The sequence below is a fragment of the Strongylocentrotus purpuratus genome, unplaced genomic scaffold, assembly GCF_000002235.5.
Source record: "Strongylocentrotus purpuratus isolate Spur 01 unplaced genomic scaffold, Spur_5.0 spur5_scaffold_6, whole genome shotgun sequence".
Taxonomy (NCBI): domain Eukaryota; kingdom Metazoa; phylum Echinodermata; class Echinoidea; order Camarodonta; family Strongylocentrotidae; genus Strongylocentrotus; species Strongylocentrotus purpuratus.
In genome coordinates this window covers 29,455,867-29,600,045 of record NW_022145612.1, presented here as the reverse complement: position 1 = coordinate 29,600,045, position 144,179 = coordinate 29,455,867, and the positions used below count along the sequence as shown (strand labels likewise).

At 38.1% G+C, this 144,179-nt stretch overlaps 5 protein-coding genes across 5 annotated transcripts; all 5 read left to right on the top strand.

Annotated features, from left to right (window-relative positions):
- The first annotated feature begins 1,028 nt into the window (after positions 1 to 1,028).
- LOC100888711 (fibropellin-3) lies at positions 1,029 to 10,757 on the top strand. The gene is made up of 5 exons (XM_030999957.1): positions 1,029 to 1,190; positions 2,922 to 3,018; positions 3,194 to 3,615; positions 7,908 to 8,002; positions 8,456 to 10,757. The coding sequence occupies exons 1-5, from the start codon at positions 1,029 to 1,031 to the stop codon at positions 8,556 to 8,558; spliced, it is 879 nt and encodes a 292-aa protein (XP_030855817.1). The 3' UTR covers positions 8,559 to 10,757.
- Positions 10,758 to 43,242: 32,485 nt separating this feature from the next.
- Positions 43,243 to 78,488, top strand: LOC585484 (fibropellin-1). The gene is made up of 10 exons (XM_030999956.1): positions 43,243 to 43,248; positions 43,782 to 43,930; positions 44,515 to 44,653; positions 45,302 to 45,459; positions 46,203 to 46,371; positions 47,140 to 47,236; positions 47,416 to 48,412; positions 48,542 to 48,714; positions 49,500 to 49,528; positions 78,345 to 78,488. The coding sequence occupies exons 1-10, from the start codon at positions 43,243 to 43,245 to the stop codon at positions 78,486 to 78,488; spliced, it is 2,061 nt and encodes a 686-aa protein (XP_030855816.1).
- Positions 78,489 to 79,052: 564 nt separating this feature from the next.
- Positions 79,053 to 99,800, top strand: LOC585137 (delta-like protein B). Its single transcript, XM_030973624.1, has 10 exons — positions 79,053 to 79,186; positions 79,960 to 80,117; positions 80,838 to 81,006; positions 81,834 to 81,930; positions 82,125 to 82,487; positions 85,601 to 85,623; positions 93,404 to 93,555; positions 94,101 to 94,239; positions 95,042 to 95,199; positions 97,903 to 99,800. The coding sequence occupies exons 1-10, from the start codon at positions 79,058 to 79,060 to the stop codon at positions 98,093 to 98,095; spliced, it is 1,581 nt and encodes a 526-aa protein (XP_030829484.1). The 5' UTR covers positions 79,053 to 79,057; the 3' UTR covers positions 98,096 to 99,800.
- Positions 99,801 to 105,478: 5,678 nt separating this feature from the next.
- On the top strand, positions 105,479 to 126,625 carry LOC100893124 (fibropellin-1). The gene is made up of 8 exons (XM_030999955.1): positions 105,479 to 105,835; positions 121,837 to 121,985; positions 123,123 to 123,261; positions 124,014 to 124,171; positions 124,846 to 125,014; positions 125,761 to 125,857; positions 126,035 to 126,456; positions 126,563 to 126,625. The coding sequence occupies exons 1-8, from the start codon at positions 105,755 to 105,757 to the stop codon at positions 126,623 to 126,625; spliced, it is 1,278 nt and encodes a 425-aa protein (XP_030855815.1). The 5' UTR covers positions 105,479 to 105,754.
- A 10-nt stretch (positions 126,626 to 126,635) lies between these two features.
- On the top strand, positions 126,636 to 130,952 carry LOC115918318 (delta-like protein 3). Its single transcript, XM_030973253.1, has 5 exons — positions 126,636 to 127,031; positions 127,578 to 127,750; positions 128,306 to 128,334; positions 128,807 to 128,895; positions 129,616 to 130,952. Exons 1-5 carry the CDS (start codon positions 126,649 to 126,651, stop codon positions 130,355 to 130,357), a joined length of 1,416 nt encoding a protein of 471 aa, XP_030829113.1. The 5' UTR covers positions 126,636 to 126,648; the 3' UTR covers positions 130,358 to 130,952.
- The last annotated feature ends 13,227 nt before the right edge of the window (positions 130,953 to 144,179 follow it).

The window sequence follows — 144,179 nt, the reverse complement described above, 5'->3', positions numbered from 1 at the left end:
TTATCATAATTTCATCATAATTTCATTATGGAGGACTTGTACAATATATAGGGATAGAGACTAGACTCACACAATTTTTGAGCATGATTCATCATTTTAACCAAGTCTTTAGCCATCGATCTCATAAACTGACATTTTTTTTAATTTTTGAAACTGGATTCGTACGATTTAGGCAAAATTTAGATAAACTCCAAATACAAAAATACCATTAACAATTCTTTTCAAGCAGTATTTTGAATAGGACTGGTATTTTGTTTTTATTGTAATTTTATTATCATGATCAATAGTATCATAGTCAGGGGCGGATCTAGCTTTTTGCGAAGGGGGGGGGGGGGGGGAGTTAAAAATTCAAAATCGCGTCGACCAATGTTTCGCTCAGTGTGGGGGGGGGGGGGGTAGTGAGCAAAACAAGAAAAAAATAATTTTGCTCCCCCGAAATTAAAAAAAAAGATTTACTTTTGTGGCCAGCCCAAGGAAGGGGGGCCGCGTGTGATAGTTGTAGTACATTGTAGTAGTGCATGTATAAGTAGTACTTGTTTTTATTCCATTATGGAAATAGTTTCCATGAAAGTTCATTTTATTTCCATTAACTTTAAAAAGAAAAAGGAGGAAAAAGAGATTGTGCTAGAATTGGTCAATTTTGAATACTCGTTTCTCATAATATGATCGATTTTTTTGTAGTTGCTAGAGTTATAACCAAAAAAAGGATATAAATGTCAGATGATAACAGAATCTGAAAATGCAAAGTGTTACTTTTTTATTTACAAATGAATAGAAGTTGGCTACGCCTTCGCCAGTCACGCCTTCGCCGGTCCAGGGAGGAAGAGGTCGTGGACGCGGACGTGGACGCGGACGTGGCCGCGGACGTGGCCGCGGCCGTGGGCGAGGGCGCAGAGTAGGCCAAGTAGGAAATAGACAAGAGCGAGAAGCTGATCAGGCGCGGGCCCTGCAGGACATGCAGGACAACAGAAGGATGCAGTTAAGGGTAAGAAAGCAGAAATGGCTTTGAATACGGGGTCCGGTCTTATATGTGGAGACGACGCGGACGTGGACGCGGACGTGGCCGCGGACGTGGCCGCGGCCGTGGGCGAGGGCGCAGAGTAGGCCAAGTAGGAAATAGACAAGAGCGAGAAGCTGATCAGGCGCGGGCCCTGCAGGACATGCAGGACAACAGAAGGATGCAGTTAAGGGTAAGAAAGCAGAAATGGCTTTGAATACGGGGTCCGGTCTTATATGTGGAGACGACAGAGAAGTACATTGCAGACGACAGAGACGTACAGTAGAGCTAGTGCGTAAGAGGATTTTAGCGATGGAGGAAGTGTAGCCCCTGTTTTCAAATTATGGGCGAATTATATCAAAATTCATATTTTTTGAAATTGGGTAATTCAATCTTTAACCTCGAAATAAAAACCACAAGCTTGGAACCTTGCTTTTCCCCATAATGGTAGTTAATAGACATCATAGACATCCTGGCAGCTGTCAACATGGCTGCACCAGTCGTGCAACCTGCCGGCGATGTCGACTGGTGTGTCTGCGCACACTGTGTGCAGATGGCAACCGACAGAGAGAGAATCTATGTTGTAGGAACGGGGAAAACAACTGTTTGTCCCGTCAACCAGTAAGTATATTTGTTTTTGGTATGACAGCGCTCTCACTCGCGATAAGATTTATGGCGAAATTATTCTGAAGACATAATTATGACGAGTCAATCACACACACCCAGGGGCGCGTCGCTAGACCTTTTTCATTGGCGGGGGGAGGAGCTTAGACGTTTCAATACATTATAAGAGGAAGAAGACGATCCGTTTTACCGTTCTCGGCTCGTCTGAATTCACGGTCCCCCCCCCCCCCTCTCGCGCGAAACGCGTTGACGTTTTCTTAAATTATATACAGTTCTCGAATCCTAATCCTTGTTTGAATTCAATTTCCCCGAAAATTTGAAACCTCTGATTTCTTTCGCTGATAATTTTAGGAAGGTGAAACTTCGAGAATATACAAGACTAGTTGTAGTCTCTCTCGAAGTCGTCACAGCGAATAAAAAGTCACCGTTCGTAGGGAAAACAAAATTCCCGACCGACCCACATTATACATATCACCGACTTCAAACTTCTGCATTTATATAGTAGACGAGGATCCAGCAAGAATACCGACACAGCTGACCCGTCATTGCGTTTCTTTTATGCTCCCTCGACGCGACGACTCCACCCAACAACCCCCTCCCTCTTTAACTCCCACCCCTCCTCTCTCAGGCTTTTACCCCTCCTTCTCCTTTTCCTTTCTTTTCTCTCCTTCCTCTTTTTCTTTCTTCTCTTCTCTTTAGTTTCTTTTCTTTTCTTTCCTTTCTTTCCCCTTCCCTCTCATTCTTTCCCTTCCCCTTTTCCCATGTTCCCCGATGGCAGCGCAATTTTACCGACAATATCCTGACAGGTGGGGGTGTCGCACCCCCCTTTTAGGGTACCCCCACCATTCCTGGGTATATAAACATGTCCGTGGAGAAATGCCATATCCCTTGATTTTGCCCCTTCCTTACTTACTGCCAGACTATACCCATATGCATTGTCCTGAAAATGAATAAATGGAATAACAGAATAGACCCCAATGGCAACGTGTGTTCCATTTCTTCCCCCTAACATACCTACCTTGAAAAAAAATATTTCGAATACGAATGACAGGTGTTAAAAAAATGACATAAAAATGACGCCTCGACAAGTGACGATTAATTTGATTGCTAGTTGAGCAGTTTCTAAATTGAATGACAGATCTATGAAATCCTTTGACCAAAATCCTAAATTAAATACAAAATCGGGAGGGGGGAGGGGGTAAGGGGGCATGCTACATATAGTCTAATAGTCCCCTCTGTTGTCAGCTGTGAGTATTTACTGAATCAATTAATTCAATCTTTTTCTTTATTTCATTAACAGGAGGTCAATGAATGTGATTCAGATCCTTGTCAGTTCAACGCAGTCTGTACAGATCTCTTGGCTGATTATAGCTGTAACTGCCCAGCTGGTACACGAGGTAACAGCATATACATCTACAGTTGATCATTTATACACTTTTAGTTAGCACCTATACGTTTTTTTTAAATTTAGAATACATGTCTTGAGATTTAAAGAAAAAAGGATATGAACAACAAACAAAACTAGCAAATAATTCTAACATCCTCCAAATGCTTTTAAAATTAATTTTGCAGGTAAGAACTGCGACGACATAGACGAGTGTTCTTCAGACCCCTGTGAACACGGAGGCACGTGCGGGAATAAACTCAATCACTATCAATGTGATTGTCCAAGAGAGTACAGCGGTGCCAACTGTGAATTCAAGATCAACTTCTGTGACTCTGACCCCTGTCAAAATGGTGCAACATGCCTGGGTGAAAATGACAATGGCGTCCTGGAGTGTGTCTGTGCTCCAGGTTACACCGGTGTTTTCTGTGATGCAGATATCGATGACTGTATCGGAGTGGACTGTCTGAATAATGGCATCTGTCAAGATGGCGTTAATGCATTTACGTGTAATTGCACAGAGGGGTATGGAGGAACCTACTGTGAGTTAGATATTCGAGATGAGTGTGCATCTGGACCATGGCAGAACAACGCGTCATGCGTAGATAAGGTTGGTGGATATGTTTGTGTATGCCAGGCTGGCTTTAAAAGTGATAACTGTGAGAAGGATGTCAATGAGTGTGATTCTGATCCTTGTTCGTATTGTAACTGCACAGATCAAGTCGGATGATACACGTGCGACTGTTGGCCTGGCTACTTTGGAGAGAATTATACAGTGAACATAGACGAATGTGTGGATAACATGTGCCAAAACAATTCGAATTTTGCTCTCTCTCTCTCTCTCTCATTTTTTTTTATTGTTATAACAAAATTGGTTACAAGAGGTATACAAATGGCATGCAGTTAATGCCTTTCGTTAATACTTGACGATGGCAGGTAGATGAGATTGAATATATTTGATCACGTTGATGTGCACCAGTATATTATGTGAGGCCTTTCTTTGTTGTTGTCATAGTGCAAAATATTCGCATTTTTTAAAGGGATAGTTGAGTTTTTTAATAATTTTTATTTATTTATTTCTTTTTTTGGGGGGGGGGTGAAATAATGAAAACCTGAGTGTCAAATTTGAAAGAACATACAATTTAAATGACACAATCATCTTTGTTTGATCAAAATCGGTTCAAAGACGGCTGAAATATCCAGAAATATAACGATTTATAATATTGTGTACCATCACAAATATTCGATAATTTGGAAAAGCCGTTGAAAATACGAAATAGCGCCTTTTACGTCGTATTTCGGCCAATGCCGATGTTGGCTTTTTTTTGTTGGCTTTTTTGTTGGCTTTTTTGTTGGCTTTTTCGTGTTGTTTATATTACGCACAACCAGCCGGTCAATGTATTATTTTTTTAATTAAATAATTAACGGTCATCGTATTTCTTTTAAAGTGGAGCTGAATTAGTATGGTTGTGTAGGGCACTAGAAATGTCTGTAGCGGAAGCATCTTTGACATGGGTGTCGATCCTTACGTAATACCTATTCATCAGGGGGGATGAATGAATAGATCATCTCCCCTGATGAATAGGTATCAGTTACAGATCGACACCCATGATCTTTGACTTTGTAATTGGTCGTTTCTTTATTGTTCCAATACTCTTGTTGCTCCAAATGCTCCGTAAAAACTGCAGGAATGAAAATAGATCGAACGGATCATAAATTAACTGTTCATGAATATACATATGCTTAGAGAAAACCTGGTGACTCTTGTCAATAATATGCACCTTACAGCTAATTAACCCCTTGTTTTAACCTTTGTTTTAGCTCTTTTCCTGATCTCACACATTAACTTGTACTGCATATAAACTAAATACAATTCTAACTGTTCGTTACTATAATTTATATGCTTAATTGAACTAAGTCAGACTTCTGACATACATCCTTCGTATCACTTCTGTTCATAATTACAGCATGTATCTTTATAAACTAAACTATCTATTAATTATCAATATAAACTTGTATAAATCATATGAAAACTTTCTCATATTATGCACCCCAAGTACTCATCTTTGTACATTAACTCAAACTAGGCAAATCTTTGTTTACATTCTTGCATACGTGTACCTTTCAATCGCATGCCGTAGTGTACATTACATAACAATAACATTTGGTATGTGAGCCGACCGTCTCGGCTACTGTTCAATGTAAGTTACATCCATGTAATGTACACAGCGAGTTAGGTGCGAATGAAAGGTATTATAAGATGGGTAGAAGAATCCCTGCAATCTCATTGGTCAATTACCATGTAATTATTTTTACTGGATGCACGCGATATCGGCGATCGATACCACCGATATCCTTTTTTTCCCCAAATAATTCTCTTTAAAAAAAAAAAAAAATATTTTAATAATTTTTTTTTTTTAATTTTTTTTTTTATTATTTTTTTTTGGTGATAATTATTTTTTGAGTGTTTTTTGATAATTATAATCTGTTTAAAAAAAAAATAATTAAAAATTCTATAATTTTTTTTTTAAGTTTACAGTTTAATGTGCACTGACAATTTTTTTTTTTTAGTTAAAAATCATGCGTCCGGTAAAAAATCATGCGTCCGGTAAAAAAAAAATCATGCGTCCGGTAAAAAAAATTACCGGACGCATGATTTTGCCATGCATCCGGTAAATCTGTAAAATAACAAAATTTTGTATTTTGACAATATTTGGGGCCCCATCTTATAAAACAGATGATGCACAGGTTTAATTCGAGGGTCGGTGGAATTGTGTGCACGCGGTACCTTTGAATTTGGTCTAAAACCATTCAAAGGTACCTTGTGCACACTATCCCTACCGACGCACTCAAACCTGTGCATCATTTGTATACTTAATCATAGAATATCGCATCATTACAGCATTTATATACAACATTCATCACATTGCATCATTACATACCTTCATTCTGCCTTCTTAAGTGCATCTAACATCCATATTACACAAGGATGCATCCAATATCAACAGATTTCATCCACTGGAAACCAAAAAGGGTGCCATTTCTTCACACGAATTTAGTAGCCTCTAGATGGCGCTAAACATAATTATAATCAATCTACTTGATCGACTTAATAAAATGAATTCAAATCGATCACTGAAACAATGTCTTAGATAAGAATAAGAGCAGTAACCATGCACTTTGAAGGCATTTGCGGTCTGAAGACTGAACTCAACTATCCCTTTAAGAAGAAAAAGATACGTTTTTGCGGCCAATTTCACACTTTTTTTCATTCAAATTCACACAGAGGTCGCTCGCAGGTGAATTCGGGCGTTGAAATTCAAAATACGAGCAATCAATTTCATTTATCGGCACTCTTATTCATCTTCGGTGAAATCAAATTCACGAATGTGCGTACAATTCCCTACTTCGTGCATTCAAATTAATATTTAGAGGAAAACTTTGATTTTTTTTTAATAGATTACTTGGGATTATTGTTAATCGCTGTTACACAATGAAATCGCTACAGTTGAGTTGATGTTCTTTATTTATCTGACAATAATTGTTGCCTTTTGATAATGTATTTGATTATCATATCGTCAATTATATATAAACATGAATATCCCGTACTACACCTTTCTTTCAATATATATGTATACAAGTTCTAAAAAATTGGAAACATTGATAGAGTTTTATAACATAAAAACTAGTGATTTGGAGGTGATGTCTGCAATAGTACTGCGGAAATGCATTTTCTCTCAATTAAAAAAAAAATCAATTACTTTGAAATGCACAAATTTGAATGAAAAGACCTTTTCAATGAAATTGTTATTTTGTATGATTATATACCAGTTATGTGTTTGTGTTCCTCTCTCTCTCTCTGTCTCTCTCTCCATATCACGCCCTTACTCTCTCCTTCTCTCTCTCTCCCATGTCACCCTCTTCCCATTCTCTCTCTCTCTCTCTCACGATCTCCTCAATCTCCCCCATCTCTCTCCATCCCCCATATCTCTCTCCCTCTCTCTCCCATGTCATTCTCTCCCCATTCTCTCTCTCTCTGTCGCTCTCTCTCTCTCTCTCTCTAATCTCTCTCCTTCAAATTTTCTCCCCTTTTCTCTTTTACCAGCCCCCCATTATATATATATATATATATATTAACCTAAATTTGTTGTAGGCCTAATCAGCTATGATTAGCTGAATATCAGTCACCTATAAGGATCCAAAGACACTTCCTAGAAATAAACACTTTGCTGATGAAATCACACATCATTAAACACGGATACCGCCCAAACACAAACAAGTATACTCAGCTACTTTTGTTAGCTGAGAGAGTTTACAAATGAAAAGAACAAAGATAATGCAAATGTCATGACAATGAAGCCTACATTATTCGAGAACTGAGCAAAAAAAGCTTCTAAAAAAATTAATTCCAAATTGAATTGATTGCACTTATTTCAAACATGCTTGCTCATTCACAAATTTGAATGACCAACGAGGTACTTTAGCCGGCATTAAATGAATTTTAATGCTCTTTGCATTAAATAAACGCTCTTAGTTAACAATTGAATGACCCGATTTGACAATTGATTGTACGGATAGTGAATTTGAATGACGGATTTTGAATTTGAAAGCTGATTCAACGCTGCGAGTGCGAATTGCACGAATTCAAATGCTCGGAATATGAAGTTGAATGAAAAAAGTGTGAAATCGGCCGCAAAAACCTAAATTAAAACAGAAGAAAATCAGAAAAGGGACATGTAATGATTAAACTCATATTCACACGATTTTATGATTACTTTTACCAATTAATTTTAGCGTTATTTTTTAAAATTTATGCTCAATAATTGATTGTATTAATCGTATTGGTAAATGAAAGTCAATTGATGGAAGTCAACCAAAACAAATTATTTAATTTTATTTCAGGTAGGAGGCTCGCCTTACTGGAAACCCCTACTGATCGTAGCAATTGTTATCATAATCCTCTTGGTAGCAACAGTGTGTTTCAACAAATTTCGTGGGTATGTCTAATTCATAGATAATCCATGAAGTATATTTGCGGAGTTTGTGATTATTTCATACCTGTGTTGAAATGCCTGAACTAATTATACAGACTAAAGTGAGGTAAAAAAGAATCACTTTTTGAAAGTTGTATGCCTTACAGTACATTACTTTTCTGGGGTAAGTCATTTCACAATTCAGGCCGTGTCATGTCAAACTTGTATTGATAATTGTATGTGCATAAAGAGATCACCGTATCCGACAAGGTGTATAGTGCTTAAAACATGGGCTGTGAATTGAGGACACACACAAAGAAGAGATGAAGATAAGTTTTCTGGGACACGTTTCATTCTGAGGAGTGAGACACTGCCTTCAACCGCTGATTAGTGGAAATCTGATTTACTTTATTTTAGATGGACATTATGTGAATATACCAGTTTTCAATGTTTTTGTATGATTGTTTTTTATTAAAGGTATAAGAAACCAGTGACGGCCGATACACCCACGAATACTACCAGCATACCGACGACACTCGGTGCTACAGCAGGCCCACCCCTTCCACCAAAGGGTAAGTAAGACGATCCCAACATGTTCATGACCTTCACAAACAACATTTACTCCGACATCGATGGTACTGAGATTCGTGGTGCCTGTGCGTTATCCACCAACCCGAAAGACACGAAAGATGACTTCGAGAAGGAGAACCCTTACGCTACAGGAGGCTATCTTCGTAATTAATGGTCGATTAGCACAACTCGAGAACCCCTATGAATTCGCGAGAGATCCCGATGTAACTGATGCCCGTCCTGTGAAGAAAAATGACTATTTTTCGGATCCAACGAGTAATACAAGTGCACAGAATACAGTAGGTCATGACCAAGGTAAATTCATACGTTTTCCTTTCGCCTGTCACCGATGCATTTTGTAAATATGACTTTTGGTAGATATCTTAATCAGTTACTAAACATGCGATGGAAATAGTTCTTGAAGCAGTCGAGCGCTTACAATCACGTGATACTAATATTTTAACGACTTTTATGATTGCTTGTATTATAGATTTATGTTTACAAATTGGATTTTGGTTCAGAATTTTGATTTAGGGATTCTAGGGGAGGCCAAAGTATATTGGTATAGATATCGATATTGTAATGATAAACTACGTACAGTACTGTATATATATATTTTTAAAATCATAAACGATAATTGTCTTTGCAATTTTCTAAGTGGAGTCCAGTTCGATATGCCTTTTTCCACAAGGGGTCAAAATAAAAACGTACTCACATTAAAAATTTGAACTCTGTAGATTTGATAACGAATTACGAGCGTCGTGCAATCATCCTCATCATCCTATTTCATGTATAAGGTGATCGTAACGCTTTGTTATTATTCCAACATGCAACTGTAATTATATGTAATCTAAGAATAAAACGATTTTATAACTGGAAAACGTTCAATGCAGTATAATTCCACTATATAAAGGGATCAAAGAACCTACTTCAATACAGCTTGCTTACATAACATGGCCATGTTTAATACTCGATTATGATGTCTTCACTCCCTTGATTTGCTTAACACAATTATCTTTTGTCTTTATCGTATTGCTTGCATGGTTTGCAGAATCTTTCTCACGATATACAAATGTTACTTTCATTTCTCTTTGTCTCATATCTTACGAATCTACATTTAAAGGTAATCTTGAGTTCTGGTGATTATGGATATAAAATGTTAAAGAATTAAAGCAAACATAAAGTGAATTTTTAGTGATTAAAAAGAAGTTGTATCTTGTATTATGTGCTGTATAAATTCGGTTAAGAGTATATAATATCTGAGTATGAGGAAATAAAGGAAAGAAAAGAAATCGAAAGGGTCTTTTATATTGCGTGTCAGGCAATAGAACAGATAGTTTCAGTAATAATATGATTTTAAGAAATTTGTCGTCCGTTTGTTTACATTTTGCTGTTCTAATGGGAAAAACCCCACAAACAAGCTACGACATACAATTCTGCTTTCTGCATGATGAGTTTTGTAAATCTGTTTTAAGACAGTTTTTCTCGAAATGTAGTCTTATCACCAGAACTGAGAAGAGGCTTGGATATTGTTTTATATTCACTAATCGTTCCTTTAACTTTCATATTGAAAAAAGGTTATGTCATTTCTTAGCTTTCATTTATATAAAGAGAAATGCATTAATTATCTTGGGTTCTATTTTTGTAATGTTAAGAATGTTGATATAAATTCTCTTAATAGCCGATGTTATAGAATATGAAATCAGTATGCGTAAGAAGATGAAAACTTTTATGTGGTATATCTCGCAATTTGAATACTATTACCTTAGTTGCACCCTTTTGGCCCTTAGGGCCGATGTGAAAAAGAAAGAAAAAAAATCGAATGAGCTTTTGGAAATCTCGAAGGATGAAGTCGTCAATCTTCAACTAATTAAACAAAACAAAAAGAGGAAGCAAACGATAAACTAAATTTTTTTTCGAGGGATGTCTTTGATATATAAAAGAACACAAAAGATATTTATTTGCAAACACAGTTGGAAAATCCAAATATCTTTGTTCACGAACTAAACGATATAAGTTCATAATTATAAGTCTTAGATTATATAAGAAAACCAACATCAGCAATGAAGATCGCTTGTTTAATTGTTGACTTATTATTATAAAACAACAAAAGTGTGTATTTTGGGGAATATTGCAAAGGTTTTGACATTGCAAAGGTTTTCAAAGAATTCATATCTAATAAATATTGTATAGAAATTATTTTCCAGCATTACAACTTTTAACGATTCAAACTTGTGCTGTATCATTTTTAAGACGGTCAGCTGTATTTTTGGTAAGCATATTTATAGAGAGACAGAGTTAGAGAGAGAGAGAGAGGGGGGGGATGCTGGCTGAGCGAGTATATTAAAGGGAAAAGACTCTTCTACAGAGGGAGAAAGGTAGATAGATGGATAGAAAGAAAGAGAAAGAGAGAGAAATATATATATATATATATATATATATATATATATATATATATATATATATATATATTGGATAAGGCAGACTATAATGGAGCATGGTTGCAACTCGGAGTTGCAACCATGCTCCATTAGTCTGCCTTATCCAATATATATTTTGCTCTGCCCATAAGCATTAAGCACTGTACGGAGGAATAGACCAAATCTAAGTATATATATATATATATATATATATATATACATAAGAGAGAGAGAGAGAGAGAGAGAGAGACGCAAGGGGAAAGGGGGGGGGCTCATAAATAAATATTAGGGAAAAAATGGAGTAGGAAATATTGCCAATTTATATGGAACTTCGATATCTATTCAAGCTTATTCAACTCAACAGAGTTTGGACTCGTTTAAAGGACATAGTACACATTCATGTTTCTTTTCTTTTTAATTCGAAAACAGAGGCGGCGTTCCATGGGGGGGGGGGGGGGTAGGCATCCCTACCAGTGTCCCCACCCTCTAGTTTCCAAGCCCTCACGAAAGCCCCATTTTTTAAACACTTTTGAGTGTTCATTTTCCCTTCAAATCAAATCACCTGACCTATTGAAGAGCTAGCCATAATTCATCACAGATCGACTTGCAATTGTCACTAATATTAGATTTCGTTTACAATTCGAATTTAGGAAACAAAACAATTCAACAAATGTAGACTGTTTCCTGATATTTTGTTGATTGCACCATTGCATGATCGTTAGGTATGAAAGGGCACATCAATTATTCGATGATTTGTTCTTCTGTTCTTCTTAAACCAGTTAATTTGCTTTTCTGTTTTCATCTATTTTGTATTTTTCTTAAATAACGAGTTTTCCTGTCTCATATTTTGGACACTCTAGTCTTGCCTTTACCACCATCGAGTTATTCGTTACTCCGGAATCCGACCGGTTCTTTATATTCCCTACACTGGATTCAAGCCGCCGAAGATGGGGTTATCAACGAGCTTTAACATAACCTAGCCATCCTACATGTAGGTGCGCGTGTTATACTAATTAGAGGGATAATGATAATACGGTTTATTTAGTCAGACTCCGGACGGCGCCCGGACGGGCCCCTCACGATTTTGGGGTTCAATTATCATGAAAAAATCTTTACGGGTGCCTTGCGGTGCTCAAGGGTTCTGTACGTGTCCCTACGGCGCCTTTACGGGCCCCTCAAGATCCCCGGGTGATATGCACAACAACAGGCGTCTGCCGTCCGGGGGTCATTTAAAAATGAATATTGCCCGTGCGGGTCCCTCACGGCGGCATCTCGAAATGTACACCGCAGTTTTAAATACAGGAGGTGCGGATACCAGAGGACACATACAGGGTATGAATATTTAATCATGAGTTTCATGAAATGTCTTGATAGAGTTTTCCTCCCAGTACATTTAGGTTCATTTGAATCTCTGCATGCATAACTGAACATCAGACAATCTTTACAAGACTGCCAGATCTCACTTGCGCCAAGTTGCTTGGTGAGAAATAAAATAACGTTTTGAACAAAGACAGCCATTTTTTCGATTATCCAATTAGCCAGATAGACAAAAACACACAAACACACGCACACAAACACACACGCACACGCACCCACATGCACAGACACACGCACATAAATGAGCATTCCATTCCCGACAAGGCCAACCCAAACCTTTTTGTCGGGAATTCATCTAATCGTACGAAAAGTTGAGAGGCCGCTGTCCTCTTGGTGCGTATTGGCAGATGTTGTGCTTCATGATGATGCTACGATACTACGATACTACGATACTACGATCAACAGCTCTATATGGTTTGCTCTTAAATTCCTTGCTATTTTTACCGTTTTACCGGCTGATTCTGGATAATTTCATTATACATCATTTGTGATATACCATATACTACTACTGGAACGAATTATCTTACATTTGGAACTTCTCATGTGAGAATCCTGTCGGAAACATTCATGGAAATATGTCGGCTTCTAAAAACTGTGATGACAGCGGAGCCCCAGTAAAGCGTTGGTCACATCCCACCGTGCGTGTTTTTAGTCCGTACGGTTTTTGGTGAGGCCACGGCCGCCACGTTTTTCTGAAAACGTAGAGAGGGATTGGCAAAGGCAGGGAGGGAGTACCGGCAACGCGCGTTACACGCACTGTGGCGAATCGGTAGCCCGAACGCAGCCCGAACGCAGCGAAAGTTCCTCGTGCACTAAAAGTGCTACGGTGTGTCTGCGTGCTCGCAAATCCGTACGGAGGCGGTACTCATCACGTACGGATACCCACATTTTGCCCACGTTTTTGCACGTAGACAGCACGCACTTGCAAGTACGGCGGGATGTGACCACCGCATTACTCGGTCCCGAAGTTACAGGGGGCAAAGTCAAGCACAGAACGCCAAGGGGCAAGAAGCTTATCATCAACGAGCTGAAGACATGGAAACAGCAACAATTGATGGAGACAATAGCCTTGATCTAGCTATTGAATCCAAGATTAAAACCGCATTATGTTCCCCCGAAGTCCTAAATGCCCTCGTCGCTGCAGTGAAAGAAGCTATCATCGGGAAAGTTACGCAACAAGTGTACGCTGCACTGAAAATGGACATGGAGTCCAAAGAAGAAGAGACAAAGTTGGAGAAAAGGAAAGTTGAGAAACTCGAGGGGAAAATCAACAGACTTCAAGAAAAACTGGATGAGCAAGAGCAATATAGTCGACGAAATTGTCTGAGAATATACGGAGTTAAGGAAAGACCAGATGAAAACACGGATGACATCGTTGCTGAAATCGCTAGAAAACATCTGAAAATTGATCTTCAAAAGAATGATATCGACCGTAGCCATAGAATTGCACCGAAACCAACATCGAATACAACTAGAGACACCGGCAAGGAGAAGAGCATCATAGTGAAATTCGCTACCTACAAAGTGAGACAACAAGTGTACAGCGCCAGGTCGAAACTCAAAGGGAGTAAAATCTTCATCAACGAAGATCTAACAACCCATCGCCAATCATTGATGTACTTTGCTCGTAAGTGTGACGCGACCTCGAGGACATGGTCTCGTGACGGACGAATCTTTGTACAGACTGGAAATGGTGAAGAAAGGCGAATAACCCTGATCCGAGGCATGAGCGACATCGAACGTCTTGGATAAGAAGAATAGAAAGTACGATCACGTAAGAGACATTATGCTATATAATAACGATGCCGATAAAGTTTCCATGTATTATTTGTGAGAAAAAAGTGAAAAGTAATCATAATGCATTACTATGTTTCCAATGTTCGCATTGGTGTCATCTTAGTTGTACCCATACTTCTGATTCCATATTTAATTCAAATTTAGACTGGACATGCGATTTATGTACATTAAAAGAAATGCCATTTGCAAATGATTACAGTACAATGAATGACAGCATTAACTTTATTAATGAAGAAGAAGAAATCAGCTTTGCTTCTGATGAAGAAAGAATGACAAGAGAAACAGATGACAGATTAGACGAACAATTAGAAAAGGTAACTAGGTTAAAAGGTCTTAAATTTGCTCATCTGAATTGCTTATCCTTACTTAGGAATTTCGATGAACTTTGTACCATTCAAGAAAGACTGAGCATAGATTTTCTGACATTAAGTGAAACTCATATTGATGATTTGATAGATGATTCAGAATTGAAAATTGATGGGTATGATATCGTGAGAAAGGATAGGAATAGGAGAGGAGGTGGTGTAGCGGCCTATATCAGATCGAATTTGAAATATAATATTCGAACAGATATAATGAGTGATGAACTTGAATTAATAGCTATTGAGCTCAAAGTATCACACAGGAAACCAATTGTGGTACTTGTATGGTATCGGCCACCTAATGCAAATGTAGACGTATTTCAACAGTTTGAACGGGTCATACAATCAGTTGATGATCATGAATCTGATTTATTGATACTTGGTGACTTGAACTGTGATGTAGCATCATATACAAGGTCATGGCAGACAAAACACCTGTTTGACATTATTGAGAGTTATAATATGGAACAAATCATAAATTCACCCACTAGGGTGACACCACGTACCTCATCAACAATAGATGTTATTATAACAAACAGACCCGAAAAAATAACAAATTCTGGAGTTATTCCAATATCACTTAGTGATCATTATATGGTTTATTGTACTTTAGGATCAAAGCATAATGCATGTAACGAGAACTGCCATAGATATAATATTTCACGCAACATTGGAAAAGTGGATGTGGATGATTACGTGCATGATGTAGATCAGATATCATGGGAAGATGTTGAGACGTTTGAGAATGTAGAATCCGCATATAATTACTTTGAAAATAAGTTGTTAAAGGTTATAGAAAAACACGCTCCACTGAGAAAAAAAAGAATTCGGAAACTCGAATCTCCTTGGATGACAGAGGAAATCATTGTATTAATTCGTTCCAGAAACTGTCAAAAGGCAAGGGCTATTGTCTCCAAGAATGAAGATGATTGGAATGTATTTAGACGGCTTAGGAACCAGATTACAATGAAGATAAGAAAGGCAAAAGCAGCATTCATTACTAAAAGTGTTGTTGAAAGTACTGGAAATTCAGGAAAGGTTTGGAAATCCCTAAAGCGTCTAATGCCTGTCAAGTCTACAGATGAAATTAAGTGTATTGAAAAGGATTCAAAGGAATTGCGTAACAAAAAAGACATAGCAAATGCTTTTAACTCATTCTTTGTTGACATTGGCCCTTCCTTGCAAGAAAAATCATCTTTTGTCGATAAGCAATTTGAAGAGTATATCAGAAGATACGATTGTACATGTACCTTCGAAGATATCACAGAAGAGCAGATAGTTGAAGTGCTTAAAAATTTACCCCCTAAGAAAACGTCAGGAAGTGACAATATTCCTTCTCTTCTATTGAAACCAGTAGCTAATATCATCTCAAAACCCTTAGCATATATTTTCAATTTAACAATACAAACGGGAAAAATACCAACCCAGCTAAAATGCTCTAGAGTTATACCTGTCCACAAAAATGGGCAGAGGTCAGAAATGGGAAACTATAGGCCAATCTCAATACTATCAGTAATAGCAAAAATACTCGAGAAGCTTATTTTTAATCAATTATATAGTTATTTATCGTCTAATAGTATTATTGACGTGAAGCAATCCGGATTTAGGCCTCAGCACTCAACGGCGACTGCCCTTCTGAATGTCACAGAAGACTGGTTGGATAGTTTGGATAAAGGGGACATTGTTGGAATGGTCACAATCGACCTTAAAAAGGCTTTCGACACGGTTGACCATGCTATCCTCCTTGATAAGCTGAAATTGATTGGACTTGACAAAAGGGCTTGTGAATGGTTCCTTAACTACCTGACTGATAGAAGACAGTACACGGTTGTAAATGGTGTAAAATCAGACGAACTGAATGTAATTTGTGGAATTCCACAGGGGGCCAATTTAGGCCCCCTACTTTTTACCATATATGTTAATGATTTATCAAATTGTATTAAAAGATGTAGTATATCGTTGTACGCTGATGACACATGCATATATTACCCTGGTAAAACAACAGAAACTATTGAAAATGTCATTAATGCTGATCTTATACGTCTTTCAAAATGGTTGAATTCAAACAAATTATTTCTCAATACTACAAAATGTGAGGTCATGTTAATTGGATCTAGAACCAAAGTTAAAAATCGAACGATTAATATTTATATTAATGATGTAAAACTCAATCAAATAGATCATTGCAAATACTTAGGTATATATATAGATCACAATCTCGATTGGGATGAATATGTTAATTTCCTGAGAAAAGATATTATTAAAAAGCTGTACCTATTTAAAAGAATAAGGAACTATATATCTCAGAATATTGCACTTATGTTTTATAAAACAATATTACAAAGTAAACTTGACTATTGTGATGTGGTCTGGCGAAATATTATGAAAAAATCTGTTAAGAAGCTTCAAGTCCTCCAGAATAGAGCCCTCCGAATTATATTAAAAGTTGATGCCAGATATTCTACAATTTCCCTGTTTCAGCAGTTAAAGCTTGATTTTTTAGAAAAAAGAAGAGATAAACATGCCCTTTACATGATGTATAAAATTGCTAATCATAATTGTCCTAATTACTTGCTAGATTTATTTGAACTAAAAAAATGTAATTATAATATGAGAAATTCAATCAATAATTTTGTACTACCTAAATTAAAAACATGTTTTAAAAAAAAGAGTTTCAGCTATTTCGGTGCGAAATGCTGGAACTCAATCTCACCAGAACTTAAACGTGAATTATCTGTTATAAATTTCAAGCGTAATCTAAATAAGTATATGGAACCAAGAGCCCTTAAGGAGTAGTCCCCATCCCCTATTAATATTTCATATGTATTTTTAGTTTATGTTATTTTTGTTTTGTATATATTTATGTTATCATTATTATGTTGAATTATGTTGTATATATGTTATTTTGATATTGTATGTTTTTATGTATATACACGGCCCTACAGAAGAACAGTCTGCGGGCTGAAGTAGGCCTCCGTGTTTAAATAAATAAATGAAATGAAATGAAATGAAATGATAATGATGATGATGGAGATTAAGATGATGACAATGATGATGATTATGACATGAGTGTGGTCAGGCGCGCCGGAAGCAGTTTGGGACTGGGGGGGGCAAACATTCCAGGGGGCTCACTTTCCAGGGGCAGTGACGTAATGAGACAAAAAGTTCGGAAGGGGGGGGGGCACACGAAATTTCTGCATCACCACCAGTCTTACACGTTACATGCAGGTCCCGCGGAACGTTTTTCAAAGTGGAGTATTATCGATCAGGTAGAGCGTAAATTGGCGTGGGGTCCAGGGAATGAGCCTCGGCAGGGGGTCAAGGGGCTGAGCCCCCGGAAGCTCAGGGGTTTTAGGTATTTATTTACGGTTAGATGAGCATCCAGGGGCCCTCTGTAAGGCAATTGACGTGTTCCAAGGGGGGGGGGAGAGCCCCCAGAAGCTCAGAGGTTTTGATATTTAACTACGGTCAGATGAGCATCCAGGGGCCGTCTTAGGGCCCTTGGTGTGGTTCAGGGGGCAGAGCCCCCGGAATCTCAGGGGTTTTAGGTATTTAATTACAGTCAGATGAGCATCCAGGGGCCCGCCTTAGGGCCCTTGGTGGGGTCCAGGGGGTTTTAGGTATTTAATTACGGTCAGATGAGCATCCAGGGGCCCGCCTTAGGTCCCTTGGTGGCGTCCGGGGGCGGAGCCCCCGTAAGCTCTGGGGTTTTAAGCATTTAATTACGGTCAGATGAGCATTTTTTATACCTTATTTGTGACATTGGCAGGTCACTTATTTTTTTCTCCGTCTTTCTTTCTTTTTTTCTTTAACATACTTTTTCAAAAAGGAGGGGGGGGGGCTCGAGCCCAGCCACTTTGCAGACCATGACATAAAGGCTTCTAAATTAGCGTATTTCGCCTGACTGTAATTTGGGAATTTCTTATTTTCCAACAAACGCATAAAAAGGTATGACTTAAAAAAGAAATGGAGAAAAAATGCCGGAAAATCATGTCACAACATCATCATTTGTAAATCAATTGTTTCGAATAAGAAATACATCACCCCCCCCCCCCATCAGTACGCCAGCGTTCAAGGGCTCATGTCTTCTCACCCCTATAACAAAAAAACGGACACGCTTTCCCATTCTCGCACAATATGTCCACGATATGCGCGTATCGCTATTATAGAGACCTCCATTGATTAATACCGTATAGGTGGCATGCGCAATGTTTATGAAATTTAATTCCTGTGAACTTTCCGTTTCTTTGAATGGAATTGTATATGTGATTTAATTCAGGTTTTTATTATTGTTACGTTCTTTTGGATTAAAAATACAAGCCATGTTTACTCTTTTACTGTTTTTTTTTTTTTTTTTTGGAGGGGGGGGGGGGGGCGTTTTGGGGGGGCAAAAATGCGTTTTGCCCCCCCCCCCACTTTTTTGACTGGGGGGGCAACTGCCCCCCCCTGCCCCCCCACTTCCGGCGCCTATGAGTGTGGTAGTAAATGAGTACAAAACGGAAATATTTTTAGGGTTATGCCACTTAAACATTCAGCGATCTTGATGAAAATCAATGCTCAATCAGAAAAGGGGTAATTATGAAACAATTGTCACCGTGTGTGTTGTGTGTTGCGTGTGCGTGTGTGCGTGTGTGTGTGTGCGTGTGCGCGTGTCTGACTGTTTTTGTTCAATGCACTGTTTTATTCCTCACCCAGTAACTTGGCGCAAGAGAGATATAGCAGTCTTGTAAAGATTGTCTGATATTCAGTGATGCATGCAGAGATTCAAATGAAAATGGAACCTTAAATGTACTGGGAGGATAACTGTATCAAGATATATCATGAAACCCATTATTAAATATTCATACTTCAAACAATACAACTTTTAAAACCCCGGCCGGGCCCCGGCAGGGCACCTTCCGGGAGCAATCGGTACACCTGTTCATCGGACGGAGCTTGTAAGGTTACCGGCCGGCACCCTGCCGGCACCCTTACGGGCGCCTTGCATTTCACTCGACCAATTTTCTCCGGGCACCTACCGGGCGCCGCAGAATTTGTGACCACACATGCCGTAGAAATGAAAATCGGACCGTTCCCGTACGGTCTCTTAATCCACGGCAAGCCGCAGGGTAGGGAAAATCGTACGGGGCCCGGTTTATATTTGACCTAGGCATAATGGGGCTTTCACATATACAATCCGGGGCCCGTACGGTGAGTAAAAACATATATTTTTGGAATTTTCGGCCGGTGTCCGGCCGGTTGCCGTAAATTTCCTACGGGCGCCGTGGTGCTGAGTTGGCTGCTCCCAATTCTCCCGGCGCTTTTATCTGACCATTAGGCCGTAGAATGCCCGTAAATGGCTCGTAGGGCACGTTACGGGTCCCGTGCGGGCCCCGGACGGTGCCCGGAGGGCCCCTTATGATTTTGGGTGTCGATTCTCATGAAAAATCTTTACGGGCGCATTGCGGTGCTCTAGGGTTCCGTACGGGTACCCTATGGCGCCCTCACGGGCCCCTCAAGAGCCCCGGGTGATATGCAGAACAATAGGCTTCTGCCGTCCGGGGGCCATTTAAAATTAATATTGCCCGTGCGGGTCCCTCACGGCGGCATCTCGAAATTTACAACGGTACAGGAGATTCGGATACCAGAGGACACCTACAGAGTGAGTCAGAAAAAATATCCCACTTTTTAAAAGTTGTATTGTTTGAAGTATGAATATTTAATCATGAGTTTCATGATATGTCATGATAGAGTTATCCTCCCAGTACACTTAGGTACCATTTACATTTGAATCTCTGCATGCATGACTGAACATCAGACAATCTTTACAAGACTGCCAGATCTCACTTGCGCCAAGTTGCTAGGTGAGGAATAAAATAATGTTTTGAACAAAGACAGCCAGTTTTTTCTTCAATTATCCAATTAGCCAGACAGACAAAAACACACCAGCACACACACACACAAACACACACACACACACACACACACACACACGTACATGCACAGGCACACGCACACAAATGAGCATTCCATTCCCGACAAGGCCCACCCAAACTGTTACTTTTTGTCGGGAATTCTTGTTATCGTACGAAAAGTTGAGTGGCCGCTCTCCTCGAGGTGCGTATTGGCGGATGTTGTGCTTCATGATGATGATGATGATTATGATGATGATGATAAAAATTAAGATGATGACAATGATGATGATGATGATGACATGATGGTGGTAGTGAATGTGTACAAAGGGAAAGATTTTTAGGGTTATGCCACTTAAACATTCAGCGATCTTGATAAAAATCAATGCTCAATCAGAAAAGGGGAAATTATGAAACAATTGTCACCGTGTGTGTTGTGTGTGTTGTGTGTGCGTGTGTGTGTGGGTGTGTGTGCTGTGCGCGTGTCTGACTGCCTTTGTTCAATGCACTGTTTTATTCCTCACCCAGTAACTTGTAACCAGCAGTCTTGTAAAGATTGTCTGATATTCAATTTCAATTCAATTTCAATTTAGTATTTATTGTCCATTTCTGGATATTTGATTCAGTGATGCATACAGAGATTCGAATGAAAATGGTACTTGAATGTACTGGGAGGATAACTCTTTCAATATATATCATGAAACCCATGATCAAATATTCATACTTCAAACAATACAACTTTTAAAAAGTGGGACATTTTTTCTGACTCGCTCTGTAGTTCAGTGCACCGCACGGCACCCGGCCGGGCGCCTTGAGAACCCCGGCCGGGCCCCGACAGGGCACCTTCCGGGAGCCATCGGTACACCTGCTCATCGGACGGAGGTTACCGGTCGGCACTCGGCCGGCACCCTGCCGGCACCCTTACGGGCGCCTTGCATTTCACTCGACCAATTTTCTCCGGGCACCTCCCGGGCGCCGCTGAATATGTGACCACACATGCCGTAGAAATGAAAATCGGACGGTTCCCGTACGGTCTCTAAATCCACGGCAAGCCGCCGGGTAGGGAAAATCGTACGGGGCCCGGTTTATATGTGATCTAGGCATAAGCAGGGCTCCCACTAATGCCTGGATTAAATTTGCCCCGGGCGCCGTACGATAAATAAGTCTACGATTTTTCGTAGAGATCGTAGGAGGCTACGGGCTACGATGTTTGTGTTTACATTATCTACGAGCATCGTGCCATTTATTGTATTGGCCCTCGGGGGCAGGCCAGGGCAAATCCGTAGAGGCTGCTCGGAGATTGTACGGAAATCGTGCAATTTCAGTGCAACACCCGTGCAGCCTCTGCAACCTCCGCACGGAAATCGTACGGAGCTCGTGCAGCTTTCGTGCAGAGGTTGCGCGGAGAAGGCGCGGTGACCGTGTAGTATTACCTTGGTATTACTATTCCGCTTCAGTTTGTTATCAATTACAATTCCTAAGTATTTGCATTCAGCCACATGTTGTATGGCTTTCCCATCAATGTACAGGGGCACGTTATTTGTGCCACCATTTTTCCTGTAGTCAAAGATCATTTCATGAGTTTTTGTGGCATTTAGAACGAGTGAATTATCTTCGCTCCACGAAACAAACGTATCAACTGTATCCCTATTGATCCCTATGTAGTGACTTGACCTTAGGAAAACTTTGCGTTTGTAGATATTATTGTCTTGTCTCTATTGTGTGGCTTGAAGTCTAGCCTTTTATTCTATTGTCACTCATTTCTTTAGTGACACCTGTTACATTACTAGAGTGCCACACATACTTATTCTGGCAAGCACATTCCACACCCTATGTGTTGGGATGTGCAACGACCTAATGTACTGGCCACTGGTATAGCTGATACAGGCACATTACACTTGCTTGCCACACCTTTTTTCCTTACTTCTCCTGAGCTGTTCATAATTATAGAGCACACGTATTCTCGAAAGTCTTGAGTCGATCTACAGCAAAGCTAATTCAGCTTCATCTTAATTCTTGTCCTATTTCTTCGCTTGTTTCTCTACTCGGTTTTGAGGGCTTATCACTTTATAAAGATTATAAGTTTTTTCTTCCTTAATTCGCAAAGAAGCGTCATTACTTTGCACATGGTCTTATATATTCTTTCTACGGGTGCTGTGCAATATTTGAATTACTACTTGTGAGATAATATATGTCCCAAGTGCCAGCATTACAACAGGTGTATCTACGAGACAAGGTAGGAAAGAAACCATTTTCTATTTCTTTAATTTAGGTGATTAATTCCCAAAACCTATATGCAACTTCATCGTTGTTGGTGATCAAGCCAATGATACAAGTATCATCTGCATACTTTACTACGTGACAAGATGAAGCAGTCGATCAAGATAAATCAATAGTAAGCAAGGTATAAAGGATGGGCGAGAGCACACATTCTTATGGAGTGCCTGTGCTAAGTCGTCTAACTTGGGACATAGCATTTCCAAAACGTACTTGTTGCACCCTGTTTGTCATGAAATCCCTTAACCATTGACATAATTTGGGATTCACAACACTGCTTATTTTTTTCACCAAGGTTCAAGAAAATATCGTATTAAATGCAGAAGTCTACAAAGAGCACCCTAGCATATGTACCAGTTCGGTACAACTCATAATGGCTCGGTGTATCTTTTTACAACAATCCACGGCTCTCCTCGAAGTCGCGAGCAGTTCCAGAATTTTGAACATGTTCACAATTTTTACTGAGTCGTTGTAACCCGAGGTTAACTCGCTTTCACTCGTAATATACTCGCATTACTCGTAACAAGCTTGCATTACACTCTTCATAACTCGTAGCAACTCGCCACCTTAAAGTATACGCGAGTGCTATTCGAGTTTCCAAGAGTGGAGTACGAGCACGACGATCGTGCTGCGAGTCATGCCGAGTCGCCTACGATATTAACGCGAGTTTAGATCGAGTACGGGGACTTCAGGCGAGTTTCGTATGAGCATGAGCAGAGTGCAGGGCGAGCATAACGAGCATGACGAGCGCACCATGATACGTCAGCTGGCCTACAGTCCCGGCCCTCCCCCACTCTGTGTTATTTAGGGTACGCATATGCGTGTTCCAAGCGACCCCGCCCCCCCTTTTCAGCAAAAGTCCGGTGTGTAAAGTCAATACGGGTCGACATTTTTCTTTTGTTACGAAAAGGACATTTTGGTAACACGCATGGGGTCCATCCGTTTTCGGAGTGAGGGGGGGGGGGGGGGGGGGCGGGCCTACAGTTGTGCCAATTGTGCTGAGGATCAAGGCCTCTTCTTCCTCCAACATATCGGGCAAAAAATAATTCTGGCATCCATCTTTATTTTGGAGAGCGCCAAAATCAGAGGCAGCCCTCTCCGGGGGGCAGGGGAGCAGGGAGGGGGGGCAGGGGCACAGTGCCCCCACTTTTTCAAGTACTCGAAACGTGCCCCTTTTTACATTGGAAAAGTGCTCCTTTATCTTTGACAAGTGCCCCTATTAATTTGTAGAAGTGCCCCTACTACCCCGTTTCCCCTCTTATAAGTGCCCCTTTTATTTTGAAAAATGCCCCTTCTCCTTCTACAAGTTCTAATTTTCCTTTGCAATAAGTGCCCCTTTTCTCTTGATAAGTGCCCCCTTCACCTCTGATAATTTGCCTTATTCAAATCTGAGATGTGTCTCTTTTATTTTGACAAGTGCCCCCTTTTCCTTTGTAAGAAATGCCCCTACCCTGTTAATAAATACCCCCCTTTTAACTCTGATACGCCCACCTTATATTTTCACGTTCCCTTTTTCCTTTCTAATAAGGGTCCTATCCCCTTTTTATAAATGCCCCTTTTCACCGTTTTTAAATGCCCCTATCAAAATCAGATGGGGCCCCTTTTCCGTCGACAAATGCCCATTTCTTATTTTCATAAGTGCCTTTTTTCATCCCTGGTAAATGTGCCTCTTTTAGAAGGGGTAAGAAGTGCCCCATTTTTACCTCGGATAATACTCTTTCTTCTTTGAAACGAGCTCCTTTTCTTTTCTGATAAGTGTCCCCTTTTCCTCTCATCATTAAACGCGCCCCTAATTTCAAGCGACTGACAGCACCTCCTCCTAAAGCTCGCTCGCTCCGCTTAAAAAGGACTTTCAGTCTTCCGTTATATTTTTTTATTTTGCATATAACCCCATCAGGATTTTTTTTTTTTTTTGCTCTTTATAAGATGTAATTTTTCGCACTGCGACCTCACAAATCTTTCAAAAAATTCCTCGCTCCATTCGCTCGGTCGCAAATAAATTTGAGGACCATCACACCCAACTGCAAAGTATGATGCTTAAACAATATCTTGTATTGTGTACAAAGTGAAACAAGCCCGTTCATTCATTGATAGGATGGCTAGGTTAGGTTAAAAAATAGTCGCCACCAGCCCTATGACCCAGGCAAGGTCGGGCGTCCTAATTTAAGGCTCACGCCATCTTCGGCTGGCAGCAAGTAAGTAGGGGAGGTTGCATTGCGTTGGGGAGGTGGACATCAAAATCAAATCGGCTAGATTCATGACTAGTTCTTCGTTCGCGCAGATGATGCTGTGTTGACTGAATCTCGATAAACTTCTCCAGTTGTTTCCCGCTCAATCCAAGAGATTAATGCTAAAGCCCTACAGACTATTTATAGAAACTCCACAGGCAAGTGGAAATAAGGTTGGTTCATACAGAACTTCATTCAGAGAAATGTATACAAATTGTATTCAAATGTATAACATAATGTACTATAATGCATGCTTTTGACATTCGATATGATGGGTTTGAAATTTAATGACCTTTGATGACGATTATCTTGGCTTTAGATTTTCTATGAACCTTTGTCACATTATCCGGAATGTTGAATTTTACATCTGATAAAATCTATTAAAGAATTCTTTAAATTTGTTTAAACATTTTACAATCTGATACTTCAATTTATGAATACAGATCAATTATAAGTACTGCACAAACTATTAGTTGTATTTCTCGAATATTACATAATAGAAAATGGTCACATGATATTTTAATTTACTATCGCATCTTTATTCAAGATTCTCCTTTTTAGTGTATGCATCTATTTATAATTTCAAAACTAGCTGGCTTTGTTCTTTTTCTTTTCTACAGCAATGGATGCCAAAGGACTGGTTTATCTCCTGAATCATCGGACTTTAATATCCGCATACAGGGAATTCTCCCTTGCAATTCCTGACACAGTAAAGCTCTGCCCTGTTCTGTGAGCCTCAAATTTTGCTCGTCGTAACAGAGTTGAAAGATTTGAATAGAGAGATGAGGAGGAGATAACATGTAGATTACAAAGCATAATCATCTTATATTGACTGGGGTTGAGGGGTATATCATAAATACTGACCATGCTAAGATCATATTGCCCCGAGTCGATGACGAGCACAATATGGTCTTAGCGTATAGGTAATAATGTACTTTAAGGACCTTTTGTAATAATAATGTGTTTAACAGTGACTATGATATTAAATAATGTATGTTTATGAACTTCTCTAGTTGCTTTTTTGAGTTGAGATTACAATGCGTGAAATGTGAGACATTGATAGCATATTGTACAATATTGTAATGGAGGGGGGGGGGGATCCTTTCATCACCTCCCAGATAATATTTTGTTTTGTCAAATTGAATTTCTCTTGATGTATGAGAAAACAATCGGAAGCTTATGAGCATGCAGAGTTAGAACGCGAAGTCACACGGTTCATCAACCCAGTGTTCGGTTCACCTCCAACGAACGGTCAGCTGAGATTAGAGGGCGCTGTACCGGTATTCGTGACGTTAAGCCCAGGGGCAGTAATGATGCCCTTAGGCTTCAAGAATGGCTTTACATAATTAGCAAGGGGGAGGGGTTGGGGAGAGGAGTATTGAGACAAGTCCAACCAGTATACAGTATTATATCAACCGTTATTCGATAAGGTAATTGTTGTCTTTGCCTAATTGTCAACTGAAGTAGGAAACAGAGATAATAAAGACACAGTTAGAAAGACTAATTGATTTCTTTTAAATCTTTCACTGTTTTCGAACTTAATTAAGAAGTTGGATTTAAGAAGGTGGATAGTGTTACATGTACATTGGCCACTATTATTTTCAATCCGCAAAGTTGATACGGTGCAGTACATTAAAGCATCATCAGGATTTAGGCATTGACAGTAAGAAAGGATTGTTATTATCAGAAAACGAAAATTATGTAGATGGTTTTTATATTCATGCATATGAGACACAATTTTTATGACTAAAAATGCGGCAATTTCTTGTCGTACTTGTATTCTTTCTTTTCAGTGTTTATGAGTAGGTGAAATATAATGTTTGCGTGCGTACTATACGATCTAGTGTAGAAGTTGTAAACGTGGTGACAAACTAGAGTATGAAGTTGTCATGTTTGAATTGCTTTATAACATTCGATTTGCTTTATTTGTCTAAAAACTCCCTACAATACACTCTGTTTCAAAGTTCACAAACTTATGATTGTATTGCACATCAATAGACGGTGGGGATTTTTTTCACTGCGAGCATATTTCTGATTCAAAAAGGCTATTTATGGCTCATAAGCGCACCAAGTGTCAAAATAACCCGGTGCTATTTAGAATTTGTGGGAGCCCAGCGTTTTTACAAGGTTAAAATGCAACAGGCTCTAAATTGCCTCTATAAAAATCATTTTCATCATACCCCTGTCTCAATCATAGTTCATTCTCCCCTCTCTCCCCTCAAACTCCCCTTCTCCCTCTTCCATTATCTCTCTCTCTCTTTCCCCCTCTTTCTCTCCCCTTCTCTCTCTCTCTCTCTCTCTCTATCTCATGTTCCTTTATTTTTTTCTATCTATATTTCGTCTTCTCTCCATCCATCATTCTCAATTTATGTTGCTTTCTCTATACTTATAGCGTGGTTGTATACATTGCATTAGAAATTGACAATTTCAATCAGTAAATCGATAAAGCATTGTTTATCAAGAACTTGTTGATGGTAATGATATACTGTAGTTCATATTGAAAAAGAGTATTCCGAATTAATCTTTTTATCGCTATGGAAATTTTTAATTCAATTCATAGCTTTAGTTGTAATGAACAAAAAAAGGAAGGAAGACATAAAACTTGGATGACAAACTTGTCGCAATAAGTGTTTTTTTTTTCTAGAAAATTCTTGTAATTTAATGTCATCATAAAATAGATCTATTGCACTGATTGACTATTACGAGTGAATGACGTGCCTTGAATCTAATCATCGATTGTAATACATGTAAATAACATTTTAAACTGTGTCTCTGTTTAATAGTTGAATGTCGTTATTGTGCGTTTAAAGGTATAGACCAGTTATGGTCATGCGATTGCATTGTAAAAGAAACGTTGTGGAATCGATAAGAAGAGGTTGATCATCTAGCATATAAGTATTTGTGTGTACTGCAAGGTTTTAGAATCATCAAATTGATAAGAAATTTGGCCCAGTCTTAGTAAAGTTACGAGCACTGTACACTGGATATAATCTAGGCCGGATAGATATAATAATTTACCAAATATATAAATTAGTAGGCGGTTTCCCGGCAAATATGTAGCATCACGTATTAGTCAAAACATATTCTTTCACATGATTGGTAATAAGAGCTTCCATTTCATTTTTTGAGAGGGGGCGGGGGCCGTTTCCAAAACTGGTCTATACCTTTAATGTGATGCTGACTTTACTGAAAGCATTGCATCACGGTTTTCTCACCTCTCTCTCTCGATAGTTGCTCCCTCTCTCTTTCTTTCTCAAGTCTCAACATTACACCAATCGTTGCTCATGAGTAAATACAAAAAGAAAGTGTTGGAGGGAGATTGATTCAGTGATTAATAAAGAAAGAGAGGGAGGGGAGAGAGAGTGAGAGTGGAGGGGGGGGGGGGACACAGAGAGAGAGAAAGATAGAGAGAGAGAGAGAGGGGAAAGAGATAGATAGATAGCGATAGAGAGAGAGAGAGAGATAGATTTATGGAGGGGGGTATTGAGCACTAACAAAAAATGGAGCAAAAAAAAAACCGCTTTCTACGCTTTTACTTTTTTTTTGGCCAGGGGGGGGGGAGACATTTGCATTTTTTGTTTAAAAAAAGGTAAAAATTAACGTTACCATCTTTTTTAAAAACTTTTTTTTGCCAGGGGGCCAGGCTCGTCGCCCCCCCCCCCTTCCATGGATCCACGCCTGCATCAAGCTAAGTCATCCAAAGTTCATTGAGAACACTGATCTTGTCCCAGTGGCGTATATCGAGGGTGCTTAAAAATACTAGGCTAACAGGAATGAATGTTCTTTCAGAGACACCCAATCGTGTACAAATTCATGTTAAGGGAATTTTTTTGGTGACATTGCGACATCAGTATTCGTCAACAGCTAAAGTTGTTTATTGGACCTCGGCAATATAACAATACAACTTCCGTAATAATCACTGCTATATACGCCTCTTTTATCTAGCTGCAATATGATGTAAATTACATGTATCTTAAACCATCGGGTTAGACATTATAATGACAATTTCTCCATGATGCTCATGACAACAAAACACTTTGTAGATTAAGGAAAATACAAAATCAGATAGTGATTACATTATTATTAATTTATTTTTTACAAATGTCAGACTAGAAAAAAATAAAGAATAACTTTTAAATATGTATAATATTATGTATAATATTATGAGAATGAATTACTTTTGTGACCAAGTAACATAATATCAAAATGGTGTAGAAACCTTTTTGTTATCATGATAATACTGCATATCTATACGATAATCACAGTTAACTGGAAAGTTTCTAAGATCGCGAAAGAAAAAAGAGTTTTGAAAAAGATAGAGAGAAAAAAGTGTGATGGTGAGTGTGTGTATGTCTTTTTCAAAATAGAAAGTTTTTAAATATTACAGGGGAAACAGTGAGGATGCGTTTGCGTGTATTTTTTTTTATCATAGTGTAAAATACTATTGTGTGACAAGTAAAAGTATTTTTGAAAACTGTTTTTTGCCAGGGGCCAGGCTCGTCGCCCCCCCCCCCTCCCCTGGATCCACGCCTGCATCAGGCTAAGTCATACAATGTTCATTGAGAACATTGATCTTGTCCCAGTGGTGTATATCGAGGATTGTCTTAGTGGCTTAAAATACACAGGCTAGCAAGAATATGTGTTCTTTCAGAAACACCCAACCGTGTACAGATTCATGTGAAGGGAATTTTTTTGGTGACATTGCGACATCAGTATTCGTCAACAGCTAAAGTTGTTTATTGGACCTCGGCAATATAACAATGCAACTTCCGTAATAATCACTGCTATATACGCCTCTTATATCACAAAATGAAGGACAGGGTTGTTGTTGGACATGTAAATGCAATAAAAATGAATGGACTTAAAATAGAACTTTGAGGCACGCCAGATGCAATGGTCTCTTCATAGAAGGATGTGCATCGTCCATGAGTACCTATTGCTTTCTATTGTGGAGTTAGTTCTTGAACCACTCCAAGGCTATTCGTCTGATCCCGTAGTTAGACAGTCTATAAAGAAATATTTCGTAATTTATCATGTCAAAGGCCTTCGAGAAATCCAATAAAACCCCCAACCGTATGTTCAAAATTGTCAATAGAAAAAGCCACCTTATTTACTAGAGTCACAAGGGTATGGGTTGTACTGTGCTTTTCACAGAAGCCAAACTGTGACTGAAGGAAATTTTACCAGTACATACGAATTCACAGTACGAACAAATACATTGTAAAAGAAACGTTGTGGAATCGATCAGAAAAGGTTGACCATCTAGCATATAAGTATTTGTACTGCAAGGTTTTAGAATCATCAAATTGATAAGAAATTTGGCCCAGTCTTAGTAAAGTTACGAGCACTGTACACTGGATATATATCTAGGCCGGATAGATATAATAATTTACCAAATATATAAATTAGTAGGCGGTTTCCTGGCAAATATGTAGCATCACGTATTAGTCAAAACATATTCTTTCACATGATTGGTAATAAGAGCTTCCATTTCATTTTTTGAGAGGGGGCGGGGGGCCGTTTCCAAAACTGGTCTATACCTTTAATGTGATGCGGACTTTACTGAAAGCATTGCATCACGGTTTTCTCACCTCTGTCTCTCGATAGTTGCTCCCTCTCTCTTTCTTTCTCAAGTCTCAACATTACACCAATCGTTGCTCATGAGTAAATACAAAAAGAAAGTGTTGGAGGGAGATTGATTCAGTGATTAATAAAGAAAGAGAGGGAGGGGAGAGAGAGTGAGAGTGGAGGGGGGACACAGAGAGAGAGAAAGATAGAGAGAGAGAGAGAGGGGAAAGAGATAGATCGATAGCGATAGAGAGAGAGAGATAGATTTATGGATGGGGGTATTGAGCACTAACAAAAAATGGAGCAAAAAAAAAACCGCTTTCTACTCTTTTACTTTTTTTTTGGCCAGGGGGGGGAGGCATTTGCATTTTTTGTTTAAAAAAAGGTAGAAATTAACGTTACCATCTTTTTTAAAAACTTTTTTTTGCCAGGGGGCCAGGCTCGTCGCCCCCCCCCCCCCTTCCATGGATCCACGCCTGCATCAAGCTAAGTCATCCAAAGTTCATTGAGAACACTGATCTTGTTCCAGTGGCGTATATCGAGGGTGCTTAAAAATACTAGGCTAACAGGAATGTATGTTCTTTCAGAAACACCCAACCGTGTACAAATTCATGTTAAGGGAATTTTTTTGGTGACATTGCGACATCAGTATTCGTCAACAGCTAAAGTTGTTTATTGGACCTCGGCAATATAACAATACAACTTCCGTAATAATCACTGCTATATACGCCTCTTTTATCTAGCTGCAATATGATGTAAATTACATGTATCTTAAACCATCGGGTTAGACATTATAATGACAATTTTTCCATGATGCTCATGACAACAAAACACTTTGTAGATTAAGGAAAATACAAAATCAGATAGTGATTACATTATTATTAATTTATTTTTTACAAATGTCAGACTAGAAAAAAATAAAGAATAACTTTTAAATATGTATAATATTATGTATAATATTATGAGAATGAATTACTTTTGTGACCAAGTAACATAATATCAAAACGGTGTAGAAACCTTTTTGTTACCATGATAATACTGCATATCTATACGATAATCACAGTTAACTGGAAAGTTTCTAAGATCGCGAAAGAAAAAAGAGTTTTGAAAAAGATAGAGAGAAAAAAGTGTGATGGTGAGTGTGTGTATGTCTTTTTAAAATAGAAAGTTTTTAAATATTAAAGGGGAAACAGTGAGGATGCGTTTGCGTGTATTTTTTTTTTTATCATGGTGTAAAATACTATTGTGTGACAAGTAAAAGTATTTTTGAAAACTGTTTTTTGCCAGGGGCCAGGCTCGTCGCCCCCCCCCCCTCCCTGGATCCACGCCTGCATCAGGCTAAGTCATACAATGTTCATTGAGAGCATTGATCTTGTCCCAGTGGTGTATATCGAGGATTGTCTTAGTGGCCTAAAATACACAGGCTAGCAAGAAAGTTTGTTCTTTCAGAAACACCCAACCGTGTACAGATTCATGTTAAGGGAATTTTTTGTGTGACATTGCGACATCAGTATTCGTCAACAGCTAAAGTTGTTTATTGGACCTCGGCAATATAACAATACAACTTCCGTAATAATCACTGCTATATACGCCTCTTATATCACAAAATGAAGGACAGGGTTGTTGTTGGACATGTAAATGCAATAAAAATGAATGGACTTAAAATAGAACTTTGAGGCACGCCAGATGCAATGGTCTCTTCATAGAAGGATGTGCATCGTCCATGAGTACCTATTGCTTTCTATTGTGGAGATAGTTCTTGAACCACTCCAAGGCTATTCGTCTAACCCCTAGTTGGACAGTTTATAAAGAAGTATTTCGTAATTTATCATGTAAAAGGCCTTCGAGAAATCTAATAAAACCCCCAACCGTATGTTCATAATTGTCAATAGAAAGAGCCACCTTACTTACTAGAGTCACAAGGGTATGGGTTGTACTGTGCTTTTCACGGAAGCCAAACTGTGACTAAAGGAAGTTTTACAAGTACATACGAATTTCACAATACGAACACATACCATTTTTTCAAGAACTACAGATAAAGATGTCAGCAATTAAACTTGTCTGTAGTTTGCCAACTCTAACGGATCTCCTTTCTTGAGGACTGGAACAATTTTACCAATGTCATCAATGCCCCAGATGTAAGTGATAGTTTGAAAATATGGACTGAACGTTGGACGATATTTAGTGTACTTTTTCAGGAGATCACGCTTATGTCATCATGTCCAGAACTACGCTTTATTTAACCCCTTAATTATGTCTACAATTTCACTTTCAATAATTGGTGTAAAATATATAGAGGATTTGGGAGGCCAAGAAAGTCAGTAAAATGTTTATCTGGGACTGGTATCTTTTGGGGAAAGGTAAGACCAATATTTGAAAAATAATCATTAAAACATTCCGGAATTAGCGGGGTATTATCAACAACTTAATCATTGAATTTAATCTTTGTAATCGTGGAAGTATTGCTTTTCCCGTGTATAACAGTTTTGATAACCTTCCACGTAAAACTAGGCCAATAGAGCTAACCGCGTCTGGAATAAATTTCACTAAACATAAATGATATAAATACATTAATACAATTTGGTTTCGTACCCTTTTCCGCAGTCTACTCCGAAATAAAAAAACTATAAAATCCCATCATTCATTTTTTTCAATTTTTTTTTAAAATGGGCATTGTAAGGTGTGCACTGGCCCAGGTCGATTTCTCTTTATTTTTGTTTGCGTACAAGTATTATCTCATGTACCGTTCAGTCAGCTCGTAGAACAAACCCAGCACCTCTTATAGTATTACTCCATTGCAAAGGAAAACGCGAGTCGATTAGGTACGTTTGCATTCTTTCTGGAGAACATAACCGTCAAATCCTGCCCCACCCGTCTAATTTTCGCTACCATGATGTGGATTTATACACTAATCAGAAGCCTTATACTTGCTGGATTTGTGCTAGAGGTAAGAATATGATTATTTGTGATACTCTCATTTATATATATTTTGACAAGTTGGAATGTGGCAATTTGTACAATTCAGGGGTGGTGCGATTTCTTTTCATGACTGGGGGGAGGGGGAAGGGCGAAATGCGATGGACGAGGGAGCAGTGGTGAAATGAGCAAAAACGGTTTTTGTTTGGGGGAGGGGGGCAAACAAATCCGCATCACTCCCACTCTTACATAGTACAAGCAGGCCCCGCGGAACGTTTTTCAAAGTGGGGGAGGGCTAAAGTATTGACGATCAGGAATAGCGAAGCAAGTGGAGGGTAAATTGGCGTGGGGTCCAGGGGCGAAACCCCATGAAGCTCAGGGGTTTTAGGCATTTGATTACGGTCGGATGAGCATATTTTTTATACCTTATTTGCGAAACTGCCATTCACTAATTGGAGCGGGGTAATGGGGGCGTAGCCCCAGAATCTAAGGGGTTTTAAGCATAACATTACGATCAGATAAGCACCGAAGGCCGCCTTAGGGTCCTAGTCGGGGTCCAGTGGGCATAGCCCTCGGAAGCTTAGGTTTTTTAAAGGCATTTATTTATGGTCAGATGAGCATCCAAGGGTCCGTGTACTGCAAGGTTTTAGATTCATCAAATTGATAAGAAATTTGACCCAGTCTTGGTAAAGTTACGAGCACTATACACATAGAGATGTAAATGGGACTACGGGATATCTATCTAGGCCGGATAGATATAATATTTTACCAAATATATCAATTAGTAGGCGGTTTCCTGGCAAATATGTATCATCACGTATTAGTGAAAACCTAACATGATTGGATATATGAGCTTCCATTTCATCTTTTGAGAGGGGGCGGGGGCCGTTTCCAAAACTGGTCTATACCTTTAATGTGATGCGGACTTTTCTGAAAGCATTACATCACGGTTTTCTCACCTCTGTCTCTCGATAGTTACTCCCTCTCTCTTTCTTTCTCAAGTCTCAACATTACACCAACCGTTGCTCATGAGTACATACAAAAAGAAAGTGTGGGAGGAAGATTGATTAAGTGATTAATAAAGAAAGAGTGAGAAGGGAGAGAGAGTGTGTGGGGGGGGGGGGTGGGAGAGAGAGAAATAGAAAGAGAAAGAGAGAGAGAGAGAGAGAGGGGAAAAAGAGATACTTAGATAGACAGATAGCGAGAGAGAGAGAGAGAGAGCTAGATTAATGGAGGGAGGGGGGGGGGGGTAATGAGAACTAACAAAAAATGGAGCAAAACAAAAACCGCTTTCTACTTTTTTTTTAACCAAGGGGGGGGGGGGGTGGGCATTTTCATTTTTTGTTAAAAAAAAGGTAAAATTAACGTTACCATCTTTTTTCACCACGTTTTTCAAAGTGGGGGAGGGGGGGGGGGCTAAAGTATTGACGATCAGGAATAGCGAAGCAAGTGGAGGGTAAATTGGCGTGGGGTCCAGGGGCGAAACCCCATGAAGCTCAGGGGTTTTAGGCATTTGATTACGGTCGGATGAGCATATTTTTTTTTACCTTATTTGCGACACTGCCATTCATTAATTGGAGCGGGGCGCCTTAGGGTCCTAGGCGGGGTCCAGTGGGCAGAGCCCTCGGAAGCTTAGGTTTTTCAAAGGCATTTATTTATGGTCAGATGAGCATCCAAGGGTCCGCCGTGGGGCCCTGGTGTGGTCCAGGGGCGGAGCCCCCGGAATCTCAGGGTTTATAGGCATTCTGTTACGGTCAGATGAGCAACCAGGGGCCTGCCTTAGGGCCCTTGGTAGGGTTCAGGGGGCAGAGCCCCCGGAAGCTCAGGGAAAAGCCAAGCTATTTTAGTAAATCACTGGTATTAAATTATAAAAATAACCATGTTTGAATTTTATTGGGGGGGGGGGGGCATCTGCTAGTTGCAAGGGAGTATAGTAAATGGAAGAGGTGAAGGTAACGGAAGTGACCACCCCCTCACAGGTTTTTAAAGTTCTTTTGTATTAACAAATACATTCCTTAGCAAAAATATAGCATTGAACAAACAATTTATTTTTTCACACTTCACTTTTTTAAAATATTTGCTTGTACACTTTGAAGGATATCATGCGAGGGAGCATAGCTTTCGAGCGAGAATTTTTTTTGCATTTTTATTTGTATAAACGCTGCACTCTTGGGCCCTCCAAGGCCTATTAAGTGTGTTGCAGACTTTAGTCATTGTAAAAAGAAAACTTGGAAAAATTGATGTTAACAAAGCTGTTGGTCTGGATGACTTACATCCAAGAGGCTGTTCACACCGCAATGAGATAGCGCGGTCTATCGTAGCACCCCCTTTTTTCTAGCGTGCGCTAGACCGCGCTATCTCTCGTGGACCACCCCCAAGAGGTGCTCCAGTGGCACGCCGTTTTGGCTCGCCGTGGCTCGCTGTTGGGCGGACCGAAACGACGTTGTACCTTCCAAACCGCAGAGATAGCGCGGTCTAGCGCGCGCTATCTCTGCCGATGTGAACAGCCTCCAAGATTATTGAAAATCGCTGCCCCTTTTATAGCTGAACCACTTTCAATAGTCTTTAACAAATCTCTAAACTCAGGATGCTTCCCAAGTGATTTCAAAAGCCAAGATTATTCTAGTACCAAAAAGTAGTGAAACAAGTGACATTGGCAATTATAGGCCAATTTCTTTATTGTCCTGTCTGTCAAAGATACTTGAAAAGGCAGTCCATGCCCAGCTTTATGAGTATCTTCAAGAATACAAACTGCTATCTCAGCGCCAATCGGGTTTTCGCCCAAAGCATTCAACTGCGACTTGTCTATTAATTGAAATAACCGATTACTTGTTAAACAATATGGACTGTGGTTTGATAACAGGGGCGATATTCCTTGATCTCAAAAAGGCGTTTGATTTTATATCTCATGAAATATTATTATTAAAAATGCCATATTATGGTATTAATTCTGTTGAATTAGACTGGTTCTCTTCATACCTAACGAATAGACAACAATGCGTCTTATTTCAAGGTGTCCAAAGCAACTTTCTACAAATTTACTCTGGTGTGCCCCAAAGGTCTATTTTGGGCCCACTCATTTTTTGCTTATTTCTTAATGAAATGTGTAACTTGAAATTTAGTAAACAAACCAAAATTGCTCTGTACGCTGATAACACGGCACTGTTTTGTAAAGGTAGTAATTTAAAAAGTAGTCAGAAGAAACTAGAAAAACACTATGTTTTACTGCGTAAATGGTTTGAAATAAGTAATATGGAAATAAATGCAAAGAAAACTAAAGTGATTATCTTTGGAACGAAACATAAAACTAAGAACCAAATTTTGAAATCTGTCATGGATGACTTGAGAATGTTACCGAGATCAAATATTTAGGCGTAATCCTTGACCAAAGTCTAAGTTGGACACCACACATATTGAACGTGACTAATAAGATTAATCGAGCTATTGCATGCACTAGAAGGATTATGTGTTACTTGAACCAACGCCTACTGAAACATCTTTATTACTCCCTCATTCTTCCACATATAGATCACTGTTTAGTTGTTTGGGGCAAGTGCAAAAAGAAAGATTTACTCAAATTACAGAGGACGCAGAACAGATATGCAAGATTAGTCCTTAATGCAGACTATCTAACCCCAAAAGACACCCTTTTAAGTAGTCTTCAATGGCAAAGTGTTGAAAATAGAATCAATAACCACTACTGCATTTTCGTCTACAAAATAATCAATAATCTAGCCCATTATAATTTAGAACCTTTTGCTTGTAAACGTCCAGTTACTCCTCATTCTACCTTAAATCCCTTATTTATCCCGAAACCCAAGACTGAATTAAAAAAACTAAATTTCTCACATCGCTCCAGGCATCTATAACAATCTACTGATTCATATTCGCACGTCAACTTCACTCCAAATGTTCAAAAACCAAATTAAATCACTTCCTCCATCACTTTAATGCATGCACTGGTACCTAATGTTATATCATGACTTTTACCATACAGTTAGTTTTGTTTTTTCGTTTGTTTGTAGTTGTGTAGTCTGTAGTAGTTTTATTTCTTACCTTTTACCCGTTTAATTTTATGTCTGTTCTTTATGGCATGTGAATTTGTATTTGTATTTTGTACTGTATCAATAATATCTTAAATGTTTAATATATTTTCAGGCCTTATGTTAATTTGATTTAGTTTTTAATTTGTTTTTTTCTTCGATCTCTTATGGCATGTCGTTTATATAATGTCTTTGTTTTCTACAATGTATTCTTATTATTTTTAAATCTTTGTATGTACAGGGCTTTTTTGTAAAGCAGGCCTTTGGCATTGAAAAGACCACCCTGGTTTTAAATAAAACTGAATAAATAAATAAATAAATCAATAGTCAGTAGCCGCCCCTGGTAAAATTAAACTAAGGATGTAGTCATGTTACAGTGTTCTCAATCATAAAGATCAACATGTAAGTATCAGCCGACATAACGTTTCTTCAGTTACGCAAAAGTTGGCTAATTTCGATTATTTGAATTGCTTCGTTTTCAAACTCTTTTAACAATGGTATCGTCCCAAAAATGTGTTGTGAAATGTCTGTATTATACTTAGGTTATATCGCCGGTACATGCTTCTGCTAGGAGCTCATGGCATTACGTTTTGCTCAATTATAGTATTTTCTTATTTCCAATCATCAACTAGGATCAAAGCCAATCTTTCAATTTCTCGTTTGCTTTCTAAAACTGTTAATGTGCGTTAAGCATAATTTAAAGATATGAATATTAAAGATAAACTCCAGTACTGGTAAAAAAAAATAAAAAAATTCTCACAGAATCAAACGAAACTTACACTGAATGTTCAAGATTACAAATAAATGACATGTGCCAAACAATTTTGGAAGAAAATGTATACTGGCTGAGTAATGAGCATAGAAAGACAAGGAAATCAAGGTAGTACTAGCCCCGACACCATGTGTGTTGTCCCATATATAGCTTTCTATGTGAGTGCTTGTTACTTTACCAAGACTCGGTCAAATTTATTATGATTTTGATGACTCCAGAACCTTGCAGTGCACACCAATACTTACATGCTACATGATCAACCGTTTCTGATCCTTTCCACACCTTTTCTTTCACAATGCAATCGCATTACCAGTACTAAAGTTTATCTTTAATCATTAGGCCTAGATAAGTATTTATCATTTTGTCTTCATTATAACTTTCCTTACCACAGCCTTGATATTCATGCTCACCGTTTCAAGTAATCACCGCATAGAAAACAATAATTCGCTAATTTGTTTAATTTCAATATTTTGTTTACATGATGTTTACATAATCCATGTCACAGAAAATGAGGAGAGAAATGTATGCAGCCCGGTACTTTGTAATAGGTAAAAGTTGCCTTGGACAGTAGGTTAAAAGTCTAGGTATATAATTTCACCAGGAAGTTGCTGGTGAGGGCAATACCATCGAATTCCATGATGCTTGAGACAACCTTACTTTCTTCTCATGGATAGTATTCATCTTAAGAATCGTTGGGGCAGTCTTGAAGTTGTCCTTTTTTTAAAATGTAACTCCATTCTATATGATTTATACAATCTTTCAAGATATTTGACTTACCTGGATTCAGTTGATTCGCGTGGTTGGCTGCAAGTTCAGGCTAGCGAATGTGTCTGTCAATCTTTCCTTTCTCCATTTCTTGATCGAAACCTGCTTTAGTTATTACGCAAACATTTGTAGAAAAAATAAAGACACATTAAGAAGTTCACTTATAGGGTTACCTACTACCAACCTCCGTCTCATCCTCACATCTTACTAGTTCTAAGCAAACACAATTAGCTTTGCTTGTCATCATAGACCAAGTTGTCATATTTTACGAGCCGTACTATTGTTGTTATATAATTTTGACTACAATTTATTTATAATTGTTATGAGGTTCAATTTTTAGAAACCCACTGCATTTGCTTTCGGCCAAGGATTTCCTCACATTATTGTGTTTTTTTACAATAATGATATTGTATTCTAATATGGCGAAGGGAATAATAATCTCGATTATAATTCATTCCATTGTTCATCAAAGTTGTTCCCCAAATATCCCTTTTTTACACCAAAAAGTTCACTATATCTTTACGTATCCGTAACGTTTTATTTATAGCGATAGCACCCCGGGATAGCACCTACCTGGTAGAGTTCATCCTTGATTATTGGGAACTTATTTGGACAATATATTCCACATACTAAGAATCTTGCTCTACGATTGGTCAAAAGTAAATCACGTGATGAAAGTAGTTCGCCTATCATTGATGGGAGAAGAAAAGTTCGTTACACTGTGTAGATAGTACTACTATCTTCAGTGAAAGTGCGTTGCAGTGCAGTACATAAAACGCACTTCAATAATAGTATACAAATATACACTGCCTTGAGAGGTTCTGGTTAAAACTATGCGTAAGAGGTGACTCCAATAGTACTATTTGCTGAGGGGCGCAGGCCCGAAGCAAATGGTACTTTTGGGGTCACCGAGGCTCATAGTTTAACCAGTACCTCGGCATGGCATGGTATATATGTTTTATATCCTGCATCAAAAATTCATTTAAAAAAAAAAAAAAAAAACATTTTTGGGAAAAACAGATTTCAATTTTTATCTAAAAAGATTTAAAATATTTTGTTTTCATTAAATTAAGATTTGAAGAAAAAAAATTAAAATCATTTTTTTTTCAACTTCCAAATAATAAACCGAAATAGTACTCTCATATAGTACTTTCTTAAAATAGGTCTAATATTTCTGGTCATGTGACGAGCTCTCAACCAATCAAAAGCCAACAAATTTTTGATGCAGGATATAATATACGTTACGTATTGCTCTCCTCTTTAAGCGCGTTTAGTATGTGCGAACCTTTGGTCGATGCGCGAACTATGGCCATACTGCATACACTGTACGTATCGTACACCGTTTGCTAGCTGTTAATTGATGATTTGTTGCTCTAAAATGACGGAATAAGTGAAATGTTTCCGATGTGGAGTATAAAGCAAATAATCACCTTTTGGTTTCAGGCGATGGCATACTATCACTTCCTCGGTGATCTGAATGTATACGCTATCTTTCCTCAGCTTCGCTTCAGAAAGATAGCTACATCTAGATCGTCTCGAAATTAATAGTTTGTCCCATCACCTTCGCAACGGTAATTATTTGCTTATTATGTGCAAATGAGTAACTAGAGAAAGATTCGCCCAAACAGTGGAGATAACGAATGGATTCTAAATCCTTTTAAAGATTCTGTATCAGTTTCAATCGTCTTTATAACTATGATGGTATTATCGCCTGTCATTATGATCTAAACTAATGGGAAGGGTTATGGGATTAGATTATTGACCTGAGCAATTTTTAAGATTGATCTGCTCCCATTGGAAAATCCTGGATCTCCCTCTGTTTCATTGTAGTACCATGTAATTAAAGCTAATCTTGAGCTCTGGTATGGGAATCTTGTGTCGAGAGAACATGGCTATAATTCATTCTGGAGTTGTTATCCTGCAGTAGATCTCTTGTTTGAACCAGTAAGATAAAAACGACCTCACATAAAATTGCTGCAAATCATCTTCAATTAAAGCCACAATTCTCTTTTGCACATAGTGATCTGTGTTTAATCATAAAGCAAATGGTGTCAGGTCTACTTATCGTGATTTCCTTATCTTTCTATGCTCATTACTCAGTCCCTATACATTTTCTACCAAAATCATTTGGCATATGTTTTGTATTCGCAATCTTGAACATTCAGTGTGAATTTTGTTGGATTTTTTTGTGAATTTATTTTCTATCAGTAACAGAACTCAAGCTCATCTTTAAACTTTAAGGTATCAACTGTTGAAGTTTGTGGGAGTGATTTTCCTTGAGCCTGGAAATATAGTTCCAAATATTGACATAACTTTATCAACAATGATGTCAGCCAATAGAGCCTTTTCTATACTTATATTGAAGAGTTACAGTGATTCCCATGTAGAAAAGATGTTGTGGTGCTTGTTTGAATTGTGACTCATCTGCCTTAACGTGATCAGTGAAGCATGGATTCACCTGTCCATTTCAGCAGCAGCATTGTAGTTGTTGTGTTGTTTTTGTTGTTGTTGTTGTTGTGTTCTGTTGTGTTTTTTTTTTTTGGGGGGGGGGCATTTTGTCAGACAGAAATGTTTTTTAGTACATGATCTTAACTTATATTATTTATGATGAGCAAAGATGAGTTATATTCTAATCTTGAGATTATTAGCAAGGAGATGCTTGACAATCGTCTGCGTTGCTTTACTCTATTTTTCAGAAAAGTAGAAAAGGTATGTAATATAATTCAATAACATATGATCACATAAAAATGCTCGTACTTTGTTTGGGCGTTCTGACTTAAGTTACCAATTGATTGTTGGCATTTAAATTCTATCGGCAGGTATTCTATTATCAAATTTTTCGCACGATGCGAGCCTGAGCCTGAATTTATCCAGATTTATGATTATGATTATGCCATGTTATGATTTTGAATAAGCAGGGGGGATGTCAGTGGTGGATCCAGGGTTTTCTGAAGGGAAGGAGGCCAAATATTTAATGGGAACATTATTTCAAGAAACCTGCCGTCCTTCTCCAGGCTTTGATAATGTTCATGGGAATAGGGAAAGTGAGCAACATTAAAAAAAAAACGATAGTAACAACAACGACAACAACAATATTAACAACACTAAGAACATCAATAAAATGATAACCCTTTCCCGGAATCATATTTACACGGGAGAATTCCTCTCAGTGAAGAGAATGTATTGGAGGGCCGTCTGTGGCTTTGTTTAACCCCTAAAATGTTTAAAAGGTTTGTTTTTCGTTTTGGCCTATTTTTCCTTTCCTCCCAGGACGCGGTGACTTTATCTCCAGATCTGCCAATACGTTCAGGCGAGTTTTTAAAAGCTAGAATCACAAATCAAAACGGCGTTAAAAAACGAGGTGACTTCGGGACAGCGTTCACGCGATTTTCATCAACGCTGATTCTCGCTCATTTTAAGCCCAGCCACTTTGACCCACTGCTCATCACACTGCGCAGTTTGGCCCAGGAAGTTAAGGTCAACTTCGTCGAGTGCTTTCTGAATTTATTTACGGTCCATTGTCGGCCAAACAGGAAACAGGCCACGATAATGACGTTATGGAATCGTGATTAAGATCTCCGTTGAGTTCAAACGATTTCTGCAGAATCACAATACAAAACGCATCTTTGCAGCGTTTCATGTTTGTGTTTTGAAACACGTTTATATTTTACGACCGACGACAAATCGCTTGAAATCGCTTTAACGTAACCGTGTTTTAAACCAAACGTCTTTGAAAACAGTGTTTCTAGAGTGAAAAAGTGTCGCTTAAACACACCCTTAAACAAACATAAGCAGATTATTAAACAGGCTCGAAAGAAACGAAAAGAATGAAAGTAACAACGAAGGAATTGACTAATGCGGTACAAGAACCATTGTCACACAGTTGTATGTATTCTTGAGCAAGGTAGGACCTTTCGATCCCTTCTTTCAAAGTCTTTTCAGATTTCCCCGTCCATAACGATTCGCTAGTTTAGAACAGACAATGATAACTAATGTATTGTTGTTCATGGCATGTGACTTCATAATAATAAATAATAATAACAATAACAATATTTGCAAAGCGCGACATATCCATCTCTAGAGATGCTCAAGGCGCACACAAATAATTTAAATTAATAATCAACATACTTAAGATTAAAGAAATATTAAATGTTAACTTACATTAGATCACACATCTTCATTGTGCCATGGTACATACAATGTGGCACAGTGTGATTATTCGTTTCGCATGCATTGTATAAAAAGGATATTGAAATTTAACAATATGCATTGAGCATCATGCAGGTGAGTAATTTTAAGTCCAGTTTTAAAAGAAGAAAGAGTGTTGGTCGTATGAACCGCTTTGTACATGCAATTCCTAATTTTGAAACATTTTACTTAAACAAACAAATCCTTAGACATTCAGAAGCTGTTGGGTCTGCAAAGCAATACAGGCAAATTTTTGTCATCGGTGCTGACGTCTGTTGCCAGAATATTTTCACTTGTTTTTAACAATTCACGTGCGAGGAGCAAAAAAGGAAATCTCTGCCCGAGTGCCCGATGAGTTGACTATTGCTCCAAACGATTTCCCGAATATTAATATTTAAAAGTATTCATTATTCGAAGGGGGCGGCAGCCTCTGCAGCCCTCTCCCTCGCCTCGTACACACCTATACAAATAACTCTAAAAGGAAACAATTTTGTTCCCAAACAGAAGATGAGCAACAAGCGTCTGCATGATGAAGCTCGATGAAAGTTGAACCTGTAATGTTATCCTAGATTTTAATTATTTATCTTCACATGTAAAATTGTGATTTAACCTTTTCTTTCACATCACAGAGCCATGGAAGGGTGAAAGTTTCATTCGAACTTGTCGACTTCGAAAACACCGGTCACATAGAACTTGACGGGGGATGTTGCGACAGCTTTATAGGTTGTGGTAGTAGTTGCGACAACAGATTCAATCTCTGCTTCGATGTCTACGGAGGGTAAGAAGATCCATGATGGCCTTTCTGTCTTACAGCTATAATAGTCACCACATTTGTCCTATTTCATACAAACTCTTTTTTAAAGGGATCGGGTATCTTTGTCTCAGATTCTAAAAAAATCCTGGATTAAGCTCATGCTGCTGTCATAATTATAGACCTCTAGGTTAGTCAGGAATCCAATGACGTTTACAAGCCGATCGCCCGTCTGATTATCAAGATATTTATGATTGGAATTCGAAATTTCAAAACCGTTTTCCTAACGGTTTTTATAACACTTCAGTCTATTGGGGGAAAATGAGTATGGTAACAGATTTTTTTACTATTTTGAGGCACTTTTTGATCATTTTGAAGCGCAATAATTTTATGGCTTCAATATTACACCATATCACAAACGGTGATAACTCGTAGGGCCAATATTTTTGGCATTGATAAACAATGGCATTAATCGAAAGACAATTTTATTTTCATACAGGGTAACAAACAAAAGATCTTACAGTCTAAAATGCCGTTGCTTTTATCACTGGAATTGTAGTGATCAAGTTTTTCCATCTCACTGCATTTTCTTCTAATCTGCCTTTTCTTAGGAATAACGATATGACCGATTGTGCTTATGGCAACTTTCAAACGGACCGCCTCTATGAAAATAACGATGATTTCAGCTTCCCGTCAGCTCTAACCAGCAAGCTAGTAAACCCAATTGTATTGACTGTCAATTCATGGTCGGTGAGTACATCTTTTTAAAAAATAAAAATCATTATAAATATAAATAATAATAATAGATATAATGATAATAATCTGGATATATATATAGCGCCTATTACGAAATACCGCCTCCAAGCGCTTTACAGATATTATTACCCCGGCCATCGGATTCATTCACGCACAATGTGCACCATCTCCACTCCCTGGGAAGAATTCTTCCCACACACCATGAGGCCATATGGCAATTACTAACACAAAGGCTTTCATCATCTTTCCAGGCCCCATTTCTCTTCTGGATATGGAGTGGCACGTGTAGATTAATGCCTTGCCGAAGAACATTAGTGCCATGTCAAGGGATCGAACCCTCGACTTTTGCGTTTCAAGTCAAGTGCTTAAAGAGCAAGTCCACTCCAAAAACTAACTTACTTTCAATAGAAGCAGAAAAATCGGACAAACAAATCAAAACAATTCTGAGCAAATTGGATAACTAATAAGAAAGTTTTTTGAAAAAGTTTGTAAAACTATGGAACAATGGAATTACCCTATATTCGTGGGTTGAAGGTTGCCCAGGTATTGCTATTTTGAAAATGTTCGGGAGGGGGCGAGGTGGCAGTCGTGTCTGCTTATACACGGTACATTTTCAATCTGTTAATTTTGTATCTTTCATAGATTGGATTCAAGTCCAAGATTGAAGTTTGGGATTATGATCCATCTAATGCAGACGACAAGATAGATTATTACGGCTACAATTACCCCTATAGTCCCGATCGAACATCAGCTTCGGCAACAGAACACACCGTGACACAGAATGGAGCAGGAACATCTCTGTAAGTAAATTCAACTTGTAGTGTCCATCTTCGAATACACTAACTGTATTCGTCTTTGAGATTGTTTGTGGTACTAGGCATTGTTGTTGCGCCATTTTCTAGAACTTTCTATTCCGAGGCACACAAGGGGTAAAATATATAAGAGTCCAAATGAGTGCCATATTCTCATGTCGAGCAGTGCTGTAAAAGAAGGTAGGATTTCAACTTGGATTCTGAACTCTCTAATGCTATTATAGTTCTCAACTGCAAAGGTAACTGGGTTCTTGGAATCTGAAGAAGATGCTGATGTGCTGTTGCTTCGTAGAGGCGTACAGGTATATTAATAGATCGTGAATGTAGCTAGTTGCGAATCAGAATCCTAATGGTGTTAATGGTATATTTTGAAGATCACATTAACATATCATGTACAATCAAAGGGGAAGTCTACAGACGAAGTGCCATTCATCTGCCCATGATCAAACTTGTATACTAGAAACATCCAAACAAGTTTAACGAGTAGTAACACATCAGCTTTGCATCTATGTAAATTTTTAATGAAATTTACGTTTTTAGAAAAGTTATGTTTGGTGATAAGGATAATTCAAAATCCAACTCAAAAGAATACATGATTTGATTTATGATTGTGTCTACTATCTCTAGGTATGTAGAACAAAACATAGCTTCTTCAGAACTGATATTCACAAAATTGACAGCATTTTCAAATTCGAAAACTAGAAATATGTGTCCTTTTTTCTGTTTGTTAGAACGAGGGTTGCAGTGAAGGTTTACTGCGATGTGCATTACTACGGAACGTCTTCAGGCTGTAGCACATATTGTTTAGCGAGAGACAACATTGAAGGCCACTATGATTGTAATGATATTACAGGAGCTAGGGTTTGTCACCCAGGATGGCAAGGATCTTACTGCAGTATGGTAAGCCATGATTTTGAACATATTTATTTGGATAAGGGTTTGAATGGTTGATGGTGCGTGTGTAGAGCTAACCTTTTGTCTAGCTATATGTAGTGGGTACTCACCCTTAACGATGAATTCCTCCAACGGATGCCGCATTGGCGACATTATGTTTTTGTCTCCTTTTACCAGGGATAAACAACTATCTCATTTCAATTTAAGTTTCAATTTCGATTTAAAAGGAAAAGATTTAGTGACGAAAATTGACAGTGACTTAAAGAAAAAGGTATTACAAACCAAAAGACACATTTGTTTTCCTGTATGGCTATAAGTAATAATGGTGAATACTTGAGTTCTATATTAGGCCCTATAACCCAAAGTTTGCTTCGAGCTCTTTTCTGAGCGAGCTCATTGTCGAACTTCGCGTTCAAAAGTATGAGAGTGACTTAATGACGTTGATGTGGATCATCTTTGTCAGAATAATTGTGTAATAGTCTGGCCTAATATTAAAACTTTTTCCATTTTCGACTAGAGAATCTCTGCTCAAGATTTATACAAATCGTTGATAATTTCTCGACACAGTGGTCAGTGATGGGCGGAAATTACGTCCTGTAAAATATTATTGAACTTGGCATTTTATCATTCCCTCGTTTCCCTTTACCTGTGAAAATTTGAAAAAGTGCGATAGCCCAACCCTTCTTTCATCGGTATTTACTGAATTTGTATTATGTTTGGCACCAAGTAATGGTAATCAATTAATACAATTTTCTCCTTTTTCTTTACTAACAGGAGATCAATGAATGTGACTCAGGTCCATGTCAGTTCAACGCAGTCTGTACAGATCTCTTGGCTAATTATAGATGTAACTGCCCAGATGGTACACGAGGTAACAGCATATTCATTTAATACAGTTGACCATTTATACACGTTCATGTAGCGCGTACGTAATTTTTTTTAAATTTCAGAATACATATCTTAAGATTTAAGGAAAAATAAAACAAAACTAGAAAATAATATCAAGTACGACATAACATACTCCCAATGCTTTCAACATTAATTTTGCAGGTAAGAACTGCGACGATATAGACGAGTGTTCTTCAGAACCCTGTGAACACGGAGGCACGTGCGAGAATGAACTCAACCACTATCGATGTGATTGCCCAAGAAGGTATAGCGGTGCCAACTGCGAATTCGAGATCGACTTCTGTAACTCTGATCCCTGTCAAAATGGTGCAACATGTCTGGGTGAAAATGACAATCACGTCCTGGACTGTGTCTGTGCTCTAGGTTACACCGGTGTTTTCTGTGATGCAGATTTCAATGAATGTATCGGAGTAGACTGTCTGAATTATGGCACTTGTCAAGATGGCGTTAATGAATTTACCTGCAATTGCACAGAGGGGTATGGAGGAACCTACTGTGAGTTAGATATTCGAGATGAGTGTGCATCCAAACCATGTAAGAACGACGCGGCATGCGTAGATAAGGTTGGCGGATATGTTTGTGTATGCCGAGCTGGCTTTCAAAGTGGTAACTGTGAGGAGGATGTCAATGAGTGCGATCCCGATCCTTGTTCTTATGGTAACTGCACAGATCAAGTCGGACAATACACATGCGACTGTTGGCCTGGCTACTCTGGAGAGAACTGTACAGTGAACATAGACGAATGTGTGGATAACATGTGCCAGAAACATTCAACTTGTCAAGACGGAGTAAATAACTACACATGTATTTGCATGTCAGGGTATACCGGTGTCTACTGTGACACTGAGATTGATGAGTGCTCAAGCTCTCCATGTCAGAATGGCGGAAGGTGTGAGGACAGTCTTAACAGTTTCACGTGCCAATGTGTGTCGACGGGATACCGGGGTCTACTATGTGAAATCGACATTGATGAATGCCAGGATGAACAAGTGTGCCCATCCAACAAGATCTGTGCTAATGTTAATGGGAAATACGATTGCAACGACAAACCTCCGGAACCGACTCCCATTCCAGGACTGTGTCGTACCAGTGTGTGCTATAATGAAGGAACATGCCAGATCATCAATGGTAGCTACCAGTAAGTCGCTTGGGTCGGGATGGTGAATATGGGTAAAGACTACCGTACCTTTGGAAATAAATTTTTGCAATAATAAAATTGTGATAATATTCCTTGAACCATTTCTGGCGTACGTTGTCTTCTCTCCAGATGCGTATGTACAGATGACTTTTCAGGCGAGCTTTGTGAGACTCCCACAGAGCCATGTTCTTCTAGCCCATGCCAGAACGATGGAAGCTGCCATGTCGTAACTGCGGGGGATGGGTCCGTCTATTACATTTGTCAATGCCCGGAAGATTATGTAGGAACAAACTGTGAACTACGTGAGTATAAGTGAATTGATATTTCACATGTTTTTGTGAAGTAAGACACACAGGGGTATAATGAGAAAAAATAATCCAATTAATAAGAAAAAAAAAGAAAGCATTTTTTTCAAAATTGGTAATGATAGAGGCCTGTGGATATGTTATATTTTGATTTATAAAATCCCACAGGGCCATGTTCTTCTAGCCCATGCCAAAACGATGGAAGCTGCCATGTCATAACTGCGGGGGATGGGTCCGTCTATTACATTTGCCAATGCCCAGAAGATTATGCAGGAACCAACTGTGAACTAAGTGAGTATGGTTCATTAAATTGATATACCTAATGTTACTATGGAGTAAGACACAGAGGGGTATACGGAGATAAAATAAGCAAAATTATAAGAAAGGTAGGAATCATTCAATAAACATTGAAAGTTATAGAGGATTGTGAATATGATATTATTTGATTTATTAAATTCAGATCGGCTGTTCATTTACGATCATTTACGATGAATTAAACAGATGACTGAGTATATTATGTTTATACTTAAAGGGCAATCCAACCGTTGCAATAAGTTCATTCGTACGAAAGCAGAACAATAGATAAACAAAGTTATGAATGTTTGAAATATCATGTTATTAAGTCTATGCGGATCTCAAATTGATAGTATGTGTAATTCTTGTTTATACATGAAGTGCATCAATAAGATCAGATAATCGATCTTAATTCGGTAATTTGTTGGATGGTAAACCTCTGAACAAAACTGACCCTAAGCAATTCTTTTAAAAACATTTTATTGCAGTTTCAGCGCCTCAGACGGAAGCAGGTCCGGTAAGAACACGATTTTCTTTTTTTAAGAATGTGTTTTTCCCTTCTTATGTAATATCGATCCTATTTACCCTAATTCTGATTCGTTTGTTTTTTCTCTATTTCTCTTTTTTAAAAACTAATTGATTACAAATTTACAAGAGGTATCTGATTTGCGTAATGTGTACAAATGTCATGCAGTTACTGCGTTTTGTTGATGGCAAGTAGTTGAGATTGAAAATTTTGAATATGTTCGATCACGTTGATGTGCACCGGTATGTGTAAGATCTTTTTTTGTTGTTGTCATAATGCTAATTATCCCAACTCTTTAAGAAGAAAAATGGAAGTGGGACATGCGCTGGCGATAACTCATTATCACATGACATTATGATTATTTTCACCAAATACTTTTAGCGTCATCTTTTACTTATAGTCCATTGATGGAAGTCAACCAAAACAAAAATTATTTAATTTTCTTTTAGGAGGGAGGCTTTGCTTACTGGTACTTCGTGCTGATCGGAATAATTATCATCATAATCATCTTGGCAGCAGCAGGTTTCTACAAAGTTCGTAGGTATGTTCAATTCGTAGATAATCCATGAAGTATATTTGCGCAGTTTGTGATTTTTTTCTTCATACGTCTGTTGAAATGCCTGAATTATTTCATGCGATTGCATCCTGAAAGAAACGGTTCGGAATCGATCAGAAAAAAGTTGATCGTGTTGCATATAAGTATTGGTGTGTACTACAAGGTTCTAGAGTCATCAATATTATGAGAAATTTGGACCAGTCTTGGTAAAGTAACAAGCAATGTTCACAGAAAGATGTATATGTGACTACACAAATATGTGGCATATTGCTGTTACTTGTCATATTTAGAATATGAAAGCATCTGAAGAGTCATGCTTTTTAGGAAAAAAATTCTCTCTGATGTTCTTCAGCACTTTCATAATAAAAATCATGACGCTCACAAATTATCGTTCACCTCTCCCCGAAACTCAACCTTCTCTTTATTGTGAGAAGGAAGAAATACAAATCACTTTTTGAAAGTGTGTATGCCAAAAAAAATAATTTTCTTCTTAATTCCAGTACCATGGTAATTCATTCCAAAATTAAAGCCATGTCATCATGTTAAACTTGTATTGATCATTGTCTGTGTATAAACTTAAAGAGATCACCGTATCAGACTATGTGCAGTGTTTAAATCATTGGCTGTGAATTTAGAATAAATAAAAAGAAGAGATAAAGATATATTTTAGGGAGACGTTGCACTCTGAGAAGAGGTGACTTCAACAGTTGATTTGTTAAAATCAGAGTTACTTTATTTCAAATGGAAATTCTGTGAATATACCAGTTTCTTAAATATTTTTGCGTGATTGTTATTTCGGGATAGGAGAGAGAAATTGGTGAATGCTACATCCACGACTTTTATAAACAACAGTTTCACTGGCGACGATGACCCTGAGGTTTGTAGTGCTTTCTTTGTTATATCGCTATTATTTATCCCTAAATCTGTTGTTATTTTATATCTCATTTGATCACGTTGATGTGAACCAGTATATTTCCATAATGCAAATATCCCTATTCTTTAAGAAGTAACACAAGTTTTAAAAGAAAAAAAAATTGAAAAAGGACATTAGATGACGGTAACTCATATTCACATAATATTACGATTACTTTTACAAATAAATTTTAGCGTTGTCTTTATTCATGCTCATTAATTGATTGAATTAATGTTATTGACGCTGGCCAATTAAAGTAAATTGATAGAAGTCAACAACAACAAAATAAAACACACATTTCTTTCAGGTCAATCCAGTTCTACCAGACGATATCATGTCCATGAACTCCGATACGATTGTCGTCGTGCAACCGAGTGTTAAACCTGCACAGAATCCAGGTAACTCTGGATTTGAAGATAAAAACTCTTTTGAGAAGCGGCCTAGCCTAATACCGACAAGCATCCCACCACCACTTCCACATCGAGATTATTTAGCGAGGGCTGTCCCATCTTAGTACGATGTACCAGTCTCTCAAGATGATAATTCGACGAGGAAGGTCCCGCCCAGGCGCGTACGCAGGGGGGGGGGGGGGGGGGGAGTGGGGGGGTTAAACTCCTCTTCATTTTTTTTTAATGTGTGTATTTTGGAGCAAAACCCCTCTTTTTCTTTTCTTTTGGCTGAGTCGTTGCGATTTTTTTTGGGACAAAATACAATATTTTAGAGTCATAACTGAAGAGCTAGCTGATTTTGAAATTCGTCACTGGCGATGGATAATATTCAAAACATATGATAGATGATATTTGTTGTGCATTTGAAAACATAACTTTAGTTATGATAACAATAATAATGGTGGCTTCTTATATAGCGCGCATGTCCGTCACGTTGTACGTGACGCTCCTGGCGCTGCCCCGATGATTACCCTGGCTTTAGTTATGTGGTAAAGTAGGGGATAGATATTGCAATTATAAAACTTGGGTTGAGTGAATTACTTTAGCTTTGAAGGCGTATGCAGTTATAGCAGTTAATGACCAAGGTAACTTCCTACCTTTTTCTTTCGCCTGTCACTGATGTATTTTGTAAATATGACCTGCGGTAGACATCCTAATCAGTTACTTAACAGAGTATATTTGTGTAGATATCGACATTGTAATGGTAAACTATGTACATCACTACATCACTATATATATATATATATATATATATATATTTAAATCATTAACAATAATAGTTTTTGCAATTTTCTATTTGAGAAGCCTTTTATCAAGAAGGGGTAAGAATAGATATGTACGTACATTACAAATTTGAACTCTATCGATTGATAACGAATTACGAGCGTCATGCAATCATCCTTATCATAGTCTCTGTACAAAGTGATCGTAATGCTTTTTTCATTTCAACATGAAAGTGTAATTAAATGTAATGTAAGTTTAAGAAAAGAAAAAAACGATTTTATAAATGGAAAAAAATCAGTGCATTATAGTGCAACTATTTAAAGGCATCAAAGAACCTACTTTAATACAGCTTGCTTACATAACATGGCTTTGATTAATTATCGATTATGATAATGTTTCGTATCCCTTGTCTTTATCGTATTTCCTTCATGGTTTACAGAATCTTTCTCATTATATCAAAATGTTACTTTCATTTTTGTTTGTCTTAAATCTTATGACTCTTCATTTAGAAGTAATCTTGAGTTCTGGTAATGATGGATATAAAATTTTAAGACTCAAAGCAAGGATTAAAGAAAGACGATATCTTGTATTATCTGCTGTATGAATTCGATTTAAGAATATATAATAATGTTTTCAGTAAATATGATTTCAGCAATTTATCCACCATTTGTTTACAATTTGCTGTTCTAATGGAAACAAACACAAATACATACCGAAAAACCAAACAACCTACTAATTACAATTCTTTCTGCATGAAAAACTATTTGTATTTGTTTCAAGCCAGTTTTTCTCGAAATGCAGTCTAATAACCAGAACTCAGAATAGGCTTGGATATGGTTCTATATTCAGTAATTGTTCCTATTACTTGTATATTGAAAATAGATTATGGCATTACCTGGCTGTCATTTATATAAGGAGAAATGCGTTTCTTGTGTTGGGTTCTATTTTCTTTTATGGTAAAACATGTTTATATAAATGCTCTTAGCCGATGTTATAGAATATGAACTCAGTATGCGTAAGGAGATGAAGACTTATATGTGGTATAACTCGCAATTTGAATACTATTATCTTCGTTGCACCATTTTGACCCTTAGGGGCCGATGTGAAAAAGATAGATATTCGAATGAACTTTAAAGACCGTCAATACTACTGGGCCAGAAGGGATTAGACAACACATCGAGGTCACTGACAGGTGGTTATCTCATTAATAACTCAACTCTCAACTTACATAAGAAAAAGAGGATCATGGGGCCGGGGACCAACAGGCACCGATTTGGGAAGTTTTCTATATAGAGGGAGCAAGTAGCTACAAGTAGGACACTGGGGCTTTAAGCAATCAAGTAGGATGATGTCGTCAATCTTCAATTAATAAAAACGAAAGAAGGAAGATTACTATATCATCTTCTTCTGCAGTTCAGTTTGTATTGTAAGAGCAAACGCTACTCAAACATTTTTTTCAAGGGATGTCATTAATAAATACGAAAACACAAAAGATATTTACTTTGTGAAATATATTTCCTTATTAAATATTGCAGACACAGTTGGAAAATATAGAAATCTTTGTTGACGAACTAAACGATATAAGTTCATAAAATCTAAGTATTTGATTTATATAATGAAACCAACATTATCAATGAATACCGGTTGTCGAATATTTGACTTCTTATTATAAAACCAATAAATGTGTTTTGGGGAGAATTAAAAAGGTTTTTGAGATATCTAATAAATAATTTTTTTCCAGCATTACAACTTCTAACAAGTCAGATTTGTGCTGAATTATTTTTAAGACGTTAAACTGTCTTATATTCAACATATTTAGAGAGAGAAAGAGAGGGGTGCCAGACTGCCAGGGCTGAGCGAGATGAAGAAATGAGGAAATGAGATGAGGAAAAGTCTTAGACAGAGAGAAAAATAAATAGATAAATAGAAAGAGAGAAAGAGAGATAAAGATATATTTATCTATATAACAGAGAGAAAGAGAGAGAGGGCCAAGGGGGGGGGGCACATAATTGCCGTATCCAGACACCTACCCCGGGACAACTTCCCCCGGACATCTACCCCGGACAACTATCCCTCGGACAACTACCCCTAAGGATAGTTGTCCGGGGGTAGTCGTCCTAGAGGGTGGTTGCGCTAGGGGGTTAATTGTCCTAGGGGGTAGTTGTCCCAGGGGGTACTAGACTGGGGGTGATTATCGGGGTCGGGGGATGGTAGCCACGGGGTAGGTGTCCCATAACCCAATAATGGAGTAAATATTGCCACTTTTTTATGGGATTTTGAAATCTATTAGTGCCTATTCAATTCGACAGACTCTGGAATCGTTTGAAAGGACAAAGTACACATTCTTGTATCTTCTCTTTTAATTCAAAAGCAGAGGCGGCGCTACATGGGGGGTAAAAAGGTGTCCCTCACAGTGCCCCCATCCCCGGTTTTAAGCCTTCAAGTAATCCCCAGTTTTGTAATACATCGGAACAGTGCCCATTCCAACGTCAGAAAATGTCTTATTTTTAAAAAAATTGAAGTGCTTATTTTCCCTTCAAATCAAATCACCTGACGTATTAAAGAACTACCCATATATCATTACAGATCGACTTGCGATTTCTACTAATATTAGATTTCACTTCCAATTGAAATTTACAAAACAGAAGAATACAAAACATTTAAATTGATTTTAGATATTTTGTTGATAGTACCATTGTATGATCGTCTGGTATGAAAGGTCACATCAATTCCTTGAAGATTTTTATTTCCGTTTTTTGCTATACCCAGTTAATTTGCTTTTCTGTTTTCATCTATTTTGCGTTCTTAATTAACGAGAATTCCTATCTCATATTTTGTCTCACTCTAGTCTTGCCTATACTATCATAGTCCGGAATCTGACCGGTTAATATATTCCCTACACTTGATTCAAGCCGCCGAAGATGACGTTGTCAACGAACTCGTACGCTCACCAGCCCGCGACTTTTTGTACCAATCAAAGTGATAATGATAATAAGGTTGATTTACATATCTCATGAATATTCATGACAAAGCGTACTTTAGATTGGGGTTAAGGCCTTATAACTATTAGTTAGGGTATGGGTATGGGTTAAGGTTAGGATTAGGGTTAGGGTTAGGATTATAATAATCATACAAACCCATTACATTAACTAGTTGCTGGCTCAATCGGTAAGGTCAGCGCACTACAAAATTAAAATAGAGAGTTCGAATCCCAGTAATTATTCCATACTACGTTTCGCCTTTATAAATATTTAGGCAAAGCAAAAATAATCGAAGTTGAATTATAGTGACCTCTTTCCAAGCCACTTTGAATAGTTAAAGGAAACCGAACCCCAATAAATAATTTCAGTTATTCTGAGAGATTTGTTGTATTCTTGTCCATTAAAGGGATAGTTGAGTTCTGTTTTCAGACCGCAAATGCCTTCAAAGTGCATGGTTATCGCTCTTATTCTTATCTATGACATTTCTAGTGCCCTTTTAGAACCTAAAATTGCTATGAAGGTAATTTTAAACCCCAAAATGTGTGAAAGCTAGCCAATACGATCATACCAATACAGCTCCATTTAAAAAAAAAATACGGTGATCGTTAATTAATTATTTATTTAAAAATAACAATACATGGTTCGGCTGGTTGTATGTAATATAACCAACACAAAAATGCCAACAAAAATGCCAACATAGGCATTGGCTGAAATACGACGTGAAAGCGCTATTTCGTTTTTTCAACGGCTTTTTCAAATTATCTAATCTTATTTTGTGGTGGTACACAAGTATTATAAATCGTTATATTTATGGATATTACAGCCATCTCTGAACAAACAAAGATGACTTTTGTAATTTAAGTTCTTTCAAATTTGACACTCAGTTTTTTATTATCTCACAAAAAATTATTTTGTGTAGCGCCCTCTGCAACAAAACTCAACTATCCCTTTAATCTATAAGTTTCCCCACCAAAGTGTACGAGAGAGGTATAAAGAAATAAAAATAAAAAATTCTCAGCAAGACATGGGCATCGCCATGGTTTTGACTACGTGACGTACTGAGCGAAGTCGTTTATCAAGTAAATTTATTTAAATTTATAGATGATTCCTTCCCAGGTATGTGCAGTGATGAAGCATTTCAATCTCCTGCTATTGTACTACAATTACTAGAGGGCGAATTGCATAAATAAGTTGGTGCTCTTTCGGAGTGATCGTTTTGCAATAATGAAATAGATTTCTAAACTGCTGTTTTCTAGTATTTTTAAATTGATGAGTTACAATTGTCCCCTTCTTATACATTTTTCACCAAATATATATTTATTACTTTCTCAGTTATGATTTTCCCTCATTTAAAAGTAAAAGTTTTGTAACTGAATTAAACATTCTTTCCAACTAAGGCTTGGTCCCGCCCCCCCCCCCCCACTCCGATAACCCCATGCGTGTTGCCAAAATGTCCTTTTCGTAACAAAAGAAAAAGGTCGACCCGTATTGACTTTACACACCGGGCTTTTGCTGAAAAAAGGGGGGGGGGTGCTGAAAAAGGCTCGTATACAAAAGAAAAAGGTCGAGCCGTATTGACTTTACACACCGGACTTTTGCTGAAAAAAGGGGGGGGGGGTCGGTTGGAACACGCATATGCGTAACCTAAATAACACTGAGTGGGGGGGGGGGGGCCGGGGGCTTGGTGCATGATTCATGTACAAGTTCGCCTGATACGTCACATTATCAAGAAAATGGCTGCGCCCATCTCATGCTAAAAGCGGTAGGGCCTACATCATGCCAAGAATATCTTCATTTTAATATATATCTCTTGTACACTTTCTTAAGTAATGTTGTACATCAAAGAGCAGGGATGATTCTCATCATTTAGGATACTTCAACTTATTCTTTGGGGTGAGGTTTCCTTAAAAAGGACGGCAAGGTTAGGTTTTAAAAAATGTCGTCACTAGCCCTATGACCCAGGCTAGGTCGGGCGTCATGATTTAAGGAATGCGCCATCTTCGGCTGGCAGCAAGGGGGAGGTCTTATTGCGTTGGTGTGGTGGAGACCAAAATTAAATAGGCCAGATTCTGGACTGAGTTCTTCGTACGCACAGACGATGTTGAGATGACTGAATCTCGATTAACTTCTCCAATTGTCTCCCGCTCAATCCAACTGATTGATGCCATACTCAGCCCGTACAGACTATTTATAGAAACTCCACAGGCACACATCACATCAAGTGGAAATAGGTTGGTTCATACGGAAATGAATCCAGAGAAATGTATCCAAATTGAAAACTCAAGTGTATACTTGTGGCCTTTGTGTATACTTTGGGCATTCGATATTATTGGTTTGAAATCTAATGCCCATTGATGACGATTGCCTTGGCTTTAGAGTTTCTATGAACCTTTGTCACATCCAGAATGTTGAATTTGACATTTGATAAATCTATTAAGAATTATCTAAATTTGTTTAAACATTTTACCATCTGGGAGGGGGGGGGGGGGAGGAGGGGAGGCACTTTCTGGAAAAAGGGGCACCTACAAAGGGAAACCTCACAGTGAATATACACCATTTTTAGACACTGGTATATACCCCCTACATCGCATGGGTGTGATTACACTACTAGGGATGACATCAATATTGGTTTCTTTCTTTGCGTGGTAAAAGATACTGCTGAAGCAACATACTTGCAGTTGGGTGTGATGGTCTGAATATTAATTTTCGAGCGAGGGAAGCGAGCAACATTTTAAAGATTTTGAGGTCGCAGTGCGCAAAATTACATCTTATGAAGAGGACAAAAACAATCCCTGATGAGTCTTTAGCACAATCTAATGATAAGTAGGCACTTTTCAGAAAGGAAAACGACAATTATTAGAAAAGAAATGGTGCTCGTGTCAAAGAAAAAAGGGCAATTATCAGAGGTGAAAATGGGGCACTACTTGCACCTGAAAAGGGACACCCAACAGAAATTGAAAAAGGCGCTACAGTTCTACGAAATGCAAAGAGACATTACACTATTATAATTTCTCTACATTGGTCACTTTATTTATGACATTTGCACCACTCAACAACCCGTTAATTATTTTCCATTTGTTACGATTATCATTCTTATTAATCAAGAAGAGGTTATTATAATAGTACCCTCTTCTTGATTAATAAGAATGATAATCGTAACAAATGGAAAATAATTAACGGGTTGTTGAGTGGTGCAAATGTCATAAATAAATTGACCAATGTAGAGAAATTATCAAGCTCAGGCAGGTGGTGAGGAAAATAGAGTGATAACATCTGACAACGAAATAGCTAACGAATTAATCTACTTTTTTGTAAATATAGGTCCGAAGCTGGCAAAAGAAATACATGTACCACCAGTTTATTCTGACTATTCTGAATATTTAGGATATAGAACAGAAAACTTTTAAAACCAATTACAAGGACGCATGTGAATAAGATAATTTGCCTGCATGATTGTTGAGGGATGCTGCTCTATGCATTTCAAGCTCATAACCATAGTTTTTTCAATCTTTCCATACAAAGAGGTAAACTTACAGACGATCTGAAAGAAGCAAATGTGACACCTATTTATAAAAAAGGGACGAAAAGATCTAGCTGGTAATTACAGACCTATTTCAGTTTTACCTATACTGGGCAAAATCTTTGACAAAATAATAAATAATCGTGTAATTGACTATTTGGAAACAAATAATATCTTGTTTCAACACCAGTATGGTTTCCGTAAGAAACATAGCACTAAGTTATCGGTGATTAATCTTGCAAATACACTATTGAAATACTTCAATGAAAGTAGAACAACATTTGATATGTTTATTGACTTTCTAAAGGCATCTGATGCTATAAAACACAGCATAGTTCTCCAAAGAATGTCACATGCGGAATACGTGGGTTAGCCTTGCAATGGTTTGAAGATTATTTGTGTATTGAAAGGATCCCAGTTTATACAATACACTAGTTTACTCGTTACAATCAGCGCTCAAAATACACGGGGCGATGGGCGATTCGCCCTCGTGAGCTCCATAATCGCCCCCGTCAGGTTGCCCTCGGGGGCGATTGCAAAATAAAAAATCGCCCCCGTGGAATTATAAAAAAAAGATTATCTTTTCTTATATAACTTAAACACAATATTGAGTATCAATTTTCAATCCTTAAACCAATGAAATGGAACTTAGATGGCGCTTTCCCTCCCATCTCTATGAGTATTACCGATACAAACAACGGAAGCTCGCAGTGCACAGCTAATGCGGCCGTCATACTGCGCCGGTAGTACCGGTGTGCACGCTGACGCCCAATATCTGCTGGAGCTGGAGACGATCGCGCAAGGACTGAAACATGGATAAGTTTTTCGTTGTGAAAAGTGTGAATCCTCTGAAATCTGGTTGTTCTAAAAGACCAGCAAATAATGTAACTCGACCAATTAATCAATATTGAGAAGAAGATCAGCAAAGATGTTGCAGGGCCGGATCTAGGCGGTTTAGAGGGTTTAATCCCCCGATCCCCCTTGGCGCTGCCAAGTGAAAATGTGATGTGCATAGAAAAATGCTATCATGTGTCCAGACCTACACAGTAGTAGTAGATTTCAGTAGATGCCAGGAAAACATCACTAACGGGGGTTCAAAATAGCACCCCAAAATCGCCTCGCCGCTTCGCGGCTCGTGGAGGATGCTCCGCATGTTAGTAGATGCCAGGAAAACATCACTTACGAGGGTTCAAAATAGCAACAACAAAAATCGCCTCGCCGCTATGCGGCTAATGGACGATGCTCCACATCGTATTTGGTTTACCCCCCCCCCCACCCTTAGCAAAAAGCTAGATCCGCCCCTGTGTTTTGGAAGGATATGGTAAAGATTAAAAGTAAAGACATTATGTGCAGAACGGGAAGAAAAGGAGAGAATGTCATCACGGGCAGGCGCGGATCCAGGATTTCTTGGGGGGGGGGGGGCAAATTTGAAATTATGCGAGCCAAATATTGGTACGTAATGGTGACCAGCATTGACGTAATGGGGGTGCAGGGAGGGGCGATTTTCCCACTCCCTCCTCCGCAAAGCGCCGAAGCTTTGACGTTTCATTAAATCATTAGTAAAAGAAGGCGATACGTTGCCCGTTCTCGAAAATAATCCTTGTCTGAATTCATCCCCCCCCCGCCCTCTTGCACGAAGCGCGGAATCTTTTACGTTTCATTAAATCATTAGAGAAAGAAGGCGATTCGTTGCCCATTCTCGACTCATAAACTTCGTCTGAATTCAGTTTCCCCCTCGAGCGCGATATGCGGAAGCTTTGACGTTCCATTGAATTATTAGAGAAATAAGACGTTTCGTTGTACCGTTTTCGAAAATAATACTCGTCTGAATTCATTTACCCCCCCCCCCTCGTCCGCGCGAAGCGCGGAAGCTTTGACGTTTCATTAAATCATTAAAAGAAGACGATTCGTTGTACCATTCTCGATTCTTAATTCTTGTCTGAATTCGGTTTTACCCCCCCCCCCTCCCGCGCGATGCGCGAAAGCTTTGATGTTTTATTAAATCATTAGAGAAAGAAGACGATTCGCTGTACCGTTCTCGACTCGGCTCAAGGGTTTTAGGAACTAAATTACGGTCAGCTGAGTATCAAGGGGCCCGCCTTAGGGACCTCGGTTGGGTCCAGGGCCAGAGCCCCGGAAGCTCAGGGATTTTAGGCGTTTAATTACGGTTAATACCTTATTTTGTTGTGACACTGGCAGTTAACTATTTTTTCTTACTTGGTCTCTTTCTTTCCATTTCTCTTTATATACTATTTCAAAAAAGTGGAGGGGGGGGGGAGGGACCTCCAGGCTCCCTATCCCCGCCGTTCCGCGGCCCCTGACGTGTAGGCCCCTAGGCATCTCAAGAAGTATATTTCTTGCCTGGCTGTAAATTTAGGAATTTGTTATTTTACAACAAACGCATAAAAAAGAATAATTTACTAAAAAATCTCGGAAAATTATGTCATTTCAGCATTATGTGTAAACCACCGTTATGGAATTAGAAATAAACCACGTTTGAATTTTATTTCCCCCGAGCCCCCTCCCCAATCAGTATGCCAGTGCCCCCCCCCCTGGTTTACACTTTGTTGGCAACTGATCTCCCCTACGTTTTTTCTTTCCCTTTTTTTTCTTTCCCTTTCTCTCCTCTTTCCCTTTCCTTTCCCTTCCTTCTCTCTCTTTTAGGTTTTCTATCTCTCCTTCTTTTTACCCTTTTTTTTTCTTCTTCCTCTCTTTTGGTCCCTTTTAGCTCTCCTTTTTTCATTTTCTTTCCTTCTCTCTTTTTTTTTGCGGGGGCGGGGGAGGCAAAGGCGTTGGCGGGAAAATTGCAACTGATATCACCCTTCTTTTATTTACTTCTTTCTCAATTTTCCTTCCCTTTATTTTCTAGTGACTGGTCTCTCAGAAACTAGTGCTAAGCAAGTCACAGAGAATTCATGATTTCAACTGATGCCTGTCAGTGCATTGTAAATTTGATTTTTCTTCAAATTTCATTTAAAAATCTTTTCATATTGATAAATACGGTGCATTGGCGTATGGGGTATGGTTGGAGCGTTGGATGCGTTGAACAGCGTTGGTGTATTATGGGGATTTATCATATTCATATTCTGAATATTTTCAGCGAATTGAATAATATTGAAAAAGATGCAATTCATAGTTGTACTCGATAATTCTCACTTAACATATTCTCTCTCTCTCTCTCTCTCTTCCTGTCTTGCATAAAGAAAATATGAAAATAATATTTTGCCTTGATTAAGAAAAATTGAAATTTTATCAGTATTAAACAGGGAGAAGGAAAGGGGAGGAAATTAATCAAAACAAACATTGAAGAATCCAATTCAGTGTTCTTTCTTGATTCATAAGAATGCAAGTACATTAAAAGGTGAAATAATAAATTAAAGAGCGATGATATATCAATTCTTTGACGTTGATTGATTGAATAAAAAATAATGAAACAATATGGTCTGAAGGTCATATATCTTCGAATATTGGAAAGTTTCATCCACCATCGTGTTGTTGAACACTATTTGCAATTTAATTTCAATGCGGTGACTTGTCGGTTACGAGCAGAAGGTCATTTCAGGCTTCTATATTCTATAATACTATCAACAGATATCTGGATAGAGACACCTCGTCACATCAAGCTACGAGAAAGTATATCATCATCTCACAGAATTGTACTCGAACACCGCATCGAAATTCTTTTCACCCTTTTTTTTTTCTTCTTCTTTTTGGTTCCTTTTAGCTCTCCTTTTTTCCTTTTCCTTCCTTCTCTCTTTTTTTTTTTTTTAGCGGGGGCGGGGGGAGGCAACAGCCTGGGAGGCAAGGCCCTTTCGCACCCCCCCCCGCGATCTCCTTCTTCCTCCTTTTCTTTTCTTCTTCCTCTTCTTTCTTTCCCTTTCTCTCCTCTTTCCCTTCTTTTCCTTCTCTCTCTCTCTCTCTCTCTCTCTCTCTCTCTCTTTTGCGGAAGGGGGGGGGGGCAAGACCCGCTCACCCCTGCTGGATCCGCGCCTGCATCTACATTATATCTACTAACGTTAGACCCTAATAATGGATCTAGAAGATTGATTGACCTGGTCTCAGTGACGGGTAAACTTTTTTTCTCAATTACTTGGTCTATAACCATGAAAACCGTCTAATTTTACTTTAGATTTTCAAACAGTAACAGTTACGACCTAAATTAGTCATAAAGCCAAGGGCTATACTCTATATTTTAATATCAAATTTAACGTTAACGTTAGACTTAACTTAAACTGTTGTTTCTCTGTGATACAAGTGGGATGGGAACACTTTTTTTTCAACAGCAAAAAAAAAATCTTTCCCCTTTTTTTTTCCTTCTTTTTTTCTCCCCCTGGATCCGCCAGTGATCACGGGGATAAAAGTATACAGCTATGTAACAAGTAAATTTCTAAGAAGGAAAATGCCGATTTAAATAAATGATAATGATAAAATACCAAAGAATTTAGGAGTTTTATGGGTACCAATTCAATGGAAATTTGTATTAAAATAAGAGCCCCCGTGAGAAGGCTCACGGGGCTCTTATTTGGGGGGGGGGGGGGGGGGGAAAGAGCCCCCGTGGACAAAAAATTAATTTGAGCCCTGGTTATGGCTATCTAGCTTAATGTCATTTTTGTGCATTTAATATTTTGACTCGCTTGAATATGATGGAAAACATTCCAAAATATCGAAAAACGTTTAAATACCGTCCATTTTACTTATAATAAGCGCTTTATTTGACAGTGACTAAATCTTAGATGTGTTGTGTTGTAACTTAAATTACTTTGAAGGCCTATATGTCATATCAAAGTTCTCCATCCTTCATATAATCCGAGTGTGATGTGGTGTTGTTTAGTGACGTAACATTCAGTAGCGTAACTGCGGGGGAGGGGGTGGGACCCGAGCCCCAATTTTTAGAGGGGCACCAAATTAACAGTTTCATAGAAAAAATCAATAACAATTGGTATTGGTGAAACTGATACGGTTTTTGTTATGAATACGAAATTCATCCTCCATAAGGGTTTCTAGTATGGTTTTTATATCGAAAATCGATAGCTTCAGTGAAAAATTCGTCCCCTGGCCACCGCCATTATTTTTGCCCTCCGTGAGAGGGAGAGCGCCACTTTTGACCCGGGACGCCGAAAATGTATTAAAAGATCACTTTTTCAAAATTTTCTTAAAAATTGGCGCCAAAATTGACGCACATTAATCTAATGTATATTAACCTTGATTTTCTTTTAATGATTTTTATTTTTGGAGTGAAATGGATGAACAGTCGTAGCGACTGTTCATGAAATCAATAAACACCTATTGAAAAAGGCTGGCTAGCCCGGCTATCGAAAAAAAACGTCAAAGTAAAGTTACGTATCACTGAAACAAAAATAATGACTCCTCATATCAACTGATTTTGCTGCAAAACTGGTTTGACAAATGGCAGAAGATCGATACGTTTTGAGTTCCGAAAACCCGTGTAATAAGAACCCCTTCCCTATCTGATTAGTGCCATTTTTCGTCTTTGATGAATTTCACTTCTCACCTCTGATAAGTGTCCCCTTTTATTTGTACATGTGCACCCTTGTTCTTTCTAATATGTACCCTTTTCCTTCCGATTAATGCTCCTTTTCTTTTTCAATAAGAGCCCTTTTCCCTTTTGATAAATGCCTCTTCTGACACCTCTGATAGATGCCTCTATTAAAATCTAATTGGTGCCCCTTTTCTTTCGACATATGCCAATTAACCTTTGTAATAAGTGCCCTTTTCCATTCTCACAAGTGCCCGTATTCGGCTCAGGTAATTGTCTCTTTTCAGGTACAAGAAGTGCCCCTTACCATCTCTGATAAGTGCCCCTTCATCTCTTATAATTGCCTCTTTTCAAATCTGAGAGGTTTCCGTTATATTTTGACAAAAGCCTCTTTCCCTTTGTATGCCCTCTTTTCATGTTTATTGGTACCCCTTTTAATCTCCAATGAGAGCCCATATTTAAATATAAGAGGTTCCCCCTCTAACTTTGTAGTAAGTGCCCATATTATTTAGACACCAACCCGTTATCATTTTTATTTAGTGCCATTTTCCTTCTAAAATTGCCCTTTTGTCCTGTCATAAGTGCCTTTCTTCATCTAGAGAGTCCACTTCCAGGTGCTAGAAGTGCTCCATTTTCACCTCTGATAATTCTCTTTTTTACTTTGACATGTGCTCTTTTTCTTTTCTTATAATTTCATAAGTGTCTTTTCCCCTTTCGATACGTGCTCCTAATATAAAGCTTTTTCTGTGATTTCACCCAAATCTTGCTCGCAATTTTAAACCGGTGTATATATGTTTCCATGATTAGATTGTGCTGAAAACCCCATCAGGGTTGTACTTCTCAAATCTTAAAACTGTTGCTCGCTCACTTCGCGCGCAAATAAATATTAACCCAATCACACCACCTGCAAAAGTATGATGCTAATAAGCAGTATCTTGGACCATGTAAAGAGAGAAACAACCTTTAAAATCATATCTGATAATGTAATCACCATGTAGGGGTATAAACAAATGTCTTAACATTGTATATTCTCGCTTTGAGATTTCCCTTTGTCGTTGGCTCTTTTTCAAGAAAGTGCCATTTTGTTGGACCCCCCCCCCCTACCCCCACTTTGAAAGACGCTCCGCCGTACCTGCCTGGACCCCACGCCGTATAATGCTCCGTCCGCTTCGCTCGCTCTGCTCTACTTGGACACGTGATATACTTCCACGGCAGTGCAGCTATAGTAGACCATATCTGCGTGAAAACACAAATCTCTCTCTCTCTCTCACGATCATAAGCTTCAACAAGTGTTACCACACTTGTTCACTAACATGATGGGGATTTACGCACTAATCAGGAGCATAATACTTGCTGGATTTGTACTACAGGTAAGAATATAATTATTTGTGCTACTACTCTCACATATTTGTATGTTGACAAGTTCGAAAGTGGTAATTCGTACAATGCAACTAGGATATAGTCATATTGTTTTCACTCATAAATATCTACATGTACATATATGTATCAGCCGACATGTAACTTCAGTTACGCAACACTTGACTAATTAAGATAATTTAATTTGCTTCGTTTCCAAAACTTTAACTTTTGACAACGGTTTCCTCCCAAAAATGTGTCCTGAAATGTATGTGTCATATATATAGGCCTATATTTCATACACAAATTGCCATGTAGTTGTTTTCGTTAGGGCCGTTGCTTCTCTATTCACTTATAGGGACTTACCAAATATATACGATATGCATTACAATACTGTTTCTTCAACCCCCCCCCTCTCTCTCTTTCTCTCTCTCTCTCTTTATTCATCCTGATGTCCGAAACGTTGTGACCTCATCGTGAACTTTTGATTCCCATCCTTACTTTACTTTTTGAAATTGCCCACTTTCAGAATATGTAATTTGCAATTGTCATAAATCATACGAAAACGTTAATCAAACAGATATTTTTCATCTATAATATATGAAATATGAATATTATGAATATGAGTAGTATATGTATAAAAACAATACCATACATTCTGCATCTAGTCTCAGCAAAACTCGTCTTGTCTGGACAATGTTAACAATAACAGATGAACTAGACTTTTGCAGAGTGACTTGCTAAGCTTACAGTAAGATCAAGGTGAAACTATTATGGTAGTTCTTGCTCTGAACAAAATGGCATTCCTGATCTGCCCCCGAATATGGAGTATACTTACAGTTTATTGAAAAGTATCTATTACATTTCTTCCATGCGTTACTTATTTATACGTGTGTATTATGGTTTACGTTGGAAGACGATTAGGCAAACATAGAACCAAGGAGGAAGGATGTCTAAGCACCCTTGGTAGAACCATGGACCTAGTAGAACTTCCCTACCATTCCTACTACTTAGGTCTGCGACTTTCATACTAAAACAGCTCTCGCTCAATACGAGATTACAAGTTTGAGTTCCGTCACAGAAAAAAACAAGAAAAACAAGAAAGTAAGACTGAGAAGGAAATATATTAAACGCAAGGAAAAAATGAAGAGGAGGAAGAAGAAGGAAAATAATAGTGATATTATGATTATTTGTAGTTATCATGTATATGATGATCATGATGATGTTCACGAAAATAAAAATGTTGATTATGATGATGATGATGATGATGATAATAATAATGAAAATACCACTACTACTAAAAGTAATGATAATGAAAATACTGCAACTACTACTATTACTACCACTACTAATACAATTATAATTATACAAAAAAACATATTGTCCATTGATCAACTTGGCTCGCTTCTCTCTCCCTAACACTTTCTCTAAAGTGCAAACAATCATGATAATCATCGCATCCCTTATACAAATTTCTTGAAGGGAGTGTGGCACCCCCTTCCCCGGGACACTGTCTGTTACAGACTTTATCCTGGGTAGACGAGGGTTGATAGTCTTTAACCTCTTCTTGCTTTTATTCCCCTTCAAATACCAAATTTCCTTCGAAGGAACGTCACCAATTCTAATTCTAATGAGCTTTGTAAGTAAAAGACAATAGCAGCTTGATGTCCATTAGGAACAGTTTATATATTTTAAAACAAACAAAACAGAACATGTCTCAACATGTGTAATGAGTTTTACAAAAGCAGTATTAGAGTATAAAATAAACTTTGGATTATTTGAAAACAAACAAAACAAAAACACGTCAATATATATATATATATATATATCACAAGTTGTATAAAAAAAAAAAGATTGAGCAGGGGCTAGTGATCCAGGAAGCTCAGAGATTTCGGGCATTTAATTACGGTCTGATGAGCACATTTTGATACCTTATTTGTGACACGGGCAGGTCGAGAATTGCCGTGGGGTCCAGGGGGTGGAGCCCCAGAAGCTTAGGGGGTATAGGCATTTAATTACAGTGAGATGAGCATATGTTGATACCTTATTTGTGACACTAACAGGTCACGAATCTGCGTGGGGTCCAGGGGGCGAAGCCCCCGGAAGCTCAGGGGTATGGGGCAATAAATTAAGGTCAGATGAGCATATTTTCATACTTTTATTTGTGACACTGGCAGGTCACAAATTGGCGTGGGGTCCAGGGAGCCTAGCCCCCTAAAGCTCAGGGGTTTCAGGCATTAAATTACCGTCAGACTAGTAATAATAATAATAATAATAATACATAACATTTATTAGGCGCTTAATACTGATGTTTCTAAGCGCACAGTGTTCTGATTAAGAGAAGACTATAACCCGTAGAATTAAATTAGAAGAAAAAGCAAAAATACAAAAGTAACATAGATAAGGTAAGAAAAACAGTGGCAATCAACTAAATAAAGACAAATATGGTGCGCACCTCCATTGACCGACGCACAACTGCAATTTACAATTTGAAAAGATAGGTTTTGAGTAGAGATTTGAATTGAGATACAGAGGGGGCGCAGTGAATAAAGGCGGGCAGTTTGTTCCAGAGAGCGGGGGCAATAACTGAAAAGGCGCGGTCACCATACCGGGTGTTAGTGCGGGGTCCAGGTGTTAACAGTAATGTGGAAGATGAACGAAGTGTTCGTGACGACGTACGGGAACGTAAGGATATGAGATCGGAAAGGTAAGAGGGGGCTAAGCCATTGATAGCTTTGTAGCACAGGAGAAGAATTTTGAAGGATATGCGGTGGTGAATTTTAAGCCAATGTAGTGAGTTCAATATTGGAGTTATGTGCTCTGATTTACGCGAGAGAGTCACAAGCCGAGCAGCGCTATTCTGTACCCTTTGAAGTGGGACTAGATGTGACTGAGGGAGGCCAGAAAGAGAAGAATTACAGTAATCGATATGGGTCGAGACAAAAGCATGGACTAATTTTGAAGTTGTGGGTCGGTCAAGTAGCCTCCTGATTCTACTGATCTTATATATACCAAAGGAAGCAGACTTACAAATATTACTAATGTGTTGTTTGAAAGTAAGATTGCTGTCAATATTTAAACCAAGGTCACGCACAGAAGCACAACAACTGAGAGAGCCATCACTCATAACAAGATCAGGAAAGGGGTCTGAGTTCCGAAATTTAGAAGTAATATGAATCATTTCAGATTTTGAATCATTAAGGCAGAGACAGTTTTGAAAAGACCAGGTTTTGATTTCATTGAGGCAACTGGTGAGTTTGTTTGCGGCTACTGTCCTGCTGTTTGGGTGAAGAGTTACATAAATCTGGGTGTCGTCTGCATACATAGTGTGTTGAATATTCTGATGAAGGTTAATAACATTTGAGAGAGGGCTGGTGTAAAGAATAAACAGGAGGGGGCCGACCACGGAACCCTGAGGAACGCCGCAGATGAGGGGAAATGATTCCGAGTTGGTGTCATTGATGATCACCTTCTGAGTTCGGTGCATGAGATAGGAGCGAATCCATTGAAGTACGGTGCCGGTGATGGAGAAGTCGTTCTCTAAGCGATGGAGTAACAGGTCGTGGTTGATAGTGTCAAATGCGGCAGTGTAATCAAGCAAGATGAGGACAGCTTCATTACCCTTATCTACAGCTAGAAGTAGGTCATTTAGGACCTTGACAGTTGCAGTCTCAGTAGAATGATGATTCCGATAGGCAGATTGGTGGATTGGAAACAAACCGAGATTGTCAATGTGGGCTTTCAGCTGTAGTGACACAATACGTTCCAAAACCTTCCCAAGGAATGGCAGGTTTGCGATGGGCCTGTAGTTCTTAAGTCCATTCGTGTCGAGACTCGGCTTCTTTAGGAGGGGAAGAAGCAGAGAAGTCTTAAAAGACTCTGGAACTATTCCGGATGATAACGAGAGATTGAACAGTTTGGTTATGTGAGGAAGGTATCCAGTATCCAGGTGTCCCCCAAAGGGCCCTAGGTGGGGTCCATGGGGCAGGGCCACCGGAAGTCAAGGTGTTTAGGCATTCAATTACGGTCAGATGAGCCAATCTTGATACCTTATTTGTGACACTGGCAGGTCACTAATTGATGTGGGGTCCAGGGAGCGAAGCCCCCTGAAGTTCAGGGGTTTCAGGCATTAAATTTCCGTCAGGTGAGCATCCAGGTGCCCGCCTTAAGGCCCTAGGTGGAATCCAGGGGCCAGAGCCCCTGGAAGCTCAAGGGTTTTAGAAATGTAATCACGGTCAGATGAGCAAATTTGGACACCTTATTATGTGTGACAAAGGCAGGTCACTATTCTTTTTTTTTTAAGAATTTGCCATTTTCCAACAAACGCCTAAAAAGGTATAGTTTATTAAACATTGAGGAAAAATTTCGGAATCTCTGTCATTTCAGCAACATTTGTAAATCACCTTTATCGAAATAAAAATAAACCACGTTTGAATTATATTGGGGGGGGGGGGGCATCTGTCATCCCCATTCCCCCGCCCCCATTAGTACGCCAGTGCCCCCCGATCTACACCTTGTTGGCAGGAAAATCGTTACTGATCTCCCCTATACCTTCTTCTTTCTCTTTTTTTTCTTTCCCTTTCTCTCCCCTTTTCCTTTCATTTCCCTTCCTTCTTTCTGTTTTGGGTTTGCTGGGGGAAGGCAAGGGCCTTTCAGCCCCCCCCCCCCCGATCCACACGTTATTGGCGGGATTAATCGCCCTTGTCACCCTTTTCTTTTCTTCTTTCTCTTTTTTGTTCCCTTTTAGCTCTCCTCTTTCCCATTTTTCTTCCTTTCCTCCTTTTGTGTGGGTGTGGGGGGGGGGGGAGGCAAGGGCCATTTGGCCACCCCCGAACTGCAACTTGTTGGCGGGAAAATTGCAACTGATATCCCAATACTTTTCTTTTCTTCTTCCTCTTTTTTCCTTCCCTTTATCTCCCCTTTTCATTTTTTCTTTCCCTTTCCTTCCCAGTCTCTCTTATTTTTTGATTGGGGGGAGGGGGGGGGGGAGTAACAGCTGGGAGGCAAGGCCCTTTCGCCCTCCCCCGATCTCCTTCTTTCCCCTTTTTTGTTCTTCTTCCTCTTTTTTCTTTTCCTTTCTCTCCTCCTTCCTTCTCTCTCTCTTTCTATTTTTTTTTGCAGGGGGGGGGGGGCAAGGCCCGCTCGCGTATTTTTTATTTACACGGCAGCGAGGGGAATTTCTCAATTAATTCCAATGAAACTGCTCGTCTAGACTAGACCGAATCGGAGTACGTACGTACAAATTGCTAGGCCTAGGTCGTCTCTTTCCAAATTTATTAATTTATTGAATTTTGTCTATAAAAAAAGGAATAAAAAGAAAATAAGCGGAAGGAAAGGGGATGGAAAGAGAAAGAATCCTAAAAATAGTCATTTATGACATGAAATTGTACATGATTGTGTATATACCGGTATATAAATAATTCATAAAGTAGTGTGTGGTAAAAATAGTCAACTGTGACTGATTGCCAAACAAAATCAAATCAAGAAGAAGAAGGAGTACAGCAGTGCAGTGTTAGGGAATGTAGATCTAGAGAAGGAAACGATGAAAGACATCTAAAGGAAAACAAGAAAACAAAATATTCTAGATGTCTTATGCAATAAACAGTGACGGCAGTATGATAATTATGAGCGACAGTGCGACACCATGGCACCAGGGCATAAAGTCTCACCTCCCTGATGGCACAGAGAAATCGAGAGCGTGAACATAATATACATGCCCTCGGCCACGTACCAACAACACAGAGTACATCGACAGCACAAGTCATATTCAGTACAGGCACTACAGACTAGACTCTCCGCGAGCGGTTTCATTGGAATTAATTAATTCAAATTAATTTGTCTTGCGTTCAAATTAGACGGTTTTAGTGCAATCAGGTATATCTCGGGTTTAAATTCCCTTTTCTAGTTTTAAAATCTATGGAATTTTCGTTAGAATCTACGTATGTTTCATTCAAATTAATGAACAATGTGCTTCTTTCGCTATTTTGTCATTCGATTTGGCGCAGAACGATTTTCTGACAACGCGACGGTGTACTTTTAGCATTCTAATTCAAATTAGCACTTTGTGCACTTAAATTGATGGTCAACATACATTTCTCGTTTATTACACAATTTTTATAGCTCATTCTTTTTCTTTCAAGATTGTTTTTTCATGTGTATTTCATCATATTTCATTTTCTTGCATTTATACACTTATACTTCAGCATTTAAGTTTGATTGTTAAGAAGAAAAAACGACTTCCATCTATGGACCTGATGGTCTCAATATTTTTGTAAATGTTCAAGTAAGGAAGTTGTTTGTCTTATGTTTTATCAAAAATTTATCATAATTTCATCATAACTTAATTATGGAGGAAGGGTACAATATTGTGACTGGGGTAGGGACTAGAGTCAATAATTTGAACATGATTCATTATTTAGCCATGTCTTTAGCCATCGATCTGCTGGCGGGCAAGTAAATTATGAAACTCTTTATGAAAAACAGAGGGGTGTGCTGGGTATAAGAGACGATGTGAATTACTCTTGTAAAATTCCGAGTCTGTAGTAAAAAGGGGCGATTGAGGGTACCCCCACCTTTCCCGGGTATATGAACATGTCCGCGCAGAAATGCCATATCCCTTGATTTCGCCCCTTCTTTACTTTATGACTGACTACACCCATCTGCATTGTCCTAAAAATTAAAAAAAATGGAATAACAGCTTAGACCCCAATGGCAAATCATGCATTTTAACTGCATTATTTAAAAACTGTAAAAGTTTGTTGCAATTCTTCCCCCTAACATTCCTAACTTGAATAAAAATATTACGAATACGAATGACAGGTGTTAATTTGAATGATAAAAATTACGCTAAGTGAATATTAATTTGAATGCTAGTTGAGCAGTTTCTAAATTGAATGACAGATCTATGAAACCCTTTGACCAAAATCCTAAATTAAATACAAAAACTGGAAAATTGAATAATAATTAGCATAGCAAAGCCGATCTGCGCTAACTTAAATGCAAAGTAAATGAATTCGAATGAAAAAAGGCACGAATTTGGCCGGGAAATCCTATATATAAGCTTTTCAATAATAGGCCCGTTACCATGAATAAGGCCAAGGCTCATGCATCGTACGCTGTACCCGCGCATGCCGTGTACAAAGGTTTTAAAGGCCCACTGCACTACTGGTAGCTACTTGCGCCCTCTTTATAACAAACAATGCCTAATCGGTGACCATTGGTCCCCCATGATCCTCTTTTTCTTATGTTAACTGAGAGCTGAGTTGATGAGATAACCACCTGTCCAGTGACCTTGCAAAGCGGTCTAATCCCTCCTGTAAACTACGGCAGATAAGCTTTAAATGAGATCACGATTCGACGTACTCCTAAATAAAAATAAAAATCTTTATAAAATGGCTCTAGTATTTTAAGCATCGTGATTGGTCAATACGCGTCACATGACATTGACAAATTTTTGATGCAAGCACGATTTTGCAGAAATGAGTGCAGAAAAAGCGCAACAAAAAGTTATATTGCACGTGACCATGGAGATCCAATGCGCGCGCGTACGTGTAGTACGCGCTCCCTCGAGTGCATTGCAATTATTGTAGGCTACGCGTAGCTAATATTGTACGCTCCACCAAGATCCCCAGCGCAACGTACGCGTAGCTTAGCTCTAGCATGGACTTACTAGACATAAAAAGCAAATTTTTATTTTACTTTTGCCTTGGATTTAGGCCTGTTTTGACTTTTGGATTTTATAATGAAGCCAGGAATTTCAGCTGTCTGATGTAGATTCGTCTCTTGACCAATTGTGCGAAACGTAAATGCAGTGTACGCTCGGTTTCTTCAGATGGTTCGCACTGTCAACTCGCCGCAAGCGGCTCGTTGCACAGAGCGGCACCAATCTAAAGAAACCTCGCGCGTACTGCATTCACCGCTATTGCACTCTGGGACGTGCGTTATTTGTATACTGTTGCATCAAAATAAAATTATACGTTCATTGTATGTTATTGACAGAAGTTATATACATCGGACATTATACTTTAGCACAAAAGGGTTATCTATAGAAGAAGGTGGACAACATTATAAGAGAAAGAATAACGATTTCTCGTTTATTTATACAAAAATTAACAGCATAAATACCCCTACAAAAACGGAAGAAATCTTGAAGAGAGAGAGACAAGAAAAATATGAAAAGGACCCGACAAATAAAAATAAATAAATAATAGGATTCTAGAGCAGAAGATGATAGGGAAAACGTAATAGTTTGGAAGTATTAGCAAATTTTGACAATAATAGTGTGTAAGTATATTGACAAAGTATATACAAACAAAAATGACACAAAATATTTGAAAGCATTTTAGATCTACCGGTATATAGAATGATTATACGTATTGAGTTATTTCTGAGGCCTATCTACATCTATGTTACGTAAGGGGAACAATGAACGTGACCACAGGTAGAGTTCGTTGTCATGGTTATAAACTCGAACAATAGAAGGGCGGATTATGAGGTAGGTGCTTGCATGACCTTCTGCTCGTAACCGACAAGTCACCGCATTAAAATTAAATTGCAAATAGTGTTCAACAACACGATGGTGGATGAAACTTTCTCATATTCGAAGATATATGACCTTCAGACCATATTGTTTCATTATTTTTTATTCAATCAATCAACGTCAAAGAATTGATTTATCATCGCTCTTCACTTTATTATTTCACCTTTGTATGTACTTTCATTCGTATGCATCACGAAAGAACACTGAATTGGATTCTTCAATGTTTGTTTTGATTAATTTCCTCCCTTTTCCTTCTTCCTATTTAACACTGATACAATTTTCAATTTTCTTAATCAAGGCAAAAAATTATTTTCATATTTTCTTTATGCAAGACAGGGAGAGAGAGAGAGAGAATATGTTAAGTGAAAATCATCGAGTACAACCATGAATTGCATCCTTTTCAATATTATTCAATTCGCGGAAAATATTCAGAATATGAATATGATAAATCCACATAATACACCAACGCTGTTCAACGCATCCAACGCTCCAACCATAGCCCATATGCCAATGCACCATATTTATCAAATATGAAAAGATTTTTAAATGAAATGTGAAGAAAAATCAAATGTACAATGCACTAACAGGCATCAGTTGAAATCATGAATTCTCTGTGACTGGCTTAGCACTAGTTTCTGAGGGACCAGTCACTGAAGAGGAGATAAAGGGAAGGAAAATTAAATAAGAAGTAAAGAAAAGAAGGGGGATATCAGTTGCAATTTTCCCGCCAACAAGAGCTAAAAGGGACCAAAAAAAGAGGAAGAAGAAAAAAAGGGTGAAAAGAATTCTGATGCGGTGTTCGAGTAGAATTCTGTGGGATGATGATATACTTGCTGACTCGTAGCTTGAAGTGTCTATATCCAGATATCTGTTGATAGTATTATAGAATATAGAAGCCTGAAATGACCTTCTGCTCGTAACCGACAAGTCACCGCATTAAAATTAAATTGCAAATAGTGTTCAACAACACGATGGTGGATGAAACTTTCTAATATTCGAAGATATATGACCTTCAGATCATATTGTTTCATTATTTTTTATTCAATCAATCAACGTCAAAGAATTGATTAATCATCGCTCTTCACTTTATTATTTCACCTTTGTATGTACTTTCATTCGTATGCAACACGAAAGAACACTGCATTGGATTCTTCAATGTTTGTTTTGATTAATTTCCTCCCCTTTCCTTCTCCCTTTTTAACACTGATACAATTTTCAATTTTTCTTAATCAAGGCAAAATATTATTTTCATATTTTCGTCTTCTTTCTCTACTGATTTAATGAAACGTCAAAGCTTCCGCGCTTCGCGCGGACGGGGGGGGGGGGGGGGGGTAAATGAATTCAGACGAGGATTATTTTTCGAGAACGGTACAACGAAACGTCCCTGCAACATCTTTGCTGATCTTCTTCTCAATATTTATTTATCGGTCGAGTTACATTATTTGTTGTTCTTTTAGAACAACCATATTTCAGAGGATTTTTTTCACAACGAAAAACTTCTCCATGTTTCAGTCCTTGCGCGATCGTCTCCAGCTCCAGCAGATATTGGGCGTCAGCGTGCACATCGGTACTACCGGCGCAGTATAGCGACTGCTGACGGCCGCATTAGCTGCACTGCGAGCTTCCGTTGTTTGTATCAGTAATACATAGAGATGGGAGAGAAAGCGCCATCTAAGTTCCATTTCATTGGTTTAAGGTTTGAAAATTGAAACTCATTTTATGTTAAAGTTATATAAGAAAAGATAATCTTTATTTTATAATTCCACGGGGGCGACTTTTAATTTTGCAATCGCCCCCGTGGGCAACCTGACGGGGGCGATTATGGAGCTCACGGGGGCGAATTGCTCATCGCCCCCGAGTATTTTGGGCGCTGATAATGAGTAATATGAAAGTACAACAAACAGGAGCAATTGATAACGTTAGTTTATATTTTGCACGATTGGAGAAATAAAGTATCTTGAATTGTAATCTTGAATCTTGTGCAAGAGTATTGATTTATCTTAATAACATTTCGTTTGTGATGTGAGCAAAATTAACGCAAATTTCTAATCGAATGTCAATCAATGATTTGTTACCTTCCTTCCATTACCCCCACCTAACAAAACAAACAAAAAAACGGATACACATTAGTATACTTGGGGGAGGGAGGAAGAAAAAATAATGAGTGCAGTTTTCACATTTTAATGAGATTTATTGAATGGAAGAGTAAAATCAACCCAAATTTCTAAACTATTATAAACGAATTTTTATAATTCATTGCTTTCCTTTCCTTATTCATCACCCTCCCCATCTAAATAATGATAATAATAATATGATAATGATGATTATAATGATAATAATAAGCCGGAGAAACACTAGCGTACGGGGGGAGGGGGGGGGGGGGCACGGGGCAGAATACGGATAGGGAGGCAGACTGCACCCATAATGGGTGGCCAGTGAAGAAACAAAAGAGCGGGAGAAAAGAGAGAGAAAGAGAAGAGAGGGAGGAAAAGAGATGAACAGGAGCAAGAGAAAATATTTTCTTTGGAGAGGGCTTTATACCAAGTTCAAAGAAAAAAAAATATTTAAGAAACTTCCGTAAAATGTGTTTTGCCTCTATGAGTTAAATGACAATGGAATAGCATAGTCTCCAAACAGGAATTCATGAATCAACACATTGGCTTTATGGCCAGCACGCAATTGTTTTTACCGGCGAGAGAGAAAAAAAAACACTAGTCTTTATTTCCATGAATTACTGGAGAATTAAATTTGAATGGGGCTCCCATAACCCGTGTGTCTAGATTGACACCTCCAAGTTACCTCCCCGAAAAAAATCTACTTTTAAAATATTCATTCGGTTATATATACACAGATAAAACGTTGTTTAAAATGCTAACAGTTCTTTACAACACAACAGCTTGTTGAATTTTTTAAAGAGGTCTTATTATTGGTAAACAACCCTTTTAAACGGGGTTTTGATTGTGCATAATGATCCATTCCAAACATACAGGCCTGAATTCACAAAGGAGGTTTGTCGACAAAACTTGGTTTTCGTTCGTCATATGACGCGTTTTACGCGTTTTTTACAAACCTGGTTTGTAAAGAACAAAAGGAGGTTTGGCGAAACAAAAGGAAGTTTGAGCTCAAACTTTGCTTTGTGAATTCGGGCCACAGAGTACAGTGCTAATTAGACCCGAACTCAAGCTAAGATAAAATAACTTAATTTAGCCGCAGGGGGAGCTAAACAAGTATGACGAATCTTTCAATGGGTTGAAAATTAATTGCGGGTTTTCTGGCTTGAAAAAGACGTCACGGTCTTCGGACACACACATGCGGCTTTTCGTGGGCAAATCGCGCATCCGGGTTAACTCAATACAGTTTTCATGCATGCGCTCTCAGGTTAAAAGGCTGCAACTTCTCGCACATGAGAATTAATCCAAGGCGCCTTAAACAAACAGAAACAGATTATTAAACAGACTCGAAAGAAACGGGAAGAAATAAAGGAACAACAAACCAAATTGACTAATGTGGTACTAGAACTACTGGCACAAAGTTGTTTGTACAAGTTCAATAAAAGAAACTTTGATAACCGGATTTAGGGTCATGCAAGAATCAAGTGTTCCGATCCCTGCTTCCAAAGTTTCTACTAAATGTTCCAGTCGATAATGAATCACCAGTTGTGAACAGACGATGATAAATAATTCATAGTTGTTCATGGCACGCGTGGCCTCATTTTCTCCAACTGCTTTATACACGTAATTCCTAATTTGGAAACATTTTACTTGAACGATCAAATATTTAGACATTCAGAGGTTGTCGATTCTGCAAAGCCATACAGGCACAATTTTGTTAACGGTGCTGACATCTTTTGCCAGGATATTCACTTCTTTTGAGAATTTGCGTGCGAGGAGCAAAAAAGGAAATAAGGTGAATATCGCCCCACAACGATTTCTCGAATATTAATATTTTTAATTATTTACCAGATTATATGAAGGGGGAGGGTCTGCCAACTCTTCAGCCCTCTCCTTCGCCTCGTACGCACCTATAAATAATAACTCTAAAATGTAAAAGTAAACAATTTTGTCCCCCCACCCCCCCCCCCCCCCCCAAAAAAAAAAAAAAAAAAAAAAAAAACAGAAAAAAACGCAACAACCGTCTTCATGATGAAGCTCGAGAGTTGAACATGTAATGTTTATAACAGTTTGGAATTGTGTAATGATTCTTTTTCTTGGGTTTACAACCAAAGTTTTTTCACGCGTAAGATTGTGTCTTCATATTTTCTCCCACATCACAGATCCAGGGGAGGGTGAAAGTTTCATTCGAACTATCAGACTTTGAAAACACCGGTCACAAAAAACTTGACGGGGACTGTTGCGACTTCCTATGTGGTAGTTGCGACAACAGATTCAATCTCTGCTTCGATGCCTACAGTGGGTAAGAAGATACCTAATGACTTTTATTTCTGTCTTGCAGCTATAGTCATCACATTTCCCGATTTCATCCAACCACCCTTTTGAATCGAAAGAAAATTTTATCTGTATACAGAGTATCAAAAAGAAGATATTTCCAAGTGAATCAACATAAACGAGAACATTTCCGAATTTCATTCGAAGCAGTGAAGAAACCTTGTTTTAAACTGATAACTTTTGTCGATGGTTATATGATAACGATGGTGATAGCGATGATGATGAGCGATTGAAGTTTGAATAGAAGACCTATTTGAGACAGTTTGATTAAAGAATCAACAAAATAATTTGCTTTAGCCCAAAGTCTTTTTCATTTCATGTTGAATAATGTATCACAGCATATCATTGAGCTCCTACAGATTAATATGTATGCACATTTAATCACTTCATCACGGTCATCGACAACTCTGTATTGCAGTCTAAAATGCCGTTGCTTTTATCACTGGAATTGTATTGATCAAGTTTTACAATGCCACTGCATATTCTTCACATATTTAGCCTTCGTCCCGTTTAATATCTGCCTTTGCTCAGGAATAACGATATGACCGATTGTGCTTATGGCAACTTTCAAACGGACCGCCTCTATGACAACAATGATGATTTCAGCTTCCCGTCAACTCTAGCCGACGATCTAGTCAACCCAATTGTATTGACTATCAATTCATGGTCGGTGAGTACGTCTTTAAACAAAAAATTAAACTGATTATAAATAATAATAATAATAATAATAATAATAATCTGGAATTGCGCACAATCTCCACTCCCTGGGAAGTTTTTCTTACCATTTGATCACCGAGAGGCCATATGCCATCTTACCAGGTTCCCCTTTCTCTTCTGGGTACGGACAGGCAAATGTAGATTAATGCCTTGCCAAAGGATATTAGTGCCGTGTCGAGAGATCGAATCCTCCACTTTTGCATTTCAAGTTATTAAGTGCTTTTAATTAATAAACCATTTAAATACGTTACCTGTATTTTTTTTTAATTCTCTCTCTCTCTTATCCTACCATTTTTTTACATCGCTCTTTTGTAAAGTCTTCTAAATAAGACTTAGCTCGAAACGAATGTTTCCATGTGCATTTATGATAATCCACATAATTATTGTACATGTACCATGTGCACAGCATGAGCTCTTGTGTCATTTTCGCCTCGGGGGAGGGGGCGGGGGTAGCCCGGATATAAACTTTCCAGTTTCAAAATCTCGCGAGAATACGAAGGGGTGGATAGAAAACTTAATCATGGTAAGAAAGACTTAGCCATCACATGCAATAAACTTGAAATAAAAATACACATTCAGCCAATCTTGTTACCCTAATAGTCGTGAGGTGCCGGTTGCCCGGGTATTGCTTTATTGAACATTTTCGGGGTGGGTGTGGCATCAGCCTTGTCTGCTTATACACGGTTGTTGTACATCTTTAATCTGTTAATTTTGTATCTTCCGTAGACTGGAATCAGGTCCAAGATTGAGGTTTGGGATCACGATTCATTTAATGCAGACGACAAAATAGATTATTACGGCTACAATTACAACTATATCCCCAATCGAACATCAGCTTTGGCAACAGAACACATCGTGTCACTGCATGGAGCAGGAACATCTCTGTAAGTTGATTAAACTTGTACTAACTGTATTCGTCTTTGATATTAGTTGTGGGTTCATCTACTAGGCATTCTTATAGCGCCATCTTTCTAGAACTTCTATTCTAAGGCGCAAAAGGGAACAAAGGTCGATAAGAGTCCATTTGAATCCCATATTCTAATGCCGAGCAGTGCTGTAAAAAAGGTAGGATTTCAACTTGGATTCGGAGCTCTTTAATTGTATTTTAGTTCTCAACTGCAATGTACACTGCGTTTTTGAAATCTGATGAAAATGCTGATGTGCTATTGTTTTTGCTACGAAGAGGATGCGAATCAAAACTCTAATGGTATTAATGGTACAGTGTATATTTTGAAGATCACATTGACATTGCATGTACAATCAAAAGAGAAGTCTACAGACGAAGTGCCATTTATCTGCCCATGATCAAACTTGTGTACTAGAAACATCCAAACAAGACTAATGAGTAGTAACACATCAGCTTTGCATCTATGTACATTTGTAATGAAATTCTCGTTTTTGAAAAGGTTTGTTTGGTTAAAAGGATAATCAAAATCCAGCTTCACGTAATACACGATTTGATTTATGATTGTGTTTACGGTATTTGTAATCAGTTTAATTATGTGCTATCTCTAGATATAAAGAACAAATCATACTTCTTAAGAACTGATATTCACAAAAGTAACAGCATTATTAATATGTGTTCTTGTTATTATGTTTGTTAGAACGAGGGTTGCACTGAAGATTTACTGCGATCTGCATTACTACGGAACGTCTTCAGGCTGTAGCACATATTGCTTAGCGAGAGACAACAGTGAAGGCCACTATAATTGTGATGGTATTACAGGAGCTAGGGTTTGTCACTCAGGATGGCAAGGATCCTATTGCAATATTGTAAGCCATGATTTGAACATATTAATTTGGATAAGGATTTTAATGGTTGATGGTGTACGTGTGTAGAGCTAACGATCTGTCTAGCTACATGTATGTAGTGTGTACGCACTCTTCGCAATGGCGACCTGATGTGTTTTTTCAACTTTTACCATGGATGAAAATAAACACCACCACCACCACTTCTGTTCAATTTCAGTTTCAATTTCGATCAAAAATAAAGAGCCAATCCCCGTAAGAACAGATTTAATGACGAAGATTGACAGTGACTTAAAGAATAAGGTATTAAAGACAAAAAACATACAGATAATAATAGTAAATAGATCCGATATATTTTACATAATAGGCCCTATATACGTCAAAGGTTGTTCTTCGAGTGCTTTTCCGAGCTAGCTCAGTGTCGTACCAGGGCCTCCCTAATCGTACTTGGAATTCAAATCACGAAGCATGACGGCGCCTTAGTAAAGGTGCTTTGGATCATTTTTGTAAGAACATTTAGTAGTCTGGCCTAATATTCAAACATTTCCCTTATTCCGCTAGAGAATCTCCGCTCAAAATGTGTACGTTGATCATGTTTCTCGAGACAGTGGTCAGTGGTGGGCAGAAAGTATTTAATGTAGAATATTATTGTATTTTTTTAGCAGTTAATCTTTCGCTTGTTTACCTTGACCTTTACATATGTTCAAAATGTGGTGGGGGTGCTAAAGATCGTCTTATAGCCCCCCCCCCCCCTCTTTCGTCGGCTGTGAGTATTTACTGAATTTATATTATAATTGTTACCAAGTAATGGTAACCAATTAAATCAATCGTCTTCTTTATTTCATTAACAGGAGATCAATGAATGTGATTCAGATCCTTGTCAGTTCAACGCAGTCTGTACAGATCTCTTGGCTGATTATAGCTGTAACTGCCCATCTGGTACACGAGGTAACAACATATACATCTACAGATGATAATTTATACACTTTTAGTTAGCACCTACGTGCTTTTTAATTTCACAATACATATCTCGATATTTCAAAAAATATGAAGAAGGAGAAGAAAAACAAAACAAAACTAGAAAATAATATCAGGTACGATATTTTAACGTACTCAAAAGGCTTTCAAAATTAATTTTGCAGGTAAGAACTGCGACGACATAGACGAGTGTTCTTCAGACCCCTGTGAACACGGAGGCACGTGCGAGAATAAACTCAACCTTTATCGATGTGATTGTCCAAGAGAGTATAGCGGTGCCAACTGTGATTTCGAGATCGAGTTCTGTAACTCTAACCCCTGTCTCAATGGTGCAACATGCCTGGGTGAAAATAACATTGGCGTTCTGGAGTGTGTCTGCGCTCCAGGTTACACCGGTGGTTTCTGTGGTGCAGATATCGATGAATGTATCGGAGTGGACTGTCTGAATAATGGCACTTGTCAAGATGGCGTTAATGAATTTACGTGTAATTGCACAGAGGGGTATGGAGGAACCAACTGTGAACTACGTGAGTGTATGGTTAATCGAATGGATCTTTATAATGGTATTGTGGACTAAAGCTATGGTCACATCACCTAAAAGAAGCCTGCTCGGCGGCCGGGCGGCGAGTTTAGAGCAAATTTCGACCAGGCAGCGAGCGGCGGCCGCCCGGGCACCGCTTGTTTTTAGGGCATCGCTCGGTCGCTGCAGAAGTTTAAGCGCGGAGTTAAAATTCGGGCGGCGCCTGCTCCCGGCCCCCCCCCCTCCACCCAGGGGTCGGAATGACCGCATGCGTGTTGCCAAAATGTCCGGTAAAGGGGTACTTTTCGTGCGACAAAGTCCGGCCCGAGAATTGTAAAAAAAAAAAAGGGTGTATTTGACTTTTCACCCGGAGATTTCTTAAAAAGGGGGTGTTTTTCTTTTTTTCTCTAATGTCTTTGGACTCCTGAGAAATTATTTCGAATTAAGGGGGGGGGGGGTACATTAGGCATTTTTCGTGATTTAGGGGGGTCTCCAAGGCAGGAAAAGCCCGCGAAAGGGGGGTTCGGAAATGTTGGCAGTCCTCAGATAGGGGGTGCTTTCAAAAAGAAGGAACGAGCATATGCGTACCCTAAATAACACTGAGTGGGGGGCCGGGCGCCTGCTCACTTTCACTCACCGCCCAAATTACGCTCGGTGCCCGGGCGTTCGCCGTCCGGGCATAATCCTAATTATGCGATCGCGTTCGAGCGATTTAGGGCAAAAATTGAAGCCGCTAGGTCAAAGGCTGCTGAGCGTTCGCCGCCCGGTCGCCGCCCGGTTCCCGCTGGAAGATCAGTCGGTCACTTGGCGGCGAGTTTAAAATCGGTCAGCAACCTTTGACCTAGCGGTTTTGATATTTGACCTAAATCGCTCGACGGCGAACGCTCGATTAGGTCGGTGTTCGGGCGGCGAACGCCGGGCACCGAGCGTATTTTAGCGCCAAGCCGATCACCGGCCGGCTGCTGGGCAGTTTCCTTAAAATTAGCTGATGGCCGGTGGGAGACCGCTCGGGTCTCGCTGGGTCATCTTTCGGTCACTGCCGCGATGCCGTCCGGAGAAGCTCTCCGATTTCGCCCAGTTTTGACCTAAAATCGACCGGCGACCGACGGGAAATCGACAGGGCACCGCCCAGGCATCGCCAGGGCTCTACAGCCTGCTCGACTTCTAAAAAAAAAAAAAAAAAAAAATCGTTGGGCGATGCCCAAATTCCAGCGGCGACCGAGCAGGCTACTAATCGGTCGGTCGTTGCTCTGATTTGTGACCATAGCTTAAGACGCAGAGGGGGTATACAGAGATAAATAATCCATTTTTTTTTTTAAAAAGGTGGAAAGCATTTATTTGAAATGTGAAATGATAGAGGATATATGTTATATGTTATTTTGTCATTCATCAAATTTAGATCAGCTCTTTCGTTTATTACCTATATTACGCAAAATGAGTAATTGAACAAAATTCAAACAATGTATAGGACAAGACAATTATTAACAGGGGACTGAGTCTATTGTCCTTATACTTTTAAAGCACTATGTACCATTTGCAGGCCCAAAAATGAAAAGGTTAAATTCCAACGGCATTTGAAAGATAACACTAATTTAAAACCTTCCTCAAAACAAAAGGGCTTGAAAATGTTGAAAAGCCCCACTGTACTATTTGTAGCTAGTTGCTCCCTCTATACAGAAACAGTGCCAAAGCGGTGCCCGTTGGTCCCCCCTGATCCTCTTTTTTTTATGTTAATTGAGAGCTGAGTTGATGAGATAATCATCTGTCAGTGACCACGCTGGGTGGTCTAATCCCTCCTGGCCAAATTAGTACAGACGGGCTTTAAAGGAAAATGACTAGCATTAGTTGTTGAAACGACTTTAGTGATTGCAATGATTTTATAGTAATCGTCTGATTTTTCAGACCACTGTACCGAATGGTCGTACATTTTGTACTGCGCAAAGATTCAATCAGTTTAAAGGGGACATTCAAAGAAAATCACAAAATGTCAAATAGTGTATCACTAGAAACTGTTAAGCTAACAGATGACCACTGTACAAGTTCTAGGTCAACTACATATTCGGTGATTTATAAAAATACAAATTAAACCACCTCCATAGCATCTGGGATATGAGAGAGATTCGCCAGAAAATTAACGATGTTTTAATGACGTCACATAATGCACCAATACTGCCCAATCAGACGACACTCAATAAACAATGAATATAATTGCAATTCTATTTTTCTCAAAAGTATAATGAGTTTAGTGTATAGAAATGTGATGGCATTTCACACCATTCAAAGTGGGATATGAAACCGATTATGATAAATAAAATATTTTTGTTTGTTTATACAGAGGGCACGCGTTAATTAACCATCACAGAAACCAGACTTTCAAATTGAAAACAAAAACGGAATGATAGTATGGACGTCATTTGTTACCTCTTTAAACGCCGAACATACCGCCGTGTATGCAGCTAAAAATACAATGGCGTGAGATTCCTAAATACTTTTTATCGCTGCATTTGTCATTAAAATAATACCATGCGCGGAGTTTAGAGTGAGGCAATAGATCAAACATTTAGCCTGACGATAGTGAAGTAAGAGAAAGAACTGAAGAGAAGATGAGAAAAACATGCACTGAACATGTGTGAGATGTCATGGGACATCATCTGCTTGTGCAAATCATGTCCAACCTGTGATGTCACACATCTCAGCAGCGTTCGGAGAGTTCTTTAGGTCCTATGCCGGGGCTGCTTTTTAAGCGTTTTGTTATTGATAATAATTATTACTTCGAATTTTTCCAAGCATTAAATGTTGATAACCTTCTCCAATTAAAGTTTCACCTTTGCAATAGTCAAAATAAAGTTTGTTTTAAAAATCAATGAATATCTACTTTAACTTGGGCCATTACGACAAGTGGGCTATTGATGTAGGCTAATGCTCATGTACTTTTACAGAAAAAAAAGAAGTCAGTAAGTCACTCAATGGTGTCTTAAAGGGAAGTCTAGAAAGTAAACGGGTTTCCTTGCATAATTTGAATAATAGGACACTGTCTACGTTTACATTTCTAAGATGATTAAACTTCGTAACAAAAATTGACCCTATTGAACCTTTGTTTACATTTTATTACATTCTCAGCACATCAGACGGGAACAGGTCAGGTAAGAGCATGAGTTTCCTTATTTCAAGCATGTGTATTTTCCCTCTTTTGTAATATATTACTCCTATTTAAAGATAAAGTTGAGCTCTGGTCATGCGATTGCATTTTGAAAGAAAAGGTGTGGAATTGATCAGAACAAGTTGATCATGTACCATTAAGTATTTGTGTGTACTGCAAGGTTCTGGAGTCATCAAAATCATAATAAACTTGGCCCAGCCTCGGTAAAGTAACAAGCACTGTATACAGAAAGATGTACATGGGACTACACAAAAATGTCGGGGCTAATTACCTTGATTTCCTTATCTTTCTATGCTCATTACTCAGCCAGTATACATTTTCTTCCAAAATTGTTTGGAAAATGACATTTATTTGTAATCTTGCACATTCAGTGTAACTTTCGTTTGATTCTCTGAGAATTCGTTTTCTTTTTTTACCAGAACTCAAATTTAACTTTAACCCTAAATCCGATTCATTTTTTCCGATCTCTCATTTTTGTGGTAAAATACTTGATTACAAGAGGTATCTGATTTGCGTAATGTGTATAAATGGCATGCAGTTACTGCGTTTTGTTACTTGACGATGGCAAGTACATGTAGTTGAGATTGAAAATCTTGAAAGTGTTTGATTACGTTGATATGCACCAGTGTATTATGCAAGGGTTCTTTGTTGATGTCATAATGAAAAATATGCCCATTCTTTTAGGGAAAAAAAAAAAACAGGACAAAATTGGGAAGAGGACATGCAATGATGATAACTCATATTCACGTGATATTATGATAAGTTTAACCCACGGGTAGCCAACCTTTTAAAGCTCGCGGGCCACAGTAAACGATTTGCATAACTTGGAGGGCCGTCTTCTCCCGGTGGGGGGGGGGGGGGTACTCAGATTTGGTTTGGACGGGGCCCAATAAACAAAATCACGTGAAAATCACGTCAATATCAAGGTATCGACTTGAGGAGAGTTACGTTCTTCAAACACCGGACATTTACGTAAATGTGTTAATACGTTTATTGCATTAGGTAACTTAAAACACACGTACACTAAATCACGCAATTGTCACTGCGATATCACCATTATAATAACGTGATTATCCCTACCTTGGAGACCATGGTTTGTAAACCTAATACTCCCGTGTTTGTTTTGTTATAAAATTACATCTTCATACACGAAATTATCGCGTCACAGAAACACGTGAAGCGTTAGTGATAGTTTTAGTCAAAATATCTGCGTGAAATTCACGTGAATATTACGAGGCTGATTTGAGATGAATCATGTTCTTCATTCACGTGAAATTTACGTCGAAGGGTAATACGTTACTGTAACCCGCGTTCAACCCAATAATTACGCAAATGTTACACAATAAATGAACCAAAATAATGACGTTCTCATCCCGTTTCTGAACATCGTGTCTTGGATCTTCCATAATTACGTCCAGGCGCGCAGGAAGCAGTTTGGGATTAGAGGGGGTTGGGTGGGGGGGGGGGGGGTGCAAACATCCCAGAAGAGAAAGCTAGTTGCAACTGGTCCAGTTGATGAACCATTTGATGCTAACTGGTAACCCTGGAAATTGAAATGGGCTAAATGATCCAGTTGATCCAGGCCAGTTATAATTCAACTGGTCTAGCTGAGCCATGAGAACAATTTGGTAAAACTTCCAACCAGTTGAACAGCAACAAAACTTCAATACTGGTACGTCTGTATTTCCAATGTAAGGGCATTGGTAATAAGTAGACTTACATAATTGAATTAATCGAACAAATTTGGTATACTTGTACTTTATTGAAATTATTTTAGTTCACAGTTAATGTTTCCCTTATTCATGTTTAACTAAATGTAATTTATACGAAGTAGCGAAATGTCCTAATAACTGGTAATTTATATTTGTAGTATTTTCGAAATGAATTGCATATAACTAAATCATCAGTAATTAAGAAATATGCTGTAAATTCAGATAAATTGTTTAAAAAACATAGATCTGCACGCACCCCATATTCAATATGCAAATGAATTGGTGTCAGCTGGGTCAACTCGAAATATGCCAACGCTCAGTCATCAACTGGTGCAACTGGAAATATGCACACTCCAGTTGTCAACTGGTGCAATGAAAATATGCCAACAGTCAGTTATCAACTGGTGAACATAGAAATATGCCAACAGTCACGGGATTATCACCACGGAACTTAAATGGTAACTGTGAAACCATCAAGACACCCAAGAATAACTCATTTTCACACATGGAAAACACGGAATACCCAGCTTATATTAATAATTCGTTTGAGTCACGCGATCATCACCGCGGAACTGCTGGCAACTTTGACTACGGTTTAGATAGGGGTTTTAAGACACCTAATCATGACTAATTTTTCACACCTAAAAGTCACGTATGCCCAGCTTAGATTAATAATCCGTTTGAGTCACGAGATCATCACCGCGGAACTAATGGCAACTTTGACTTCCATTTAAATAGGTGTTTCAAGACACCTAATAATGACTAATTTTTCACACCTAAAAGTCACGTATGCCCTGCTTAGATTAATATTCCGTTTGAGTCACGAGATCATCACCGCGGAACTGCTGGCAACTTTGACTACCATTTAAATAGGTGTTTTAAGACACCTAATAATTACTAATTTTTCACACCTAAATATCACGGATTCACAGCTTAGATTAGTAATCAGTTTTAACTACGTGATCATCACCAAGAAAGTTATGGTAACTTTGAAACCATTTAAATAGTGTTTTAAGACACCTAATAATGACTAATTTTTCACACCTAAAAGTCACGTATGACCAGCTTAGATTAATAATTCGTTTGAGTCACGAGATCATCACCGCGGAACTTATGGCAACTTTGACTACCATTTAAAAAGGTGTTTTAAAACACTTAATAATTACTAATTTTCACACCTACATATCACGTTTTCACAGCTTGGATTAGTAATCAGCTTGAGCCACGTGATCATAACCAAGAAATTTATGGTAACTTTGAAACCTTTCAAAGAGGTGTGTAAGACACCTCAGAATTACTTGTTGAATATAACCAGAGATTCACGGACAGAACAATAAGACGATTAGCCGGTGTAAGTAACGTGATTATTACCATTAACCTTGGATAACCTGTGAAACCAATCAATAAAGGTGCTTACAAGACCAAATAATTACGTATTTATCGCCACCATCGGTTAACTGACAAAAAACTCGTTGCTTGGTCAAGTGGTTATTTGGTCATAAACACTTGATTTACAGAGGTAAGTGGAATCACGTTACTCTAGTCGCGTGATAAACTGGTGGTTTTTAGGTTAGATGAAAACGTGAACAGGAGTACCTTTTTTTGTTTAAATGAAGGCACGTGTCGATAACGTTTAAATCTAGTTCAAAAGGCACTGTACTTTAAAATCACTTAAAATACACTCCCAAAAGAGGTTACTTTTTAGTGTTCTGTTTATTGGGGGGTGCCGCTCAAGCCTCGAAAACACTACCAATTATTAAGGTTTTCTTTGGGGGCATTTTTCTCGAAAAAGACATAGTTTTCACATTTTCTGGTGTTTGCATGGCAAACAACTGAAACAACTGAAAATTTTGCAAATTTTGCAAATTATTAAAAAAAACGTACCCATTTTTGATGGTATTTTTTTACGGTTACGTATTTTTGTGTGAAAAAGTGACCAATTAGAGCGGCACACCCTTTATGTCCTAATATGTGATTATTCTCCGGGTCTTCTCCCCCTTCCCCCTCATACTCACGCAATGACGTGTACACACAAACAATTTTGCAAACAACAAAATCAGTGAAGAACAAAAATCAGGCTTACCTTTTTAGTGTGACCTTTTTCTTCCATGAAGAAATACTTCAAAGACCAATCTGATTTAAAGTTTCTGCCTTCATCAGAAACTTTCCTTTTCTTCGCAAGTCTCGAAGTCGATGCCATGTTGGTTGTTATTTCAAACAAAATCAGGGACACAGCAGAAAAATATCCTAACTTTACAGCTGTACACTGTACATCTCATTGAACGCGATGTACTATAAGGGAAGGGGACTATCAAGTTTACGATTAAGATTCATGAGAAAAAAAATCAACGGAGAGAGAAGAGGATTGTAAGTTTCAAGACAAGTATGGCATTTTTGTATATTTACAAGCGTTACTGCGTGCGGAAATTACAAACTAAAATTAACAGGGCGAGTTAAGTTAATGTCGTTAATCATGAGTCTTATTTCTATTCATAGCTTTAGTTGTAATAAGAAAAAAAGGACTTAGGACATAAAACTTTGGCGATTAACTTGTCACGGTAAGTGCTTTTTCTAGAATATTCTTGTCACCTAATGTCATCATGAAAAGATGGACTTGACTGATTAATTTATACTTGTAAATGACGTTCCTTAAATCTAACTATTGAGTGTAATACATGTTAATAACATTTTAAACTGTGTTTCTGTTGGACTGTCGTTATCGTGCGATTAATGTGATGCTGACTTTTCTGAAAGCATTGCATCACGGTTTTCTCACCTCTGTCTCTCTACCGTGTGAGTCAAAAACAAGTTTACACCCCCAATAATTGTCATTTATTTTAAAAATCAGCTATGATCGAGACCCAATCGTGACAATTACATAGGAGTGTATATGTAATAAATGAGGAAGTATACTTGTAAAATATATTCGTGTCAAATCATGTTCTTATGGAATGTCATCATGATCTAAACTTTTTGTTTTATAGGCGGACTATTGGAAGGGCTATGGGTTTAGCTTATTGACTTGAGTAATTTAAAGAGAACCGCTTCCATTCTAAAATCCTAGATACGCCTCTACATGTATGTTCTACTTGTATCCTTCAGCAATAATTGTTTAAACCCCTTAACAAGCTTCTTTCATATTTTGTATTTTATGATAATCGTCTCAGATGCACGTTGTCTCTATTTTTTCAGATAAGTAGAAAAGTTATGCAATATAATTAAATTACAATATGATCACTTTCAAATCCTTAATTTGTCTCAGGTGAAATACCATGCACGCAATATGATACAAATCATATAACCTGGGCAAAGGCATGGGGAAATCAGGTTTTGGGGGATAAAAAGGGAAATTAATGGGATAAAAATATATAAAGAAATTGATAAACAGTGAAGTAATGACGCCACAATCTGATAACCAAATTGGCAGATTGTGTAGTGATTTCCATTGTTCCATACTTTTTCATACCTTTTCAAAAAATCATAACTTCCTTTAGTTATCCGATTTTTACTCGAATTTGTTTTCCTCTGTTTCTTCTTTTCTGCATCTATTAAAAGCAAATTTTTTTTGAGTGAACTTGGCTTTTAAAGGGTTTGGTTTATGTTTAGGCCTAGGAAACGCGGTCGCTTCATGTCAACAAACAAGAACATAAGTATTAAAAGAAAAATGAAAATGTACAAAAGATATTACCCCCCCCCCCCCCTCTCCCGTCAGCAATGGGTTCCCTTTGGATTGCATTGTTTAAACAAACAGAAGCAGGTTATTAAACAGGCTCGAAAGTAACGGGAAGGAAGAAAGGAACAACAAACCAATTGACTAATGTGCTACAAGAACTACTGCCACAAAACTGTATGTACAAGTTCAATAAAAGAAACCGAATTTAGGGTCATGCAAGAATCCAGTGTTCCGATCCCTGCTTCCAAAGTTTCTACCGAATGTTCCCGTCGAGATTCACTATTTGCGAACAGAATATGATAAATAATTCATTGTTGTTCGTGCACGCGTGTCCTCATTTTCTCCAACTGCTTTATACATGTTATTCCTAATTTGGGAACATTTTACTTCAACGAACAAATATTTAGAAATTCAGAGGCTGTCGAATCTGCAGAGCTATACAGGCACAAATTTGTCACCGGTGCTGACATCTCTTGCCAGAATATTCACTTCTTTTGAGAATTGCGTGCGAGGAGCAAAAAAGGAAATCTTTGCCCAATAAGGTGACTATCACACCACAACGATTTCTCGAATATTAATATTTTTAAATATTAACTGGATTATCGAAAGGGGGGCTGCAAACTCTCAAAACAATCTCCATCGCTGGCCCTCACCCTCGCCTCGTACACAACCATACAACTATACAATTCAGGATGGACACATATAAAAATAGTCCTCTAATTTCTGGAATTAGAGTATGGAACCAACTTGAAAGTTTTTTATCAAGACGTCACCTACTTTGAACAGTTTTAAACACACTACACACTCTAAAAATAGAGTGCAAACTTGTGCTATGCAGAATCGCTGTTTAAAAAGTTGGGTAAAGTATTACCCAACCTTGTGCTCAACATGAAGTCCCTCTGAAATTGAATTACACTTGCCATAATGTCATATCAAAATTTGACTGAGCGCATTTCTGGGGTAAGAAATTAACGATGCAGATTAGTATTTTAACCACGCGTTGGGTAAACACAAGTTTTGACACCTAAACGTTGGTATTATGACACAACTGATGTTACAAACTATGATTGAAGCGCTAGCGTGGTCGGTCGTTCCGAATCAGCTGTTCATCGACTACGTAATCGTGTTCAAGATCAACAGAAGATGGACGACTTTGTTCGAAATAGACTACGATCATGCACTTGTGTCTTTCCGCAGCATTCATTTGCATGAATGCATGTAAATCTTCTCAATATGGACTTGAAATTCCACATAATTCTGGACAACAAATTGTGTAACACATATAACATGTACCTTTCCAGCCAACTCCTCGGACAAATTTTCTATTCACCCAAATCTGTGTAAATTTAAAAAAGGTTGGGTTAAAATTTTACCCAACTTTTGGATAAAAAAATTACACAACAACAAAGTAAACGAGTACCCAGGATGGGTTGTTTCAAGAAGGGAACATGGTTGTCGTTGGGTAAAATTTTACCTTTTACATTGGGTCAAATATATTGCACATCAATTGGGTAAAATATGAAACATTTGCTGGGTAAATATTTACCCAACCACCCCTGTGTCATATTTTACCCAACAAACATGCATGTTCCCTTTTCACCCTCGTAAAGTGTACAATTTTACCCAATATAAATAATTGGGTATCTTTTTTTTAGAGCGCAAAATCCTTTTTATCTGCAGATGACATGTAAGTGGACATTTTTTTTTTTTGGGGGGGGGGGGGGTTCGTGCGAAGCTTACCTATTTTCGTATTTACAAAATTATTAAATTTGGTTGACATGGTTAACGTTATATCATGTATTCATACATGCAATGTATCCATTTTTCAGCTATCTTGTAAACAACCTCAGTGTATTTAAAGAGCAATTGAATGTAAATATGGATATAAAAATTTGGTATCCCGTGTGTTAAGCTTATATCAAATTATAAAAAATGTACGTTTTTTCAATTATTTTCTTCGTCTTTTAAATAGGCTACGTGGTTATTATTTATTCTTTATTTCCATTTTTTTAATGGATTTCTATTTACATCTTCACACATTTCATGTAACTTATCAAGTATAATTATTGAATGATCAGTTATTTCATGAGGATAGCAATTAATTTGTATTTTACCTGTTAATATGCTTGTGCATTTACCCATTTTTTAAAATTCTTACCAAACAGAGCCTCATGGAAGACCACCAAATTGGTTATATGTGCCACCCCGTATAAATATCAGAACTTTTATTAAAAAAAGTTAATAAATAAATGATGGGGCTCGAGAGTCGAACCTGTAATGTTATCTCAGTTTGGACTTTTTTTTGGTGTGTGTATGTGTTAACAACCGAAGTTTTTTACGTGTAAAATTATGCCATTATCTGTTTTCCCACACCACAGATCCATGGCAGGGTGAAAGTGTCTTTCAGATTGGTAGACTTCGAAAACACCGGTCACATAGAACTTGACGGGGGATGTTGCGACTCCAGCATTTTCGGATGTGGTAGTAGTTGCGACAACAGATTCAATCTCTGCTTCGATGTCTACAGAGGGTAATAAGATCCATGATGGCATTTATTACTGTCTCATAGATAAAGTAGTCAACAAATATTTCCCATTGTCATCCAAACACCGTTTTAAATCGAACGAAAATTAAATTTTCATTCAAGTTATCAAAAAGAAGATATTTCCAAGTGCATCAACATAAACGAGATCAGTAACGAACTTCATTCGAAGCAGTGAAGAAACTTTGTTTTAAACCGATAACTTTTCATTGATGGTCATATAATGATGATGATAATGATGTTGACAATGATGTTGAGCGATTGAATTAGTATCTGTTTGAATGGAAGAATTTTTATTGATGACAGTGTAATTTAAGAATTTAGAAAACAATTTGCTTTAGCCCAAAGTCATTCTCATTTCATCGTTGAATAATGTACCACAGCATATTATAATTGAGCTCCTACATCTAAATATGACTGTATACACATTTAACCAGTTCATCACTAGAATTGTAATGATCAAGTTTTAACATCTCATTGTATTTTCCTCACATGTTTAGCCTTCATCCCGTTTAATATCTGCCTTTATTCAGGAATAACGATATGACCGATTGCGCTCATGGTAACTTTCAAACGAACCACATCTATGACAACAATGATGATTTCAGCTTCCCGTCAATTCTAGCCAGCAATCTAGTCAACCCAATTGTATTGACCATCAATTCATGGTCGGTGAGTAAATCTTTTCTTAAAGTAAAAGTGATTATAAATAATAATAATAATAATGATAATAATCTGGATTTATATAGCGCTTAATACGAAATACCGTTTCTAAGCGCTTTACAGATATTATCACCAGGACATCGGATTCATTCAAGGAAAATGCTCCACTGAATCTCCACTCCCTCCCTGGGAAGTATTCCTACCATATGTTCAGGGTATATGGCAATTACTAACAAAAAGGCTTTCGTCATCCTACCAGGTCCCCATTTTTCTTCTGGGTATGAACTGGCAGATGTAGATTAATGCCTTGCCAAATGATATTAGTGCGGTGTCAAGGGATCGAACCCGCAACTTTTGCGTTCAAGTCAGGTGCTCAAACCGTTTGAATACGACACCTGTATCTTTTTTTTTTTCTCTCTCTCTCTCTCTCTCTCTCTCTCTCTCTTTCTCTTGTATCCTACCACTTTTTACATCGCTCTTTTATTAAGACTTCTGAATAAGAATTAGTTCGTTACGAATGTCTGAATGTGCGTTTGTGATAATCCATACATTTTACATTTTTTTACATGTGCATAGGCATAGGCATGGGCTCACGTGCCATTTTCGCCACGGGGGGGGGGGGGGGGAACTCGAATAAAAAAAAAAGTTTCAAAATTTCAAAAAATAAACATCTCGTTGTCCTTATATTCGTGAGGTGAAGGTTGCCTGGGAATTGCTTTTTTGAACATTTTCGAGGGTGGGGGCGTCAGCCGTGTCTGCTTATACAGGGTTGTAGTACATCTTCAATCTATTAATTTTGTATCTTCCATAGACTGGATTCAGGTCCAAGATTGAGGTTTGGGATTTTGATCCATATAATGCAGACGACAAGATAGATTATTACGGCTACGATTACAACTATATCCCCGATCAAACATCAGCTTTAGCAACAGAACACAACGTGACACTGAATGGCGCAGGAACATCTCTGTAAGTGAACAAATAGTAGGTAGTGTCCATATTCAAATTCAATAAATGTCAATTCGTCTTTGAGATTATTTATGGTACATTTACTAGGCATTCTTATTGCGCCATCTTTCTCGAACTAGATAAGAGTCCGTATGAATCAGGCGCGGATCGAGCGGGGGGGATCGGGCCTTGCCCCCCCCCCCCGCAAAAAAAGGAGGGAGAAGGAAAAAAAAGGGAAAGGGAAAGAGGAGACAAAGGGAAAGAAAGAAGAGGAAGCAGAAAAGAAATGGGGGAAAAGAAGGCGATGGGGGGGGGGTGGCCAAAAGGGCCTTGCCTCCTAGTTGTTACCTCCTTCCCCCCCCCCCCCCCATCAACAAATAAGAAAGAAGGAAAGGGAAACAAAACAGGAAAATAGGAGATAAAGGGATGGAAAAAAAAGGGAAGAAGAAAAGAAAAGAAGGGGGATATCAGCTGCAATTTTCCCGCCAACAAGTTGTAATGTTCGGGGGGGGGGCAAAAGACCCTTGACCCCCCCCCCCCCACGCCCGCCCCAAAAAGGGGGAAGGAAGGGAAAGGGAAAGAGGAGAGCTAAACGGGAACAAAAAAAAAGAGGAAGAAGAAAAGAAAAGAGTGAAAAGAAGGCGAGAACGGTTGCGATTAATCCCGCCAACATCGTGTGGATCGGGGGGAAGGCCCTTGCCTCCCTCAGCAAACCTAAAACAGAGAGAAAGAAGGGAAGGGAAAAGAAAAGAGGAGATAAAGGGAAAGAAGAAAAAAAGAGAAAGAAGAAAGGTAGGGGAGATCAGGTGCGATTTTTCCCGCCATCAAAGTGTAGATCGGGGAGGGGAGGGAAGGGGGCACTGGCGTACTGATGGGGGGGGGGGGGCTTGGGTGACAGATGCCCCCCAAATATAATTCAAACGTGGTTTATTGCTAAATCGATAACGGTGATCTACAAATGTTGCTGAACTTACATAATTTTTCGAGATTTTTCTTTGAGTAAATTATATGCGTTTGTTGGAAAATGGTAAATTCCTAAAGAAAGAAAGAAAATTGACCTGCCTTTGCACAAAATAATGAGGTGTCAAAATTAGCTCATCTGACGTTAATTTAATGCCTGAAACCCCTGAGCTTCCGGGGCTACGCCCCTTGGACTCCACGCCAATTCGTGAACTGCCAGTGTCACAAATAAGGTATCAAAATATGCTCATATGACGGTTATTTAATGTATAAAAGCCCTGAGCTTCTGGGGGCTCTGCCCCCTGGACCCCACACCAATTTGTGTCTGCCAGTGTCACAAATAAGGTATCAAAATATGCTTATATGACCGTAATTAAATGCCTAAACCCCTGAGCTTCCGGGCTCTGCCCCCTGAACCCAAACAATGGCCCTAAGGCGGGCCCCTGGATGCTTATCTGACCGTAATTTATTGCCCAAAACCCCTGCGCCTATGAGGGCTCCGCCATAGGCGTGACCGTGACCTGCCATGCCAATTAACGCTACACTCTACCTGATCGCAAATACCACCCCCACACACACACACACACCCACACCTATTTAGAGAAACGTGCAGGGGGGCCTGCATGTAAGAGCGGGGTGATGCCCAAAACGTTTTTGGTCATTTTGCCACTGTCACCATTACGTACCAATATTTGGCTCGCATGATTTCAAATTTGCCCCCCCCCCCTAAGAAATCCTGGATCCGCGCCTGTGTTAGCTTCTTGTCGATGGCCCTCGCGTTTTGGGAGTCCGTAAATTCTGGCGAGCGAAGCTCGCTCGGTTTCTCTGACTCGCCTCGCTCGCCAGAATTTACGGACTCCAACAAAGCGAGGGCCATCGACAAGAGGCTACGCCTGCGTATGAATGCCTTATTCTCATGTCGAGCTGTACTTTAAAAAAATGAAGGATTTCAATTTGGATTTGGAACTCTCTAATTATATTATAGGTCTCAAAAGGCGCGTACGCAGGATTTTTTCAAGGGGGGTTTTAACATTTATAAATCGGGCCTAAAAAATCGCAACGACTCAGCCGACCGCTGAATAAGTGTGTGTGTATGTGTGGGGGGGGGGGGGGTCTCGAAATTTGAAAATTTGACATTTTGCTCCGATGGGGGGGGGGGGGTAGGGTCAGCTTTTTTAGGTCAGCCATGGGAATTTAAAAAAAAAATGTTATAATAATTTTTTTTTTAAACAGGGGGGTTATGGAAGTTTTTACACAAAAACAAAAATACCAAACCCCCCACCCCCCCCCCCCCCCCCTGTGTACGCGCCTGGGTCTCAACTGTAAAGGTAACTGGATTCTTGGAATCTGAGGAAAGGGCTGATGTGCTGTTTTTGCTATAAACAGGCGTATATTAATAGATCGTTAATATAGCTTGGTGCAAATCAAAATCCTAATGGTATATTTTGAAGATCACATTAGCATAGCAAGTACAATAAAATGTGAAGTCTACAGACGAAGTGCTATTCATCTTTGCATCTAGGTAGTTTTTTATAACGTTTTAGAAAAGGTATGTTGGTTACAGGGATGATTCAAAATCCAACTCCAAATAATGCATGATTTGATTGATGATTGTGTTGACGGTATTTGTAATCACTTTAATCCTGTACTATCTCTACATAATAAAGAACAAAGCATGCTTATTTAGAATTGATATTCACAAAAGTAACAGCATTTTCAAACAGGAAACATAGAAATGTGTGTTCTTTTTATTATGTTTGTTAGAACGACTGTGGCAGTGAAGGTCTACTGCGATGAGCATTACTACGGAACGTCTTCAGGATGTAGCACATATTGTTTAGCGAGGGACAGCAGTGAAGGCCACTATGATTGTAATGATATTACAGGAGCTAGGGTTTGTCACTCAGGATGGCAAGGATCTTACTGCAATCTAGCAAGCCATGATTTGAACATATAATCAGTTACTAAACATGTGATGGAAATAGTACTTGAAGCAGTCGAGCCCTTACAATCACGTGATACTAATATTATAACGACTTTCATGATTGCTTGTATTAAAGAATTATGTTTACGAATTGAATTCTGGTTCAGAATTTTGATTTAGGGAGTCTTTGGGAGGCCAAAGTATGTGTATAGACATCGATATTGTAATGATAAACTATGTGAAGTACTATTCTTTTAAAAATCATAAACAATAATTGTCTTCGCATTTTCTAAGTGGAGTCCAGTTTGATCAAAAGGGGTCAAAATAAAAACGTAAATGCATTACAAATTTGAAGTCTGTAGATTTATAACAAATTGCGAGCGTCATCCAATCATCATCATAGTGATCGTAACGATTTTGTCATTCCAACATGCAACTGTAATTATACGTCATCTACGAATACAACGATTTTATAACTGGAAAACATTCAGTGCATTATAATGCTACTTTCTAAAGGCATCAAGAACCTACTTCAATACAGCTTGCTTACATAACCTGGCTATGATTAATTCTCGATAATCATATTAAATATCTTTTTCTCCCTTGATTTCGCTTCAAACAATTATCTTTTGTCTTTATCGTATTTCCTTCATGGTTTGCAGAATCTTTCTCATTATATAAAACTGTTACTTTTATTTCTCTTTGTCTTTATTAATGAATCTTCATTTAAAAGGTAATCTTGGGTTCTGGTAATGATGGATATAAAATATTGTAGAATCAAAGCAAACTTTAACTGAATGTTCGATGATAACAAATATGATATCTTGTATTATCTGCTGTATGAATTCGATATAAAAATGTATAATAACTGAGTAATGAGCAAAGAAAAGAAAGAAAAGAAAGTCGAAAAGGTTTTCTCGATTGCGTGTCAGGCAATAGAACACATAGTTTAAGTAAGTATGATTTTCAGCAATTTCTCGTTCGTTTGTTTACATTTCTCTGTTCTAATGGAAAACAACACTACGAATCCATACCCCGAAAACAAACCACAAACAATCTACTACTTACAATTCTTTCTGCATGAAGAACATTTATATTTGTTTCAAGCCAATTTTTCTCGAAATGTACACTCGTCACCAGAACTCAGAAGAGGCTTAGATGTTGTTCTATATTCAGTAATTATGGTTCCTATTACTTTTATATTGAAAATAGATTATGGAATTACTTGGCTTTCATTTATATAAGGAGAAATGCATTCATTATCTTGGGTTTTATTTTCTCTTATGTTAAAAATGTTGATATAAATGCTGTTAGCCGATGTAATAGAATATGAATTCAGTATGTGTAAGAAAATGAAGACTTATATGCAGTATATCTCGCAATTTGAATATTATTTCCTTCGTTGCACCATTCTGTCTTTTAGAGGCCGATGTAAAAAAAAAGATAGATAATCGAAACAACGTTAAGCAATCAAGAAGGATAATGTCGTCAATCTTCAATTAATAAATACAAAAAGGAACATTCAATCATCTTCTTTCGCAGTAGAGTTTGTATAACAGTAACAGCAAACGCTAAACTTACATTTTTTTGAGGGATGTCTTTGATAAATACAAGAACACAAAAGATATTTCCTTTGTAAAATATATTTCCTCATTAAATATTGCAGACACGGAAACAATGTAACTTCATACAATATAAGTTTTGAGACTTATAAAATAAAACCAACAACAGCAATGAATACTGGTTGTTGAGTGTTTGATTTTTTTAAAATTATAAAACAACTAAAGTGTGTTTTGGAGAAAGTTGATTATTTTTTGTGTGTGGATATATTCAGATTTCATAAAAATTATATCTAATAAATATTGTATACAAATTATATTCCAGCATTACAACTTCTAACAAGTCAGACTTGTGCTGAATCATTTTAAGACGTTCAGCTGTTTTATAGTTAACATATTTAGAGAGTGAAAGAGAGGGGTGCCGGGGCTGAGCGATTTGAAGGGAAAAGAATTTTAGACAGAGAGAAAGGTAAATAGATAAATAAAAAGATAGAAAGATACATTCATTTATATTAGAGAGAGAGAGAGAGACGAGGGGAGGGTGAACACACAATTGCATATTAGAGAAAAGATGGAAAACGAAATATTGCAAATAGTTATGGAATTTTGAAATCTATTCGAGCTTATTCGACTCGACAGAGTTTTGAATCGTGAGTTCTCTCTTTAATTCGAAAGCAGAGGCGTTTCCTCGGGGAGGAAGGGGAAGGGGGGGTATAGGCGTCTCTCACAGTGCCCCCACATGTTTAAACCCTCAAGATAGCCATCTCCCTTTTTTAAATCTACATCGGACCAGTTTTAACTTCAGAAATGTTCTCTTTTTTTGTAGTAAGTGCGACTTTTTACTTTTGAAAAGTGCCCCGTTTAATAAATATAAATTTTACTTTGACAAGAGCCACTTTTCCTGTCCTTTTAGTGTCCTTTTTCCTTCTTATAAGTGCCCCTTTTTAAAATATAAATGGCCTGCAAAAAAATGTAAACAGAGATGATAAGAAAAATAAATGTAGAAAGTTTTATGAGATTAGAATCTCCTCCCATATCACCACCTTTGGGCCACCGAACAGTGCTTGATTTATTACCCAAACATGTTCTATAAAGAATGACGTGAAAAACACGTTTTTGTTTACATCCATCTTCATTCTGCTCAAAGTACAACATATTTTTCCTAGTTGACTAGTATAATACGAGAAAGACTATGTTCTTTCTAGTAAAGCAAACAAATTATAATTTCATTATGAATTACTTTCGCGATTTATTTGTTAAAGTAGTCAATTTACTGTTATTTTAAGCTCGTTTTCTGCGTAAAATCGACGGGCCGGCCGACAGAGCTATACTACCATGTCACAATTTGGCAAACCGCATTCTTCTAAATTTTAGTTTGAAAAATTCTTTTTTTGTCTGTACTTATATATTTCCAACCATATAAGACGCGTTTACATTGATCAATGTTACCCCCCGCGTATCAAATATGTAAGATTATATACCTCACTCAAGAAATCCAGCCATCTGATTGGTCGAAATTGCAGTCATGGTTTTAGCCATTCCCATAAATAAACGAAAAATGCTACGCCCATGTAATAGTTCGAGGGTAAAAATCAAGTTACCGGGCATAGTTCAGTTTTGCTTAAAGGTGATATTCAAAGAAAATCACAAATATGTCAACTAATTTATCACTAGAAACTGGTAAGCTAACAGATGGCAACCGTACAAGTTTTTATGTCAACTACATACCGGGTGATTTATAAAAATACAAATACAACCACCTCCATAGCAGCTGGGATATACGAGAGATTCGCCGGAAACGATGTTTTAATGACGTCACTATATAGACCAATACTGCCCAAGCAGACGACATCCCATAAAGAATGAACATAATTGCAAAGCTATTATTTGTCAAATTATAATATGTTTAGTGTATATAAATGTAATGGCATGTCAAACCATTCAAAAGGGGATACGACCCGATTCTGATAACTAAAATATTTTGCTTGTAAATACACAGGATAGGGGTTGATTAACAATCAAAGAAACCAGACTTTCAAATTGAAAAAAAACCCGGAATGATATTAAGGACGGCATTTGTTCCCTCTTGAAACGCCGAACATACCGCGGTGTGTGCGGCTGAATATACAATGGCGTCTTATTTTGTTTAGCCTGTCGGTAATGGAGTAAGAGAAAGAACTCAAGAGAAGATTAAAACACAGGCACTGAAAATGTGTGAGATGTCATGGGACATCGTCTGCTTGTGCAAATCATGTCCATACAGTGATCTCACACATCTCAGCAGCATTCGGAGAGCTCTTCAGGTGCTATGCCGGGGCTGTATTCAAGGGTTTTTTAATTTATAATAATCATTACTTCGAATATTTCCAAGCATTGAATTTTGATAACCATGTCGAATCAAAGTTTCAACTTTGCAATGATGAAAATAAATTTAGTTTTTAAAATCAATGAATATCTACTTTAAAAACTGGTTTAAGCGATCGCGAATACGTGTGCGAAGAATTGGTCGCTAGCTTAATTTACCACTTTTTTTAATAAAGAGCGCAGTGCAGACCGTACGGCAATCTCGATCGTACTGAATTCCAAACAAGGCAAAAATGGCTGAAGAAACTCTTGATGATGATCAAATGCAAGACTTTATTAATTGTGAAGAACACCAAAAGGGTACGTGCAATTCTCCATAAAAATATGGTGTGCTAAAACCTTCCCATAGAGATTGCACACATCTAGATCTAGATCTATGCAGTCCAAGTGCATTGCGCATTCATGCTAAATTGGTCGATGTTTTAATTACCAAAATGAGATTCAAACCAATATTGCTCGTGATCCTGAAGGTGATACTCAGTAAGTGAGGTGTCATATGAAAGAGCAGGTTTTTCTCCATATTCCCCACAGGGGCCCACTCCCCAAATTTAAAAATAAATCTTGCTTAGAGTCAGACTAGAAATAAACTCTCAAAGATACACTCATACAAAACAATCGTGCAGATAAACTAGAGAAAGGCCATATAAAAGTATTAATGACTGCTTTAATATTCGAGAAATAGTTGTTTTTATACGCTCTCGGGAAGGTTACAATTGAGCTATTGCTATCGGCGCAACTATTTCTCTCAAAGCAGTCATTAATACTATACCATCACATCGTTGCCGAGTAACAGTTTTTGGTGCGATGATTTAGTTTGAAAACAACAAAGCACTGTGGTGTAACGCTACGGCTGCACAGAGATAGAGGATATGTAATCTCGTGTGTGCACAGAGCATGACAGATGCATTTTCTTCAATTCCAATAGGGTCCATTTAGCTCCACACGTTTTGATATGCAAACCCATCAGACAATAGGTGATGAATCTGTCAGAGGCATTGCCACTATCTTGTACAAATTGTGTTTTTGCGGGATTTCAAATCAGCTGTATTAGACTTAATTACATTTTTAGATGAGAGAGTTTATTTCACAAAAATTACCCCCGACAAGTTTTTACAAAACGTCGGGTCATCGCGCCGGGTTGGGTGGTTGCGATGGTTCGCAGTAAGCCGTCACAACAGTCTCTCCAAGTCTGTCTTATATTCTGATACGTGGGCTACACATCATTTTATTCCTAATTACAAAATGTATGGATCATAGAGAAATACAAGAATCCCAGCTATCAAATCACCTGACCGATGAAAAAGCTAAATCATAAATCATCACCGATCGACTGGCGATTTCAACTAATATTAGATTTCATTTACAATCAAAATTTACAAAACAAACCAATACAACAAATCTAGACTGTTTCCCGATATTTTGTTGATTTTACCATTGATGGTTTTTATATGTATGCATATAAAACACTATAAATATTAATGGCATCTTTTTGTCACATTGATTTTTTTCTCAAGAGTTTGTGAGTAGGTAAAATATAATGTTTGTGTACATACTATACGATTGTTGTAGAAGTTGTTAACTTGGTGACAAGCTAGAGCATGAAGTCGTTCTGTTTGAATTGCTTTATAGATATATTTGTCCAAAAACTTGTTACAATACATTATGTTTCAAAGTACAAACTTATGATTGTATTGCACAATCAATAGACGGTGGGTATTTTCACCGTGAACACCTAATCGGATCAGGTATGAGCAGTTTTCTTGTTTAAACAAAAGGCTGATTTCCTTATGATAATGAAAATATATGACTAACAAACAAATCGAGAGCCATAATAATAAACCAGATGCTATTTTTAAGTTGTGATATACTAACAAGGAAAATGTTCGACAACCTCTGAACCGCCTCTATAAAAATCATTGTCATCATACCCCTGTCTCCATCATAGTTCATGCTCTACCGCCCCTCCTCCCTCTCCCCCCCCTCTCTCTCTCTCTCTCTCTCTAGCTATATTTCGTTTTATCTCCATCTACCATTCTCAATTTTGAGTTCCGTAAACCCGTGTAATAAGTGCCCCTTCCCCTTCTGATTAGTGCCATTTTTCATCTTGGATGAATGTCACTTCTCACCTGTGATAAGTGTCCCCTTTTATTTGTACACGTGCACCCTTGTTCTTTTTCAATAAGAGCCTTTTCCCTTTTGAAAAATGCCCCTTCTGACACCTCTGATAGATGCCTTTATTAAAATTTAATTGGTGCCCCTTTTTCTTCGACATATGCCCATTATTCTTTGTAGTAACTGCCCCTTTCCATTCTCACATATGACCCTATTCGTCTCAGGTAAGTGTCTCTTTTCAGGTACAAGAAGTGCCCCTTTCACCATCTCTGATAAGTGCCCCTTCATCTCTTATAATTGCCTCTTTTCAAATCTGAGAGGTTTCCCTTATATTTTGACGAGAGCCTCTTTCCCTTGTTATGCCCTCTTTTCATTCTTATAAGTGCCCCTTTCATCTCCAATGAGTGCCCTTATTTGAATATGAGAGGTTCCCCCTTTAACTTTGTAATAAGTGCCCATTTTCATTTATGATAAGTGCCCATAATATTTAGACACCTACCCGTTATCATTTCTATTTAGTGCCATTTTCCTTCTAAAATTGCCCTTTTCCCCTGTCATAAGTGCCTTTCTTCATCTAGTAAGTCCCCTTTAAGGTGCTAGAAGTACCCCATTTTCACCTTTGATAGTTCCACTTTTTACTTTGACATGTACTCTTTTTCTTTTCTAATAAGTGTCATTTTCCCCTTGGATATGTGTCCTAATATAAGCGACTTATAGCAACCTCTTCTTTAATTTCACCCAAATCTCGCTCGCATTTTTAAACCGGTATAAATATATTTCATATAAAAGATAATTTCAGTTGTCCATGATTAGATTGTTCTGAAAACCCGATCAGGATTGTACTTTAAATTTTCGCACTGCGACCTCTCAAATCTAAAATTGTTTGCTCGCTCGCTTCGCGCGCAAATAAATATATAAACCCCATCACACCACCTACACAAGTATGATGCTTAAGCAGTATTTTGGACCATGTAAAGAGAGAAACAAACTTTGAAATCATCCCTCATAATGTAATCATAATTTAGGGGTATATACTGTCTACAAATTGTATGTTTTCGCTTTCAGATTAGCCTTTGTTGGTGGCCCTTTTTCCAGAAAGTGCCCTTTTTGTTGCCCCCCTCCCTACTTTGAAAGACGCTCCGCCGCACCTACCTAGTCTGCAAGCAAAGACCCTAATTTGACACTTTATCAACAAATCATTGTGCCTTGAGAGAAGCCTAGCCCAGCTACCTACGGGTTGTGTCAACAGCTCTAGTACATGGCCTATGGTAGTCTTATAGTGCAGACTCTCTTTTACGACTGACCAGGGTTTGTGCCTGCAAACTAGTACCTGCTTGGACCCCACGCCGTATAATGCTCCGTCCGCTTCGCTCGCTATGCTCTATACTTGGACACTCAGAATTCAGTGTCCCCTCAAAAATATGAAACGGATTGACGCCCCTGGCACAGAGTAAGAGGCAATGTTACTACGCCTCTAGACCTTGTATGGGCTCAGAATTGATATCGTGACTTTGATTGTACTAGGTTAAAAATCTTTTATTACAGTCAGAGTCCATACATCATGTGATATACTTCCACGGCAGTGTAGCTATAGTGGACCATCCCTGCGTGGAAACACAAATCTCTCTCTCTCTCTTGCGATCATAACCTTCAACAAATGGTACCATACCTGTTCGCTAACATGATGGGGGTTTACGCACTAATCAGGAGCATTGTACTTGCTGGATTTGTACTACAGGTAAGAATATAATTATTTGTGTTACTACTCTCACTTATTTATATGTTGACAAGTTGGAACGTGGTAATTCGTACAATGCAACTAGGATATAGTCATAACATTGTTTTCACTCATAAAGATCTACATGTACATGTATATATCAGCCGACATGCATCTTTAGTTACGCAACACTTGACTACTTCAGATAATTTAATGCTTCGTTTCCAAACTTTAACTTTCTACAATGGTTTCGTCCCAAAAATGTGTCGTGAAATGTTTGTATCATATTTATAGGCCTATATTTCATATACAATTGTCATGTCGTTATTTTCGTTTGGGCTGTTGCTTCTCATATACAATATATATATGATGTTCATTACGTAACTGTTTCTTCAACCCCCCCCCCCCTCTCTCTCTTTCTCTCTCTCTCTCTCTCTCTCTCTCTCTCTCTCTCTCTCTCCCTCTCTCTTTCTCTGTTTTGTTGGTTTATTCATCCTGATTTTAGAAATATTGTGACCACATCGTGAACTTTCGATGACTATCCTTAGTTTACTTTTTGAAATTGCTTACGTTCTGAATATGTAATTTGCGATTGTCATCAATCTCACGAAAACATTAATCAAACATGATATAATGCTTCGATCAGCAGCGTACATACATAATATAGGAAGACATAACATTGACATGACTATGACGAAAACGATAAATTGAGAGAATGGAGAGCTGAACGTTCAATATCTCTTCATTGTATCCATATCTTTAATATATTCTCAGACTTCTTCACGTACTTCACTGAGAAAGAAAAATTGAAGAACAAAAATCTCCGTTTCTTCATAGGAATAGGAGGAGAAGAAGGAGGCAAACCCAGGGGCTGGGGGCTACAGCCCTTCCCCCTAATATTTTCAAAGCAGTGATTTTCGGGCAATAATTGAAATTCCTAATTTTCGGGCAAATTTGGGTCTAGATGTAGAGGAAACCTGTAGCTATCCATTGGTACTAAATCATGATTGTACCCCTTATACAAATTTCTTGAAGGGGGTGTGGCACCCCTCCCCTCCGGACACTGTTACAGAATATATCCTGGGTATTTCCCTTCGAATGACAAACTTCATGCAAACAAACGTCCCCAATTATAATTAATAAGCTTTGTAAGTAAACACAATAGCAGCTTGATGTCAAATCAAATCAAGAGATTCAGAAACTGTATGCATGGTATTGTTGTAATAAGTTATTATTGAATGTTCAAAAGACCAAATGTGTTATTTTTCGCTCAAAGGGTAAAAAGCTTCCAGATGGTATTACTTTTCTTAATGTTGGAGGCCATGATGTTGCGCTTAGTGAAAATGTTCAGTTCTTAGGGTTAACTATGGATGAACATTTATCTTGGAAGAATCATTTAGATGTTGTATGCACTAAGTTGTCTCGAAGTGTAGGTGTCATTTTTAGATTGAAATTTATTTTACCTGAAAGAGTGCTGATAACATTATATAATAGTATTATTCTTCCTTATTTGACATATTGTAATGTTGCTTGGGGAAACACTTTTAAGTCATATCTTGATAAGTTAAGAGTATTGCAGAAGAAGGCAATAAGGCTTATTACTAATTCTAATTATAGACATCCAAGTTCTCCATTGTTCCTTCGATTAAGAATGTTACCACTAAGTGGACTTGTGTCAATCAATTGCGTATTGTTTATGTATAAACTTCAGTTTATGCCTCATGAATGTACGTTAAAAGATTTATTCCGTAAAAACTCACAAATTCATAATTATAATACACGTCAAAGGGGTCTTATTCATCAGCCTTTTGCAAGAACAAATATCACTCTGACCTCTTTCCATATCTCTTGCATCAAAGAATGGAACAGTTTGCCTGATGATATAAAATATAGTACAACTCTTTCTAGGTTTAGAAGGTTATCTAAAACGTACCTACTTGGAAAACTGACATAATTCTACTTTGCATCTTAATAATTTCTCATTTTCAAATGCTTATAGACCACTAAGGACTGTGTGTGTGTGTGTGTGTGTGTGTGGTGGTGCGCGCGTGTGTGTGAATATTTGTGTGTGTTCTATATTCTGTAGCTTAGTTTGTTTTCATCCCTTGTATAAACATTACATTCTTTTTATTCACCTTGCCATATCGTTAATGTATGTATTTTGTTGACTATAGGGCCCCGCTCACAAGCTTAGCTTCTACAGGGGTCCTAAAACCATTCACTTAATGATGTACTATTACCAGTCTCTTTTTCATGTAAAAGATTATATCATGTTTTGTGTGGTTTTGAATAAATAAATGAACTTGAATAAAAAATTAGGAACAGTTCATTTCTTTTAAAACAAACAAAACAAAACACGCCTCAACATGTTAAAGTTTCACAAAAAACAATATTAGAGAATAAAAATAAAGTTTGATTTATTTCAAAACAAACAAAACAAAACACGTCAAAATGTATCATGAGTTGTATAAAAAAATTGTTACAAGAGAGCGGGGGCGGATCCAGGATATACCGAAAGGAGGGGGGGGGGGGACTAATCATAACATTGTCTGACGAGCTAAAAAAAAGAGGTTCATCAGCATCTTTCTCTTGCTGTTTTGTCCAGGGGGGGGGGGGGGGGTGGGCACTAAAGTACTAAATAAAATATTAAAGATATGGATACAATGAAGAGTTAATGACGATTCAGCTATTTATATCTCCATTCTCTCAACTTATCGCTTTCGTCACACTTATGTAAATTGTATGTGCGCTGCTGATCGGAGCATTCAGCAATTGCATTAGGCCCTAGCAGATCGATCACCGGGGGAGGAGGGGGGGGGGGTACTCACATATTAGGACATACAGGGGCAGTGGCGAATCCAGCCGGCGGCAAGAGGGGGGGGGGACCCAATCCGTAAACAAATATTTAGTTGCGACTCAGCCAGCCGGTGAATAAGCGGGTGGGGGGGGGGGGGGGGGGGGGGGGGGTAAGAGGTACATTTTTTTTTTTATTTTTTGGTCCAATTTTTCAGGAAATATTCGTAAACATCCGTAAAGGCCCGGTCACACAGAGAGGACGCATGGGGAACGCACGGCCAGCGCATTGGAAATTTGCAATTTGGGCCAGTGCATTGTCGTGCGCCCAACTTTTGTCGAAGCTACAGCGAGCTGACATATGGCCCGAATTCACAAAGCAAGGTTTGAGCTCAGACCAAGGTTTGAGCTCAAACCTCCTTTTGTTTCGCCAAACCTCCTTTTGTTTCGCCAAAAAACCTCCTTTTGTTCTTTACAAACCAAGTTTGTAAAAAACGCGTAAAACGCGTCATATGACGTACGAAAACCAAGGTTTGTCGACAAACCTCCTTTGTGAATTCGGGCCATAGCGTGTTGCTAGCGCTGAGCGCATACAAACCGTACACAGAGCGAACATGATAACAACTTCCATAAATGCACAGCGCGTTGCTATAGCGCGCTGGACGAACGGTCCACGCATGCACCGCGTTTTCAACAGAGGTGGTCACACATGGACGACGCACGGCCCACTCATTGGAAATCGGAAAAGGCCGTGTGCCTAACAAAAGTCATGATTTTGAAAAAGCTAGCGAGCTGACACAAAATGCACAGAGTGTAGCTAGCGCGCTGTGCGTATAGCGGGCGTGTGCTCCGCGTATGTCTGGCGCTAGTCTAGCGCGCTCCACGTATGTCTGGCGTGCCCTTGGCGTGTACATTCATGCGTCGAGCTCCGACGCACACAGCGAATGACGACGAATGCATAGCGTGGGTCCAGCCCCGGCCCTCCCACTCCGTGAACGGAGGGATACCATGCGTGTTCCAAAACTCTCCGGCTCGTATAAACAAAAGAAAAAGGTCGACCCGTATTGAATTTACACACCGGACTTTTGCTGAAAGGGGGGGGGGTGCTGAAAAAGGCTCGTATAACAAAAGAAAAAGGTCGACCCGTATTGACTTTACACACCGGACTTCTGCTGAAAAGGGGGATCGCTTGGAACACGTATATGCGTACCCTACATAAAACTGAGTGGGGGGGGGGGGGGGTCCAGCGTGCTCGACGAATGAGTAACGAATGATGACGCACGCCTAGCGAACGACAACGCACTGGCCAAAATTGCAAATTTCCAATGCGCTGGCCGTGCGTCCCCCATCCGTCCCCTCTGTGTGACCGGGCCTTAAATATCTCGCTGGTGTCCGTAAATAACTCGTCACACTCTTAAGGATCCGTGAAAGGAGAGGCAAATTTTGACATGTCAAAATTCTTGATTGATTTCTCCGTAAATATCTCGTAAATAGCTCGTAACGATCCGTAAGTATCGTAAACCGCTCGCAACAACACGTAACCATCCCTAAACTGCTTGCAAGAATCCGTAAATGACTCGTAACAATTGTTTTTAACGATTTGTTAGGTTTGGTTTACGGATTATGTACGGATTATTACGAGTGCTTACGTGTTGTTTACGATTTCATTCGGGTCGTGTTACTATGACTTTACGGATAGTTAAGAGTTATTAAGTGCAGTTTACGTGTAGTTACGAGTACTTTACGAATATATACGTATACTTTACGTAATCTTTCAAATTGTTTACGATTTTGGGAAAAGCTGCAAATTTGAACACTTCATTTTCAGTTTTTATTTTTTGGCTAAAAATCGCAAAGACTCGTAAATACTCGGACTAACTCGTAACTATTCGTAACAATACGTAAAGAGGTCGTAACTAACACGTTAGTTGATCGTAGTTATCCGTGATAAGTCGTAACAAATCGTGGAATTTTGCCTTAAATATATAGGCCTACATCGTAATAACTCGGAATAATCCGTAATAAACCGTAAATAGCTCGTTATAACTCGTAACAACTCTTAAATCGATCGTCAAAGTGGCCAAATCGTAAGGATCTGTGAAAGATCCGTGAACATGTACGAGCCGTAAGGATTCGTAAGAAAAATCCGTGTATGTGAAGGGGGTATTGTGTAGTTTGAAAGAAACGTATCAATTGCCACATTTCAAGTGAGTAACCAAATCGCACATTCTGTTTCAAGCCCGTAAACATAATCTGATTAATCCTTTTTTCAATCCCATTCTATATTCCAGGTAGGCCTTATCCTGTTTACAGTATTAACTCATTTGTTTTCCTATTTCTCCACTTCTAGCCTTCTCCCCTCTGACAGATTTCCGACCATGCCATTTCTTCTTAATTATAGAAAACATAAATTCCTTCCCATGTCACTTTTACTAGTAGGCTTACTGTTATCGTCAGTAGGCTTACTGTTATCGTTATTGGGAGATGTGATTACAAGCCAGCTTTATTTTCTAGGAACGAAAAAGATATTTGTTTATTTGTTTATTGTTTCACAGATCAAAATGATAGAAGTAAAACAAAATGTGAAGCGATGACGCATTGACCAATATTCTTCAATTGTTTGTCCTAAATGATATGTAATCAAATTCATAAAGTGACCTTATACGAAGTCAAACATCGTAAAAGGGTGGAATTTCTCATGTAATTGATCAGCAAATACGTGGATTATGCTTTACAAAGTTCAAGTCTGTCAACTCGACTCAGACATGAGTGAGAATCATGATTTTTTTTCTCCTTCACTGATGAAGACATATTTACGTTGTATTATGTAGTAGTATATTTGCTTAGCTTATTTGCTTGCATTATTTTGTCTTGTTTAGTCTTACACAGTAAAAACGCTGTTTAAAAAAGTGATGTTCACTTACAGTTGTACACTATCTTAAACAACAGTTGAACAAATTGTAAACAATGTTGCTCGAAACGAAAGTAATTTTGTTAAACATTCGTTGTTTAAAATTTAATGACTGCTATATTTACTATACGAGAGCTTTTAGACAGTGTTGTTTACATATGACGTCATGTGTCTCGTGCCAGTAAAGTGCGCGCTGGCTAAAAGCTTTATTTCACATTGTTATGTTTAGAAACAGGTTCCTTGAAACTAACATGCAATAGGCCATTTTCGTAATGTAACCAAATGTAATGCATAAGTCTTTGTGAAGTGCCTCAATACAAATTATTTCATTCACCTGATAGGATTAATAGTATTTCAATAGTCGGAATGCAACTGCATATATTAAGTGTTGCTAGGTAGGTCAAGCCATAATGTTTGTCCAACCTGGCAACAACTAATGTATGCAGTTCGGATTCTGTCTATTGAAATACTATTATTCTCATCAGGTGAATAAAATAATTTGTATTGAGGCACTTTACAAAGACGTATGCATTAAATTTGGTTACATTACGAAAATGGCCTATTGAAATTAACATGCCACTTAGAAATGCAGTGCTGCTGTTCAGGCACAGCTCATTGTTATTCATATTAGATGCATACACACAATGCAAGTATATGCAAGGGTCTTCTGTTGACTACACAGATTGATACATATGTAAAAGCACATGGACATTGAGTCTGGATTAAACTACCAAAGCAACCACACGTGTTTCTGCAGGCTCCATATTGTTTGTCTCTATACTTACATTTATTTAGCTTAATAGTTTTTACTTTCCAACCCACAACACAACACACATCATGGCCGACCAAGCTACCGACGCGCTTCTAAGTGACTGGGGATTCAATGTCTTAATTGAAATCACTTTTCTATTAACCAATTTGAAGTTTTTAACTTATAGCGTAAGTTCACAGTTACAATTTTCAGTATCTGTACGCAAATGTCAGAATAAAGGTAGACTTAAAATCGTCGCGTCATGCAGTGCGGCACTGATCGCGCACTCGTTTATAACGTGTGCTAAATTCCTTGCCATATAGATTGCATGTATCCCTATATATGCAGTTTATACGTGCGTGCATGCGCGCTCATGCAAAATGGGCACTGTTTTGGCGCTAATTCATGAATTGCAGAATTACCCTACCATATTGTAGTCTTGTAGTCTTCATATACCTATATAGAGACCAAGAAGTAGTGGTGCACTTATTCAGAGTATCAAACCCAAATTATACCCCATTATACAACCCTTTTGTTGTAAACAACCCCCACTGAACAACAGCTCCTTTTTAAACAACTTTCTTTAAACAACCCAGTTGGTGTAAACAACCCCCACTGAACAACAGCTCCTTCTTAAACAACTTTCTTTAAACAACCCAGTTGGTGTAAACAATCCCCACTGAACAACAGCTCCTTTTTAAACAACTTTCTTTAAACAACCCAGTTGGTGTAAACAACCCCCACTGAACAACAGCTCCTTTTTAAACAACTTTCTTTAAACAACCCAGTTGGTGTAAACAATCCCCACTGAACAACAGCTCCTTTTTAAACAACTTTCTTTAAACAACCCAGTTGGTGTAAACAATCCCCACTGAACAACAGCTCCTTTTTAAACAACCGTCTTTAAACAACACCAGTTGTTTAAATTGTGATTTTAAACAAGTTGTTTAAAATGTTGATCAACTAAGTGTTTAAACTTTAAACAACTCGAGTTGCTTAACATTTTAAACAACTCTTAGATCAGGTCACCCGTTAATCAAGAGTTGTTTAAACTTTTAAACAACTTGTTCACAAAAATTTTAACTGTGTAGGTGAATGGTCTGATTCTCCATTAAAGGTATGGACCGGTTTTGGAAACGCCCCCCCCCCCTCCCAAAAATGAAATGGAAGCTCTTATTACCAATCATGTGATACAATATGTTTTGACTAATACGTGATGATACGAATTTTGCCGGGAAATCGACTACTAATTGATATCGTTGGTAAATTATCATATCGATCCGACCTGGATAGATATCGCGTAGTCCCATATACATCGTTCTGTGTACAGGTGCTTATAACTTTACCAAGACGAGGCCCGATTTCTCATCATGTTGATGATTCTAGAACCTTGCAGTACACACCAATACGTATATGCTAGATGATCAACCTTTTCTCATCGATTTCACAACATTTGTTTCACAATGCAATCGCATGACTGGAAAAAAATGACTTGACAAAACCATGCTCATCGTTTCAAGTTGAAGTATACACCGCAAAGTAAATGATAATTCGAAAATTTGTTGAATTTCAATATTATGTTTACATTATGTTTACATGTCACAAAAAAGGGGTGAGAGAAACTCCAGCTGTGTACACTTTGGTTAAAATAGCCTTTGACAGTAGGTAAGACGTCCAGGTAGGTCACCTGCACGTTACTGGTGAGAGCAAAACCATCGAATGCCTGAGACAACCTTCTTCTCATAGATAGTATTCATCTCAAGAATCGTTAGGGCGGTCTTGAAGTTGTCCTTTATTTACCAAACTAGACTTTGTTCAGTTTCAGGATCGTTACTACATTTTATATGATTCATAAAATCTTTCTCAACATTTGATTAACCTGGATTCGGTTGATTTGTGTGGTGAGCTGCAAGTTGAGACAAGCCAATGTGTCTGTCAATCGTTCATTTCTCCATTTCTTGATGTAAACCTGCTTCAGTTATTATGCAAACGTTTGGAGGAAAAATATAAAAGAAAGGTCAAGAAATTCGCTCACAGTGTTACCTACTATACCAGCATCCATCTAAGCCTCACATCATATAAGTTCTAAGCAAACAAAATTACCTTTGCTCGTCACCATACACCAAGATGTCATATTGTATGAGCTGTACTATTTGGATGAAGTTTTGAATATAAAATTATGTATATGTTGCTATGAAGTTCGATTTTTACAAACACACTGCATACGCTTTCCAAGAACACATTTTCGTGTTCATTCAATAATTAGTTTGTATTCTAATATGACGAAGGGAGTAATGATATCAATTATAACTTAAGCCATTGTTCATCAAACTTGTTCCCCAAAAATCCGTTTTATTTTACACCACAGAGTAATTTTGCAATTTGTTTTCATATCTGTAACGTTTTATTTATGTCATAGGACCTACCTGTCAGTACTCGTCCTTGATTATTGTGAACTTGTGTGGTCATTATGTGCAAATGAGTAACAAGTGAAAGATTGGTGTAAGCAGTGGAGATGATTAACAAATAGATTCTAAACCCCTTTTAAAGGCATCGTTTAACAATGTTAAATCGGAGATGCATGACCCTATGTGTTATCAGTGTATGTGATAGGATTAACATTGAAGCCCTAAAAAAATTGCGCTTCAAAATAATCATATAGTGCCTCAAAAAAGTAAAAAATCTTTGAGTGACCGGTTTCACCATACTCATTTTCCCCCAACTGACTGTAGTGTTATAGAAACCGTTAGGAAAACGAAAAAATTCGATTTCCAATCATAAATATCTTGAAAATGAGACAGGCAATCGGCTTGTAAAAGTCATGGCATTCCTCACCTAAATGTTTATAATTATGATTGCAGCATGAGCCAAATCCAGGATTTTGTTTCAGAATATGAGGCAATGTTACTGAGTCACTTTAAGATTCGGTACCAGCTCCAATAGTCTTCGTAATTATGGTGGTATTATTGCATGCCATGTGCCTTTGAGCCAATGTCACATCGTTAATAAATGAGGAAGTATACTTGTATAATATATTCGTGTCAAATCATGTTCTTATGGAATGTCATCATGACATAAACTTTTTATTTTATAGGCGGACTATTGGAAGGGCTGTGGGTTAGCTTTTTGACTTGAGCAAATTAAAGAGAACCGCTTCCATTCTAAAATCCTAGATACGCCTCTACATATGTATGTTCTACTTATTTCCTTCAGCAATAATTTTTTAAACCCCTTAACAAGCTTCTTTCATATTTTGTAATTTATGATAATCGTCTCAGTTGCACGTTGTCTCTATTTTTTCAGATAAGTAGAACAGGTATGCAATATAATTCAATTACAATATGATCACTTTAAAAATCCTTAATTTGTCTCAGGTGAAATTCCATGCACGCAATATGATACAAATCATATAACCTGGGCAAAGGCATGGGGAACTCAGGTTTTTTAGAGATAAAAAGGGAAATTAATGGGATAAAAATACATAAGGCAATTGATAAACAGTAAGGCAATGACGTCACAAACTGATAACCAAATTGGCAAATTGTGTAGTGATTTCCATTGTTCCAAAGTTTTTTTTTTCAAATAGTTTTTCAAAAATTCATAAATAAAAGTAATCAGATTTTTACTCAAACTTGTTTTGCTCTGTTTCTTCTTCGTTTGCATCTATTACAAGTAAATTATTTTTTGAGCGGAATTGGCCATTAAAGGGACTATGTCCCATTTGCAGGCCAAAAAAATGAAAAAGTTAAATTCCAACTGCATTTGAAAGATAATACTAATTTAGAGCTTCCCTAAAAAAGGTGGGGCTTGAAAATGTCTTCAAGTGGGAAAATAACGACTATTAGTTGTCAAATCGACTTTAGGGCTATAGAGCCCAAAAGTAATAGTCTTGATTTTCAGACAATTGTACCGAATGGTCATACGTTTTATGCTGCGCAAAGATTCAATCAGTTTAATCTTGGCCATCACAAGAAGTGGGTTATTGATGTAGACAAATGCTCATGTACCCTTTACAACTCTTTTCATGTATGTTATTACCAAAGATGAAAAAAGCCAGTCAGCCACTCAATAGTGTCTGACAGTGAAGTCTAGCAAGTAAACGGTTTTCCTTGCATAATTTGAATATGAGGACACTGCTAACGTTTAAATTTCACAGATAGGACATACATATTCATAATTCCTGCAAAGTTCTACAGCATTTGAGGTTGGCTGCAAAAGGGACATAGTACCTTTAAAAGGTTTGTTTTATGTTTAGGCCTAGGAAACGCGGTCGCTTCATCTCCGGGTCTGCCAGTTCAGTTCAGTTCAGTTCAGTTTATTTTATTTTTGCACGGTACCAACTTCAGCCAAAGGCTGTTCTTCTGGAGGTCCATGCGCAATACATAAAATAAATTATAAGATAACACATATCATAACAAACACATATTAAACAAAAAAACAGACAAGAACATAAAGTGACGTTATACGAAGTCCATCATCGTAAAAGGGTGTAATTTATCATGTAATTGATCAGCAAATACGTGGATTATGCTTTATAAAGTTCAAGTCTGTCAACTCGACTCAGACATGAGTGAGAATCATGAATTTTTTTCTTCACTGATGAAGACATATTTACGTTGTATTATTTGATGTAGTAGTATATTTGCATACCTTATTTGCTTGCATTGTTTTGTCTTGTTTAGTCTTAGGTGAATGGTCGATTCTTCATTAAAGGTATGGACCAGTTTTGGAAACGCCCCCCCCCCCCTCCCAAAAATGAAATGGAAGCTCTTATTACCAATCATGTGATAGAATATGTTTTGACTAATACGTGATGATACGAATTTTGCCGGGAAACCGACTACTAATTGATATATTTGGTAAATTATCATATCGATCCGACCTGGATAGATATCGCGTAGCCCCATATACATCGTTCTGTGTACAGGTGCTTATAACTTTACCAAGACGAGGCCCAATTTCTCATCATGTTGATGATTCTAGAACCTTGCAGTACACACCAATACGTATATGCTAGATGATCAACCTTTTCTCATCGATTTCACAACATTTGTTTCACAATGCAATCGCACGACTGGAACTGGTCTATACCTTTAACATTTTGTTGCATCCTTGAATTATGGCCGAATGTAAAATAATGTTTGTATGGAAAAGATAAGTTGCAACACCTTAAATTGGTGATTATGTTTCCATTTCAATGATGATAATGATGGTGATATGATGATGGAGATGGTGATGATGATGATGATGATGATGGTGATGATGATGACGATGATGAAGAGGAGGAGCGGGATGAGCATGAGGAGCAGGGAGAGCAGTAGCCTCTTGTCGATGGCCCTCGCGCTGTTGGACCAGAATTTAGCCAGAATTTACGGACTCCAACAGCGCGAGGGCCATCGACAAGAGGCTAGAAGAGCAGGAGCAGTAGGTTTTTCTTTTGACTATATCGCCTGTATTTGCATATGTTAGGCGCTAACATCATTAAATTTTACTCAATATCAATATTTTTCTCGTCTTTAAAAACTGTGCTTGTGCTTTAAGAATACTTTCCAGATATGAATATTAATCATTAAGGAGTGGATGAATATTAAATTTGTCTTCATCATAACTTCCATTACCAGTGCCTTGACAAAACCATGCTCATCGTTTCAAGTTGAAGTATACACCGCAAAGTAAATGATAATTCGAAAATTTGTTGAATTTCAATATTATATTTACATTATGTTTACATGTCACAAAAAAAGGGTGAGAGAAACTCCAGCTGTGTACACTTTGGTTAAAGTAGCCTTTGACAGTAGGTAAGACGTCCAGGTAGGTCACCTGCGTGTTACTGGTGAGGGCAAAACCATCGAATGCATGAGACAACCTTCTTCTCATAGATAGTATTCATCTCAAGAATCGTTAGGGTAGTCTGGAAGTTGTATTTTATTGACCAAACTAGACTTTGATCAGTTTCAGGATCGTTACTCCCTTTTATATGATTCATAAAATCTTTCTAAACATTTGATTAACCTGGATTCGGCTGATTTGTGTGATGAGCTGCAAGTTCAGACAAGCCCATGTGTCTGCCAATCGTTCATTTCTCCATGTCTTGATGTAAACCTGCTTCAGTTATTATGCAAACGTTTGGAGGAAAAATATAAAAGAACGATCAAGAAACTCGCCCACAGTGTTACCTACTATACCAACATCCATTTAAGCCTCACATCATACAAGTTCTAAGCAAACAAAATTACCTTTGCTCGTCACCATACACCAAGATGTCATATTGTATGAGCTGTACTATTTGGATGTACTTTTGACTAAAAAGTTATTATATGTTGCTATGAGGTTCGGTTTTTACAAACACACTGCATCCGCTTTCCAAGAACACATTTTTGTGTTCATTCAATAATTAGATTGTTTTCTAATATGACGGAGTAATAATATCAATTATAACTTAAGCCATTGTTCATCAAACTTGTTCCCCAAAAATCCGTTTTATTTTACACCACAGAGTAATTTTGCAATTTGTTTTCATATCTGTAACGTTTTATTTCTGACAATACGACCTACCTGTCAGTACTCGTCCTTGATTATTGTGAACTTGTGTGGTCATTATGTGCAAATGAGTAACAAGTGAAAGATTGGTGTAAGCAGTGGAGATGATTAACAAATGGATTCTAAACTCCTTTTAAAGGCATCGTTTAACAATGTTAAATCGGAGATGCACGACCCTACGTGTTATCAGTGTATGTAATATGATTAACATTGAAGCCCTAAAACCCTTCAAAATAATCATATAGTGCCTCAAAAAAGTAAACAAATTTTAGTGACCGGTTTCACCATACTCATTTCCCCCAATCGACTGTAGTGTTATAGAAACCGTTAGGAAAACGTAAAAATCCGATTTCCAGTCATAAAATCTTGGAAATAAGACAGGCAATCGGCTTGCAAACTGAGTCATGGGATTCCTGACTGACCTAAAGATTTATAATAATGATTGCAGCATGAGCCAAATCCAGGATTTTGTTTCAGAATATGAGGCAATGTTACCGAGTCATTTCAAGATTCGGTACCAGCTCCAATAGTCTTCGTAATTATGATGGTATTATTGCATGCCATGTGTGCCTTTGAGCCAATGTCAAATCGTTAATAAATGAGGAAGTATACTTGTATAATATATTCGTATCTAATCATGTTCTTATGGAATGTCATCATGATCTAAATTTTGTTTTTATATGCGGACTATTGGAAGGGCTGTGGGGTTTAAGCTTATTGACTTGAGCAAGTTAAAGATAACCGCCTCCTCAAATCCTAGATACGCCTCTATGTTCTACTTGTATCATTCATCAGTAGGTTGTTAATCCCCTTAACAAGCTTCTTTCATGAAAGGAGGTCCACAACTATCATTTTAATATTTTGTATGTTTATGATAATCGTCTCAGTTGCACGTTGTATCTATTTTTCCAGATAAGTAGAACAGGTATGCAATATAATTCAATTACAATAAGATCATTTTCAAATCCTTAATTTGTCTCAGGTGAAATGTCATGCACGCAATATGATACAAATCGTATAACCTGGGCAAAGGCATGGGGAAATCAGGTTTTGGGGGGATAAAAAGGGAAATTAATGGGATAAAAATATATAAAGCAATTGATAAATAATGAAGCAATGACGTCACAAACTAATAACCAAATAGGCAAATTGTGTAGTGATTTCCAGGTTCCATACTTTTTCATACTTTTTCAAAAATTCATAACTTCCTTATTAGTTATTCGATTTTTACTCAAATTTGTTTTGCTCTCTTTCTTCTTTTTCTGCATCTATTAAAAGCAAATTATTTTTGAGTGGACTTGGCCTTTAACAGGTTTGTTTTATGTTTAGGCCTAGGAAACGCGGTCGCTTCATCTACCGGTCTGCCAGTTCAGTTCAGTTCAGTTTATTTTATTTTTGCACGGTACCAACTTCAGCCAAAGGCTGTTCTTCTGGAGGTCCATGCGCAATACATAAAATAAATGTACAATTATAAGATAACACATATCATAACATACAAATATTAAACAAACAAACAAGAAAATAAGTATTAAAAGAACGAAACGAAACGAAAATGTACAAACCAAGATATTACCCCCCCCCCCCCGTCAGCAATGCATTCCCTTTGGATTGCATTGTTTAAACAGAAACAGATTATTAAACAGGCTCGAAAGAAACGGGAAGAAATAAAGGAACAACAAACCAAATTGACTAATGTGGTACAAGAACTACTGCCACAAAATTGTTTGTACAAGTTCAATAAAAGAAACTTTGATAACCGGATTTAGGGTCATGCAAGAATCAAGTGTTCCGATCCCTGCTTTCAAAGTTTCTAGCAAATGTTCCAGTCGATAATGATTCACCAGTTGTGAACAGACGATGATAAATCATTCATTGTTGTTCATGGCACGCGTGGTCTCATTTTCTCCAACTGCTTTATACATGGAATTCCTAATTTGGAAACATTTTACTTCAACGAACAAATATTTAGAAATTCAGAGGTTGTCGATTCTGCAAAGCCATACAGGCACAATTTTGTCACCGGTGCTGACATCTTTTGCCAGGATATTCACTTCTTTTGAGAATTCGCGTGCGAGGAGCAAAAAAGGAAATATTTGCCCAATAAGGTGAATATCGCCCCACAACGATTTCTCGAATATTAATATTTTTAATTATTTAGCGGATTATAGGCAGGGGGAGGAACTGCAAACTCTCCAACCGCCTCCCTCGCTAGCCCTCACCCTCTCGCCTCGTACACAACTATAAAACTATACATTTCAGGACGGACACATATAAAAATATTCCTCTAATTTCTGGAATTAGAGTACGGAACCAAGTTGAAAGCTTTTATCAAGACGTCACCTACTTTGAAAAGTTTTAAACACACTACAAAAACCCTGTTATCTGCAGATGACGTGTAAGTGAGGGGGATTCGTGCGAAGCTTACCAATTTTCATATCTACACAATTATTAAATTTGGTTGACATGGTTATCGTTATATCATGTATTCATACATGCAATGCCATTTTCAGCGAACTTGTAAACAACCTAAATGTATTAATTACAGAGCAATTGAACGTAAATATGGATATAAAAAGTATGGTATCCCGCGTGTTAAGCTCATATCAAATTCTAAAAAATGTACGTCTTTTAATTATGTTTTACTTCTTTTAAATAGGCTACGTGTTTATTATTTATTCCTAATTCTCTTTTTTTTTCAATGTAAATTATCAAGGATAGTTATTGAATGATCAGTTATTTCATGAGGATACGAATTAATTTGTATTTTACCTGTTAATTTTCTTGTGTACATACCTTTTTTTTTAAATTCTTACCAAACAGGGCCTCATGGAAGACCACCAAATTGGTATTATGTGCCACCCTGTATAAATATCAGAAATAAAAAAAGTCAAGTAAATAAAGTTATGATGAACCTCGAGAGTCGAATCTGTAATGTTATATCAGTTTGGATTTTGTGTGTGTGTGTGTTTACAACCGATTTTATTTTATGTGTACAATTATGCCATTATCTGTTCTCCCACACCACAGATCCATGGCAGAGTGAAAGTGTCATACAGATTGGTAGACTTCGAAAACACCGGTCACATAGAACTTGACGGGGGATGTTGCGACCCCGGCCTCTTCGGTTGTGATAGTTGCGACAACAGATTCAATCTCTGCTTCGATGTCTACGGAGGGTAAGAAGATCCCCGATGGCATTCATTACTGTCTCATAGATATAGTAGTCAACAAATAAATCCCAATGTCATCCAAACACCTTTTTAAATCGAAAGAAAATTAAAATTTCGTACAAGTTATCAAAAAGAAGATATTTCCAAGTGCGTCAATATAAACGAAAACAGTACCAAATTTCTCAGTGAAGAAACCTTGTTTTTAACCGATAACTTTTGTCGATGGGTTTATTATAACGATGATGATGGTGATGAGTGATTGAATTAATATCTTTAAGACTTATCAGACAGAATAGAAAACCCTTTATTGAAGATAGGGATAGTTGAGTCCTGTTGCAGAGGGTGCTACACAAAATATTTTTGGGGAGATAATGAAAAACTGAGTGCCACATTTGAAAGAACATACAATTTTAATGACAAAATCATCTTTGTTTGATCAAAATCGGTTCAGAGACGGCTAAAATACCCAAAAATATAACCATTCTAATATTTGTGTACCACGTACCACAAGTATTAGATAATTTGAACCAGCCGTTGAAAAAACGAAATAGTGCCTTATACGTTTTATTCCAGCCAATGCCAATGTTGACTTCTTGTTGGCTTTATTCTGTTGGTTATAATACGCACAACCAGGCGGCCCAAGTATTGTTATTATAAATTAATTAATTAATTAACGGTCACCGTATTTTTTGGAAGTACAGCGGAATTGGTATGATCTTATTGGCTAAATTTCACACATTTTGGGGTCTCAAAATACCTTCATAGCAATTGTAGATCCGAAAAGGGCACTATAAATGTCATAATTAAGAATAGGTGTAATAACCACGCACTTTGAAGGCATTTGCGGTCTGAAACAAGAAGTCAACTATCTCTTCAATATAGAATCAAGAAAATTATTTGCTTTTATAGCCCAAAGTCTTTCTCAGTTCATGTTGAATAATGTATCACAGCATATAACTGAGCTCATACATATTAATATGTATACACATTTAACCAATTCATAATGTTCATCGACAACCGTGTATTACAGTCTAAAATGCCGTTGCTTTTATCACTGGAATTGTATTGATCAAGTTTTGCCATGTCACTGCATATTCTTCACATATTTAGCCTTCATCCCGTGTAATATCTTCCTTTATTCAGGAATAATTATATGACCGATTGTGCATATGGCAACTTCCAAACGGACCGCCTCTATGAAAACAATGATGATTTCAGCTTCCCGTCAATTCTAGCCGACGATCTAGTCAACCCAATTGTATTGATTATCAATTCATGGTCGGTGAGTACGTCTTTAAAAAAAATTAAAGTGATTATAAATAATAATAATAATGATAATAATATGGATTTGCGCACATCTCCACTCCCTGGGAAGTTTTTCTTACCATTTGATCACCGAGAGGCCATATGCCATCTTACCAGGTTCCCCTTTCTCTTCTGGGTACGGACAGGCAAATGTAGATTAATGCCTTGCCAAAGGATATTAGTGCCGTGTCGAGAGATCGAACCTTCCACTTTTGCATTTCAAGTTAAGTGCTTTTAATGAATAAACCATTTGAATACGTTACCTGTATTTTTTTTAAAATTTTCTCTCTCTTTCTCTCTCTTATCCTACCACTTTTTACATCGCTCTTTTGTAAAGTCTTCTAAATAAGACTTAGCTCGATACGAATGTTTGCATGTGCATTTATGATAATCAACATAATTATTGTACATGTACCATGTGCACAGGCATGAGCTCTTGTGTCATTTTCGCCACGGGGGAGGGGGGCGGGGGTAGCCCGGATATAAAATTTCCTGTTTCAAAATCTTGCGAGAATACGAAGGGGTGAGTAGAAAAAGCAATAAACTTAATCATGGTAAGAAAGACTTAGCCATCACGTGCAATAAACTTGAAATAAAAATACATTTCTAGCCAATCTCGCTAATATTCGTGATTGAAGTTTCGGGGGTGGGGGGGGGGGGGCTTAAGCCCAGTCTGCTTATACACGGTTGTTGTCTATATTCAATCTGTTAATTTTGTATCTTCCGTAGACTGGACTCAGGTTCAAGATTGAGGTTTGGGATTATGATCCAACAACTGCAGACGACAAAATAGATTATTACGGCTACAATTACAACTATATCCCCGATCGAACATCAGCTTTGGCAACAGAACACATTGTGTCACTGCATGGAGCAGGAACATCTCTGTAAGTTAATTCAACTTGTACTAACTGTATTCGTCTTTGATATTAATCGTGAGTTCATCTACTAGGCATTCTTATAGCGCCATCTTTCTAGAACTTCTATTCCAAGGTGCACAAGGGAATAAAAAGTTAAGAGTTCAATTGAATGTCATATTCTCATGCCGAGCAGTCCTGTAAAAAAAGTAGGATTTCAATTTGGATTCGGAGCTCTTTAATAATAGTTTAGTTCTCAACTGCAAAGTACACTGCGTTCTTGAAATCTGATGAAGATGCTGATGTGCTATTAACGGTTCAGTGTATATTTTGAAGATCACATTGACATTGCATGTACAATCAAAAGAGAAGTCTACAGAGGAATTGTCATTCATCTGCCCATGATCAAGCAAATGTACTAAAAACATCCAAACAAGAGTAACAAGTAGTAACACATGAGCTTTGGATCTATGTACATTTTTAATGAAATTCACGTTTTTGAAAAGGTTTATTTGGTTAAAAGGATAATTCAAAATCCAGCTGCACGTAATACATGATACATTATGATTATGTTTACGGTATTTGTAATCAGTTTAATTTATGTGCTATCTCTAAATATAAAGAACAAAACATAATTCTTAAGAACTGATATTCACAAAAGTAACAGCATTATTAATGTGTGTTCTTTTTATTTTGTTTGTTAGAACGAGCGTTGCAGTGAAGGTTTACTGCGATGTGCATTACTACGGAACGTCATCAGGCTGTAACATATATTGTTTAGCGAGAGACAACAGTGAAGGCCACTATAATTGTAACGATATTACGGGAGCTAGGGTTTGTCACTCAGGATGGCAAGGATCTTACTGCAATATAGTAAGCCATGATTTGAACATATTCATTTGGATAAGGGTTTGAATGGTTGATGGTGTACGTGTGTAGAGCTAACGATTTGTCTGGCTTTTTAGTGTGTACTCGACATTCGCATTGGCGGCCTGGCGTGTTTTTTATTTTTATGTTGAATGTGGTGGTGGTTATTTTACCTGACTGCTAAGAAAGCATAAATGCTTGTAAGTAAGCAACCAGACGGCCGACGGCTTTAGGTCCTCTCCGAGGGGACCTGGTGATGAGGATTAATGCCTTACCAAAGGGCACTAAGCATCGACTTTTCGATTAAATAAAATGAGCCAATCCCCGTAAGAACAGATTTAGTGACGAAGATTGTCAGTGACTAAAAGAACGAAGTATTAAAAACAAAAAAACATACAGATAATAATAATAAATAGATTTTATATATTTTACATACTAGGCCCGACGTCCCAAGTTGTTCTTCGAGTGCTTTTCTGAGCTAGCTCAGTGTCGTACCAGGGCCTCCCTAATCGTACTTGGAATTCAAATCAGCGAAGCATGAGGGCGCCTTAGTAAAGTTGCTTTGGATCATTTGTGTAAGAACATTTAGTAGTCTGGCCTAATATTCAAACATTTCCCTTATTCCGCTAGAGAATCTCCGCTCAAAATGTGTACGTTGATCATGTTTCTCGAGACAGTGGTCAGTGGTGGGCAGTTTGTTACCAAGTAATGGTAATCAATTAATTCAATCTTCTTCTTTATTTCATTAACAGGAGATCAATGAATGTGACTCAGATCCTTGTCAGTTCAACGCAGTCTGTACGGATCTCTTGGCTGATTATAGCTGTAACTGCCCAGCTGGTACACGAGGTAATAGTTGATCATTTATACACTTTTAGTTTAGCACGTACGTGCTTTTTAATTTCACAATACATATCTTGATATTTCAAAAATATGAAGGAGAAGAAAAACAAAAAAACTAGAAAATAATGAATATCAGGTACGATATTCTACGTACTCAAAATGCTTTCAAAATTAATTTTACAGGTAAGAACTGCGACGACATAGACGAGTGTTCTTCAGACCCCTGTGAACACGGAGGCACGTGCGAGAATAAACTCAACCTTTATCAATGTGATTGTCCAAGAGAGTATAGCGGTGCCAATTGTGATTTCGAGATCGACTTCTGTAACTCTGACCCCTGTCAAAATGGTGCAACATGCCTGGGTGAAAATGACTATGGCGTCCTGGAGTGTGCCTGTGCTCCAGGTTACAACGGTGTTTTCTGTGATGCAGATATCGATGAATGTATCGGAGTGGACTGTCTGAATAATGGCACCTGTCAAGATGGTGTTAATGACTTTACGTGTAATTGCACAGAGGGGTATGGAGGAACATACTGTGAGTTAGATATTCGAGATGAGTGTGCATCCAGCCCATGTCAGAACAACGCGTCATGCGTAGATATGGTTGGCGGATATGTTTGTGTATGCCGAGCTGGCTTTCAAAGTGAGAACTGTGAGGAGGATGTCAATGAGTGCGATCCCGATCCTTGTTCTTATGGTAACTGCACAGATCAAGTCGGACGATACACCTGCGACTGTTGGGCTGGCTACTCTGGAGAGAACTGTACAGTGAACATAAACGAATGTGTGGATAACATGTGCCAGAAAAATTCAACTTGTCAAGACGGAGTGAATAACTACACATGTAGTTGCATGTCAGGGTATACCGGTATCTACTGTGACACTGAGATTGATGAGTGTTCAAGCTCTCCATGTCAGAATGGCGGAAGGTGTGAGGACAGTCTTGACAGTTTCACGTGCCAATGTGCGTCGACGGGATACCGAGGTCAACTATGTGAAATCGACATTGATGAATGCCAGGATGAACAAGCTTGTCCATCCAACAAGATCTGTGCCAATGTAAATGGGAGTTACGATTGCAACACCAAACCTCCGGAACCGACTCCCATTCCAGGAATGTGTCGTACCAGCGTGTGCTATAATGAAGGATCATGCCAGATCATCGATGGTAGCTACCAGTAAGTCGCTTGGGTCAAGCTAGTGCATATGGGTGAATTATAAACTGCTGAGGATACATGTTAAATTGCTCTCATTTGCTACTGTAATACTTTTTAAACTACGCCACCTACCCGCAATGTTTGTTAGCTTTGAAACGCCAAAAGATAACTTTAATATGGTGAATTAATCTCCAATTCCATGACCCCATAATAGATTCCTTTTACAGCTATTGGAGTAATCTATTTTGTTTTAAAAGGCGAAAATGTTGTCTCAAACTCAACATTCTAAGACAATATATGTATTGACCATGTTTATGGTGACGCAACTAGTTTCTGATTATCACTAAAGCTATATTTTCCTTGGTAACGGAATCAGATATTGACTTCTCTATTCGGTTCGTGGAGCCTATGTTTTCGTGTCGTGATAATATATTTTGAGTATGTAGGTCTACATACATATTATGTATATTATGTACGACATTTACTATTACCTTTCGACATACATTTTTGCCATCATAAAATTGTTATAACATTCCATGTACCATTCCTGCGCTGTCTTCTTTTCAGGTGTGTATGTTCAGATCACTTTTCAGGCGAGCTTTGTGAGACTCCCACAGAGCTATGTTTGTCAAGCCAATGCCAGAACGATGGAAGCTGCCAAGTACTAACTGCGGAGAATGGGTCCGTCTATTACATTTGCCAATGCCCGGAAGATTATGCAGGAACCAACTGTGAACATCGTGAGTATGGTTAATTGAACAGATCTTTCAAATGGTATTGTGGAGTTAGACACGTCAGAGGGGTATACGGAGATAAATTAATCCAAATTATAAGAAAGTTATGAAGCATTCATTAAAAATGGGAAATGATAGAGGATTGTGGATATGTTATTTGATTTATTAAATTTAGATCGGCTGTTCATTTACGATCGCCATGTATATTACACAAAATTGAATTAATGATGACAGATGACTGAGTATATTATGTTTATATTTAAAGGGCAATCCAACCGTTACAATAAGTTAATTTGTATGAAAGTAGAACAATAGATAAACAGATGGCAAAAGTTTGAAATAAATCGGACCAGAATGTATAATAACAAAGTTATGAATGTTTGAAATATCATATCACTAAAGTCTATGCGGATCTCAAATTGACAGTAAGTGTAATTCTGGTTTATACATGAAGTGCATTAATCAGATCAGAAAATCAATCTTAGTTCGGTAGTTTGTTGGATGACTAACCTCTGAACAAAAATGACCCTAAGCAATTCTTTTTAAAACATTTTATTGCAGTTTCAGGGCTTCAGACGGGAACAGGTCAGGTGAGAAAACGAGTTTCCTTATTTCAAGAATGTGTATTTCCCTTCTTTTGTAATATCGATACTATTAACCCTAAATCTGATTCAGTTTTTTTCTATCTCTCATTTTTTTTTTAAATACTTGATTACAAATTTACAAGAGGTATCTGATTTGCGTAATGTATACAAGTGGCATGCAATTACTGCGTTTTGTTAATTGACCATGGCAAGTAAATAGTAATTGAGATTTAAAATCTTGAATATGTTTGATCACGTTGATGTGCACCGGTATATGTAAGACCTTTCTTTGTTGTTGTCATAGTGCAAATTATCCCCACTCTTTAAGAAGAAAAATGGAAGTGGGACATGCGCTGACGATAAATCATTATAAACATGACATTATGATTACTTTCACCAATTACTTTTAGCGTTATCTTTTACTTATAGTCAATTGATGGGAGTCAACCAAAAGAAAATTTATTTAATTTATTTTCAGGGAGGAGGCTTCACTTACTGGTACATCGTGCTGATCGGAATAATCATCGTAATCATCTTGACAGCAGCAGGTTTTTACAAAGTTCGTAGGTATGTTAAATTCATAGATAATCCATGAAGTATATTTGCGCAGTTTGTGATATTTTTTCATACCTCTGTTGAAATATGCCTGAATTACTTCAACAGACTTAAAGATAAAGTTGAGTTCTGGTCATGCGATTGCATTGTGAAAGAAACGGTGGGGAATCGATAAAGTTATGATAAAAGATCGATACTTCTCGGTTTCGTTTTTTCTGGGACGCACTGTACAAACATGTGGCATATTAAAGCTGTTACTTGTCATATTTAAAATATGAAGGGAATTGAAGAGTTATGCTTTTCATGGACATTTTCTCTCTGATGTTCTTCCACACTTGCATAATAAAAATGATAACACTCCCAAATATTTTCGCCTCTCCCCAAAACTAAACCTTCTGTTTATTGTGAGAAGGAAGAAATAAAGATCATTTTTTGAAAGTGTGTATGCCAAAAAGTACATTATTTTTTCTTAATCCCAGTGCCATGCAAACATGGCACTGGGGTAATTCATTCCTTAATTTAAGCCGTTTCATGTTAAACTTGTATTGAATCATTTGGCTGTGAATTTAGAATACATAAAAAGAAGAGATAAAGAACAGTTTTTTTTAGGGAGATTATGCATTCTGAGGAGACACTGCCTTCAACCGCTGATTTGTGGAAATCTGACTTAATTTATTTTACATGGAAATTATAAGAATATATATACCAATTTTTTTTATGATTTTTGTTTAGGGATAGGAGAGATAAATTTATGGATGATGAACCGCCAGTGTTCGCCAATCCACACACGGATAGTATCAGCATACCAACGACACTCGGTGCTACAGCAGGCCCACCCCTTCCACCAAAGGGTAAGTTAGACGATCCCAACATGTCCATGACCTTCACAAACAACATTTACTCTGACATCGATGGGACTGAGGTTCGTGGGGCCTGTGCGTTATCCACCAACCCGAAAGACACGAAAGATGACTTCGAGAAGGAGAACCCCTACGCTACAGGAGGCTATCTTCATAATAATGGTCAAGAAGCACAATTCGAGAACCCTTATGAATTCGCAAGAGATCCTGATGTAACGGATGCCCATCCTGTAAAGGAAAACGACTACTCTTCGGACCCAACGAGTGTTAAAAGTGCACAGAATCCATTCAATTTAGATGGCCCTTACTCAACAAAGATCTATCTGGACAAGGAGCCGCCTCGCCCAATATCGACCAGCATCCCGTCACCACTTCCACATCGAGATAATTCAACGAGGGCTGTCCCATCTGAGTACGATGTACCAGTCTCTCAAGGTGATAATTCGACAAGGAAGGTCCCGTCTGATTACGATGTACCTCGTACGATGTCCTCAACGATTATTCCTAGTCCAACTAGTGGTGAGCCACCATATTCCTTTAACATCTACACTCAGGATGAAGACGTGTCGACTCCTAACGAAGTATCATCACCAACCAATCCCAAGAATCCTTGATCTCAGACTGCTGAAGCAACACCCAACGGAGAGGAACAACATCCCAAACCCACCAGCGGACCACCCACTCCATGTCTCCATCTAGTCCTAATAATCTATACTCGACTTCTATTTCTAATGGCGGAAGCTCTAAAACCAAAGCTTGATGAGATTTTTTTCTTCAATAAAGATCATAAAAATGGAGATCATGATTAATTTAGTTTCCTATCGGTGACACAAAATACAATATTTTAGAGTCATAACTGAAGAGCAAGATGTTTTAATTTCAATTTAAATTCGTCACTGGCGATAAATAATATTCAAAGCATATGATAGATGATATTTTGTTGTGCATTCGAAAAGTATTAATGGTAATAAACATAAAAAAGGTGGCTTAATTCTTATATAGCGCACATGGCCGTCACGTTGGTACGCTCCTGGTGCTGCCCGGGCCCGATTATTACCCTGGCTTTAGTTATGTGGTAAAGTAGGGGATAGTTGTTGCAATGATAAAACTTGGGTTGAGTGAATGACTTTAGCTTTGAAGGCGTATGCAGTAGTATGCAGTAGTTCCTTTTGTAGTTACAGATTAGTTAATTTAATTACGCATTATTCCTAAGTATCATTTGAGGTGTTCACACTTGTACAAGCATTGCTTTTTAGTGGACCCCTCTGTTTCCAACATGTATTTCTTACATTTGTTTTAAATGCTTATAATTGATTTGTACTGTTTTGTTGGAAACATGAATAAATTTGAATTTTGAATTTGAATTTGAATTATAGCAGTTCATGACCAAGGTAACTTCATACGTTTTCATTTCGTATGTCACTAATGCATTTTGTAAATATGACTCATGGTAGACATCCTAATCAGTTACTTAACATTTGATGGAAATAATGCTTGAAGCAGTCGAGCGCTTACAATCACATGATACTAATTATTATAGCGACTTTTATTATTGCTTGTATTAGAGAACTATGTTTACGAATTGGATTCGGGTCCTGAATTTTGATTTAGGGAGTCTAGGGGAGGCCAATATATATTTGTATAGATATCGATATTGTAATGGTAAACTATGTACAGTACTATAGTAATTTTAAATCATTAACAATAATTGTCTTTGCAATTTTCAATTTGAGATGCCTTTTATCCAGAAGGGGTCAGAATAAATATGAACACGCATTACAAATTTGAACTCTATCGATTGATAACGAATTACGAGCGTCATGCAATCATCCTATAGTCCCGGTACATTATTTGTGATCGTAACGCTTTTGTCAATTTCAACGTGCAAGTGTAATTACATGTAATTCAAGAAAAAGAAAAAAAGATTTTATAACTGGAAAACATTCAGTGCATTATAATGAAACTATCTACAGGCATCAAAGAACTTACTTTAATACAGCTTGTTTACATAACATTGATTGCTATAATAAATTCTCGGGTAATATAATGTGTTTTCTCCCCTGATTTCGTTTCACACGATTATCTTTTATCTTTATCGTATTGCTTGCACGGTTTGCAGAATTTTTCTGATGATATGAAAATGTTACTTTATGATGCTTCATTTAGAGGTAATTTTGTGTTGTGGTAATAGTGGAGTTATAATGTTTAAAAAAAATGAAATAAAACCTAAGCTGAATATCTCATGAATAAAGAAAGATGGTATGTTGTATTATTTGCTGTATGAATTCGGTTTAGGGGTGGTGTGCAATATCCGAGTAATGAGCAAAGAAAGAAAGAAAAGAAAAATCGAAAAGGTTTTCTCGATTGCGTGTCCGGCAATAGAACACATAGTTTAAGTAAATATGATTGTCAGCAATTGTCGTCCGCTTGTTTACATTTTGCCAAGCCCACAGACAAAAAAACAAAATCAAACACACACACATGAAAAGTAACCACTAACAATTTAATACTTTTAATTCTTTGGCATGATGAACAATTTATGTCTATTTCAAGCTATTTTTTCTCAAAATGTAGACTTACCACCAGAACTCAGAATAGGCTGGAATATTTTCCTATACTCAGTAATTGTAACTTTCACTTTCAACATTATCACTTGAATATCGAAAATAGATTATGTCATTACTTCATTTTCACTTGTATAAAGAGAAATTCATTTATTATCATGTGTTCTATTTTTTTTTTTTAATGGTAGAAAGTTGATATAAATGCTCTTAGCCGATATTATAGAATACGAATTCAGTATACGTAAGAAGATAATAACTTATACATGTATGTGATATAACTCGCAATTTGAATACATTACCTTTAGTTGCATCATTCTGGCCCTTAGGACCGATGAGGAAAAGATAGGTAATGGAATGAGCTTTAAGCAACCACGGAGGATGATGTTATCAATTTTTTAAATCATACCCAAAAAGGAAAATAAGTATTATCTCCTTTTGCAGTACAGTATGTATTGTAACAGCAAACGCTAAACTATTTTTTTTTCTCGAGGGATGCCTTTGATGCATACGAGAACACAAAAGATATTTAGTTTGTATAACGTATTTCCTTGTTAAATATTTCAGACATAGTTATACGGAAATCTTTGTTGACGAACTAAACGATATAAGTTCATAAAATAAAAATTTTAGATTTATCTAAGAAAACCAACAACAGCAATAAATACAGGATGTTGAATTTTTGACTTGTTATTATAAAACTAAAATGTGTAAAAAGGTTTTGAGATATTCAGATATCATAGAATTTATATTTACTAAATATACAGTACAGAAATTATTTTCCAGCATTACATTTTCTAACAAGTCAGACTTGTGCTTTATCATTTTTGAGACGTTCAGTTGTGTTATGGTGAGCATATTTAGAGAGAGAGGGAGAGAGAGAGGGGGAGGGGGGCTGTGCGAGTTTGCGGAAAAGGACTCTTTTACAGAGAGTAAATGGTAGATAGATGGATAGATAGATAGAGAGAGAGAGAGAGAAAATGGACGAAAGATATATGTTTATATATATACATTATTAAGAGATATAGAGAGAAAAAGAAGCGAGGGTGGAGGGAGCGGGTGGGGAGCGGTACTTATAAATGCACATTATAGAGCAAAGATGGAGTAGGAAATGATGCCAATTTATATGGAATTTCAAAATGTATTCAAGCTTATTTAACTCGATAGAGTTTTGAATCGTATACAGGAGGAAGTACACATTTTCGTTTAGTCTCTCTTTAACTCGCAGTGGCCCCGCTCTTTTTTTGAAAGCCCTCAAGAAAGCCCCCCCCCCCTTCTTTTTTTTAAACATTGGCACAGTGCCCATTTTTACGTCGGAAATATCTTATTTTTCAAAAACTTCTAATAAGTGCTCATTTTTAATTTTGAGAAGTGCCCTTTATATGAATATCAATTTACTTTGACAAGTGCCCCTTTTCCTTTCCAATAAGTGTCCCTTTTTCCTTCTTATAAGTAGGTATAGTACACCAAAAATAAGTACAACAAACAAATGTTATTTAATGATTGCAAATGATCAAGCTTTATGAAAGCTTCAAAAAACCAAAAAACAGAATTGAAATCGGTCAATGCGTTGTGATTTTATACCATTTTTTTGAAATCGTAAAATTACCGAAAAACCTGCCAGAATGATGGTCAGATAGGCAAAATGGCAAAATTCGACAAAGTTGACAAATTAATTTATCGCTTTCTTGGACACAAATAATAAATTAAATTATCAGACACTAAAATATCATCTTTGTGGTAAAAATACAAAAAAGAAAATTCATATATCTATTACCGTTTTGAAAACAGAAGCCAACAAAATAAGTCATTTTCGCCATTTTTGCGAATCTGCAGATATGAAAAAGTTGTGAAAATAACTAAGTCCGCCTAATTAATATGCGCATATGTAATCAAATCAAAACCGAACATGATACATCAGTGAAACCTATGTATATCAGACAGGTATGGAAATATAATTCATTTGAAAAAGAAAACAAAATCATGAATATTCATCAAGTATGCAAATTAGGTCATTTCAGCTAATTATATATTCGCGCACTCATGCAATTTAGGAATGTCAAACTGTTTATTTTGGGGGCATTTTTTAATAATATATTCATAGATCATATTTACACCAAATATTAACCTTAAATTCCAAATATTTTTGCGATGCCAATAAAATATGGTGATGGAAATTATTTGGATCACCGTCACAGCTATTTCATCATGTGTATCACAAATTATTCAGAAAAACCGATCATAATGATAAGAATTTGTAGACTTTCAGCTACATCACAGTGTATTTGGCTATTTAAAAGATGTCAGATTTGAGAATTTATGACGATTTTCCGAGAAACCATTCAACAGGCCATAACATTCCACAGGGACTGAATTTCAGAGTACCAAAAAGTTTGGTGACCCCAGTACAGTTGTGGCTACATTGAGAGTAAATAACAAATTGATTTAATGAGTGAAACACATGAGGATATTGCATTTTTGTAGGGAAGTTTTATACATCGAGGTGCATTTTCACCACGCAGAATAGCAGTGCGAGTCAATGGGCGATCAGCGAGCCATGTCACACACGGCTGAAAAGACGATACTCTGATTAAATAATTTAACATATATCCCACATGCCTATAACAATGAAACTACACAGAATTTTAGTTAAAGGTATGCTTGAAATATATGTAAAATAACATTTAAAAAATATTGTTTAGTTTTTTTAAAATAAATTTACAAAAATTGCAATTTCTACCAACTGACTGCTGTTCTGTGTGTGTGTTCGCGGGGCAGACTGTGTGCACAGGCAGTGTGATCACCTCATTATAAGTGCCCCTTTTCAGAATATAAATGGCCTGCAAGAAATGTGAGCATAGATGATAAGAAAAATAAAGGTAGAACGTTTTACTAAATTAGAATCTCCTACATGTCATAAATAATACTGTATTGTGCATGATCAGGATATCTCTACCCACGCTAAGGCCCATTGGATGTATGTAGTATACATCATGATAAAGATGATGAAAATGTGTATGCATGTTTAAACAAAAAGTGATTTGCCTGCTTGCTACACTTTTGTTAACATGTTTTGTACACGATAACAGCGATAATGAACACGGCAACACGTGGCATACTACATGTATATGGTTGTCATCATGGCACTGTCATCAAATTCAGACATAGGAATAGCCATAATCTCGTTTCTTACGAAATAGAATTTTACAAAAGGATAGCAAAATATTCAGTGGTAACTAACATAAACCCATTCATTGATACTGATTAAACCAATGCTTCACATTCAGATTGCCATTATCTCGTACAAATTGTGTTTTTCGTGGGATATCAAATTAGTTGTATTAGAGTTTATCACATTTTTAGATGAGAGAGTTTATTTCACAAACATTTACCCCACATGCATGACAAGTTTTTACAAAAGGTCGGGTCATCGCGTCGGGTGGGATGGTTGCGATGATTCGAAGTAAGCCGTCACATCAGTCTCCCCAAGTCTCTCTTATGTTCTGATAAGTGGCCTAGCTACACATAATTCTATTCAAATTTACGAAAGCTATGGATCAAAGGGAAGGACAAGAATAATAATAATAATAATAATAATACATATGATTTATAAGGCGCCAAATCCACTTGACAGTCAAATGCTCAAGGCGCAGCTTGTGCAAAAGATGAAATACATACATGATACATTTATACAAAGTGCGATAAGAAAGGTACAGACATGAAAGGTAATGGTAATCAATTATAAGCTAAATTAAACAGATATTTCTTAAGATTGTTTTTTAACACCTCAGCAGAACTGCTATTCTTAACCCATTGAGGGAGAGTATTCCATAACGAAGGCCCAGCATGAGCGAAGGTTCGCTCCCCCCCCCCCCACTTTGTTTTAACCCAAGGAGTAACAAGTAAGCCAGAGTTTTGAGAACGTAGCTGTCTAGAAGGAAAGTAATGCTTAATCAAGCCGATGTTATACTGCGGAGCAGAGCCATGTATACAGTGAAATAATAGCAAAATAATCTTGAAAACAACACGTTTTTCTACGGGCAACCAATGGAGTGATTTGAGGACTGGTGTGATGTGACTGTATCAAATCACCTGACTGATGAAAAAGCTAAATCATTAAATAATCAGAGATCGAAAGACGATTTCTACCGATATTGAATTTCATTTATAATCAAAATTTACAAAACGAACCAATACAACAAATGTAAACTATTTCTTGACATTTTTTATAAAGTACCATTGCATGTATAGGCGCTGGAAGTGGGGGGGGGGGAACGCCCCCCCCCTCCCAACAAAGAAGAAAAAACAGTAAACGGAGTAAAGATGGTTTGTATTTTTGACCAAAAAGAACATAACAATAATAAAAACCTGAATTAAATCACATATGAAATTCCATTCAAAGAAAAGGAAAGTTAACAGGAATTGAATTTCCTAACATTACACATGCTACCTATTTTATCGATGGAGGTTTTACTAATGGCGATACTCGCATATCGTGGACATATTGTGAGAGAATGGGAAAGCATGTCTGTTTTTTGTTATAGGGGTGAGAAGACATGAGCCCCTGAACGCTGGCGTACTGATGGGGGGGGGGAGGGGGTATTTCTTATTCGCTACCAGTAATTAAAGGAGCTACACAAAGACAAATTCACTACAACTGATGATTAAAATAAATTACATATGGATGGAAAGATTTTCTCTTGAAAAACACGAATAATTTGCTGACAAATCATATAGATATCATGGAAAGGCGTAAAATGCAATTTTTCAAGACCCTTCTTAGACCCCCCGAACGCCCCTGAACGTAACCAAACACACGAGCGTAGCGATTTCTGAATAGTGACGTCACACACTGGACAAACAGCTTAGTACCGCAGTCGCGCGTGTATTAGGGTGCGTTTAAGCCTAAATTTTGAAGGCAGAATGAGCGATTTGTAACGCTCATCGTAAACGCTCATCGTAATCGCAGTTCCACGGTGTACTGTTCATGCTCACTTCTCTGGCTCCTCCAGGCAATTCTCCCTGTGTGGCCTTAATTGGTCTTCCAGCTGGATTCGCAAACCTTCACTGTGCATGCTACGTAGACCCACTAGAGGTCAGTGCGTTGACCCCATTTAAACGCGTTTACAAATTGTAAACGCATCTTTTTGTGAGTTTACGATCGGCGATCGTGATCGCCGTTTTTCGGTGATTCTACAAAAGTGAGCATAGACGCAACCGTGTTTTAAACTAAACGCGTAACAGATAACTGATTCTGGCCAGAAAAAGTAAAGCATAAACACGCCCTTAGTCTGCAGCTAGCCAGCCGTGTCCCGTGTGTGACGTCACAAATATTGACGCTCTACAAAGGACCGCTGAAGGCAGAAAATCTGGATCTCAAAACTAACATTTTTTAGAGTTGATTACTGCGGGCCCCAAACATATTTTGAAGAGGAGAGTTGATGTATTTGATCAGTAGGGCTTCCCCTTCGCAATGATATGAGTTTTGCATCAATTCAAAACACTTTTGATTCTTCGTGTGTCTATTTTAACAAATGTTGCTGAATTGACATGATTTTCCGGTATTTTTTTTTCTCAATTTTTTTTGTTAGTCATACCTTTTTATGCGTTTGTTGGAAAATTAGAAATTCTCAAATTTACAGTCGGGCAAAAAATATGCTTTTTTAAAGCCTTTTTGTCTGCAAAAATGCTGGGCTCGGGGGCTCGGGCTCGAGCCCCCCTCACCTTTTGAAAAAGTATGTTACACAGAAAAAGAAAAATAGAGAAAAAAATAAGTGACCTGCCAATGTCAAAAATGAGGTATCAAAATATGCTCATCTGACTGTAATTAAATGCCTAAAACCCAAGAGCTTACGGGGGATCCGCCGCCTAACCCCACCAAGGGCCCAAAGGCGGTCCTCTGGATGCTCATCTGATCGTAGTTAAATACCTAAAACCTCCAAGCTTCTGGGGGCTCTGCCCCCTGGAACCCACCAAGGGCCTTGAGGTGGCCCCCTGTATGATCATTTGACCGTAATTAAATACCTAAAACCCCTGAGCTTCCGGGGGCTCTGCTCCCTGGACCCCACAAAGTGCCCTAAGGCGGCCCCTGGATGCCTATCTGACCGTAGCTAAATATTAAAACCTCTGAGCTTCCGGGGGCTCTGCCCTCGTGAACCACATCAATGGGCTTAAAGAGGGCCCCTGCATGCTCATCTAACCGTACTCATACTTAAAACCCCTGAGCTTCCGGTCCCGGGCTCTGCTCCCTGGACTCAACCCCTTGACCCCCTGCCGAGGCTTAGGCCCTGGACCCACCACCACCCAAACTTACGCTCTACCTGAGAGTGGTTGTGATGCAGATTTTTCTTCTGCCCCCCCCCCCCTCCAAACGTTTTTGCTCATTACGACGTCACTGCCCCTGGAAGGTGAGGCCCCCCCCCCCAAAAAAAAAAAAATAAATAAAATAAAAAAATATCCCAAACTACTTCCGGCGCGCCTGATTGCATGATCGTAATGTAGGAAAGGGCACATTAAATACGATGATTTGTATTTCTGTTTCTTCTATACCCAGTTAATTTGCATTTCTGTTTTCATCTACACTGTCGCTCATAAAGTTGGAATATTTTAGTTTTACCCAAATTTATGGAATTATTTTTAAAATAATTCAAAGATAATAGATCTAGATAATAGTTTACATTCTCATATTTTATTGAATTATAATTTGCCAATGTGTGTTTTGCGTGACTGCTAAAGCATGTGTATGCTACTGTCGGGATGTGAAAGTTTTAGATCAAGGTCTTTAAAGAGAGACTAAAGTTAGGAATGCGAGGTACTGAAGGAATGCTAACGTATGGGGAGTGGTTAATCACCTGTTAGGACCGTATCACTGAAGGAGTAATGTCCTTACTCGATGTTAAATTAGTTAATTGATATGAACGGAGATACATGTGGAATTAACGCTTCAAAAAATCTTAGCGGAAGGATTTTATGTTACGCCTTGAGTGTAAGCTACTCTCGAGCGTGGGTTTTCTAATACGTGCTCATTGCCATCTAAAGCTATGCTGAGGGAACGGTGTGCAGTCACCAGTCGGTTGAGAAAGTTTAATTGTAAGTTGCATTACTTTGTATCATAGGTTGAAATTACATTGGTAATATGAATTATACATCATGTTGCATGTGGGTGAAGTTTTGAGAAGATTTATATGCACAGTTTGATATATATTTTAGTGACAAAATAATGTTGGTTCATTGAACATGTTTTTAGTGCGACCATGTTTATTTAGTATCGTAGAGGGCTCTCTGAATGTAAGCATAAAAGATGGCGGCGCCCACTAGCCGTACTTTGTTAGGTGTAATCAAGGGTTGTTAAAAAGGAAGCTTTAACACTGATGGAAGTTAGTATAATAATATAAATTGATTGTAAGCTTAAATGATATATTAAGTGAGATGATTATTTAGTTGATGGTCTTGTAAATGCAGGCATAGTGGAGCTTTTGGAGTGATTTACTTACAAAATGTAATTGTTGTTTTATCCTCAGTGAGTCTACATTGAACGAGTATCTGTAGCTGAAAGCCGACTGGTTTTTGCTAGTTCTTCAAGTGACCTTGGGTACGAGTCAATTTATTATGTAATATGATATTTAATTAAGGGTAAATGAAAACACTTAGGAATGATTGTATGGTTTGTATTTGAATACCGACAAAGTTAACGTGGTTCGGTTTAATACTGATATTGCTGATATGATACTGATAGGGTGATGAATGATAGTGAATCTATTGGTAATGGAAATATTCTCTTTATGCCTTGAGAATCTGTTACTGTTTAGGGAGGTTATTATTCAAGATACATTTCTGGGATGAGTGTTTTTCCTAGTAGTTAGCAGTTGCTATGTGTTATTAATATTTGATAGCAATGGTTTGATAGTATTGATTCGATGATGGCATCATCTGTAAATGTGGCTTTTAATGGAAAGTTCTATAAACACAAAAGGATTTCTACGGATATTGGAAATATGTTTAATGGTTATTATAATGATCTAGGTAGGTCATATTACTAGGCATCCTTTATTAAGATTGAAGACTGATACAATTAGGATACTGGTAATTATTGAAGCTTGGATGCATTTGATAGTGAAAGTATTGAGCTCTTTAATACTTCTGATTTCTGTGGGTTAAATTTGCATTAGTTGCAAGGGACAATGTTTTGCTGAAACAATGTTATACATGTTTATCTAGTGTCTGATGATGATGTATATATCATATCATTTGCAATGATATGTTCATTTTGTTTCTGTTTGTTCTTTGCAGGGTTTCTTATTTCTTTGCTTTATTGCTTCGCAATAAAAGTAATTGGACTTCAGATATCTGTCACGACTCCTTCATTTGAGTAACCCGAGTTACTAATCCTACTCATCCCGGTGGAGCTCACCCCTCCCCACCCCCCCCCCCCCCCCCCGACACTACTATGCTTATCAGCTAGGGGACCTACGCCCTCAAGTCATAAATGACAGTAATGAGGTATAATGTCCCACAAAAGAGCACTAATATAGCACATTGACACGGTTTCGATCATGGGGCCTGACAGTTACGAGGCCATTGCTTTGTCACTGAACCATGACTGTACGCAGCGGGGGCTAGGGTAGGGGCAGTTTCCATAAATTACTGGCTATTTCTTTACTCTTTGTCCATAAATGCACCTATCGCGATCGACTGCTATCAGTCCATTACCTTGATGTTTACCTTGTGCTCCTGAGCCTCCTGTTTAGTTATATGTCTTGCGGCCCATGGGATCGATGATCTCCGAAAAAGCGGAGGAAGAACAAGAAGAAGAAGAAGAAGAAAGCGAGCGCGCGCGCACTATTTATAAGCAGGCAGTAAACAGCATACACAGTACTGGCTGCGGCGCGCTATCACGATCAAGTACCAGTGTTTAATAATTAGATTTAGAGACCTAGTAGGCGACTGTAACAGCTTACATGTAGAGAGAGCTGAGAGAAAGAGAAAAATAATTTATCATTCAACTTACCAAATATGTGTAGCTCGCTGCATGGCTTCAAGTTCAATGAGCTCCAATAATAATAACATCCAAAAACGATCCATCAGATAAGAATCCAATCCAATCGAGAACTATCAATCCATGCTATCACTATCAGAAACACAGTGTCAGTAGACGATCAAGGGCCTAGTCAGCAGAAACAGTTCCGTAGACGTCTATTTTTCATTATCAACAAACGCTGGATTGTAAGTTCAACACTAGTAAAGGCCAGATCCATCAGATAAGAAACACAGTAGAAAACAATGAGCAGTCAGTATATTTAGTTTCAGTATCTCCCTGTTAACAGTATTTAGATCTCGGACTAGTAACAGTACGAACAATTAACAACAATATACACTAACACTGTTTACAACGTTAGTTCTAGCCTAGATCTAGGCCTACCTGTTGTAAAAAGTTACGGCCGGTGCGTAGAAATGAAAATTTTGTACGGAGCTTGTGGAAGAAGATGTGTTCTGAATATTTAAGTTAGATTCTTATACGATTAGCTGTTCTTGAGAAAGAGTAACCACACCTCCAGTAGATCGATTCTGGTCCGGTATCATCAAATTGTTCGTCAATGATGGACACAGATGTTTCAGGGCCAAGCCCAGGAGAGCTACATCTAGGCTGTTATACTTGGATCTAAATTTAGGTCTAACGACACCGTTATATCGAGACGTCTCAACATTCAGAGGTCCCAGTCCGACTAATACTCCTAATCCATCGTTAGATCCTGATGTGGAAGGAAGTACCTGTATAGATTTTGAGATTTTTGCACTCATCTTCTTGTCACTGGTTTTAGCATATAGTTTTTCAGAGATGATTCAGATTTGTGTCCTGTGACTGCCATGATATCGCGATTCTCGAATCCTGCAGGATCTAGGATCGTAACTGTTAATTAAGCTCTCAGGCTATCATCTGTTGAATGATGATCACACTGAGCCCTTTCAGCAATCTTCCTCATTTTATATCCCAGGGTATTTACCGTATTTACTCCAAACAAGACATTGTCATACTAGGGTCCATCAGATGGTGAAGAAGCTTTTGTTCGCTGCCAAAAGTGGGTTGACTTAGAATTCATTGCCTTTGCGTGATTTTTTTCCACTCCGATGTCTGGCTTTGCAGACATGTTCGAACCGGTTTTGTCTGGTTCGTTAATATATTCTATTGTTATGTAGATTTTTCATTGTTACGTACAGCGCGTATACGTGCATATTAATTTTGTGCGCGTGTTTCAACCAATCACGCTGCAGTGGTGATTGGGGCTCCGCTCTGGTTTACCATGTTGGAATCATCGGCATTTTTATTTCGGTACGCACGTATATACGCATGTATATCTCGTGCCGGTAGAACCTATACGTCCAACGAGGACTCAGTGATTTCGTCCAGGACCTTTACCGGTGGACTTGCTCATCAAACGTCTGGCAGTTTATTCAATCAGCTGAAACAGAATGCATTAATGTATGCACTTGGTGTCCAATCCCGGCTAGACTTTAGAGACTTTTAAGATTCAATCTAGACAAGGCTGCTTCCAACGATATCTAGAAAGCACTAAAGATTAAACTCTCTAGAGATGTCTTGCCACAAAGCGTATCGTCTGCTGGAACGAGCGACGAGGGCCAAAGCATGTTCCTTCTTCGAAGTGCTCTCCCGAATGGTAAAGGGACTAAATCAGGAAAAATGCTCAATGTACCCCCCTAAATTCGGAATAATTTCTCAGAAGTCCAAAGAGATGAGAGAAAAAGAAAAAAAAAAACCTTTTTAAAGAAATCTCCGGGTGAAAAGTAAAATACACCCCTTTTTTTTACAATTCTCGGGCCGGACTTTGTCGCACGAAAAGTACCCCTTTACCGGACATTTTGGTAACACGCATGCGGTCATTCTGACCCCTGAGTGGGGGGGGGGGGGGGCGGGGGGACCCCAGGATCACTAAAGGCTTCAACAGCATCAGATGGAAATGCTTTAAATGCCATGCTGATCTATGCGGTTCATCGGTTCTATATTTGGAGGAGGAGCGAGTGAAGCTCCGCCAGTTGTACAAATTTACAAAAGTGTTCGCCTGGGATGCATATTCGCAGGCTTCTTTCGGGTATACCTCCCTAGTGGCTGGGTTCTCACCGCGCGCAGCCTTGAGGAGTGGTCCCTTGAACTATGGAGTTACTAAAGCTTTAGGAACTCGATGCTCGAACACACTCTTTGTAACCGCACCTGTCTCCCGGTCGTGGAGTTAACATCTGCACCTCAGGGGCTACGTTTCCGGACCCCCCCCCCCCCGTTTTTTAAAAAATATGTTATTATCATAATTACAATAGTTTATAGTATACATTTTTTAAATACGTGATCACACAACCCCCCCCCCCCCCCCCCCCCCCCCCCCCCCTAATGAGAGAAATTAACCGTCTGAGCGACTTGCTAATTTCCGGGGTCAAAAACGAGGGGAAAAATTATGCTCACTACCCCCCCCCCCCCCCCCCCCCCCACTGAGCGAAATATTGGTCAGCGCGATTTTCAAATTTTAGGCCCCCTCCCCCCCCCCCCCCCCCTATCGGCAAATCCTTGATCCGCCACTGCCTCTGCGTACATAGGTGAGGTGGGCGAGATGTTCATCAGCCTGCGGGGTGATAGCTTTTATTTTAATGGGTTGTCGGTTGCAAACAAGGGGGGGGGGGGGGGGGGAGGTTGTACACAAATTATAGGTGTTGCTATTGGCATTTACGGTTCTGAGTGTTTTGTGCTGTGTAGCTTTTTGTTGTTTTACGTCACTGATTACTGATACCACAGGAGAGCCGCCCTCACCATTAGAGGGCGGCATACCACTACAGGGATCTCACCCCAGAGAGGACTGAACACAAGTGTAAC

Excerpts from the sequence above, each read along its gene's own strand:
- LOC100888711 (XM_030999957.1), top strand. The coding sequence starts at position 1,029 with ATGTGGAGACGACGCGGACGTGGACGCGGACGTGGCCGCGGACGTGGC. Across the intron at positions 1,191-2,921 it reads ACAGAAGGATGCAGTTAAGG|GAGGTCAATGAATGTGATTC; the intron begins GTAAGAAAGCAG and ends TTTCATTAACAG. Across the intron at positions 8,003-8,455 it reads TGTTTCAACAAATTTCGTGG|GTATAAGAAACCAGTGACGG; the intron begins GTATGTCTAATT and ends TTTTTATTAAAG.
- LOC115918318 (XM_030973253.1), top strand. The coding sequence starts at position 126,649 with ATGTGCCAGAAAAATTCAACTTGTCAAGACGGAGTGAATAACTACACA. Across the intron at positions 128,335-128,806 it reads TTCAGACGGGAACAGGTCAG|GGAGGAGGCTTCACTTACTG; the intron begins GTGAGAAAACGA and ends ATTTATTTTCAG. Across the intron at positions 128,896-129,615 it reads GGTTTTTACAAAGTTCGTAG|GGATAGGAGAGATAAATTTA; the intron begins GTATGTTAAATT and ends ATTTTTGTTTAG.
- LOC100893124 (XM_030999955.1), top strand. The coding sequence starts at position 105,755 with ATGGTACCATACCTGTTCGCTAACATGATGGGGGTTTACGCACTAATC. Across the intron at positions 124,172-124,845 it reads CATGGAGCAGGAACATCTCT|AACGAGCGTTGCAGTGAAGG; the intron begins GTAAGTTAATTC and ends TTTGTTTGTTAG. Across the intron at positions 125,015-125,760 it reads AAGGATCTTACTGCAATATA|GAGATCAATGAATGTGACTC; the intron begins GTAAGCCATGAT and ends TTTCATTAACAG.
- LOC585137 (XM_030973624.1), top strand. The coding sequence starts at position 79,058 with ATGACCGATTGTGCTTATGGCAACTTTCAAACGGACCGCCTCTATGAC. Across the intron at positions 80,118-80,837 it reads CATGGAGCAGGAACATCTCT|AACGAGGGTTGCACTGAAGA; the intron begins GTAAGTTGATTA and ends TATGTTTGTTAG. Across the intron at positions 93,556-94,100 it reads TGCTTCGATGTCTACAGAGG|GAATAACGATATGACCGATT; the intron begins GTAATAAGATCC and ends GCCTTTATTCAG.
- LOC585484 (XM_030999956.1), top strand. Across the intron at positions 44,654-45,301 it reads TGACTGTCAATTCATGGTCG|ATTGGATTCAAGTCCAAGAT; the intron begins GTGAGTACATCT and ends TATCTTTCATAG. Across the intron at positions 48,715-49,499 it reads AGGAACAAACTGTGAACTAC|TTTCAGCGCCTCAGACGGAA; the intron begins GTGAGTATAAGT and ends ATTTTATTGCAG.